Raw genomic sequence first — 144,179 nt, 5'->3', positions numbered from 1 at the left:
AGTCATCACTTCTTTTTTATAACTTCTATCAGGATTTACAATTATTTTGGTAATTGACATATACGTGATACCGGAGGGGAGGGAGGAGAATAATATTTATATAGGGAAAAGAATATAAACCCAAGGAATTATAATAAAATTGAATAAAAGATAGAATTAGCAGAGTTGTCTGCCCACAATTGCTAGCCATTTACTCTTTTTTTAATTTGACGTAATCTTCATTGTTGGCTCAATTATGTTTTGTTCTAACTCAAATCATTAGATACACAATGCTGGAAAACAAATTCCTACTTTGCCCATTGCCTGTCCTATTCAAAAGAAACAGTGTGCTCTAATTTAATGTGTCCCGCTTCCTTTTTAGTCCTAAGAGCTTTATATGTTTGTCACTTGGGGCCATCCATACATTAAAATCAAAAACAAACAGAAAGCAGCCTTGAAGTTTCCCTGAGCAGAGAAAACCAGTTTAGTCATACAAACAAAGCTTAATTTAGCTTATTTTGCAAAACTAATTTGGCCTGGGTTATTTCTTGCTTATGCCTCTGTAAATCATAAACAGAACTTAAACTATTTCCCCAAATTGCTATGAGACAATTACTAACAAATTCTGTATCATTTAAGAAAATTCCAATATTACCGTGTAACCAATCACTATGAAGAATAACGAAGTCGCTGCTTTCTCACTATATGAGCAGCTTTATAACAATATGCCCCTGAGCCTCATTACATGTTTCGGTTTGAGTGCTCCTGTTACCAAACCAAGTGAGCTCGCCTCCTGGTGAGTTAAATAAGACTCAACACCAGTGGAAGTTGTCTCACAAAGTAAAGTGTATTTGCAGCAAATAGGAGGCCATGAGGAATCATTTCCAAAGTCATGGCGTCCCCAAACAAAGGGAAGTAGGAACTTGTATTTCAGTTGGGGTATGAATACTCAAAAGGGAGAGGTGGGTATTTGCTTGCACAGGCTCAGTTGGAGAACACGCTTCCACATAATGAGGCCTAAGCTCCTCCTGGAGAGACCTTTCCGTTAAAAATAAGGCAAAGGGCCGGCCCCGTGGCTTGGCGGTTAAGTGCGCGCGCTCCGCTACTGGCGGCCTGGGTTCGGATCCTGGGCGCGCACCGACACGCCGCTTCTCCAGCCATGCTGAGGCCGCGTCCCACATACAGCAACTAGAAGGATGTGCAGCTATGACATTCAGCTATCTACTGGAGCTTTGCGGGGGGGGGGGGGGAAGGAGGAGGATTGGCAATAGATGTTAGCTCAGAGCCGGTCTTCCTCAGCGAAATGAGGAGGATTAGCATGGATGTTAGCTCAGGGCTGATCTTCCTCACAAAAAAAAATAAATAAATAAGGCAAAGGTCATGGGCGTAGCTCTTGTGGTGAGGCTTGGTCAGTTTCAGGATGGCTGGTGGTTACATCTCCTTAACATACAAAAGGAAAAGAAACAACTTGGAAAAACAGTTAATTCCTTCGAAGCCCACCTTTGAGTTTCTCCAGGCACCTAGTCGGTGACACTCCTGTTTTGCAAGCTGTCTTTTTGGTATGTGCGCAATAAACTTTTTACTAATTACTCCTTTGGTGATTCATTGGTTTTACTTCTGTTATTTCTGAGCTTTTGACAAATATAAAACACAAATGCAGTGAACGCACCTGGTTTTGTGTGAATGGCCAGAAAAATGGATGTGAAGTCCAATATTCAGGGTCCTTCCTAATGGCCTCCCTTCAAAGTTGTCTTCTTGACTTTGGCCTTCAAGCTGTCAGGTGCTTGGGAAAGGTCCGGAGGCTACTTTACTCTCAGCCCCCACAGTTGCCTTTCCCCTGAGGAGTGGTTCATGAGCACCCTGGGCACCGCCCCACCTTGTGTCCTAGCCGTTACTCAAGCATGTGTCTAAACTCCCCTCAGACTTAATTATCTCATTTGTGTAACAATATTCTTACATTTAGCTGCCTTAAATCTGAAGATCACTTACTTCTGTAACACTCTTAATATTTCAAAAGAGAATTTTGTGTGTTAAGTGTGTGTGTGTGGGGGGGACACTCTAATTTTCAATTTTATTTATATTCTGGATAAAAATATAATACACTATTTTGGGAGTTATTTTCAAATTTATAGAGCAATTTGATGATGTATCCATTATATATATACCTCTGGAAATGTATGGGTTATATATGCACTTAAAATTTGGAATTAAATACCATATACTCAGGTGTCAAGCATTTCTACAGTTGCCTACTGGATTTCTGACAACTTTTAGTGATGTTTCTCTTGGCAAAGTGAAGTGGAATGATAAGCAATTAACTGAAGAACCTTTTTGATACACGTAACGGCTATGCTCAGTTTTCCCCCAGGTAGCAGTATTTTCTGTTTGCATATAATTTTCCTCCCACCTGTTTATTCTGACAGTTTCTTTCTTTGTTTTACACTGCCTCTGTGGCTTCCACAAAATCGATGTTTATGAGAAATCTAGAGTACAAAATCATCAGTAGTCTGCTTCTACGCAGAGCACCCATTCTTTGATTGCTTGTTAGAGATGGTACAAAAACTTGCTTATTTGCAAAATATGTATTATTATTCTGTTTGGGCTTTTTGTAAAGTGGCTACTAGATTCTTAAAGCAATCTTGTTAAATTTGAGAAAATTAGAGTGAAAAAACCACTTTCAATGTATCTAGCCATTTATCATCTTAAACACTGACGTAGTTCCTCTTATTTACTCATACAAATGTCTAATTTACAATTAGTCAAATATAGTTTCATGATAATTGTGTATTTTAAATTTCACTTTTTTTAAATTCATAATCTATCTAATCATCAGCATTATTAAAATTAAGTGGTTGCCAAATATTTATCTATCTGTCTCTCTCACAGTTAATGATCAGCAGCCACATAGTTTCATAGATAATTGCAAACCGTTACCTAAACAAATATGACGTGCATGTGTCAAAATATATATTTTTAAATGATTATCTTTTATTTAAGAACTTGGCTAATTCTTACACAATTTTTATAAAATATAACTGCCTAAATCTAGAAAAACACGAAAAGTTAAATCTTCCTTTTTATACCTAACCAAAATATAGTCAAAAGCATTAAATATATGCAAGCTTTATTTGAATAAATTTTTAAAAATATCGCATGTATGTACATATATTTATTTGGTAAATTCTTCATTTTGACAGGCTTAATCAATTTTCACAAGTACACCTTAGGGGTAAAGAAGAGAGGGGAATATGAGAAAAATGTTTCTAAAAATAACAAAAATATTGCTTCTAAAAGCAACAAACACAGAGAAGCAATAACAATTTAAATAATATTTATAATACTATTATTCTGAGCTATTTTCATAAGTAAATATATTCTACATGTGTATAACTTTTTCCAAATTTGTAATCATATACAAAATGAATAATTTGTGTTCTTATTGTACCAATTATAAATATACCACAACCATTCCTGTTTCTAAGGGAGATTTTATAATTATCATATTAAATATGTATAATGAGTCATTTTGTTGATATATCATTATTTATTACATTTTTATACTACTACTGGAGGTTCAAAATTTTGAGACCAAATTGCTATGTCAAAAACATGAAATTTGCTAAGAGTAGATCTCAAGTGTTCTCACCACACACACACAAAAAGGTAAGTATGTGAAATGATGGATATGTTAATTAATTTGATGGTAATCATATCACAATGTATATGTATATCAAAATGTTATGTTGTATATCTTAAATATATATAATTTTTATTTGTCGATCATACCTCAATAAAACTGGAAAAAATATTAAAATCTTTCTGTTTCTTGCTAAGCAATGTAATGTTGACTTCTATAAGAGCAAGGCCAATAGCAATGAATAAGCACACCAATTTTTGTTATATTAAAAAAATATATTGTTGGGCCTTTGACTGTAATTGCTTTATACTTGTAAGTTAATTAGGGAAGAATTGATTTCATAAGAATGCTTAATTTCCCCATTCAAGCATATGATGCATTGCTCCAATTATTCAAATAATAAAATATTTTAATATAACATTTTCTTTATTAAAGATCCTCCACATGTATCATAATATTTACTACCAAATTAATGATTTTTTTTATGTTGATCACTCACTATATTTTCTACCTGGATCACAATTTACAAAGGGTATTTAATCCTATGCCAGTTTGCTTAAAAATTTACTTTATTAAGTGAGTTTCAAATACTGATACATATAAATATAAATATCTCTTTTTCAAATATTAACTATATCATAATTCTTAACATAATGAGCTTTATGTAATAGCTGATGGTTTTGTTTTAAATTCTTTGTTTTTTATTAAAAAATCACAATTCCTCATTTCTTCTTTTAAAAGTTGAGTAATATATACATGTACACCTTCTTGTAAGTATGCCTTAATATACTTCCAGAACTTTAAGGCCTTACATATTTTTTAGAATACATTTTGGCTACTCATATTGACTTTTTGGGGGGCTGTCATTCTAAATCATGCCTTTACAGTATATTTTTGTCTCTTCTGTATTGTGCTTCCTGTAATTTGACTCACTTACTATGGTATTGAAAGCACCCTTTCTATTTCAGGCCCCAAATCTTTCTATTGGAGACCCCAAATCCCCTGGTTTCTGAGGATTTCATATTGCCAATTCAGTATGACACAGTCAATTCCAGATTGTTCCCAGGCTGCATCTACTTTTGGGAGTATAGTGGGGAAAGAAGATTTAGCATTGAGACAACAGTGTAAAGGGAGTTTCAAACATCCCTCAAATATCTTCTATTCATGCTGACTTTAGCTGTAATGTCCATTTTTCACATCTAATATTTTGTCGTCATCATCTTTCCACCTGGGCATCCATTAAATATCTATATTTCACTCCGCAACCTAGTTATATTTTTTACGTGGATACCTCCTGTGGTGTCCCTTCAACCTGATGGTAGTTTGACTTATGGTCTAACAATTGGTCAATGAGAAAGTGTCAAGTCTCTTTCATCATTCTAAGGCCGTGGGAAACTTTGTAAGGCTCTCTCAGGTTTATTTGCATAGACAGCCTACCCACCCAGTTATCTTTATTTTATGGTCACTTTGCTAGTATAGCCTGGCAGAAACTGGGCATGGTTTATAGATATCTGGGACTCCAGGTGTATATGAAACATTTACTGTTGAATTCCAAAATATATCTCATTATCCAGATGTTGGTGCAGCATGCATTTTTCCTTCCCCAAAACCCAGGCAATCTCAAGCCATATTGCTTTATTGCCTGAGTTTCTCATACTTCAATTCATTATAATTTCTAAGAAAGTAAATTTTGCCTTTAGCCAATAATGTAATTTTGGTACCTATGAGACAGGACCTTAGAAGGCCCAGGTTCTTACAACTCAAAAAGCTCTTATCTCAAAAAAATGTTTTTTTCCGTCACAAGTTCCACAAGTTTACTTAAAAAAGAAAATAGTTTAGTATTGATCCTGTTCTTTTTTTTTTCACAACTCTGATCCAACCATCTTATGCTTAGACCAGTGAGAGTCAAATTCTTGATTGCTACCTATATAGGAGGCAGTACATAAAATATCTGAAGATACTAAGGAAGAGGCACTTATTAGTATTAAAATATTTTAAGATCTAGGTAGATTATTTTAGTTCCATGATAGATGGTTAAATCTGGCCTATTTGGTCTTTCATTTTCTTTAAAGACTCCTCCTCTCATAAGAAGGATTGTTCAAAAATAATTGAAGCTTACTTACATTATCTAGATAACAAGCCACCTGGGGCAGAGCTGTCTGTCTTAGTGGGAAGCGTTGCACCCAAACCTATTTTCTGTAGAAATGTTCTCCCAGTCTTTGACCCTCCCCTAATCACAGAAGAGGCCTACAGAAATTCTCACATGCCTCACCAGTCATTTTAGAGTTTTGGGGAGCTGGCTTTGCTAAATCATCCCTGTGAATAGCTGACCTTTGAACCCAAGAAAACTAGCTCCTCAATAATGTTTGTATTCTCACTTACAAGATTGCTTTTGTACTTACTGTACAAGATGGGAGAGGGGAGGCAATATCTCTCCCCCGAGTACAAATTCATAGTGTAAGTTTAATAGAGGACTCTAGCTACTCTGTGGAAATAATGGTCAATTGGGAAACACATGCCTTCATTTTCCTTACTGAAAATTTGGCCTGGAAGTTTTCACAGTTAAACCTATTACTTAATTCACACTGTATGATGGAATTTGTCCCAAGCACTGTGGTCTGATAGGTGTAACCACAAAGGAACCCAATTTGCATAATGTTGTACATTATTTTTCATGACTGCCATATTCTCTCATACGTATTCTATTTCTTTTTAGTTCTTCAGATATTCTTAAAGTACACAAAATATCTCACAAATTTGGATCCTTTTATCATTAATTCTGTTGTTTCAAGAAATCGTATATATAGTTATTTAAGAGGACCCAGCCTATTCAATCTTATCATGTTTCTTTTTTTCTCCCTTGAATGTATCTCATATCCAATAGTTCTAATAGTTTATTGTTTACTACAAAGGAGTCATTTCAGTATTTTTATTTGACTTCTTGATCTTTTCTGTACTTATTTTTTTTCTTTTGAATGTAGAATTTTTCATTAGATTAGATAATTTTTTTTTTTCTGTTTGCTTCTCTCTCTCTCTCTTTCTTTTGCAGACTGGGACTAATATAAGATAGAGTTGAATTTCAAATTGTGGTAGGACCATTCTTTCAGTTTGTCCTAGCAGTGATATTGTATCAAAGTCTGGAGATTTGCTTGAAGAGTCCTTTCTCTCTGCCACTGCTCACCACTTCAAATGTTTACTCTGTTTATTAGTTCACATTTTTTTAGGAGCCCTGCATCGTGTTCTCTTTGTCCATTTACCCCTTCCAATTTGTATGCTACCATAAAATCTGGAGCTGAATCTCAGCTTCCCTAGGGTGGTCTGTGGTCTGTGTCTTGTGTTGCTTGGTATCAAGTTTTGAGCTACAGTTCAAATTAGCTGGAGGAATCTCCTCTACTCTAGTGCTGTTTTCTTAGCCGTCAGTCTGTATGTGGAGCCTAATGCAAATTTGGAGACTAATGCAATCCTTACAAATATTTCCATCCATTAATATTGATTTGGGACTGGAATCATATTAGTCTCACACCTTGATGGAATCATAGGGCAAGAAGTTTAGGATAAAGAGTTTGGAGCTCAGTTTGTGCTTTCAGAATATCTCAAAATTCTGTCTTATTATTCTACAAATGATTAAAAATTTCTCCTAGAAATGGATTCTACTTGATTCTTATTTCAGTTGAGATAGTCCTTGTAGTTTCTTTGGCTGCTCTCAATAAATCATGCACACTATTTTACCTGACCATTGTAGTCAGACCCCTTAAATCCAGATCCTGGACCTACCACTTGTTTTAGTCAACAAAATGAGGCACAAGTAATGTTGTTTTGGTTCCAGTTACCTAAACCCTAGTGGCATCCACTCCGCTCTCTTGGAATTGCTGAGCTGCCATGTAAAAGTTGGACTACTTTGCTGAACAGAACAGGCAGAGAGAAAAGCCTAAACATCTCAGTACCTCAGCTGAACACAGCACTCAGTAGAACTTCAGTTTGATTCACATACATAAGTGATGTTGGCAGAAATACCATAAGAACCACCTAGCTGCGCACAGTCCAGATTGCAGATTTGTGAGCAAAGGAAATGGTTGTTATTTTAAGACAAAAGTTTTACAGTACATTGTTACTAAGCAGTAGATAATTAAAAGACACATAATCCAAAAAAATTATTTGAATAATTTAATAGGTTATTTGCCCCAAATATGTAAATTGCCAAAACAGTGAGGTATGATTTTGCACTAAGTGGTAACACTACCATAATATTTTTAAACATTATAAGGTACTGCCGCCTACTGGATTATGATTAATCAATTCAATTCTTCTTTGCTGAATGCTATATTGTTATAAAATCATGATATTTTGATGACTAGGGAGCCAATGTGTTCAGAGCTAAAATGAAATTTTCTTTTTTAAATGTTTCATGAGTTAATGTCAGAAAAAAGAATGAAAGTTATCTCTCTCTCCCTCCCTTTCCCTCTCTCTTTCATTCTACATACCCCCCTCCCACACACACACAAACACACATACACATCTATCACTTCTAGGGAATTACGGGAATTAAAAAGTAATGCCCACTTTATGGCACGATTACTGTGAACAAAGATCTTGCAATCTGTTTGGAGAAGCAAAATATACTTACATAACAAAGAAAATTAGTAAATAAAATATCTAATTAAATATTATAAAAAATCTTGTAAAAATATTGTAAAACTCAGTAATATAGTGTTTAAGATTAGATTTTAGATTGAGACAAACCTGGGCCAGCAATTCTTACTTCTCCACATACTTGCTATATCACTATGTAAAATTATTCTATAAGCTTCAATATCCTTTCAGGTATTACCTGAATAATTATGGAGCTAATGCTATAAATTTATTATGAGGATTAAGTATAATAATGGCTATAAATTATTAGTACAGTATCATTTACACAATGGTTAGCTAATAATATTGTTGTTTTTATTTCTATATTCTTGACTAAAATTTTCGTAGAAGTTTGAAGACAAGATGCTCTAATGTGATCTGTAGGAACTAAAAATGAAGTTTGAACTAGGCTTTGAAAAACTGAAATAATTTGGGCAGGTAGTGATTATGTACTGATATGTTATGAGATTTACATTTTCATGCATTTTATGAATGTAATGTTGAGGGCTTGGGAGGAGTTTTATTTTCTCTCTTGAAACTATCTGAATAATTTAGCAGAAACAAGCCGGTGAATTTTGTAGAGCTGTGACTTTCAGCTGGCTTGATACTTCCAGGCTCTTGCAAGAGAAGAGGAAAAGAAACATTTATATTTCTGAAACCAGGAATTTAGGAGATACAAAACGGAACATTGCTTTTAAACAGCAAGAGGTACTGCATATTGCTGATTAAAAAATATATATGGTGTATTATTTCTCTCAGGCTGCTATAACAAATTACCATTGACTGAGTGTTTTATAGACAATAGAAATTCATTTCTCATAGTTCTGGAGGCTGGGGAGTCAAAGATCAAGGCACAGCAGACTCCACATCTGTGAGGGCCCACATCCTGGTTCATAGATGGCTGTCTTCTCCCTTTGTTCTCACACGGTGGAAGGGGCAAGATAGCCCTGTGGGGTCTCTTTTATAAGAGCACTAATCCCATTCGTGAGGGCTACCTCCTCCTGACCTAGTTGTTACCGAACCAAATGGGCTAGCCTCCTGGTGAGTTAAATAAGATTCTACACCCGTGGAAGTTGTCTCACAAAATAACGTGTATTTGCAGCAAAGAGGAGCCCAAAGTCATGGCGTCCCTGAACAAAGGAAAGCAGAAACATTTATTTTGGTTGGGTAATGAATATTCAAAAGGGAAAGGCGGGTATTTGCTCCCACAGGCTCAGCTGGAGAACATGCTTCCACATAAGGAGGTCCAAGCTCCTCCTGGACAGCTCTTTGCATTAAAAATAAGGCAAAGGTCATGGGCGTAGCTCTTGTGGTGAGGCTGGGTCAGTTTCAGGATGGCTGGTGGTTACATCTCCTTCACATACAAAAGGAAAAGAAACAACTTGGGAAAACAGAATTGCTTCCAAACCCACCTTTGAGTCTCTCAGAGGCACCTAGTCAGTGACATAATCACCTCCCAAAGGCCCCACCTCCATACCACCGCACTGGGGGTTAGGTTTCAGCATATAAATTTTAGGGAGACACAAATATTCAGTCTAAAGCATATGGTGTCCACAATATAAAAAAAGAAAATAAAAAGGATCCACCCAGAGAGGAGGGCGGAGCTTCACATTTTAGACCAAAGCCAAGGATGTAAGAAGCCCCAAGTCACGAATAACTGCAGCGGGTGGAAAAGGAGCTAACAATGAGATTGGCATAAAATACTTTCAGTCCAAAGGTCAGAACCTTGAGAGCCAATGACAAAGACAGCATAGCTATAGAAAGTACACCAGCTTTCTAGTTTCAAAGATCTAGATTCAAAGCAAGACTTGCACATTAAATTTTTCATATCATTTGTTATAATCTAATCAGCTAGAGACCATCAGAAATAAGCCTGTTGTCTAACAAAATCAGATTTATTGACTTGGTTCAGTGAGGATGGAAATTCCAGAGGAATTTCTTTAAATCTGTTGAGATTCCTTGTGATTCTGGTGGGGCCATCAATCATGGAGTCTTGCTTTCCCCGACGAGTGGTGAGCACCTCACCCTGGCCAACCATTTAGTGTTCTGTTCAGGAATTTGAACAGACCCTGGGTCAGAGAGTGCTGCTTGCTTTTTTCTGAGATACCTAGATATGAAGATCATGTAAACTTGAAGATCGAGTGGCCAACCTTGCTGTCACGTGGAGAAAAAGTTCTTCAAAAATGGAAGCATCACAGAAGAGATAAGAGCCAAGACAAGAAAAGATGATCAGCCATGCTTAAAGGGAGGCTGAGCTCTTGATTTTGTAGCTACAAGAAGCAATTTATTCTTTCCTTTTTTTCCTTAAGCTAGTTTAAATTGGGATTCTCAAGAGAATAAAAATTATATAATATTCTAAGGAGGAAGACGCATTTGAGTGGCACTTTTGAGAATAAATAAGTTTTCATTGCATGTTAAAATAAAAGTAGCCTTGTATAATAGAATTATAGTAAATGTGGACAGTCGTGTGAAAGACAAGGCTTGGAATATAAATTGCGGAAAGAGCTTGAAGGAGCAGAGGGCTTGACCTTTATACTATAGGCAAAGTTTCTTATGAAGGAAAGATAAATCACATCTCTTAGAAGAAATTGAACATCTGAATGTGAATAAATAGCTGCACTTATGACTAAACACTAGGAAATGCCTAAAGCAAGACAAAAAAATTAGGAAATCGATTGAAATGCTTGTTCACTTGTAAAGACACAATATTTTGGTTTTTAATAACTTGGCAAAGAGCATTAAAACCTTCTACTACTCCTAAGCGTATGATGATGTGTTTTAATTTTCACAAGTATATTTGACACATCTTTCTTGTCACCATGGGCTTGAGTAACACTTTCTTAAGTTGACTCGTATTACCAGCACAAAGGACTTGCTTAGCTTTGTGCATTATCAGCCTCAGTCTTAGAAATACAAAGAGGATTATACTTTCATATTTTGTTATTTTTTTCTCTTCTTTAAGTACCAAGATTCAGATATTAGCTGTTATGGATTCATATTCAAAGCTAACACGTGTAGTGGTGACTTTTATCCTCATAAAGTAAACTGATTTCTTGAATGTTAATACTGAGCTGCTTGCCCTAATATAAATCCCATTATGTATACTAGTTCCTGTTAAATTATGTGATAGAGTATATACAACCAATTGTGAAGTAAAAGAAAGTGAAAATAATTCTCAGTTAAAAATGAGATAACCTGAAGCAAACAGACCCTGGATTTTCTGTCAAAGCTGAAAATCATTTGCAATTATTTCTGTCCATATTAGTTAAAACCCGTTAAAACAAATTAGTTATACATAGTCTAGCTTCCTGTCTGAAATGTAGTCCAGACGCTTATGTCACAGGTCCTTAACATGAACCCCAGATTTGGATATTTGCTAGAAAGATACGTAGGACTCGGCATGTAATTGTACTCATGTGTAACATTTATTATAGTGAATGAATACAAAGTAAAAGAAGCAAAAAGAAAAGGCACATGGGTGAAGTTGAAAGGAAGCTAACTTCCAAGACTCCTCTGCCATGGAGTCACACAGCACATATTTAATCCCTTTAGCATCAAACTGTGATAATATGCTCGAAGTGTTGTATCAGAGAAGCATATTTGAGATTTTTTATTGGTGGCTGGTCATTTATCAAAATTCCAGACTCCCAAAAGGATAGCAAGTGTTCTGCACCAACCATGTTTTGCACAAACATTTGAGGTGTAATGATCTACTCAACATTTGTGGGAATTTTTATTTCAGTGTAGGGAACTGGGAACCAATCAAGATCCCAGATACCAGTCAAAGACCAACTTTGCGAGCAGGCTTCTAAAGATAATTTTCTTAGGCCTGTTATGTTAACAGTTTTCTGCACTATACTCTTGCATTTTTCTGGTGAAGGATATCACCAGTGTAGCAACGTGTTAATACAGGGAATTCAGACTAATGGATAACATGTTATTGAATGCTAATAACACCCTTAATAATTCCATGGTGTAAACACTTAATAAAATGATAATTATTAATTATCTTCAGAATGGATAAATAATGGAGCTCTCACAAAAATAGATTTTAAATCTGCATTATTAGGTTTACCTTGGACTGGTAATAAGCTAAAATTGGACTTTCACACCAGTAGTACTTAACCCTGACTACATTTAACAATTATTGAGGGAGTGCTTAAGGATTCCTAATGCCTGGGCTCCTCTCTAGTTATGGGGTCCAAACATCAGTATTTTTTTAAACTTCCCGGTTAATTATAATGTGCTGCCAATGTTAAGAACTATGACTATAAAGAGATAAAGCAGATATTAATAACTGGGTTTCAGGAAGCAAAATTGCTGAGGTTTGGGTGCTGGGCTGATAAAAGCTTGATTAGAATATTGCTCCTCTATGGGACAATTTGCCTAAGAACCACCCTGGAAGAGATTGCTGTAGGGGTTCAAAGCTTCCTAAAGAAGCCTTAATCACTCATTAACATCTTATTAGGGATTTCTGTCTGTTCTTTAGAAGTATTTTCAGAGAAATCACTGGAGATATTTCCAAGAAATGAATTCTCACCACAGGACCTAAATATATTAGAGAGAGTGAAAATTTACAATCAATAAACAAATTTGCAATTGGTGGAAAATGTAAATTGTCTAATCTCAATATTCAAACAAGCTCTGTCACCATTGTTATTGTTATTATTATTATTATTATTATTTTTGTGAGGAAGATCAGCCCTGAGCTAACATCCATGCCAATCCTCCTCTTTTTGCTGAGGAAGACTGGCCCTGGGCTAACATCTGGACCCATCTTCCTCCACTTTATATGGGACGCTGCCACAGAATGGCCTGACAAGCAGTGCATTGGTGCACGCCTGGGATCTGAACCCAGGACGCCAGCAGTGGAGCGCGTGCACTCAACTGCTACGCCACGGGGCTGGCCCCTGAGTATTATTTTTATGAATCCGGATACCTTAGAAATGTTTATTGTCTACTTTGTTCAGGCATTAGGTGAGGCATTGGTGATACCAACATTAAAAAGACAACGGTCCCTATCCTTAATGTGCTTATGGGCCGATGGGTTTCCTAGTCTGGTCACTGTCATCTTGTTGAATCCACACTCATCATCAAGACTCTACCTTCTTCCTTTATAATAGTTTTGTATGATTTTTGTTTGATTTTTCCCTCTAAAAGGAGGTAACTTGCAATTAACATCTCATTCAGTTTTCTTCTTTATTAGATCAAAGTAAAAGGAATGTTCATTTTAGTCTCCACCACTTCCATCATCAGTTCTGAAAAATGAAATTCTAAATGCTGTGTGACGGATCTGATAAGGTAGCCACTAATTCAATTTTGCAAATGATTGTTCTGATTTTAAAGATTTTTCTTAATTAATTAAATAGAAAGTTGTGAGATCAGGGTTAATATTCATTCTAAATAGTTTCCTAATTGGAGAGTATTTTTTTTAATTTGAAAACATTTTTACTTCCTTTTTTTGTTTCTCATTCATTCCCTTTTACCTTCAATCACTCATTAATTCCCCAAACCAGCCTAAAGGAAACTGAAGAAAGAGAAATATATTAATCATCCTTTGTTTTCTCTCGACAAACTTCATCATGATTGCTCCACTACCTGAAGGAAGGAAACAACTTTACAAACCTAAATCTTGAAATTATCACATTTTACACTAAAGTACATAGAAAATAATCATCTGAACATTTATCAAAAAATGAAACATATTATAAATCAATCTTATGAAGTATCTCTTCAAATACGCACTATTCCCACTTCTCTCATTAACATCATTTTTACTGTTTATTTATTTTTGGAAAAATCAGATTTATAAACATTTTTGACTACTGTTTTACTTTTTACACCTTCTCAATAACCACGTTGGTTAATTTTTTTTAATAATGTATCCCTTTGCCTCTCCTTTTTCTAATTTGCATATTTCTTATATTTTTCGTTCTCACAGCAATAATTACAATTCTTAGTTAGAAATATTGACTCTTTCATTATCTTTATTATAATCAATATACATATTTCTATAATAATAATATTCAACTGATATTAAATGATTATAATATGCAATATGCTATTCAATGTGATTGCAATGTTATTTCATGTGAATAATAATATTCAGTATGATGCCAATTGTTATTATGTAACAATTTATATTTATATTTATAGAACAAAACATTTCATACCAATTTCCAGATTGCTGAACTTATAAAGTCAAATATATTCAGAATATCATGAAACTTATAATTGCTTCATTAAAAAGCTATACATCATTTTTATTATTTTATATTATTTAAATGATTGTGGTTATTTTTTGCCATATCATATGATATCTGTGAGATATAGTATGGGTATCATACAACCTACTGCTTAAGACTTAAGGAATTATACATATTAATGGAAGTATTTTATTACTTCATTGACTTGTCAGAAGGGCAACATGAGAAAATGAAAAAAACAGCGCTGGAGACAAAAAAATCTTGACTTAATGTTATCATTTTTCTTTTTTTTTTTACAACCAGAACCATGATTAAGCATAAATAGTTTCTCTGTGAATTTGAGGTGTCTTGAATCTAAATCATCAGAAATATGGCCATGTATTTTTTTCAGTATAAACATGAGCCATTATTTTTGCATTGTAAATCCTAACAAATATTTCAACCTCATTTCTTATTTCATCCCAGACCATCTTCTCTCCTCCAGCCAACCAAAACTGTCATCCACCACACATCATTTGTTGAACTAACGGGTGCAAAAATTACCACAAAAATTATAAAGTGTTTTTGTTTTTGTTTTGCTGTCACAAAGGCTATGTTTCTGCTTTTTCCGTGCACGAAACCTGGCGGTCTTTTTTCCTGCTCTTTAAAAAACATGCCTCTCAGGTTCCGGCCCAGTGGCACAGCAGTTGAGTTTGTGAGCTGAGCTTCCGTGGCAGGGGGTTCACCAGTTGGGATCCTGAGCACGGACCTGTGCACCACTCATCAAGCCATCCTGAGGCGGCATCCCACATAGAGGAATTAGAAGGATGTACAACTAGGATATACAAATACGTACTGGGGCTTTGGGGAGAAAAAAGGAAAAAGGAGGAAGATTGGCAACAGATGTTAGCTCAGGACCAATCTTCCCCAAAAACGAAAAAACGATATGCACGTGATGCACCAGGCAGGGAAGTGTGAGAAAGCTTCCTGGTGGAAATGACTTAGACAAAAAAAAACATGCCTCTCAGTTCTTCATAACTCAATCCAAAACTCAACTTCATCGATATAATTATACATGTGGATTTAATATATTTTTATATACATATATAAATGAATATATGAAGGACTTTGCTACAATTATAAGTTAGAAAAAAATCCTGACAATTAAAGAGAATAAATTCCCAGAATCTGAAACAATTTTACTGAATGCTTGATGCATGTGCAAGAGCCATATAGCAAGTCAGTGAACCTGGTAAATCACAATAACTATGTGGCTTTTTTCATTGTATTTATTACACGGAATCATATTATTATAATAAACATCCCATGAAGTATATGAGAAAACTCATAATCATTTGTATTTTAATGCCACTGGAAAACTTGGGAACTTGAGAAAGTCTCATGAGAGGGCTCTTGCAAATGCCAAAGATCTACTATGTTTAAATCTAAACTAATAATCAAGTGAATTAATTCATATCCTTAAATTTTATACTATGCATGCTACTTTTTTACAGAATTAGAATATACGCCACTTTACACCAAATCCCATAGCATTTTGTTTCTTATTAACATGACCATGGTTTCTGTATGGTCTAACAAATGTTGAGTAATTTAGCGATTACATAAACCACTATATTTCTAGTGGAGGGATTATATGTTATGTAAAAACAAATGAGTTGTAATTCAAATGAAAGATACCAATTGATATTATGCAAGAAGCATTATGGAACAAAATATTTCATACCAATTCTAAATTACTGAATTTTTAAAGTCAAACCATATTCAAAATATCATGAAACGTACAAATGCTTTATTAAAGAGATATATACCAATGGTTTTATTATTTTATATTATTTAAATGAGTGAGGTTACTTTGTTCTAGAACATGAAAAAATTATTCATCTTTTGAATTAATGGTAGAATTATCACTTTAGAGATCTCATCACTGATTCAGTAAATAAACTGTACATCTGTACAGGATTTGAAATGCTATATTCCATGTGTTAAAAAAATATATAAAGATAAAAATAATCTAGTTTTGGAATAATTTTGCTCTCTCAAAATGTTTTTCTCTAGCTAGCTTGTTGGGTCTTTTTTATTAGAAAGTAAGCTTTTAGAATACTATAGAAGCTGCTCTAAAATAAAGACAGTAGCTTTATTTCCATAGTGTTAAAATATGCTGTTTGGAAAGTACATTTGCTGTGTATTTTTTAAAACGAGTGAGCTATAATGAAATGCAATGAAGTATTAATAGAATTGAAGTATAAGATACTTGAATTTTAAGCAAGAAAAAAATCTAATGATCTTAAAGAGTTAATGTAGAGACAAAAATCCTGGTAGTTGTAGAAACTGGCCTAGGTTAAATATTTATTACAGGGAACTTCTTTTATCTAATCTCTTTTGCTTTATTTCCTAGCTAAAGATGTCTATACTACCAAATTTAACCTTAATGACTTCTAGTTAATGTATACAGAGAGATTTGAAGATGAAAACTGCTACAGCAGAATCCAGTCCTACTTATCATTGCATGTAATTAGAATTCAGCAACACAGATTAAATCTCACTTTGCAAATGGCATTTCTTAGTGTAGCCAAAGTGAATGTGGCTTCCTCTTTTAAGACTTGCATACTTGTCTATTTAGCAGTAATTTATTTGACTTTCTTTGATATTTTCAAAGGTAGAAATTATTTTTGCATCTTTTAAAGTGCCACTTGGTTCCTGGAAAAAACATTTATAATTTATTAATGTTCTGATTAGATCCAATAAACATTAACTGATCATTAAATACCTGAAAGCACATGCTATTGTTTCTATACAAATATTTTGCTTTTCTGAACTTGAGCAGTTTTATGTTCCTATGTCACTGTAGGATATAGAGAATACTTGACAAAAGTGGCTAGTCCCCACACTTGCCCTGCATATGTACCACTTCAGTCAGATGTACACTTACTTGTTTCCCAGTGGACCCAAGATAATCCAATCTGAAAACTTATTTATCAAGGCCTTTTGCAAACTAGTAACTATAACGAATTCTTCTACTTGTATTTCCTTGTCTTTTGTGGTTCAAGATTAATCAAATTCCTTCCTGCTTATTTGCTCATTTTTGTCCCTATTGATTGATTTTCCATTTGGTAAGAGTGTCCTTTTAGTATTTATCTATTTGCCTGTCTTCTGATCTACTTCATGTGGCATGACTTTTGCAGCTCTGCTTTTTCTATTTTTAGTTTTCCTAACCTGACTGTGCCTAACTTCTACCCCTCACCCAGATAAGAAAAAATTACCCTACCCCATATTTTTCATCAGTCCACTACTGACAGCCATCAGTAATCATTGGGATGACCGTTAAGTTTTCCTAATTAGAAATCTCAGTATGTTTACCTATGTCAGCTCTATATACATTTTTTCTCTGAAACAGCCTTTCATTGGACAATATCTAGGAAGCCCATGGAGAAGAGTTCTATTCTTCAATCTATAGCATATTCATATTTTTAAATAATGTTTCCAGCATATTGCCCCCTTGCCCAGAATCCATTCATGTCTTTCCACTCTATAAAGGATGGGCAACCTGCTTTCCAGCCAGAGCAATCAAAGCCCTCCACAACATGATATCAATCTCTTGTTACTCACATTACTTGAGACTAGATTGTTCTCTGTTTCCTTAACAAGTACGTGAATTTCAAATTCTGTATGTGTGCTAACATCATTTTTCTCCTTAGAAATTGTCATCTACAATGCCATGAAGACTTTTTGAATACTTGAATAATTTAAAATTTTGATTATCTATGTTGTTTAATATGGAAATAACTCTTGAAATTTTGCTTTTGTTTTATATTTACAGTGTTATATCTTCCCCTAAATACTATAACCAGTTTGATAGTCAGAAATATAATACCTTGTATTCTTTTAAGGCCCAATCAATCTTAAAATAGTAGGTTCTCAGTTCATGATTTATTATTTATTGAGAAATAGCTATGTTATATAATTCAACTCAAAGGCACTTTTGATTGAAGTATCAACGTTATTACAGAAATTTTCCTTAAATTAAAAAACCTTTAGTTATGTGTTTACTTTAGGTATATTCTTTGAGGTTAACCAAATTAGTATGAATTATGTTTGCTTCAAATTTGTATTATTTATTGCTTAAACAATTCTATTTTTTTTTTACTGATTGTTATGATACTGTCTAGGTCAAGTATACAGAAATGGGCAGAAGGATTGGTAATTTAGAACATATAAAATAGATGAACAGGTTAAAAATTTGAACAATATGGGCCGGCCCTTTGGCTTGGTTGTTAAGTGCGCGCGCTGCGATGCTGGTGGCCCGGGTTCGGATCCCGGGTGCGCATCGAGGCACCACTTTTCCGTTCATCCTGAGGCCGAGTCCCACATACAGCAACTAGAAGGATGTGCAGCTACGACACACAACTATCCAATGGGGCTTTGGGGGGAAAAAAATAAATAAATAAAATCTTTAAAAAAAAAAAAAAAAAAAATTTGAACAATATGACTTCATAAAACCAAAAGTGTTATTTTATGTTTTTTCCCTCAAACCACTCCTTAAGCATGATGATAGTTTATTGTTCTCCGCTTCTCCCTTCAGAATTATATTATGAATATGCAAACATATTTTTACATGTGTATAGTTAGTTGTTGGCATTACATAGAGGCATATATGTATATACATTTCACATATATGAATGCATGTACATGTATGTATATATGTACTTTATCTCCCATCTACATGTCTCCTGATATATTTGAGAGAGATAAAATAAGAATAAATTTTTCCATACTATTCGTATTTATTTTTGATTTTATAATTCGATTTATAAATCAAATCATTTATAATTTGATTTTCTCAAAGAAATTGATATGGCTCTATAATAGTAAATACATCATTTTAGTAGAAGCTGCAGAGCATTTTATAATATTACTATACTATAATCACGTAACTGAATGCTATATTTTCAAGTGCTAAAAAATTACCCCCTCCTTTAATTATGATCTCCATTGATGTTCATCACATATTTTTCTGACATACAAGGAAAAAGTGTTTTAATCAAGGTAAATATATTAACAAATAATTGGACTGACTTTATCTCTTAGGGCTTTTCAAGTTTCTACAACATGGCGTTCATATGCTGTTCCTTCTACCTGAAATGCATTTGACCATCTCCATCTGAAGCTTCTGAACTCATTTTTCAACCTTCAGCTGAGTTGTTTTGGCTATTCTGGGTCCTTTGATTTTTCATATGAATTTTAAGATCAAATTGTCAATTACTGAAGACATTTCTGCTGAAATTTATGTAGGAATTTCATTGAATCTGTAGATCAGTTTAGGAATTATTGCCATTATAAGAATACTAAGTCTTCTAACTCATGATCGTGGGATATCTTACCATTTATTTAGAATTTCTTTCATATGTTTCAAAAATGTTTTTTTAGTTTTCAATGTACAAGTCTTACACCCCTTTTGTTAAATTTAAACCTAAACATTTACTTCTTTTGGATGCTATTTTAAATGGAATTGTTTGATTAATTTTATTTTTAGAATATTAATTGCTAATTTGTAGAAATATGATTTACATGTGTATATTGATTTTGTATCCTTCAGCTTTGCTAAATTCATTTATTGTTCAATGGATTTTTTTAGTGGAATCCTTAGGACTTTCTATATCCAAGATCATATTATCTGCAAGGACAAATAGTTTTGATTCTTTCTTTCTTTCTTATATGAATGTCTTTTATTATTTCCTTCTTGATTAATTGTCCTGGCTATAAACTCCAGTAAAATGTGAATAGAATTGGTGAGAGAAGATCGTAGAATACAATCAGACAACTTACTCTGTAGGATTTCAATTTTTTAAAATTTATTGAGGCTTGTTTTATGGCCTCACATATGGTCTATCTTGGAGAACATTCCATATGCACTTGAATAGAATGTGCATTGTGCTGTTGTTAGGTGGCGTGTTCTATAGATGTCTGCTAGGTCTAGTTATTAAGATCTTCTGTCTCCTTGCTGATCTTTTGACTAGTTGAAGTTGAAGTGTTGAGGCCTAGAACTGTTATTGATGAATTGTTTATTTTCCATTCAGTTCTGTCAGTTTTTGCTTCATGTTATTTTGGGGGTCTAACCTAAAAAGGTTCATACGTGTTTATAAATGTTATATCTCCATAATGGTCTGACACTTGTGTTACTATAAATACGGTCCTTTATCTCTAGTAACATTTTTTTATTGTGAGATCTGTTTTGTTTGATATTGTGTATAGCCATTCCAACTCCCTGTAGTTGCTCTTTGCATGGTATATCTCTTTCTATCCTTTTATTTTCAAACTATTTGTGTCTTTGAATTTAACTTGTGTCTTCTGTAGATAGCATATAGTTTGAAGGTTTTTTTTCCTTTAATCCAATATGACAATCTCCGCCTTTTGATTGGAGTTTGTAACCCATTACATTTAATGGTGTTATTGATATAGCTGTATCTACATCTGCCATTTTACTTTTTGTTTTCTATAGATCTCGTGTATCTTTTGTTCCACTATGCCTCCTTTAGTGCCTCATTTTGTATTATGTGGATATTTTCTAGTGTAACATTTAAATTACTTTAATAAATTTTAATGTTATTTTTGAGTTTTTAGTGATTTCTCTAGGGTTTATAATATATATCTAAACTTATCTGAATCTACTTTAGATTTATACTGACTTAGATCCTGTGTGGTATAGAATCTTTACTCCTACACAGCTCCACTTATCCCAAATTTTATGGCATTATCCTAATACATCTTATGTCTGTATATGCTGCAAAACAATACACTTTTATAGTTATTACTGTATATAATCTTATGATTTTTAAAAGCTGAGAGAAGAAAAGAAAGTGTATATTTACAGAATTTGTTATATTAATCTTCTTATTACCCTGTATGGTTCTCTTTATTTCTTCCCACAGATTTCAGTTACCATTGGGTGTTATTTCCTTACTCCAATATATTTTTCTTCCCACCTTCCTCCTTTGTATTGTTGTTATCAAATGTATGTCATTTCTAAATGATACATCCATTAAGATAGTTGTATATATATTATTTATGTCACTGTCTACTTTTAATCATTTGAGAGAAGAAACGTGTAATTATACTGCATGTAACAATAGAGCTTCAAAATACATCAAGTAAAAAAAGATTAGAACAGAAAGGAGAACTAGAAAACATACACAATTATAGTTGGGGATGGCAATACTTTTCTCTCAGTAATTGACGTAACAAATTGACAGAAAATTGGCAAGAATTAAGAAGACGTGAAAAAGAGTATCAACCAAAAGACCTAATTGGTGTTCAAAGAACATATCACTAACAACAGCAGGATACATATTCAGGTGCCCATATAGATTCCTTTAAGACTGCCAACAAACATCAACAAATTGAAATTATTTAAAGTACACTTTGTGACCATAGTGGAATCAAACTCAAAATCAATATTAGAAATATATCTAGAAAATCCCCAAATATGTGGAAATTAAGCAATATACTTCTAAAAAGAAATATGGGTCAGAGAGTAAGTTCTACTAGAAAATATTTTAAAGTAAATGAAAATGAATGCACAATACTTAAAGAACTTTAGGAAAATGATAAATTACTGGATATTTAGAAATTAAAATTAAAACATACCAAAAATATTGTCCTATGTACAATAGCATCCCCAAATGTGAAATATTGAGGAGTATCTAAGTACATAAAATACCTGAAGTTAAATAAAAATATCAATGAATAACTAAATAAATATAGAGGGATATCATATTTATATATCAGTAGATGCCAGTCCTCTTCAAATTTATCTGCCAATTTCTTGCGTGCATAATCTAAATCTTGCAGAATTTTTGTAGAAATTGACAAGCTTATTTGAAAATTGACATAGAAATGAAAAGGGCCTGGAATAGCTAAGACAAGTTTCAAAAGGAGAACAAATTTGGAGGACTAACATTACTCAATTTGATGATTTAATAAGAAGCCACAGTAATCAAGACACTATGGTATTAGCACAAGCATAGGCACATAGATCAATGGAAAAGTCCAGAAAGATAAATATAAATATATGTCAATTGATTTGCAGCAAAGCCTCCAAGTTATTTCACTAGAGAAACAGTAGTCTTTTCTGCAAGTGTTGCTGGAACACCCATATGTGAAAGAAAAAAGCAAAACAGAAACAGAAAAAACTCCCAACAAAACAACAACAGAAAACCTTAAACCTATACTTCTCACCACATACAACTAAAAATTTTTTATTTTCCCCTGTCAATCTAGCCATGAAAAATTACCCAGTTTCCTTGAAGCTCCAAGTACACAGTGCAACTCTGTGACATTATTGAGTCTACGACAAATATCAATTCAGCCTAAACAACTTTGTCAAATGGACAAATATGCAGTCTGTCCCAAGTATTCCTAGCTCACCATATGCCTAAACTCAGGGATCTCCAAATGTTAACTTTAATCTCAATTTTATGTATTTATTTGTTTGCATTTGAGCACCCTTAAATTTGACAAATTGACTAAATTTTCTTTCAATTTACTCATAAATTGGAATCTTAATGACATATCAGTCATCTGTCAATACAGAAACTACGGTATTACATTCTTCTATAACTAATGCGTTCTCCTTTGTTATATACTACAGTGAACACATACTGTTAATTTTTTTAATGCCATCCTAGAAATAGGACTTTTAAGATAAGTAGCATTATACTATCTAACTTTTGTATGTTTAAATGTACAATTTATATGGGTTTGGATTTTACTCATCTGAATCTCATTCCAAGTGGATTTTGATATATTGCTGCAAACTAATGATTGCTTGCATCATTATAACATTAAGCCTATCAACTTTAGATAAAGTATTATATTCTACATTTTTTATGTTTCTAAGAGCTAGTGAGTACGTGGTTCTGCGATAAGTGCTCTGTTGTTGTTCACAATTCTAATACTAAATTAGGTTTCTGACTGCCAAAGAAGATCTAATGAACCATTTATAATTTATCTTTTTATGGATTTCAAAGAGTCTTATTAGAATTTTGAATATGCTGGAGAATGTGAATAGAAGTCTCAGGGAAAATAACCAAATTTAGTAAGATACACCATATATTTAAAATGTTAAGCAATATATACTTACTTAGATATTTTAAATTTTAATTAATATGTATAAAGTGCCTTCATCATACAAAGAGTAGATAGTAATATTGACAAAATAATAAGTATATATTATAAAATAATATTAAATATAAACATAAACTCAATATTCACCTATAAATATATAAATATTTCAACATTAGCTTAAAAAGTCAATACATGCTACTTAGAAGAAGCAGAATTGTGTACAAGGTTAACTTATTAGTGCTTCTATGGATGGAACAGAATAATGAACAGAAATAACATGTTAATTTTAATTTTAAAAGAAATTCTGCCACAATTACCATAATATATTGCCTAACATTTTCAAGTATCAAAATGAGACCAATTTACAATAGACAATGTGGAAATGTAGTGAATATCCAACAAACATTTATCAAATGTTTATTATAAAATATGTGGTGTGCTGAAAAAGTGGGTCTAAAGAAAAATCTAACTCTCAAATATTTCAGTAGATTCAGACAGGCAGAAAAGTACTAAATAATCTCCAGACAGACTACAATAAATTATAAAAACATAAACAGATAATTTTAAAATAAGAGGATGGAAATATTATTTCTAAATTGTTCTATGTGGAAGGATCCTCTGTTTACCACTTCACATCCATCAGAACAGCTAATATTAAAAAAAACAGAGAATAAGGAGTGTTGGAGAGGATGTGGAGAAATTAGAACCCTCATACATTGCTGGTGGGAATGTAAAATGGTGCAGCCACTGTGAAAAATAGTATGGTGGTTCCTCAAAAGATTAAACATAGAATTACTATATGATCAGCAATTCCACTTTTATGTTTATACCCCAAAATAATCGCAAGCATGGACAGAAACAGATATTTGTACACCAAAGTGGCGTTACTCACAGTAGCCAAAGGTAGAAACAACCCAAGTGTCCATCAACAGATGAATGGATAAACAAAATATGACATATACATACAATGGAATATTATTCAGCTTTAAAAAGGAACGAAATTCTGATACATGCTACAACACATATGAACCTTGAAAACATTATGCTAAGTAAAATAAACTAGACAAAAAATGACAAATATTGTATGATTTCACTTATATGAGGTACCTAGAATATTCAAATTCATAAAAACAGAAAGAATAGTGGTTACCAGGTGATCAAGGAGGAAGAATGGGGAGTTATTACTTAATGGATACAGAGTTTCAGTTTCAGATGATGAAGATAGTGGTGATGGTTACACAACAATGTGAACATACTTAATGCCAATGAGCTGTACACTTAAAAGTGGTTAAAATGGTAGATTTTATTGTATATATTTTACCAAATACACACACACACAAAGATAATCCAAAAGAAGAAGAAGGAGGAGGAGGAGGAGGACCCATTTAGGATACCAGATTAGTGATGGGTGTAGGATCTGAGCTAGTGTTGAAAGAAGAAATGACGGGAGAAGAGAATTCTGGGCAGAAAGAAAACAGCTGGGCAAAAGTTCAGACTTACAAAGTCCAGAGAACAATAAAATTTTCACTGTGGCTGGAGCAGAGGATCTACACCTGGGCGTGAACTGAACTCTGCAAGAAATGCTGAAGCCCGGTAAGTATATACATGGGTGTCTATCTAAAGAGTTTGTACGTTATGTATTACCCACTAAAGAATGGACAGCTGTTTGCAGACACCTGCAAAAACAACAAAGGCAGAGCCAGCTGATAAAAGAAAAGTGTAATAGGATATATATAACATCAGAACCTGCCCATGTGTGTGTGTTTAAGGAACTTACAGGATTGATTGATTAAGACATTGTTATTCCTCAAATACACAGGAGCAATGATAGAGAAAATTTGCGACTAAATCTTAAAATGAATCTGGCAAAGGATTACACACAGCTTCATAAGTTCTGCTCTTTAGTCCTAATTAATTTAATTAAATTAAATTAAAAAATATTTATTAAGTATGCTACTTGTTACATAAAATATGCTTAATAAGGACATAAATGTGTAAGTATATAATAGTGAATAAGACAAGCAGATTCATTTCATTCACAGAGTATATTCTTGTGCACAGTCTCCAAATGGAGGTATCTACCCCAGAGAGTGTATATGGCATCCATCAGCATGTAAAAAGAACATATTGGAACATTTATTTATATAGATATTATTTCTTTCTTTATAATTAATATTTTCCTGAGTGAATTTTGTAATTAAATAATATAATGATACAGTCATACCTATTTGTGAATAAATATACATGTAATGAAGTTGTATACTAAAGCTAAGTACACCAATAAAAATTTTGCAGACAACTAGTTTCCCATTTTTCTCAAGCACTACAATTTACTCAGCTTTATTCCTGAGTTTGAGGCCAAGAATAGATATACAGGACAACATTCAGAGAGGAACAGCATTTTGCCCCCTGCAGTCTTTTTCCATGACTCAAGATATGTACACATTTGATGAAAGAAAAATATTTCCTAGTCCAGGAGTATGAAAGATAATACTTTAAAATCTTTTAGAATTTTATATCATAGGACATGTTCTCTTTTCCAGTGTATAAGTAAAAAACATACATTATATACCACGGCTATCCTCAGGAAATGTGCTGCATTTAGAAAATATTAATTTATCTAGTATTTACTGAATTGGTTTTAAAAACATGAGCGATAGTAAGCACATTGATATGCTTGCTAAAATTAAGCATACAATTTTTCCCAAACAACATTTGAAAGAATTCTTGCATATTTTTCTGTATATTCACACATTTTCTTTTTAAATCAAATGCAAATTCCCTTCTACTGTTAAGGTATAGTATTTAAAATGTTAGAACAAAACAAATATATAAAGTTAACAAGTTTAAAACATGATCACATACTATAAAAATATGCCATATTTTAAATTTGAAAAATATTTAAATGACTATATTATCTAAGAAGGGTAATTTGAGAAAATCTTTTGAATGGGTTTTAATTCTTTTTAATATCTTCAAACTAAGTTACAATATCCTCTGCAGGAAAATTTAGGTACTCTCTGGATAACTCTGGCCGTGCTCATGGCTAACTGTTCCTTCTAAATGTGCCTTTGTTCAGAACTACTAAACGCAACTTCTTAATTCCCATTAAAACGTCTTGGGGCTATGTTCCATTTATTCACTGACCACTAGCTGACTCTGTAGGCAATGGATAATTAATGATTAATCCATCTAAAGATGATTTCCCTTTATTTAAATGTGTTTATTCTTCCCCAAAATAAATATTTTTATTATGACAAGCACCTAATGCTGTATAGACCATTACTAACCTCCAAAAGTCACAGTTTGTGGAAATTTCACTCAGCCTTTTAGGAAACTTGAATCAATCCTCAACTCACAATCCTGAGAAAACTGTCTTGAGCATCACTCCATTTCTACATTTCAGAGAATCAGGCTCTGGCACCCACATGATATTTTTCTTCATGTTTAGCACTATAAATTGTATGTTATTATATCACTTCGTTAGTTAAGTTATTTGAATGTTTTTCTAGTTTAATGACCTTTACCGATTCTAATCTTATGCATAGTTCCCTCTCAATACTTATGGTATAATAATAAGACAACTTTAAAATCTTAGATTATATTATCTGAGATTCTTAACAGATTTTACATAAACCAGGTATTTGGATCTCTAATTGAAACACAGATTTGCCACGTCTAGTTTCATTCTCAGCAATTGGTCTTATTTAGATAAGCTTCTAATAGGCTTCCTGAAAAGGAGTAAGAACAGGAAATCGATTCAAAGAGATGCTTTGCCAACGAAGTTTCAAGAACAAAGAATAAATGGACAGTTAATAGTTTAATTTGACGTATCGTTTCCCAAAACAAACTCTCCAAAATATCCTGTATACTATTATAAAATCACAAGTTAATATTTGCCAATATATTACATTTTTGATGACAGTATATTATGTATTCCATAGAATAAGGGTTCGGTAGGCTAATACAAATCTGATACTTTATTTGTGATTCTAGGATGCATATAGAGATTATAAATAGATATGTGCATAGACGCAGCTGTTGAGCTATAATGTTAAAAGTTTTCAATATCTGGCATAGACATGTCAATTTTTTTCACTATATTGATTTTTTAATTATCCTTTTTATGTTATTTTGCATAGAAATTTATACATGTAAGGAGCCTTAAAATCTGCAAACAAAACTTTTTTATTTTACAAATGATTCAACTGACACCTGAATAAATTGTCAAAGTACACACAGCAATCAAGTATGAAAATGCATACTTGAATTTTGATTTTCTATCTTCTTGAGTATTGCTTTAGCTATTATTTAATAACTATATCATAAATATAATTAGTTTACTTTTGAAAGGTACAGGCTGTTGCATCTAACACTTAATAAATCTGAATGATCCTAAGCATTCCACCAGATTTGTGTTTTTTCCACTGAATTCTTGTTACTCAAAAAATTACACTATGAATGGAAATATTTATGGGCACTAGTATTTGAATCTCATTAAAACATCTAAATAATGTAAGTTCATTTTATTTTTCAAGCTATAAAGTTATATACAAACCAATGAAAATTAAGCCTCTTTACCATGATGCCTTTTTTAAGGCAAATTAATGAATTTATATTCTTGTAAAAAAATTAAGAATTATATATTCTTGTAATAAAAATCTACTAATATTTTAGTATATTCTAATAATAACATTAAGCAAACTTAACTGAAAACTGTTGAATGAATGAAATAAGGGAGAACTTTTCTCCCTGTATACCTTAAGCTAACATTTTGTTTGCATAATACACAATTGTATTAGTAGCCATATTATTTCCTATTATTTACTTTTCATCTAATTTTACTGTGTTCTAGTAGAAATCAAATTAAACCAGTGCTTGCCCACTGATTTAATAACTATTCCAGCAGTCCTGGTAATATGTAGGGGAACCACAAAAGGAGAAATTACTTGTAGGCTGCCTTCTGGATCATATCTTCCTTTAGCCCTAAAGAGCTATGTAGATCATGCAATTCAAACCTTTCAGAATACAGATGCACAAACTAAAGACTGTAGTAGCTAATGACTTTTTTGTATTAGTGTTAGAAGAAATATTACAGCCCAAATTCTCTGGCTTTTTTTCATGGGCTTTAACATATCATATGTGGCAGAATATATTTTCCAAATTTGGCCACCACCACAGTGTCTCCCATCCAATATATTCTTCTACTTGACTCTCCTCATCAAAATCTGGAGTCTATTCCTTTGTTGCTGAATCTTGGCTGGCCTTCCCGTTGCATGTAACCAAAAGAATATGACATGACTTCATGGGCTGGCTCTGAAAAGGGCGTGCAGCTGCCGCCTGACTCTCTGGAACTCTGGTTCTCAGAACACTCCCTCTCATGGTATTTCCACTCAGATACTGATGCCGTATTGTGAGAAATTCAAGTCACAGGAAGAGGCCACCGTAGATGCTCTGGTTGACAATCCCAGCTATTCCAGACCTTCGGCTGACTCAGCCCATGTGCTAAGCATCAGTGAAAAAAATATCTGGGATGTAAATCCTCCAGACCAAATTGTTCTAGCTTTCAGCCATTCAAGTCTTCAAAGACAAGATGCTGGATATTGTGGAGCAGAGTGAAACCAACAGCACTGAGCCTTTTCTAAATTTCTGGCCAACAGAATCTGAAGATTATAAAAATGTTGTGGATTTACACCACTAAATTTTGGCATTATCTTTATGAAGCAATAGTAACTGGAATATTAGTCCAAGGAAGACACATATGGAGGAGGACACCAAGGTCTCAACCTGTAGGACACATATGTTATATGAAGTAGAAACCTAAAATGACATCCTAGGTGATATAAACAATAATCCCTGTCATCCCACTTCTAACAGGAAATGGCTATGTGAAAATGAGTGCATCTTTTAAACTATGCATAAAATTATCTTTATTTTTCCCTGAATTACGTCTAGGAAATCTTTCTCTTAAGTTGATAATTCGATTACCTACAAATATAAGAATTCAGCTATATTCAGCTAATATTTAAAGAGGGGTTTTTATTCACCGAGTATCATTCACAAGTACTCTATGGAGAGCACATAGAAGCACAGTTAGCCAGCTAATGCAGATTTGTAGACACATAACAGACTTCCCATTCAGCTGAACTTGGTCTGGAAGCATGAACTTCCACAGAGCCTCATATTAAAATAACATTTATAGTAAAAGCTGAAATTTATTCTCTTCCTTAGACTTATTACATGGTCAACCATATATATGTGTGTGTCAGAAACATATATATATAGACACACATACTTTGGACCCTGCTTAGGGTCTCATCTGACTACAATCCAGGTGTCTGTGAGGGCTACAGTCTTATCAGAGGCTCAACTGGGGAAAGATATGCTTCTGAGATCCTTCAGGTTATTGGCAGAATTCATCCCCTTGTGGTTTTAGGACCAAAAGCCCCATTTCCTTGCTGTCTGGTGGCCGGGAGTTGCTCTTACCTCTTAGAGGCCTCTGTCAGTTCTTTGCCACATGGCTATCTCACAACATGGCAGAGTACCTCTTCAGAAACAACTCTCTCTACTACACCCTCTCACTCTAATCTACTAAGATAGATTCTTATATAATGCAATGTAACCAATATTGTGACCTGCATTCACCTTTTCCATACAGCATAACCTAATCATGGGAGTGGCATCCCATCACCTTTCCCATATTCTGTTGCCTTAGAATCAAGTCACAGGTCCTGCTCATACTTACCCCGAGGAGGAATTACACAAGACTGTGCCTCATTGGTGGGGTCACCCTAGCGTGTGTCCACCACAAATGCCTTTTGAGAATGCATTCAATCCTATGCCAAACATGATTACAGGCAAGAAGCATACAGTGCCTGCTTTCAAAAGAAGAGGCAAGAATCCAAAGAATTGAGTTTATACCAAGAATCCCAAGAATTTTTTCCCTTTTTATCTCTCCTTAGACAAGTGGACATTTAATTACTACCTAATATTTGAGTATTTCTTATCTGTCAGATATTATCCTAAATCACAAGAACCCTATGCAGCATGTTTTATTATCATTATTTTATATAAGAAGAAAAGAGGCAGTGAGATATTACTAATTTACTTAAACTCACATTGTCAATAAGTGGCAAATTGAGAATTGAAGAAAGATAGTTCTCCCATAACTCTACGCTGTTTGTTCTTATAATAGCTGATGAAGATAATTTCCATTAATTTAGGCTGAATGTATTGTAGACTTTAAAACACTTAAAAAAAGAAACACATTTTGTATGTTTAATAAATACATATAATTTCTCCTTTATGCACGCACAAGCCACTGAAACCTGTTGTGAATACCTATGTATTGATTAATATGAAAATAAAGTACCATTTCTATGCAAACTTTGGTTTACTGGACGGATCATAAGTTCATTTTGCATCAAGCACTATCTTAAGGTGAATGATGTAGACAATCTAACTTTATATTAAAACCTATCTTGTACAATTTACTACAACCTGACCTTTATCCCACGGTTGACAGAATCAGCATTACAGACTATCTGCTTCCTACACAGTGTTTGAAAATTGATTACAACATATTCCTTGACCTTTTTATTTTGTGCCTGTGTATACTACCTGCCTGTCCTGTTTCAATTCTTGTTTCTTTTAAACGTCACATTTCTTATTGGTTGTTCTCTGTCTGTATTCTCTATTCTAGGCTGTCTTGTCCCCTTCAATAAAATTGCCTATGACTCACTGAATTATTTTTGCTACTAGTTTTAGTAGCTATGAACTCAGTCTCTCTTTCGTTCCCTCTCCATCTTCTTCTCCGCCTCCCTCCCTCCCTACCTCCCTCCCTCCCTCCACCTCCTTGTCCTCTCCTTGCCCCTCCTCCTCTTCTTTCTGCCTCTCTCTCTCCCTCTCACTGTGTCTCTCTCCTGTGCCTCCCGGTTCCTATTGAGAACTTTGTTTAACAAATGAAATTAAAAAGTTTAAGCAAACGTAAAATTAAGCGATGATCTATGCCACATACAACATCTTGCGGCTCTCTGAGAAATTTTTAAGTTTTCTGTTTATGGAACGATACGTGTTCTAGCTTGAAATGTCTGAAGAATTGGCTGCATTTCCAACGAAGGCTGAATTAGGTGTGAGGCTTAACTAAGACAGTGAACAAATTTAGTGTCCTAGGATTTCAGGGTAAAAAAATTAGAAACACAGACACACTCATGAAAATATGTGGGTTTATTCTAAGGGTTATTTGGTATCGTGTGGGAAAGTTAGTTGAATGTACCTTTTCACATATGGATCAGCATAGTATTGATTGGATCAAAGCACTTAACCTTATTTCTACTCCTTGGGACTAGAATAGATGAAGCACTCTTCTACACACTTGAAACAGGTTTTGCGTTTTCACGTTCCCTAACACTACAACGCTCCCGATTAACAACTTTTCAATTGCCACAAAATTAGTTTCTAAACTTTAATCCTTTATATCAAATTTTCATTTCTGCAAATATAATTAATTTGTAATTAATATTTTATCTCTTCAGATCTAAATTATTTGGCTTTTTAAATTTATTTCTTTGTTGCTATCATTGATTATTTTCTTCAATAGACTATTCTAGTTGAAGATATTTGGACATTTTGTTGCATTATAAGTATATTAAGAACAGATTGGGTGCTTTTATTTTTCAGTTCAATCAATATATTTAACACCTACCAACATCTATCTTCCATGTATGCAATTTAAAATGAGAAAAAGGTTACTATACTGGGACAGTAGGACACACAATGAGTTGTTTTTGAATGAAGGAGTGAATAAACGGAGGAAAGAGAGAATACATGAAAGTAGTGAAAACTGTTCATTTTTATTAAAACTGACAGAAAACTTAATTGAAATAAAGTAACAAATATCGTTCATTTATTCACTTGTATAACAAAAGTCCAAGGAGTGGCTTCAAAGTATCATTCTGCAAGGAATAAAACATATCTTATGTAAATTATATTCTAGTTATAAAAATATAACTGTTTATTATAAATAACAGAAATATTTATATTTAAATTTATGTGGATTCCATTTATACAATATTCTTGAAAAGACAAAACTATAGCAAAGAAGAATAGATTAGTAGTTGTCTGGATCTAGTGTTGGTGTCGCATGGTATTGGTTATATGTGGCTTCACATGTGTTGTAATTCATAGAGATACACATCTAAAATTAAAGTCAATTTTATGATATACTAAAATAAAATAAAACCCAATGTGATATACTTTACACTAATTAGAAAGGTTAAAATTAAATTAACTGACAATATCAAGTTTTGTTAATGATGTGCAACAATTGGACCATTCATTCACTGCTGGGAGAAGACTAGATTTGGACCACAATGTTAGAAAACTCTTTGGCATCTCTACTACACACGAGTATCTTATAACTCCAAAATTCCTATCCTATAAATATATTCAACAAAAATGCATACATAAGTCACTAAAATTTGTGTATATTTGAGTAGTAGTCTTCATAGTGGATTTTTTTTGTGTGTAATATATTCAAGGACAAAAAGAACCTTAAAGTAACTTTTTAAAGTTTACTAATAATTTGAACTTAATGTTAAATTCTGAAACATTTTTCAACACTATTTTCAAAAATAAATGCATATAGGGGAAAATTTTAAAAGTTATGATTGTTAGAATTCAAGATTTTAAGCATAAATACCAAAAAAGATTAAAGCATAAGTGAAAACACAGCCTTCCTAAATTAAAATTGGAAATAAGTATCAACTTAAGATGCATTTTCTTTCCTTTTTTTTTTGTTTTTTTAGTGAGGAATATTGGGCCTGAGCTAACATCTGCTGCCAATCTTCCTCTTTTTGCTTGAGAAAGATTGTCCCTGAGCTCACATCTACACCAATCTTCCTCCATTTGTATGTGGGACGTTGCCACAGCATGGCTTTGAGTGGTATGTAGGTCTGTGCCTGAGATCTGAACCTGTGAACTCCCAGCTGCCGAAGCAGAGCACATGAACTTAACCACTACACCACTGGGCCGGCCCCTAAGATGCATTTTCTTAAAAAAACAAAGAATCTATTTATTTAAAAAAATCTATTTCTGACCTTGAACTACTGAAATATGCAAACAATGACTAACACAGTGTTGACAAGCACCCTTAGTTCCCAGAATATGTTCCCTAAATACCATTTCCCTGTAAGGATATCAGGGCTGATTTACTGTCTGTAGTAGCAATACCAGTAAGATGAAGCAACAGCCTATTACACAAGACAGAAATGAAAGATTACTGTTCAATGATGTGACAACATGAATATCAAAAATAGTATCTGAATGGATTGAAACATATCAAATATGATAAAAACCTTGAATTAAAATTATGCTAACACATAAACAACAGAGGATCATAGTAAATCAAATCATTGTTATGTAATAATTTCCCTAATTTTTTTGGACTTTTAAAGTAGAAGTCAAACTCTTCACTTTTTTGACAAGTCTTTTGCCACAGAACTTATCATTTTTAGAAAATTCAAGGTTATAACTTGAACTAAAAATACTATAGAGATATGTAAAGGACAATGTAAGGAAGTATGTCTTTTGATTTAAAATATAGGAAAAAGCATTATGAGCAAAATTTAAGACCTAGGACTTAGGTTCCTTCAAACATAGTGGACTCCTAGTTAGGGCTTATAAATTCTAAGCTCTCATCTCTATAATTGGGGCCCTCATCACCAGTTACAAAGATGATTGTATTGCTATTCCAACTGTTCTACCTGCTTCTAGTTTTTCTCTTTTCTATAGCCTTTCCTTTACCAATAATCCTAAAATCTCAGTGTTGAAATTAAGTTTACTCTTTATGTCATAAAAGATATCTCTTTTCAATACCAAATATGATCATTTTTTCATAGTGATTAAAAGTAAAATCTCCATTACATTTCCTGAATCATCTTTATCATCTTCCTTCACGAACCATGTGTTTCAGTAAACCTTAGAATCTGCCATACCTAGAAGGGCACCACACATATGTTATGTGCCAAATAAATACTTGTTGAATGAAGGAATGAGTGGCCATGTAGAATAACAATTTACTTCCTAAAATCATCATTATAAGAAAGTATAATATTTTTTAATGTGCCTAGTATTGCATTGTATCTTCAAAGAGACAAAGCTTTTGCCTACTTTGTAAATAGCACCTAAAAATCACCACCTATTGAGAAAAAAGTGAAGAATAGCATCTTCTAAAGAATGCCTTATCTCTAGATATTATAAGAAAGAAGATAGAAATGTTACTTGAAACTTGAATGACCTATGTTACAGTAAACTAAAGGGAAAAACCTAAAAGTTGTGAAGTTATTAATACATATGCCATAAATTTATTCTTCTCTGTTTTATTGTCTTAATATATTATCAAACCATTTTTAATATATTTTTATCTAAAGAGAAATTTGTATAGTGTAAAGACATGATACAATTACTTTCATCAAGCCTGATCATTTTTTTTTTTTTGTGAGGAAGATAAGCTCTGAGCTAACATCCATGCCAATCCTCCCCCTCCTTTTTTTGCTGAGGAAGATTGGCCCTGGGCTAACATCTGTGCCCATCTTCCTCCACTTTATGTGGGACGCTGCCACAGCATGGCCTGATAAGCAGTGCATTGGTGCACGCCTAGATCTGAACCCGCCGCAGCGAGGCACACGCATTTAATCGCTACACCACAGGGCCGGCCCCAAGCCTGATCATTTTTTAATGCTGAGGACAACTAACTCAGAATGTACTGCAATTTAATCTTTTTCTATACATATGATTACATATTTTTTAACAAAGGTTTTCTTTGTTGTCTAAAGATTGGACTTCATAATATGAAATATGTTTTTTTTGTATTAATAATCATCATTTAAATATTTCAATGGAACATTCAATAAAGTGTTTGCAGTATTGGAAAGGGAAAACTTTCATTTTCTGGCTCTAGTTTTCTACGTGGGGGTGTTTTTCTGAGTGGTGCTGTTGGCCTCTTTCAGCCCTCCACGGCTATTGCTCTCCATCAAAGGAGGATTGGCTTATCTGAGAGCGGAGTTATGAAGAGAAGCTGACTATGTTTAGCTCAGCCCCTCCATCCTTTATTCCCTTCATATCTGCCCACCTGCACAGCAGATCTATTCTCATCCTTTCTAGGCCACAGATTAGATTTAGTAGGACAGGTTCCCATCGAGGCGATCTTTTGGATTCTACTAATTTCTGTGCCTAATGGGTTTGCTTATTCAGAGGTGTAATATAAACAAGGCATTTTATTATTAAATCTACAGCCATGTATGCAAATCTAGGCTTTGCCTGTATATTATTAGAAAAAATCTTTTTATTCCACCTGCTTGAAGTCTATCATCCTCTGTTAACAGTGGCTCAACACAGAAAAGTGAAAAATTCATTTCTTATTTGTTTTAATCCTAGATTCTGTTGCATTTGTCTGTGAATCTATAGGCAGAGACACACAATGACATTAGGAATTGAAATACGCATGCAATGTGACTAGGTACATGCCTTTAAAGTTTGGTGGAACTTGCTTAGGCTCAATTCATGCAAGGGAATTATATTGTATCACGTGGACAGTTTTATACAATCGTGCAGTTGGATTTTGCCAAGGCAGCCTTAGCAGATGACTTTTATAATGAGTGCTGCAGCTTGACTGTGAACTGGACCACTCCCTCTCTCTCAGTTTCAGCACTGGGGTGACCAAAGTGTGGGACTTAGAAAGAAAATGAAAATTTTCAAATATGCTTGAAGAGAAAGTATTTAAACTAAGGCCTAAGTTTCTCAGAGACAGAAATAGCTCAAAAAAAAATTCCAGTTGAGACCATATGCCTAGGTGAATTTTCATCTGGATATAGTCAACAGTGTGTCATAAATATACTCTTTGCAGACACTTTCTCACATTTAAATTTACATTCCAAGGCTCTGGTCTCTGAGCAACGAGCATAGACTGACAGGCATCCTGGTAAAGCTGAAGCCAAATGATTTTCCCCATCAACTCTGTTTAGCTAAGATACCGTTAAGACTGCCAGTTTCTTTGGCAATGCTCGGTCCCGGGGTACTAGACTATAATTTTGCCAGAAATAGTTTTGCTATAGGAACTGATGATACTAAATCACTCGAGTACGGGCTTGTCCTTTCTTATTCACTTGGGCTTCTTGATAGACCCAGGAAATACTTATGGCTGAGTATAACACAGAGATCTCGAAGAGACTTTGATTCATTTCTGGTATACTATATAGGTTATAACCTTCGAAGAAACCTTGATTCCACCCAAATATCCAGCATGTCTTAGGATCAGACTGAGTACAGAAAAAAAAATAAATAAATATTTTTGGACTGTAATAATTTTATAATCAGAGTCTTTATATTTTAACTTATGTTTGAGTAATTAGCTAATTTTAGGCTTTATTTCATCAAGAACCTAAAGATACCTAGAGTAACTTTACTACTTGAATATTTGATAACTTAACTTACCTCAAGGACCTAAAGATACCTAAAGTACCTTTATTACTTTAGTCTTTGATCAATAATTACTTTCTCCCTGACAGTGCTAACTGTGGAAATTCGAATTGAGGACACCTCATCATGGTTGGCATTTTATTTTTTGAGTGTCTATTTCATCATATAATCTTCCTGTAAAATTTTGGATAATACATGTGGATAAAAGTTTGGACTTGTGTGGTCTGAGGTTCAAAGTAGCCTCAGAGCTAACTGAATTAATATACTCTGAATTTTTAAAAAATATTTTCTGCGGAAAAAATTTAACTTTCTCTTCAGTGCTCTTAGGGTAATCGTCAAATAAATGATTGAGGACCATGAAGTTGCAAGCAGAATGGCTCAATTGCAATCTCTTTTGAGCCATTATGCCCATAGGAAACTTGACGGTTTAGTAAATTCTGTACGCGTGTGTGTTCTCCATATACTTATGATGGATTGTATTAGTGCAAAAATATGCATGCCCTCCTGTTAGGCTTTTTCTTTTGGGAGTTCTCCCTAGTAGGTCCCTCCCTATGCCATTCCCCAGGCTTGGCTAGACCTGTAATTCTCAACCAGAGACTATTTGTTCCCCAGGGAACATTTGGTAAGATCTGGAGACATTTGTATTTTTTACAACTTGGGGGTTGCTACTGGTATCTAATGGGTAAACACCAAAGATGCTGCTAAACAAATAATGCACAAGACGACCACCCCCTAAAAACGAAGAATTACCTAGTCTCAAAGGTTAGTAATGCTGAGTTTGAGAAACTCTGCTTTAAATAAAATGTGTGAAGTGACATGAACCATTTCTGAGCAGAAGCCTTAAGAACCGGAGTATGATTCTGCCATCATTCTCTTTTCTCCACCATGAGATGGGTGAAGGGGCCCAGACAGAGGTTGTTCCTACATCCTAGACCCCGAAATAAGGAAGACATGGAGCAGAACCACAGTCAAGCTACAATGAAACGTAATGTGGTCAAGAAATGAGTCTTGTTGCTCTTGTAAGCCACTCAAATTTAGGGGTGCTTCGTTACTGTAACATAAGCTGATCGATTGACTACCTATTGTCCTTCAGTAACAAGATGAACACTTTGATGTCCATTATGGTGACTTCTGTATCTGTCTCTTAGTTGGTTCTGAATTCAGTTCAGAAAGAAGCATTTTATTTACTGCTCTGCATAAAATTTCAAGAATATATGCTAGGATAAGGTTGCTGATTCAGGAAAACGTGAACATTTATACTAGAAGCGTTTTTAATTTCTTAATGACACAAGAAAGTTTTAAATATGCTAAAAATCACCTTCTATCGCAAGGCTAACGCATGTCAACAGCCTGCTTAACTGAGTCAATTATCTTCAATTTAATGCAGCTTTAACTATGGTTTTACTCAAATCCCAAATCATTTGTAACTTGTTAAACAGTCATGGATGCTGGTTCTCAATAGACTTGGGAAAATGAAGATTTGAAAATCGTTTTATATGAGATTCAGTAAACATTACCTTCACGGCTTCCTTTTGTGAAACCAACATTTATGGGAGTAACTGGCAAGTTCAACTCAGTGGCAAAATGGCTAACACAAAATTTACCTAAGCAAAAAAAAACTCCTGCTCTATAGTCAATGATCCTTTCAGTTAGGGGGAGCAAAAAGCTTGAGCATATGCGGCCAAGTGTGGGAAGACAGTTTCAGAGTCCCTTAGTTCAAAGACTGTCTTCAACTCTTCTGTGCTGTGCTTTTCTTATCATTTGTCAAAATACATGGTGAACACACACAAATACATGTGTTTGTGTTATATTCCGCTTGGCCTCCTTGATGCAGTGCTCTTTTCTAGACAGCAAGTTCCTTTTTTTTTGAGGAAGATTAGCCCTGAGCTAACATCTGTTGCCAATCCTCCTCTTTTTTGCTGAGGAAGATTGGCCCTGGGCTAACATCCATGCCCATCTTCCTCTACTCTATATGGGGCGCCTGCCACAGCACGGCTTGAAAAGCTGTGCGTAGGCCCACGCACGGGATCTGCGAACCCCGGGCCACTGAAGCAGAGCGCACAAACTTAATCACTATGCCACTGGACTGGCCCAGCAAGTTCCTTTTTGAAGAGACTTTTGCCTTATGGATATCTAATTCAGAGTAGTTGGCCTATAGTGAGGCTCAATGTTTGATGATTGAATTAGTGAACACTAATAAATGAATAGATGATTTTAATTTATGCTTATTCTCACAAGTGAGGTAAAAATATCAGATAAACATGAAAATTAGAGATTTAGAACCAAGCTAATGTTTCTATTTTTATAATATTTTTGCATATTTATTTTCTCCCAAATCTACACCTCATAAGAAAGAGAAATTTAATGGTGTTATTGTTAACATCATTTTTTAGACTAGGAGTTGACCTCCATTTTCTTGAGATTATGAGTGGCTCACTGAATTTCTTAAAATGAACTTCAAACGCATGTATGAGATAAACCAAGGAACGTAGGATTGTAGAGAAGGTGATTAGAAATTGGAAAATATAGGTCTCCTACCTGGAAAATTCTTTCAAATAGAGAACCCCTAGCCTATAATCTCTCTTGTCCTCATAACAAAGTTACACTGTGCTGAGGTTTAAAGTTTTAGGCTGGGCTCTTTGCCATATTATGATTTGAAATACCTTTTTGAAACTGTTTGTTAGATCTCTTGATTTCAGCTGAAAGATAGTACCTATTCTATATTTTTGTGTTCCGATGTAAGAGAATCTGAAGTTACTCTAACAAATATAAACGAGGTAATTCCCTTAGATGTTTAGACTTCATAAAAAATTTAGAAAAGTTGGAAGAGTTTTGGACCTCAAACTTCTTGATATTCAGTATAACATTATTTTATGTTAAGCCTTGTGTATTTCAGAGGGAATTTAATTTTGCAAAACCTTCTCTGTTATCTAAAGTCAAGTCTGTACCCTGGACATCCACACTCTCTCTCCCTCTACTGGTGCTATCTTGTTTGTCTCTTAGATTGCTACCTTGCTGAGCAAAGAGGATGTTTTCCCCCGAATTCACAAAAAAATAGACCTCCTTTCTGATGTTCATTAATTTTGTAGAATAATAATATGTTTTTCTCCTGACATCCAGTTTACTTACGCAAACCAGTCCATATTTTTTTAGTTGCAAACATAGAGACTTTAGGTGAGTATCATTTTATTGGCCATTTGAGTTTAATGTGGATAAAATATAAATCACTATGAGCTCTAATTCTTTGTTCTTTGTAAGAATGAATATTCTTCTTGGCTGTGACTACCCCCTGGATCACTATTCTGCCCTACATTTTACTAATATGTAAAAAAAAAAACTGTTTAGTTTTTTTGATTTTGCCTTGATGTATTATTGAACATGTTAATCTAGCTCCACTTGAAGTCATTTTTGGGGGCCGGCCCACTGGCGCAAGCGGTTAAGTGCGTGTGCTTCGCTGTGGCGGCCCAGAGTTCACCAGTTCGGATCCCGGGCGCGCACCGACGCACCGCTTGTCGTGCCATGCTGTGGTGGCGTCCCATATAAAGTGGAGGAAGATGGGCATGGATGTTAGCCCAGGGCCAGTCTTCCTCAGCAAAAAAAAACAAAGAGGAGGATTGGCAGATTTAGGTCAGGGCCGATCTTCCTCACAAAAAAATAAAAGAATAAAGTCATTTTTGTTTGCAAAATAAACTGAAGGTGTTGAAAAAGTTAAAAATTTACTTCTTAATCTGGAATGAATTCTTAAAGGAAGTTTTTAGTTTCAGAAAAATCTGTTTTCCAGACAAAACTTCTTTCAATAAGAACATATAAAAACATGCACAACTGCACAACTTATTCCTTTAAATAAAACATTGTAATCTTCCCTTCTGCAATGCTTTTACACAGCTGCTATTGATGTATATATACATATACATACATGTGTATATATATATATACTGTCTAAACATTTTATGAACATATGAGTTAGAATATATTAAAAAGTCACAATGTACAGGATAAATGAAAGAGCAGGATATATAATCCCATTTTTATTTACAAAGGCACTAGTATATTAAAAGATGAATTAGAATGTTAAGATTGACAAGAAACTCAGATTAGAAACTGGATCCCATGCCGGTAAGCCTGAGCATCCTCTCAGCAGAAAGTCTATCTCACAGGGTCATTTGGCTAGGTTCCATGTTATCCTGGTGGAGTGTGGAAAAATCCATTTGCCCAGCCGCAGTGAGGAAAATAACCCCTTAGATGTTGCAGAAAATTCACATGTTTTTGCTGTTGCTTTTGTTGTTGCATTGGGTTTTTTTTGTGTTTATTTTCCCTGCTCCATTGTTGTTTTTTGTATTTATTTTTCCTGCTGCAATTGAATTATCAGCTCATCTCTGGGTCAGTTTGGATTCCCTAATTTAGTGTCAGGGTCAACCCCTCAAAAGCAATCATACATAATGTATCGACAGTAATGGCTGTAAGAGAGTTTATAAATGCAGCATGTTTACTGAGGCAAGGTTTTTGTCTTATGCAACTTCATAAACAATCCACTCACAAACAACTTTGCTCATGATCATGGATACACCAGAAATGTTTTTTTTTTTTTTCCACAGAGCCTTAGGTCAAATGATGAATGAGTCTTCAGCATTCTCTGAGCCTCCAGAAATGCCCCTCCTCCTCTTGTACTTTTATACAAATTCCAAGTTATTTAGCCTGTGAATAAGGGCTTTAAAGTCCAGGATGAAGTATCAATATGTAACATCCATGAGACATATTCTGCCTTATTTTTGTTCATATGATATAGTACCCACAATAAGTCAGACATTATGATGGTTACTGAAGACAAAGACAAAACAGGATGCCTGCCTCAAAATTTCATAACATAGACAAGGACACAGCCAAAGAAATTAATAACTGACTTGAATAATTTCTAAAACAAGGTGAACTATTAATGAATTCATTTGGTATAAATATAGATTGACTTTTTTGTTAATACTTTTGTTTTCTTTTGTTATTTTATAAATGTGTAAATTAACTAAAATCTGATTCTAAGACTTTCAACAAACTGAGGTGACTGGAGATTGTACCTCAATCATTTTCTGTGTTTCTTTCTAGAAAGTTAGTCAAAGGAGATAATAGATAGAAGAGATCTCATTGGTTATGTGAATATTCTCTCTCCAGGTGAGACATCTGTTGTGCCAGTTCCCCTGCCTCTCCCAGATCTCCAGGCTCTGCTACTTCAGGCCATGCACGGAACAAGATGAACTTGGGCATCTCAGGAAGACCCTATGCCTGAGATTTACTCTCCCAGGTATGTCTCATAGTCACCTCCTCAGAATATTGCTACTTCCCAAGAGTGCTGCTGCTTCTACTCACATTGGTGATTCTCAAGCTCCTTTGGTATCCTCCACACCCTTCACCTATACCCTCTACAAGAATCCCAATTAGAAAAACATAGGTTTTAGAGAAACAAAGCAAAACAAAAAGCCAAGAATTAAAGTGCATTCAGCCAGCTTCATCTTTAAGGAAGAATCATAACCCACCCCAGGGGCGATATAGCACAGGAAAGTCTGTCTGCTTCACGGAAGTGGGAAGTGAGGGAGGATATAACTTGAGTATAATACACTAATATTTTAGTTTTTCTAACACATTTAATAAATATAAGTCAAAGGTTATAATGCCACGCAAATACTGTGATGGAGGAAATCACCAGCCACGAGACAAACAGAGAAGTTGCCTTTAAACCCTGACCACGAGGAAATCAGGGAAAAATCTCAAGTTTTTGCTGGGAAGGACTCCAAAAGGATTTTCAGATACAGCTGAGTCATAAAAGACAGAATGAGTTAATCAGGTGGTTGAGAGGGATGAAGCGTATTCCAAGCAGAAAAAGCAAGTACCACTAGTGAGTGTTCTGAACTATTTAAGGAATCACACTTAGATCAGAACACACAGTGTTCAGAACATGGAGAGTGGTGAGAGAGAGGGCTGGCAAAATAGTGGCCAGATCGTAAATGTTCTTGTCTACTCTAGAGATTTTATTTTATCTTTAAGACAATATGCCGCTCATGTACAATCTCTGGTGAATCCTTTTTTATTTATTGTTTTAATTATTACAATGTCTTTCCACTGCTCATATACCTAAGCTAAAACTGTGAGATCTTTAAGTAAAAACAACATCTCATAACTGTTTCCTATGAGTGTTAATACAATGTCATTTAAATAGTAATTCTCAGTAGTTCAACATTTCAATCTTGCTATTTATTACTTAGGCATAGTATATTTGTTTATTTTACTTAAACTCTAATTTCTGTTTCCATCCTGAATTAACATCGTGTTGTATTCTATTTTTTCCCCAACTTTCAAGTTATCTAATCCAATTTTATTGTTTACAATTAAATCAATAACCCCTTTAGAGATAAATATAATACATCTTGGTTTCCCTTTTGGAAATTGAGGACATTTTAGCATAGAAAGTATTTGTTAAAAAGCATGATAATTTCATTTATTGGATATATTTTTAAAAAGAAAGAACAGAAAAATGTTACTTTCCCTGGCTAAGTATATGTTGAATCAATTTTAGTTATGGAAATAACACCTATGTTTAGCCTTTCCTTACTCAAAGTCATAGTCACTCCAGAAATTTGTTGGGATATTTTGTGATCAAATTAACATCACATTATCTGCATATTAAATAGGGAACAGAAAGAATTATCTGCTTATTTAGCATAGCAGAAAATACTGAACCTAGAGGATCAATAGGACAGTAGACTACATTAAAAAATAGAGGAAAAATTCACCACCGTATGTGATACTGTGTTATTCTTTACGGTGTATAGATTTGGTTCATGGAAACTGCTAACTTGCTTCCTTTCTTCTAATATATGAATCTACCCATTCGTGTGTGTGTGTGTATGTGTGTGTGTGTGTATGAGTAGTTAATTTAAATAAATTAGCAAAGAGACTACCCATGCCTCCACATATCTAGTCTCTCTTTTTTCCTTGCTAATACCCTGCCTCTCACTTTTTATCTGGGTACAGGATGGAAAGAATAATAATAGAAGTGACCTGGGTCTCTCCTGAATACAGAACTTCACAATCTGCCAAAATCTGTACTACCACTCCAACTGCACAAGCCTCAGCATCAAGAAGCCAGGAAAGGAATGCTACAGTCACCAGCTCCAGAACCACGCATCTCGATTACGACTCTCCACAAGACGAACGTCCTATGTCCTCTCTCTCTCTCTCCATGTAATTTGGTTCTGAATCAAAATTTTGAGAGGAGGAATCTAAATTACATCCCCAAACTTGCAGGATAATTTTGGAAATGTATTTTTTTTTTTTTTAAAGATTTTATTTATTTTCTTTTTTTCAGCCCAAAGCCCCAGTAGATAGTTGTATGTCATAGCTGCACATCCTTCTAGTTGCTGTACATGGGACGCGGCCTCAGCATGGCCGGAGAAGCGGTGTGTCGGTGCGCGCCTGGGATCCGAACCTGGGCCGCCAGCAGCGGAGCGCGTGCACTTAACTGCTAAGCCACGGGGCCGGCCCATGAAATGTAGTTTTTAAATTAGTAGCCTCTGTATGCTAGAAGGGGTCTGCAGTATCTACCAACAAAAATTTTATAAATTTGCTCAAGGCTACTACGTAAATGAAATTAGATTTGTCATGCACTGTTCTTAAATCCCTTTTCCAAATGACCCACTAATCTCTGCCACCCCACTGGCCAAATAAGATTAAATTCTATTTTTGATGCTGTGACCAGACCCTGAGAAAATAAAAATGAGGAGGAAAGCTTAAATACAGTGAAAAATAAGTAGCAAAAACAGATGCAGAGACCATTTAGAATCACAAAGCACTTGAAACACCTCTTTCCCAATTTCACGTGGTTAGTTCTCAAATGTCGCACTCCGCTCCTCTCTGACTACTTTGATAACATGATTACTAAATTGCTTGATTTACTTTATGTCTTAAATGACACTGGCAATTGTATTAATCATGTGTTAAATTCCAGTGATTTAATAAGATGACTAAAATGAACAGGCTTCTACCTTGTTTAAAGTATAAATGATATCCTCCTAGTATAAAAGAAAAGTTTGTCAGGAAAATGCCAATTATTTAACTAGAAGATTGAAGAATAACAAGTGTTTTGCTAATGCCTTGAATCTCATTTTTCTCAAATGACTTCTAATCACACTCAATGCATTGGAAAAGAAAGAGAACGCTTAGAAACACATCTATGTCTTGCTCTACACATTGAAAGAACATCTGGCCATGGCCCAACCAGTTCATCACTTTGACTGATTAGTGTTTAGTTCTGACTCACTCCAAGGCTAGTTTGTCCACAATTTAAAAAACAAAATAAACAAATAGATATAAACGCCATATTAGGCTATTACTTGCTAAAGAAAGGAGATACACTATCTACTATCAAACAACTTTTCGTAGATGTCATTGAGAGTCTAAAGAGAAATGGAATGACAGAGAGGTCCCTTTAGATGTTCAGCACTTCCTCAGCTTCTCAATAGCCATGGATACTTGGATACTTATATCTGAAATCTGGGACCATCTCTCAAAATCCACTTCCTTTTGAGGAAAATACCCTGACATTGGTCTGTCTTTCAACTGTATTCCCCTAAAGACATGTCTTCTCTATAACCCATCAGTTTACCACTCCAGAGTCCTGCCTTTTCTCCTCAGCCTACACTTGGAGTTGTCAACCATTTTGTTCCTACATATTACAATCTTCGAGGGTCTGGGATAGGAGCTGAGGATGGAAAAAAGTAGCAGCTCTTCTTGGGAGCCCTCACAGCTCCTCTCTGAATTTATCTTGGATATGTACCAAGCCCAGGGAAGAGGAATGGATTAGCGGAAAAAAAGCACATCATCTTATTAATATTGGGCTTAAAATCCTTAGGAGAAAAACAAAGTGAACAATTGAGCACTATATAAATTTATCAATAAATTTTATCAATGTTATCAATCATTAAGGAAAGAATTTGGTTGGCTTCTGTCTCTGGTTCCAAGGAGGTAACCTCTTGTGATGATTAATTTTATGTGTTGCCTTGGCTGGCCACGGTGCCCAGATATTTGGTCAAACATTACTCTGGGTATTTCTGTGAAGGTGTTTTTTGGATGAGATCAACATTTCCTTTGGTGGACTTGGAGTAAAGCAGGTTACTCTCGATATGTGGCAAGTCTCATTGAATCAGGTAAAGGCTTTAGTAGAAAAAGATTGATACTTCTGGAAGAATAGGGAATTCTGCTAGCAGACTGCCTTTGGATTCCAACTGCAACTCTTTCCCAGGCCCCCAGCCTGCAGGTCTACTCTACAGATTCTGAACTTGCCAAGCCTCCACAATTGCATGAGCCAATTCCTTAAAATTAACAAAAAAAAAAATTTTAACTCTGTCTCTTGAGAGATAGAGAGACATCCTGTTGATTCTGCTTCTCTGAAGAACCCTGACTAATATATCTCTAAATGTTTGGAATTTCCCAATGATAAGAGTGCCTTTATTATTCATGGTGGGCCCCTCATTATGCTAATGAGGCGACTTATGATGCTGCCCTAGACGGTTTACACTAACAAGATGACCCAGAATAGTGCTAGCCACCCCAGAAAGACTGACCATATGATTAGAGGCTTTGAACCATGTGATATCTGCTGGATTTCCAGCTGGCAACTGAGTCACATGAGCAGCAATTCATTCAATCATACATATATAATGAAACAAAAACTCCAGACAGAGCAGCTCAGTTGAGTTTCCCTGGTTGCCTATACTCTTTAAGTATTTCCATACATTGGTACCAAGAGCAAATGCTTCCCTGAGGAAGATTCACGTCTAGAACTCCTCCAGATTCTGCCTATGAGTCTCTTCTTTTGGCTGGTTATTGTCTTATCTTTTTGCTATAATATGATTGCAATTGTGAGTACAGTGTTTGCTGTGAGTTCTGTGTACCTTTCTAGAAAATTATGGAATCTGAGGATAATTGTGGGAGCCCCCAAATTTGTAGCCAGTTGGTCTGAAGGTGAGTGATTCTGGGGACCACCAAAATTGTGGCTGGTGCCTAAATGAGGGCAGTCTTGTGGATGATTGTCATTAAACTTGATTTTGGCAATCTCACTGCAGGAAGAGATATACCACATTAAATTTTTGTGTGTATGTGTGTGTGTGTGTGTGTGAGAGGAAGATCAGCCCTGAGCTAACATCCGTGCCAATCCTCCTCTTTTTGCTGAGGAAGACCGGCTCTGAGCTAACATCTATTGCCAATCCTCCTCCTTTTTTTCCCCAAAGCCCCAGTAGACAGTTGTATGTCATAGTTGCACATCCTTCTAGTTGCTGTACGTGGGACGCTTCCTCAGCATGGCCAGACAAGCAGTGCATGAGTGCGCACCTGGGATCTGAACCCAGGCCACTAGTAGCGGAGCGCACGCACTTAGCCACTAAGCCACGGGGCCGGCCCCACCACATTAATTTTTAAGTAAAATAGGTTCTTATTTAAATTTCCAAATTATAAAGATTGTATTATGTTTTAAACTTCAGGGGCTTATGTCCAGGGATATGAATAGCATAAGAATCTCATAAAGTTCTGACTACAGCATGTCCACAGAATAGTATTTTTTAGTTTTCATCTTAACTTCAAAACCTGTCTCCTCCATATTCTAGCTACCTGACCTTGCCTAAATCATTATACCTATTTAATGCTCAAATGTATCGTCTGTGAAATAAAGATAAATATCTACTTCACTTAAGTTTTATGAAGATTATATGAGATGATGTATGCAATGTAATTAACAAATTATTTGGCTCATAATAAGCTCCTGATAAAGTAACAAACTCTGAATATCATATTATCAATATTTAATGATAAATAAAGCTCTAATATGCAATTGAAAACTCATGTTATACTAACATATTATTTCCTTATAGGCAGACCCACATAGGAAGTAAAGAAACAATATTGTTTGATGCTGGTTAAAGAAAATAGAGGGAGTTAAATAATCCGAATCCTTGAAGGCATGAAGCTGTAATTTATAAACTAATATATTTAGCTCAAAAAATGGATAGAATTGGCCAGGGGATGACAATATGTTCCACTGTTTTGGACAGTGCATGAATAAATTCTGTTCCAATTGCTACGTTTATTTTTCTTTTTCCATGTACCCATTGTTCATCAATGTCACTCCTGGCAGTATAATTATCTCTTTTAAATATTTTAATGCCTTCCATTTATTTTGAGTTGAGTCAGGCAAACTGGAGGTTATTTCATCTCCTTACAAAGCTGTTGCATGTCTTTCTTCATATGCATTTGTAATCTATTTCATAATTTATCAATCTGAATAAAAACTTCTATTTTTGTTTCCTCAAGTTCTCAGAGATATCTCTATTGCCATTGTCGATTCTGAGTACAGTGGTTAAGTTTGAGAATGGAGAAAGTAGTTGAAGACTCTATACTTGTTCAATGTTGTTTATTTCTATTTATCTTCTGTAAAATTATGCAAAGGGAAAAGTAGAAACAGATTATTAATCTTTTCGTTACTCATTTTAGTGTCACTTATTACTACGAACATACATTATTTCCTAAATAAAAAATATAAAGCAAGTTAAAAGTAACAAAACAGGGGCCAGCCCCGTGGCTTAGCGGTTAAGTGCGCACGCTGCGCTGCTGGCGGCCCAGGTTCGGATCCCGGGCGCGCACTGATGCACCACCTCTCCGGCTATGCTGAGGCCGCATCCCACATACATCAACTAGAAGGACGTGCAGCTATGACATACAACTATCTTCTGGGGCTTTGGGGGAAAAAATAAATAAATAAAAATTAAAAAAAAAATTTATAAAAAAAGTAACAAAACAGTTTACAGAACTAGACTGTCTAAATTCTATTCCCACTTCTACTAAAGTTACTTGGGCATCATATGCATCTGTTTTATCATTTGTAAAAGTAGGGCAATGACAGTACATTCATAATAGGAGAACCTTAGAAGAAGAAACCTTACACAATATGAGAGACCAAAATGCTAGTAACAGACTATTGTATGTAGCATCCCACCTGATCCAAGTTAGGTCAATCAGATTCTCTCTTCTAGGATTTTGGAATTAATATTCAATACATTGTATTAGTTAGATAATGAGCACACTTGTAATGAAAGTCACTGATTCAGAACCATAATTGGTACCATGGCAAGTTCTCCACAGAAGCTGTCATTGAAGGGAGAAAGTCTGACCTAAAGGAAACATGAAAATGAAAAGGTCTTACAGAGAGACAGAGGAAAAAAAACATCCTGTGACCTCACCAAAGAAAAAGAAAATTAGCTCTATTTTAAAATTTTGCAGTTGTTTTGTAGTCTGAAAATTTATCATTGGTTTTATTATTTTATTTCAGTTTTTATTTATTCGTTATTCCTCATATTTCCATTAAACTATCTAGTTGAGTTTATTTAGTAGCTCAAGTGAAAATGAAGATTGATTATGACAAAAATATGAACTATATATGATCTAATTAAATTATGTTAACCTAAATATAATTTTTCCCCATTTCAGTTGATACCATATACAAACTCCCTGTATGTTCTGTTTATCTAAAATAAACTCACCCAGGGGCCGGCCCGATGGTGCAGCAGTTAAGTGCACATGCTCTGCTGTGGTGGCCCAGGGTTCAGATCCCAGGCGTGCACCGACACACCGCTTGTCAAGCCATGCTGTGGCGGCATCCCATATAAAGTGGAGGAAGATGGGCATGGATGTAAGCCCAGGGTCAGTCTTCCTCAGCAAAAAAAAGAGGAAGATTGGCAGATGGTAGCTCAGGGCTGATCTTCCTCACAAAAAATTAAAAAAATAGAATAAAATAAACTCACCCAGACTATGTTTTTACATATAGTTCCCACAAGAAGTGGCTTCTCATATGCAATGTGAATTTCACCATGGAGGGGGAAATACATATATCTGACTTCATTATCAAACTTTGTATATGAAAAAAATTTTTAAATAGATGTAAAATATTGAGCATTTTCATAAGTGATATTAATCAGATTACTTAACAGAGTAACATACATACATGAGTGATTCAAAGTAAAAATTTGTTGGCACATTAAAAATTTGTCTAAAATTATATTGAATCTGCAAGTTTAATAAGACTTTTTAATACTGCTAAATAAACTAGTGTCATCCTTGTGTTATATTAGATTATACTAATATGTATATTTATTCCTTTTCTTAAGTAGGTGTTAAAAGTCTATAAAATATTCTGAATAAATATTTAAGAAAAGGGGATATGTGGATAAAATAATTTATCACACTTGTTTCAGAAAATTAATAAGCACAAATTTCTCTAAGAAATTTTCATAAAAACGAATCACATTAAACTAGAGTCACCAATAGGTGGTAATATAAAATACTTGGGGGGCAGGCCTGGTGGTGCAGCTGTTAAATGCATGCACTGCGCTTCGGCAGCCCAGGGTTTGTAGGTTCAGATCCTGGACACGCACCAATGCACCTCTTGTTAAGCCATGCTGTGGCAGCATCCCATATAAAGTAGAGGAAGATGGGCACGGATATTAGCCCAGGGCCAATCTTCATCAAGAAAAAGGGAGGATTGGCATCAGATGTTAGCTCAGGGCTAGTCTTCCTCAAAAAAGAAAAAACAACTTGGATCAAGCCTAATTCATCATCGTATGGTAATCTAATTCACTCATTGCTCAGAGAATAAAACTTTAGATAAAACCAGGGAGAATATACATTGTTAATATTAGTAAGAATGACACTATGCACTACAAATAGTTGTGGTCTAAAATCCAGACTTCCAACTTAATATTTTTATTTTATTCTTTAATTTCATTGTTTTTCACATTGTCAATATTACAAAAGAAATCAATTCAGCATTGATTTCCTATTATACTTAAAAGCTTTTATATTGATATCAATTTATAAAAATTTAAAGGCTCTTTCATGAAAAAAATAATAAATATTTTAAGGCCAAGATCATTATTTTTCAATAATTCTGAAAGGTCAAATTATACCCAGCGATTAGTTTACCAATTTTAGTATAATCTTAATTTGGTAATTGTAACAGATAAATATAACAACAAAACACAGATATAGTTTACATTTTAGAAACATTCTTGCTGGCTTCAATGGTAATGTGCAAAGATTGAAACAGGCATATGAAACAAAGCAAAAAATAACTGCCCTGTGTATTTTCAAAATAAATCTTTAAAATTCAGTATCAGAGAATTAAAAAAAAAAAAATCTTGGTAGATAAGGGGACCTTGAATGTTGGGTTGCCTAAACATAAATAATTTTTAATATAATATGACTTTTTTGTTTGAAGTTTTTCTTTAAGATAGAGTTGTAAATTATGAAATACCTACAGGAAATTACTAACCAAAACAGAGTAAATAATCAACAGGCATAACATAATACTGACATCCAGTGGCCACTTAGGCTAATTGCAAAGGGATGTTCTTTTTCAGATTATTCAAAACAAGAGTGTTGGTAAAAGATTTGTCATGATTATTTAATGTGATGTTATCCATGTGAGAAGCAATTTCCTGATCATAACATAAGTAACACATGTAACGTTACAGATTGCTTGCTATTAATAGTATATCGTTCTCTAATAACTCTCACAATTATTAATAAACTCCCAGGGTATTGAACAAACAAAAACAATATAGAATAATTAAATCCCTCCCAGGTTAATTCACTATCTACATATACAATTGCCAACATTTCTCTTTTGATAAATAATCCTACGGATATGTTTTGATTTTCAGTTTGCTCTCACAGGCTGTTTTTCACATGCTCCTTGGAATATGTTTCCATTTGTAACTGAGGCACAACATGTTTCAGCCAGAATGGACTGAGTGATACACTTATAAATATTGGCACACATTTATTCCTTCTTCAAATTACTGATTAGCAGAGAAATTGTGCTCACTGGAATTAGTCATGGGTCCAGACAGTTAGAGCAGCTCCCATCAGGAAGTTGCTATTTGCTGTGGAGAAAGAAAGAGAGAAAGAGTGAGAGAACATGAAGAGTTTCGTATGTTAATTAAATGTGATAGTTCACAAACGGCCGCAAGACTGCATTGGCATTGGCAGAGCCAGTCACCCATCCCCACTTAAGAGCAGGGGCCAGGAAGTGATTCCCACCAACCACGTGCCCAGATGAGGAGAAACAGTTAGACATCAGCATCCGTGGAATTATACCCCTCTTGAGGTCTTTGTTCCTTTGCCTTCTTTGGTTAGTCCATCTCCAACACTCTCCTAAATGTTTAGGTAACAAGGTTTTAATCCCAACTTTAAATAACATTTATACTGATGATTCTTTTTTTTTTTTTTTAAAGATTTTATTTATTCATTTTTTTCCCCCCAAAGCCCCAGTAGATAGTTGTATGTCATAGCTGCACACCCTTCTAGTTGCTGTATGTGGGACTCGGCCTCAGCATGGCCGGAGAAGCGGTGCCTCGGTGCGCACCCGAGTTCCGAACCCGGGCCACCAGCAGCGGAGTGCGTGCACCTAACCCCCAAGCCACAGGGCCGACCCTATACTGATGATTCTTAAATTTATATTTTCAGCCTATAAATTTCTTCAGCACTCCAGATCCATTTAGCCAACATTTTATTCAGTATATCCACTTGATACTATCAAACCCATCAAACTCCAAGTGGCTATAATAGAAATTATGGTAATGTTCCTGAACTTTCTCTTTTGAAGTTTCCTATATTTTTAAAAGACATCATCAATTCAGTAAACTTGCCAAAAATCTAGTCATCCTTGAAAATCCTGGACCATCATTGACTTAGAAGGCCTTCTTTTCTTTTTTCCTTCCTTGTTCACAGTGAAGTGTCAAGGCTAGGTTCATGAAAGAAGCTAAGCAAGCTAAGCAATTCAGATCCCACACTGCTAGAATAGCCAGCAGTAATAACTCTTGCTAGATTTGGACCTAGGATACTAAAAACAACATCTATAGCCATCAAACCTCCACACAGTCCTGAAAATAAAGTAAATGTATTGAAACAAAGAAAGCCAAGTCAACAGATATAGTCCATCCAAATCTTCTTGTACTTGTTTTAACACTTAATACAGCTGGGCTTAAATCTAACTGTAGTCCTGGTTTTTCATTTATATGAGTCAATAAATTTCTTTATTTTCAGTAAGGCAATTTAATTTAGGTTTTCTGTCACTTGTACCCAAACAAGTTCTCAATGAAATGTTTTCTTCTCACATAAACACAAACACATGTATTTAGAGAAGTATTATAATATTTAACTAATTTATATAATGTATTGTTATATATTGCATAGACAGTACTATTGTGATATATTATACATAATAATATTGAAATATTTATAAAATTTCTAAGTGTATATATGCATATGTATGTATATATGTAAATATATATATATGCATGTGTATATAAAGGTTTTTTTAACAATAGATGGGATATTTCAAGTTAATGCAGAAATAATGGATATTTATTACATTCCCACAGGATTTATAACATAAAACAAGTTGTGACTACATATATACAGGAGGGTTTTATTTGTAATTGAGTCTGTAATTCTGGCTTCCATTTAGGAATCAGATTTATGGAATTACTAGTCTCCAAAGTGACCCTTATCTACACGTTTCTTCAAATACAGAATGGTTTTACAATTACATATATGCGATGTGATGGTGGTTTCTATTTATCTGTGCAGGCTATTACCACGCATCTGAGCATGTGATCTGAGGCAGGGGCTCAGGTTCAAGCTGTCTAGTAGACATCTATTTCTACATCACTTGTGTGAGCCAACACCTACAAGGAGACAGTGGTCCAATTTCTGAATGAAGGGCAGGATTTTCCTATATATCCCTGTATAAGAATTTTTCTTTCCTAATTCCAGTCATTTTATGTTGGTAATTTGGTTATTGGAAAAAAGCTAAACCAAGGAGAACATTTTAAAATGATACATTGGAAAGGGCTGAATGAGAATTTATACGTTTTTGTGTGTGTATGTGTGAGGAAGATCAGCCCTGAGCTAACATCCTTGCCAATCCACCTCTCTTTGCTGAGGAAGACGGGCCCTGAGCTAACATCCTTGCCCATCTTCTTCCACTTCTTTATATGGGACGCTGCCACAGCATGGCCTGACAGGCGGTGCGTTGGTGTGCGCCCAGGGATCCAAACCCGGGGCCACCAGCAACAGAGCGTGCGCACTTAACCGCAGCGCCACGGGGCCGGCCCACGTACAAGTTTTTATTTAAAACATTTATCATTTAGATGGTCTGAAGGAGCTAGTTCACCTGTCTCTGACGTGATGATTTGGCTTCACAAGGAAAATGAAAACTCACAGCTAGCTCAAGTCAGATCAATTTTGTCTGTTTGGTTTTTTAAGCTACCTGAGGGCCACAAATTCCTGGTATCTAAAACAATATCCTCCTTGTTCTTAAAGTCAGTGTTTCTAAAATTGTGCTCCATGGGTCACAGGTCTCTGAATCAGTTTCTCTGAGTGGAGTTCAGGTATCTGCACTTCAAGCAATATATCCAGTGATACTGTGTGCCCCTAAATTCAAAATCTAACGCTCCAACTCAGAAGTTTAAAAGCTGCCAAAAAAAAAAGAAAATTCTGTTTTCTCACCATATTTAAGGTTCAGCCATATTATTCTTTGAAATCTTGGGACGCTGAGAAATCTATTTTATTTCTGTGTCTTCCTTTTCTTATTAATTCATTTATACCACAGGTGAAATTCCTGTAAACTATAGCTGGCACTGACGATATGAAAGAAATTGAAAAATAGATAGACCCACTTGGGTAGGATCTTCTACTTTATAGTCACAAAAAGTGGGCAAGAGAAGGAATAGAGATGGACTTAAGAACAGAATATAATTGAGAATATTGGAAGAGTTTAATACCAAATTAAGAATTTCAGGAGAAATTTAACCTACCAAACTTCCCAGCACTGTTTTCTTGAGCTGTTTAGTAAAAGGAAATTTTGTCTAATTAGCCAGTATACATGAAGTAGTGGGCTAATGCAATCTAACCACTTGTTCACAACTCTTTTTGTAAAATTCATTACTTCTAGAAGTTAAGCTAAAGGCTTTGTATCAATTAGTAATTGTAATTGAAGCTGAATGTAATTAATTACATAATTTTGGGATGTTAATTTTAAATCCCATTCTAATTACATGATGAAACTGAATCATTATGAAGAATTTATTTTGGTATGAGTAAAACCTCTGTAAGAGATTTGTTAGACATTTTTATTAAGAATAACAATAAAATTACTTTCACCTGTAGGATACATATTCGACTGCAAGCAGTTATTAATTATAATGAATGAAATCTGTCTCTCTTCTCATATCATACACTCTTCTCTATTCCCTATTTCTTAAGTATAATTGATTGAGTGAAACCAATTTCTTCCCTACCTTTCTGTAGTTTTAAAATTTTCACACACACAGCAACATTTTAAAATAACTACGTATAGTTAGCAGATGAGGTTCAGCAAATATAATACACAACCAATGTATAAACACTCACCCATTCTTTACTCCTGGTTGACATTATAAGTTTGAAAAGGAAACATTTCTACTGTGTGTGGAATTGAAATAATTTTTTTCAATTATTTGAACTGAATTGTTTCAATTCAATTTGAATCGAATTGTTATCTATCTAACAATAGATCAAGCCAAGCAAATTAAATGAAAACTATTTGGCAACTCATTGTTAGTTTATTAGCCATTCATATAAAATAAGAATTTCCTGTTAATTTTTTGAATTCTCAATGCCCAGTTCATTGGGCCCTGTATTAATTATGCAGAAAGAAAATATGAGGAGATGGAGACCCACTTCTGTATCATCTGTCTTCTATATATTCATACCAGAACTGATAATCACTGAAGAGAAAAAAACTCATGAGTGAACACAATAGCTTCAAATACAGATTTAACACAGCTCTATCTTCCTATACCTTCATCGGACCTCTGCAACTGTTCCTTTTTGTTTTGACCTTCACTCTGCCATTACTGGATCTTCGGGTAAAAACATACAATTTATCCGAAACAACGGTGGCTGTCTGAATTTTTATTCTTGCTCAGTGTCTTTGCTTTCTTTTTTCTTTCAAAATAGTAAAAAAAAAAAAAAAAAGACTGAAACTCCCCCAATTAATGGATTAATAACGTACACAAATTAACATCTTTCATATTTAAAACGGCTTTAAGATAAAAACAAAATTTAAATGTGACAAATGACAGTTTTAATTTTGTGACTGGTTAGGATTACTCTAAGTTTGAGGCTTTATTCAGTATTTAGTAGAGTATTTTTTGAAGTGCTTTAGTTACAGCGTAGTTTTTATAACATCTCCTTACAACCATATTTATTTTAGAATAAATATCTACTGTGTTTCAGAGTCTGAGTCTCCATTGCCTGAGTAATGTTGATGAGGATTATTTTTATATAAGGTATTTGAAATAGCATATTGTCTGTGACTATTGTCTGTCAACCAAGTAGTAAAAAAGATTATATCTGAGATAACATCCCTGACCATCAAAAGAGATCTCTCTTTTCATTTTATATTTCTTTTACCATGCTTCAAATTTCTTCATTTTATAATCTCACATAATGTTGTATAGAATTACTTAGTTATGTGTATGTTTTCTCTTTCTCCCATTAGAATGTAAACTTTAAGAGAGAGGCTTTCTATTTTGTCTTTGCTATATCCATTATGTACAAATGAAATAATTCCTGAAATATAGTAGATGCTCAATAAATGTTTCTTGAAAAAATATGCGGTTAAGCACAAATTGAAAATGTCCAAAAAAAAATTTTAATTTAAAACTAATTTAATTTTTATCGTAGTTTCGTTATGGTTGTGATTTGCAACAAAACCAAAATGATAGGATTATTCTAAAAATCTATGTTTAAAATTAGGCTAGGGGCCGGCCCGGTGGCGCAAGCGGTTAAGTGCACGCGCTCCACTGCGGCGGCCCGGGGTTTGCTGGTTCGGATCCCGGGCGCGCACCGACGCACTGCTTGGTAAGCCATGCTGTGGCGGCGTCCCATATAAAGTGGAGGAAGATAGGCACCAATGTTAGCCCAGGGCCGTCTTCCTCAGCAAAAAAGGAGGAGGATTGGCGGATGTTAGCTCAGGGTTGAGCTCCTCACAAAAAAAAAAAAAAAAAAAAAAATTAGGCTAAAATTTTAAAATCCAATTAGATAGTGGCATTTATTAAGTGAGTAAAATTATCTATTGTCTTATAAAACTTAAGAGAAAAATTGAAATAGATTATACCTCATTGCTGAGGTTAAAATATTGATGTAGAATTTAAAGCACCATCTGAGGCCAAGCCTACCATTTTCCCTCTAAATATTTTGAAAGATATATGGCTAATCATTTATGTTTTCCATTTTCCTACACTGATAGAATATGCAAAATAAAGCAGCTACTATGGCTTGCATGTAATGAGACATTCTCATTCTAACCTAAGAAAAAAGATTCCTGTAAGAGTTGTTATCCCAGGAGGTAATATTAGGCATGGCTAACACTCTTAGGAGGTGGTTGTGTTACAATCTACAACCCTGTTCAACCAGGAGAGTTTGGATATTCAGCAATTTGGCCTATGGCAAATTTTCACCTAGGGTTAATAGCATTGTTTCTAAGGAGTAGTTTTAACATGGTCTTTTCTTATTTTTTTATCACCCTTTACGGTCTTGTTCAATAGTGTTTTCATATTCCTGGTTAAAAGCACCTGGGAAAAAAGCTCTAACACTAGAAAGTTGTTTTTCCACCTGGGTTGCTTTGTCACTGCTTGTTCAGACCTTGCTTTATAGTAGGACAGAGGCAAAGGAAGATAAACAAGGAACAAAGTTTCTTTTTTATTAATCCCAGCTGAAGATAGTCCTCCTAGCAAGTGCATTTTGTTATAGCAACCAAAACTAACACTATCAGGTGATAATGTTTATTTCAAGAAGCAGGAAGGAAGTCAGATGAAGTTATCAAAACTCAAACTATATTATGATCTTATAAGCTTTTTTTGTGGTGTCCTAAAAATGCCAAGGGACCCACACAATGCCAAGAGATTAGTTCAGATCACTGGATTCTGCTCAACAGCTTTGTTGACATTATAGAGAACGTGGTAGGCAGAACAATGGCTCCCTCCAAAGATGTCCATGGGCTAATCCCTGGAACCTGTGAATATGTTATGTTCCATGGTAAGGGGGAATTAGGTTGCAGATGGAATTAAGGTTTATAATCAGCTGACCTGGAGATGGGGAGATTATTCTGAATTATCTGAGTAGGCCTAATATAATCACAAGGATCTTTATAAGTGAAAGAAGATCACAGGAGAGACAATGTCACAGTGATGTGATATGAGAAATACTTGACCAACTGTTGTTTGCTTTAAAGATGGAAGGGAACCATGAGCTAGAGAATGTGAGTAGACTCTAGAAACTGTAGTAGGCAAGAAAACAGAATCTCATGTAGAGCTTCCAGAAAGGAATGTAGCCCTGTCAACACTTGATTTTAGCCAAAAGAGACCCATTTTGGACTTCTGACCTCCAGAACTGTAAGATAATAAATTTGTGCTGTTTTAAAACAAAGTTTATAGTAAATTGTTACAGGAACAATAGGAAATTGTTATAGACACTTGATTGAATTAGTAGACTTTCCTGTGTCAAAATTTATGGCAGTCAAAAACATGGAGCTGTAAATGATTTTAAATTAACACTTAGTCTTTCTTCAAATAGGACTATGTAAAACAACTTCTTTAAAAAAATGGCAAAAAATCATTGGGATCTAGCAGTAAGTGAAAAGTTCCAGACTTGATACCAAAAACATTATCCATAAATGAAAACTTAGAAATCGGACCACATCAAAATTAAAAACTTTTGTTCTGTGGTTAATTTACCTTGTTAGTTGGGTAAAAAGACAAGGTATAGACTGGGAGAAAATATTTGCAAACTGCATATCAAAGGATTAGTATTCAGAATATAGAAAGAATTCTCAAAACTCAATACTAAAAGAAAAAATCCAATTGGAAAATGAGCATATGCTGTGGTTAAACAATACATCCCAGCGTTTGAGCATGATAAAATTCATGGTTATTATTTCATCCTCACGTTTGAAATCTTTAGGTGTATAGTGAGTCAAGATTCTTAGTTGACCACGTCTTCACTGTCAATAACCAACAATAAATACTACCACTTTTGTTTTCTTTAAACACACACATACATATTTTTATTGGTTTCGACGTAGTCTGTAACAATTGCCATACTTTGAGGATTTTGTGGGCCTGGGTTGCCTCATGGGCTCCTAGTCAAGATTTCCTTCAAACCTGGCTTTATATCAAAAAATATTCTTCTGTGTTCCTAGGGAGGTGAAGCAGTACTTAATCTATTCTCTTGGAAGTAATTACATTCCTTTCTTCTTTCTGTATTCCTCCCTTCCAACTATGGCATTAAGTTTCCCTTAGGCTTCACTCTTCTTCAAATCTCTATTCCTCTATCATAACTTCTATTAAAAAATATACTTAAAATGCCCTCTGACTTAAAATGGGCTAAGTAAATGAAAAAGGAAATGTGGTAGGCTGAAAAATGGATCTTCAAAGATATCTTCATCCTAATCTCTGGAACCTGCCAATATGTGACCTTACAAGGCAAAAAGGACTTTGTAGATGTAATTAAATTAAAGATCTTGAATTAGGGAGATTAGCCTGGATTTTCTAGGTGGGCCCAATGTAATCACAAGTGTCCTTATAAGAAGGAGACAGAGGGAGATTTGTCTACAAAAGAGGAGTGTCAGAATAATGCGGTGTGAAAAAAGACTCAACTAGCCATTGCTGGCTTTGAAGGAGAACGTGGTTACCAGCCAAGGAATGCTGAAAAAAGGTAAAGAAACAGATTGTTCCCTTGACTATCTATGCCTTGACTTTAGCCCTGGGAGACTCATTTTGGACTTTCAACCTTCGGGTAACACGTTTTTGTTGCTTTCAGGTGAGTTGGTGGTAATTTGTTTCAGCAGCAGTAGGAAGTTACCAGGAAAGATGTGGTCGAGAGAGTTACTGGGGATTTAGATTTAAAGTGAATTTTAGGGAAAAAATGCCTAAAGCATAATTATTTTAATGAATCATCATTAATATTTATTGTATTTTAATGTATCTCCATATTGTTTTGGTGAATCCAATTCTCAATAATTTAGTATAACTTGGAGACGACTGTTTTTTTCAGTTTTTAATTAGCAATTTTCCATATTGCATACTTCTGAAAGTATTTTCATTTTTTATTGAAGTGTCACACAATTCAAATAATTCAAGTAAAATGAGAGATTCGCCTTAATGTAGGTGTAACTTTTTGGAATATCATCATCATTTTGGGATGTGAGGCTGGCTCCTAAAATTTTGCTTTTAATATTCATTGTTCAAATATAAAGATAATTATGTTTTGATCATTTTGCTACTCAGGCTGAGATGAAATTCATGCAGTTATTTTTTGTTTATTATTACTCTTGCGTAACTGACATAATTGCATTTTTAATAGTGCCCTACTAAAGCACAAAGTTAAAAGAAATCCCAACATAAATAATAGTTTTATATATCGTCAGAGATACTATTTGAATTACATTTGAGTTAAGATATTGAAGGATTTACTTACTGCCACCATAAACAGAATGTCTGAAAAACTAACTTTTAATAAGAAATTTTTAGCACATATTGGATTGCATATAAAAAAATATTGCTTTATTTGTATGAGCATGATTAACATTTTGAATGGGATCTTTACAGTATTTCAAGTGCTTAAACTAAAGTTTAAATATAACTAATTAAATTTCATCAGTTTATTGCAAAACTATATTTTATACAACCAAAATTCTACAAAAATATTTTTTACTTTTAAAATTGAAGTATAATAAACATATTTCAAACAGCACATCATAAATGCATTGTAAGTGAATTTTTGCAGTGAATATGTTCATGAAATCCCTAAATATCAAAATAGAAAAACATGTGTATCTCAAGAGCCTCATTTTTGTTCCTTTCCAGTCACCAGTCCTATCAAAGAAATATTATTCTAACATCATAATTTATTTTTGCCCATTGAAAAAGTTGCATGTGTTAGGAATTATACAGCATATATTATGTTGTGTCTGACTTATTTCATGCAATATTATGTTTGTAAATTCATCTGTGTTATTGTCTGTAGCAGTAGTTTATTATTTTTCACTCATTTATTGATTAAATTATGTGATTATATCAATATACCATGAGATAGTTACTAAATCTACTCTTGACTGATAGGTGTTTTTTTCCCCAGTTTGGAGCTGTTATAAATAATGCTGTGCTGAATGTTCTTGTGTATGTCTCTTGGAATAATCTTGCTCACCTGTAGGCTATATTACTAATAGTGGAATTGCCTTGTATAGTGGAATATGCTTATGATCAGTTTTGGTGGACAATACTAAACAGTTTTTTAAAGTGGTGATACCCAATTTATATAGTCACCCACATTACATGAGATTTCTAATTTTTGATGTTATTGCTAAACTTGATTTTGACATTTTCTTCAAATTTAGCTATTCTATTTGATCAGTATTCTATTTACTGGAAGTCACTTTTCCATGAATATTTGGAGGCATTACATATCCAGGTGTTATCTGGAATCTTGGTGTTAAGTATGCAGCCCTGGAAACATAGGGACTGGGAATCCCTCTGGAGCAAATTTATTTACTTTTCTGGACAAGTGAAGATAAAGACAGTCGCTCCCTCCAGAGACATTTAGTGACATCTCTCCCAGAAGAAATTGCCTACATTTCAAGGTAATAAACATAGGATGCCATCCTTCCCTCTGCAGAAAATTTTACTCATATTCCAGGGTAATAAAAGTAATGTGTGTCTCTGTAAATTATGAGGGGAAGAGGGGAAAGTTTGCCAGCAGCTCCTGTATAAGATCAGAGTCTTCCAACCTTGTAGTTTCCATACTGTAACATAGTGTCACTGCATGAACAGTTCCCAACTGGAACTCACAACATTGCTCTATGGGCATTGGAGCTCCAGGAATCAGCAATAGAATTTACTCTGGTTTCTGCTTTTGCTGTGTGTAATAAACTGTCTTTGTCTCCAACCCAAAGGTCTTCTATTTTCTGTCTCTGTCTCTCTGTTATACACACACACACAAACACACACACACACACACACACACACATTCTGTGGGTCAGGCAAAGTTGCTAACTTGCAAACAGGGTAAAATGTTTGGCATTTCACAGGTCCTGACTTAAAAATATTGTGGTTTTAATTTCCATTTTTCTGATAAATAATGAAGTGAGAACCTTATCCTATGCCTAATGAAAATTTGTATATCCTTTCTTGTGAAGTGCTTATTTAGGTTTTTTTCCTCCAATTTTATTAGGCTGTTTTTATTTGATCTGTGATTTTCAGTAACTATTGTTTTTTAAATTCTTCGTATAATTTTTGTGAGAAATAGTACAAGTTTGTCTCCCACACACTGTGGCTTTCCTTTTTTTTTCTAGTAGTAGTTTCTTTTACTGACAAGTTCTTAATTTTAATGAAGTCTTTTTGACCAAATATTTTCTTTATAGCCACTTCTGTTTTGTTTTTTGCTTAAGGATTATTTGCTTGTCCCATGGTCACAAAGATATTCTCTTTGCATTTTCTTCTAGCTGGATGCTTTATTGATTTACTTTTCACATCTTTCTCTAAAATGCTTTTACATATAACTTTTGTTAATACAGTGTAAGTTAGGTACCAAGGCTTATTCATTTTTTCTGTATCAATTTCCATTTAACCTAGCACAATTCCTTCAAAGCACTGCCTTTCTACACCACATTGTAAGAGCACCTTTGTTATAAACCAATTGACAAGCATGGTTTGGCCTGTCCTGACCCCTCTATTTTCTTCCATCATTATATTTTTCTATTCTTATGCAAATACTTCATCATGTTTTCTAGCTTTATAACAATTTTGATAGGGTTTTGTAAGTCATCACTTTTCTTATTCTTCATGATTGCCTTGGCTATCCTTAGCTTTTTCAACATCATTTATACTTTAGCACCAAATTATCAATTATCCTGTAAAAACATTGAAATGTTTTTGTGACTTTGTGATATTTATTTAGATCAATTTGGAAAAATATTGACATCTTTAAATAAGTAACGTTTCTTCCATGTACATGCTATGTCCCTCCATTTATTTAGTCTTCTTTACTTTCTTCTAATAATATTTTGAAATTTTGGTGGTAGAACTTGGCATATTCTTTTTTATATTTCCTAGACATTTCAAACTTAAAAGCTATCTTTTTAGAAGTTTACAAGTCTTTATTTCTGGTTTATTGAAATAAAATTGATTTTTATAGGTTGAATTTTTTATAGCAACTTTGATAAATTCACTTATTAATGTTATGTATTATTTATAATAATTCTACATATATAAAATTAAGTCACCTATACATAATGACATTCTGGAACATAATAAATTCCAGTTTTTATATCTTTTCACTTGCCTTATTACACTGGCTAAAACGTGCAGTATTCAGTTAAGTAAACTATGGAGATAGTGGCATTTTTATTTTCTCCCTGATATCAATGCAAATTATAATATTTTATCATTGAATACTGTATTTTCTCCAGGGTTTAAATAGGTATGTATTACAGTTTAAGTAGCGTTTATTATACAAATGTTTTAAAAGTTATCAAGTGTAATTTCTTCATTATATAAGGTAATTATTTTATTTTTTCGTTTACTCTGTTAACTTGATAAGTTATACTGACTGGATTTAAAATGATAAACTTTGAAGACATGAAATATATTAAAATTTGTCATGACATAGTCATATATTATATTAATATAGATATGACTTAAATTTGCTCATATTTTGCATTTATGACCATGAGAGTGATTGCCTTCTTATTTTCTTGTCCTGTAATATCCTGATCAGGGCTTATACTCAAGGTGATGCTGCTAACTTAAGTGAGTAGAGAAGTTTTCTCATATATTCTCTCTTTTGGAATGAATTTGTATAAGATTTTGTTAATTATTCTTTTTGGGGAGGGATTATTATCTTCATGTACATATAGGAAAATGGGGCCTTAGCAATCTTACGTCACTCACACAAGCCTACTCGGCTAGTAAGCGGCAGCCCTGGGATATGGATCCCAAGTGCATCGTCTAAACTCATGGCTCCCAGTCTTTTGAGTTTCATGGACTACTAAATTTCCAAAACATTTGGGGACAAATAATAGGTTGCCAACTTCATATTTTGCCAATTATCAATAATGTTTTCAATATTAAACAACCACCTTTGCTTTACAAAAGAAAGAACATTTGTTTTTCCCAAATATGACTACCTGAGTGTACATAAATCTACCTGGGATTTTACTACCTGTCTACAAACAAGTTATCTTTTATAGATAATTCCATACCCGAGGGTCAACAGCCCTAAGAGAATAGCCCAACTGAGGAAAATAGTTTGCAATGGGCTTCCTTTTCACCTGGGTATGGGCCTCGGCTTTCCAGGCAAAATTTTTAAAAATCAAGAGGTCTTTACCATACACCAGTGCCACAATCCACCTCTGCCAGGGAAACTTCCAAGAAGTGTGGCTTCCTCACCTAGTTCCCTAGACATGCTCCTGTGGACCACCACGTACACATCAAAAGCACAATAGGAATACACACCAATGTTCTGGAAAATGACTTTGCTGTTAATTATTATTTAAAGTTTTATTGTTGGAGTCATTTGTGCTTGGATATTTCTTTTGTGGTAAGGTTTCATATTTTGCAGTTAATACCTTTAATAGATATAGGAATTTCCAGATTTTTCTTTTATCCTTCTGTCAGTTTTGGTACTATACTTTGCAAAGACTTCATATAGTTTATCTAAATGTCAAATATTGGCAAATTTCCTTCAAAATGTCCTATTCCATTTTATATGATTTTTAAGATCTATAATGATGGTCTTTCATTGGTTGTTTATATTGCAATTGTCCTGTAGTAGTTAATAGTATAATTTATGGATGTAAGGATGCTTGATTCATCATTATGGCATGGCACACAACATAGCCTAAGATGAAGAAACTTATTTAAACTATAGGAAATGCAGCAGTGTGTTCACACCATGGGATGGTTCAGTTGTTCCTTCTCTCAGAAGCATATGGCTAGAAAAAAGAGTGAAATCGTGCTGTTTCCCACATGGTGAGAAGTCGTAGGTCTGGGAAACAGACAAGGGAGTGCCAGTGGCCTCTCTCACTATTATGCTTAATTGTTCTTTTAGGGAATTTTTGTTTCACACCTACATGGCACTGGGCTCAGCGGGTTTTGAGATGCCAGTACCTAAGGAATATTTCTATCAGGTGAATTAAAAGCTGAGTCTAACACATGGACATTTTAGGCTCTACTGACTCTAGTGGACAGAATAGTTTGATGTCAGTTTCCAAGAGGAAATTGGATAACTGTTATATAATGGGGATAAGGAGGTCTTGAAACCAAGGGAATCCTGTTAACACTCCCCTTGCTAGTATTATTGGTCAATGGGAAAATGCTTAAGACCACTAAAAAGTTGGATTTTGAGAGTATTAAATTAGGGTCACACTACTTGCTAAACATCTCTGACCTGCCCTATTCCTAGCAGAAGGTCCAGGAATAGGAAATGGGTCGTCCAAGTAGGAAAGTATGATTATCAACATAACCTCCTGTGACCAATGAACAGAAGACTAAAGTAGCTATTCATTTTTTTCTCAAATTCTCACAATTTTTCTTGCTAATTTATATGAAGACATTATTGGTTGTTAACATTTTAAGTTTTAGAAGGGAATTGTATTCATTTCTGAGGGCTACCATAACAAAGTACCATAAACTGGCTGGCTGAAAACAACATAAATCTCACAGTTGTGGTGGCTAGAATTCTAAACTCAATATGTTGGCAGGGCCATGCCCTCTTCAAAGCCTCTGGGGAGAATCCTTCCTTGCCTCTTCCAGTTTCTGATATCCCCACGGAATCCTTGGCTCGTGGCAGCCTAACTCCACTTTGCCTCTGTCTTATAAGGACTAAAAAAAATTAAAAATAAGAGGCTTACTTCTCTCTGATGAAAATAAGGAAAAAAGATTCCTCTGCTCTCCTTTTTCTTAGAGCCTCTACTTTAGAAAACTTAAAATTGTAAGTACTTTCTCCTTTTTTGAAATTTAAGTAGATCATTTTGCAAACTAGACAGGCCTATTTTCAGCTTTATGATCCAGGAATGTCTTTCGTAAAGAAATGGAAGCCATCTCTTTGAAATGTAAGCATCAAAGGATGATAGTGTGTTCTTCCTTTGGATAAAACCAATTAGCTGACAGGTCACCACAATTACCAGGTAAAGTTAGTGTGAACTATGTGTGACAAATGGTACTATCAAGTCCTCTTATTTGAGAACTAGTTATAGTTCATCTGGAGAACATGTATGTAATGGGTTGTATCTGCTTGTCTAAGTAAAAGAGTGAGATTTATTTTTGTCTTGTAATTTCTTAGGGGATTATCTGTTTTGCACATCACATTCCAGTGTAATGCTCATTCAAAAATAAAAATGTTTTCTTTCTCTGCTACCTTTGTGGAGAGTATCTCTGGGTTGGTAGAAGATTTTGTTTTTAATTATATTTCCTCAGCAGTCTTCACACGACCATCTTCCCTTTGTGTCTGTGTCTTCTCATATTCTCTGTGTGTGTGTCTGTGTCCAAATTTCCCTCTTCTTATAAGACATGAGTCTTATTGGATTAGGGATCCGATGGCCTCATTTTAACTTGATTATATCTTTAAAGACCCTATTTCTAAATGAAGTCGTATTCACAGGTACCAGGCGTTAGGACTTCAATATATTTGGGGGAGGGAAGGAGACACAATTCAACCAGTAACAGGAGTATACCTGGGCTAACATCACTGAATAATAGTATAGTACCTGACCGGACTCTCTATCTCTGTTTTTTGGAGAAAAAGGTTTTCCTCTAGTCAAAGAATAAGAGTAGATGCTGTGAGAGACATAGGTAAACTGTTCTGAGTATCCTTTTGTTTCTCTAGATCCATTCTCCGCTGTGTCCTGGACTTTTGATTTCTATATATGGTATCATCTGGAAATCACATGTCCTCTGCCCTGTAGTTAGGTTCAAACAGCAGGAGGAGGTGGCAGGAGTTGCAATGATGGGAGTAGGGGTTGGATGATTTATTACCATTCTTCCTATATGCCAGTGCCTCAATTTCTTTACCAAAGTTTACACATACCAGCCAGTGTTCATCTTCTACAGGTACAGTTCTTCCTTAATTCTAACAGCCCCCTTCTGCATGCCTCTTCAATGCCAAAGGTGATAATAGTTTCCCATTGCTGCTGACCCAGAGATCTTTATCACCGTTTTGTAGTTTTCCTTCACCCTGTCCACATTTGTTACCCTCTCTCCTTTAAACTCGTTCATACCGCTTTTTAGTATGACATTATTTCTTACCAAGACCCTGATTATCGTACCTACCTCAATGTAAATAATACAATATATCTGTAAATCTGCTTCTACTTAAGCTTATGGGTAAACAATTTCATCATGCCCAGCGTGAAAATAACCTTTTGCCTTTTTTCATAGAGACCAAAGGCGGAAAAAAAAAAAAGTCTTGCAGCAAAGTTTCCAAATAGGAGAGCCCAACTCTTTTTTGGGTGAGCTTATAAAGTATTGCCTGGAAATTCTTGAGAGGAAGTTGTAACTGAGCACAGTGGGCTACAGTACACTATCTACGTGCATGAAAAAGAGTGTGCAGGCCAAGTAAACCGTTGGCTTCTGACCTCTCCCCACTCATGTACACAATAATGCTTTGTAAGCATTATAAAACAGATGATCTAGGCATGTTGTAAACCATGTATGATAGCCCAATTTTTATTGTAAATTACACATCAGGGTTTCTATTTAAATGAGATACTTTCTTCCATATTTGCTTATCTGCAATCTTCATGCTTCATGGTTATACAACCTGCACTGGCAATTTCATATTGTTTATAAACAGATTCTTTGCTAGAGAACAAGCGATGTCTCAATCTCTACTCTGCTCTATATAAAACGTCCCTTGGTTTCTCAGAACAACTCACTCTTCTTTCTCTTTTTTTATTAATTTAAAAATAGAATAAAATTTAAAATGTTTGTATTTTAAATTTACTACCTTTTTGCATGACTTTCTCTTCATCATTCTCACACTTGCCAGTCATAATATTAATTAATAAAACAAAACAAGTGAAAATATCTTTTAAGATTCTCCCTTTCTTCTATTTTCTTATCTAACGTTGCCTTTTCCTTCCCATAAATTCACTTGATTTATCTTTTCTTCTACTTCTTACAGGGAATATAAAGGCCAAAAAAGTATCAGTCAACTATAATTTTGAGTTCTTCATCTACCATTTACTGAATGTTTAATTAAAAGTTTCTTGCTTTCTGTTTGCAGACTATGCTTGAGTAGCTCTGAAAATTTATATGCAAGTTTTTGATTCATCTCATCTAATTTAAAGAAATAAATTTAATCTGCATATAAAATTCCTTGATAATGAGATTTTCTTCTATCCATGTTACTTTCCCCGTATGTACTGTAATATCTGACAATGATATTTTCATTAATTATGAAGTAATATAATAAACTCAAAAGAACTTCCTATATATTCAAGTTTCTCAAAGAGGGAACTTGAAAATGAATGAGTCTTTGTCTATTTACGGAAAATAAATAAAAAAGGACTTTAGTTAATATTTTATCGAAAATATTACCCATGATTTCAATGCTCTATTGAATGACATTTTATGTAACAAATGAATTTGAGGAATTGGTTAACAGTTTATAAACTTATAACTGTGAATGTCTCTGAACACTATCATTCCATAAAAGATTATATTTGACCTGGCCTTGCAAGTAAATTAATTTCTACCTCAAAACAATGTCACCTGTGGGAGAAAAAAAAACGATAGCTAAAAAAAAAGAGTGAGAAATATACAGATATTACACAACTGGCTAGGATTTTAAAATAATACTGACTTTACATACCTAATCTAGAAAAGTGAATATATCTTCAGAGAATTTCTTATGTCTCAAATATCTATCCAGGAAATTCAGTTGTCTCTGGAGAACTCTTCCCCCAAAATAAACAAGAATCCTTTATCAAAATTCAGCATTAGAGGGCCATTATCAGGAGTATTTCAGAGGTATAGAATATGCATATATTTCTATAAAGACCTACACCACCTGTATGTTTTTGCTTCCATAGCATCTCTGCAAATGTGGTGTTTGTTGGAAAAATAAATATATATGAACCCAATTCTACCTTCCTAGTTACAGAGCCACTGGCTGTCACATTTCTACTTTCCTAGGGTATTTTTACTGGGTCAGGTATAGAAAGAAGACTCATTTGCTATTATGCTGAATTCCCAACTCGGGATGTATCAGTGGGCTCTGGAGACAAACTTCATTGGGGACACAATTCTCCTTTTGAATTCCATACCACTGTATGGAAATTATTTTGAAATATCTCAGTGAGTTCATGCAAACACAGCCATTGTTCTGTTTCCTCTTACGCTGAGAAAGCCCATAAATATAACCAGTGTCTGGTCCAGAGCAGACAATCAATAAAAATTGTTCATGGAAGATGATGGATTTGTCTGATACTGTGTGACTCTAAAAAAATTTCTATATTTAGAGCTATTCTTAGGCTGCTTAGTGAATTTCATCAGTTGCCCTGGACCTGCCCTCCTTTGGGTATGTGCTGCATAGGGAACTGACTAAGTGTGTGTACTTTGTAGTTAGACAGATCTGAGATTGAATCCCTATGGTATCACTGAAATTCTGTTGAGTGGGATGGGCAAGCTAGATGGAAGGCAATAGGGAAAAGGCAAGAATCTTTCTTGATGCTGCTTTTTCATAATAGGCCCTCTGTTTTTATACAGAATATCAGTTGATTTGATGTTAAAGATGCCTCAGTGATGCAAACTTCCCTTTCTACTAAACCACTCTGAGGATAACATCATTTGAAAGTTGATCAGTTGTAAACTGACCTAAGGAAATCTGGTGCTCACAATTGTCAGTTTCTTGTAGTGGACACTAGTAACTTCTGAAAACAATATGTAGGTCAGAGCTATATATCTTCTCCTCCACAAGCTCACTAACATGTCATTTATGAAAGTGTAAGCAAGTCTTAGATGGAATTTGTCCAAGCAGGCATAGACGTGTCATAAAAACTGTCTTTGAATACTCATGAATTTCCCCTTCTCATTAAGTATTCTGACAAGAACTTGGCTAAAATTTTGGTTTTAGAAATACATAGCAATATACTAAAAGCTGAATCAGTGAACTTTCTAGTCTGACCAGATGAGAGAGAATTCTTTAAAATGGGAAATTTAAGGACCAAATGGAATTCTAAACCAGCGCTATCCGATAGAATGTTCTGTGATGATGATATTATTCTATGTACATACTACACAATATGTTAGCCATTTAGCCGCTTTAAATGCCCAAAGAAATTAATTTCATTTAATTTTAATTAATTTAAATATAAATAGCCACATGTGACCAGTGACTACCATATTGACAGACCATTTCTAAACTAAGAGTACTAAGCTAAAGCCATATGAGTACTGGTTTAGCAAATTTTTACAGCTTCCACATGGAAGGGTAGAGGTATGCTTATAATCTTTCTAACGAACCACAAATCTTAAACATGAACCATTTCACAAATGAAATCTTATTTCTATCATTTCTCATGTTAATTGCCAATGATATTGCCAATTTTGGAGTGTAGCTTCGAGATTAGTCTCAGAACTCTACCTACTTAAGAAATTAAAATCTTGATAAAAGTAACCACTCTTAGGTTGTAGATTAGAGCTCATTACTCCCCCCACATACATACATCATGATGTTTATGTTGAAGTATTTTAAGTACAACTGTAGACAATAAAAACCTACTTATTTATCATCTTAATTTCTTAGGCAGCAAAATAGTAATAATATTATTTATTTTAGAATATATTAATGTTCTTTGACTTGCACTTGAAACTATAAGAGAGAAATTAATATTGAAATATCCCTCTCACCATAAACAACTACAAAAATGAGCATATTATATGAAAAAAAAAAATTCTGATGTTGCACAATCAACAGGACAGGACTTATTCCTACAAGAAGAGAAAAAAAAAAAACAAGTCTCATAACCAATACAACTATTTGCTTTACATGGGATGTGGAGCTTTACACGGGATGTGGAGCTTTGCACAGGGGTGTGGAACCCAAGCAGATCACAATGATTATACTTCAGTTCTGCTGAAGTGACTGGAATTTGTGGAGCAGGACACCTAAAAAGAAGAGGCAGTGCCGGGTACCTGCATAGGGACACTCTCAAGCCTCCAGTTAAAAATTAAGGTGCATATGTACAGGGCTCAAGTGTAATGTCTGGCGGAAAACAGCTCCTTGGGAACTATAATCTACTTGGGTAATCTCAAGGTCGTGCAGTATGAGAGATGTGGGTTTTCTGACCAGCTCGACGGAGACATATTACTGTAACCTCTAGCATAAAATTGAGACCTCAGAAATGTCACACTTCAGGAGTAGTTGTCAAGTAGATCAGTCTTAACAAAGATTTTAAAAAACCTTACAAGAATTAAGCTGACTCACAGGTAATTTAACCACCTTCCAGCACAAAACTCAGTATTCTTTAAAATGAGGACCACGCGATGCTAATTCTCAAAAATGTAGAGTCTTCACTGTTCAGGACACAATAATTAATCCCTAGACAAGTGAAATGTAGAAAACTATGACCAACACCAGAAAAAAGAAACAGATGCAAAGATAGCCAAGAAGTTAGAATTAATAGGCAAGTATTCTAAAATAACTATTAGGATTATGTTTAAGGATTTAAAGGAAAAACGTAAATAGATGGAAATGTCAGAGAATTCTAAATCATAAAAAATTGAAAGTTTAGACTGAATGACACAATGTCTGAAGGGTAGTTTAACAACAGATTAAACAATCCAAAGAAAACACCAGGACACAGGAAGAATGGGCAGTAGAAACTATTCGAATCAAAGCAAAGAGAGCTAATGGGCTACAAACCGTGAAAAGAGCCTCAGGGATGTTGGGACAATAAAAACTTGTGTGAATTATGTAAAAGAGGAGTCCCAGAAAGGGAGGGAAAAGAGAAGAGACAGATTTATTTTTAAGAAAAATAATGATTTTTTTTTTTTTAGTCTGGTAGAAAACCTAAACTTATACATCCTGGAAACTTAGTGAACTACAAACAAGATAAGTACAAAGAAATTCAATTATATATGTAGAAAAAAAAAGAAAAAAAAAATCCTTCCAAAATGAAGGCAAACTGAAGATATTTTCAGATATACAAAAGATGAGTAAATTCACCAGCATTATAGGAAACGACAAAGGAAATTTTTCAGGCAGAAAGAAAATAAAGCTAGATGGAACTGTAGGGTTAAACAAATGAATGAGAGGGCCCTAACTGGTAGCTGTGCATGAATCTGATTTTACCTATATTTACAGTAGGTCAGTGATGCTGAAAGAAGTGAACTTTAAACAAAAAAGCTAAATTTAAAAGAAGCAAAATATATATGATACAAATATTAATGAAAAGAAACTGTAAATTAAAAAAGTGTGGTACTGGCACAAAGACAGACATATAGACCAAAGGAATAGAATAGAGAAGGAGAAATACATATATATATCTCAAAATGATTTTCAACTAGGGTGCCAAGACTATTCAATGGGGAAACGGCAATCTTTTCAACAACTGCTGCTAGGAAAATTGCATATGCACTTGAAAAAAAGAATAAAATTAGATCCTTACCTTACATCATATACGAAAATTAACTCAAAATGGATTAAAGATCTACATGTAACAGGTAAAATGGTAATGCTCTTAGAAGAAAACATAGAGCAAAAGCTTCACAACGTTGGTTTTGGCAATGGTTTCCTGGATACAGCACTAAAAGCACAAGCAAGAAAAAAAAATAGATAAATTGCATCATGAAAATTAAGAACTTTTGCACATCAAAGTACACTATCAACTGAGTGAAAAGGCAAACCACAGAATGAGAGAAAATATTTGCAAATTGTATTTCTGGTAAGGAAGTAATATCCAGAATATAAAGAGAACTCCTAAAACTAAACAACAGAAAATAATCCAATTCAAAAATAGACAAAGAACTTGAATACAGATTTCAACATAGAAGATATGCAAATAGCCAATAACCACATGAAAAGATACTCAGCATCACTAATTATTAGAGAAATGCAAATCAAAACTATAAGATACCACTTCACATCCACTAGGATAGCTATTATTCCCCCCCGCCAAAAAAAAAGAATATAGTAAGTGTTGATGAGGATGTGGAGATGTTGGACTCTTATGCATTGATAATGGGAATGCAAAATAGTGTAGCCACTGTGGAAAATATTATAGTGGTTACTCAAAAAAACTAAACATAGAAACGTCATATGAGCCAGCAATTCTATTTCTAGGTATCCACCCCAAAGTATTGAAAGCAGGATAGATATTTGTATGCTGATGTTCATAGCAGCATTATTCACAATAGCCAAACGGTGGAAGCAACCCAAGTTCTTATCAACTGATGAAAGTGTGGTATATACACACAATAGAATATTATTCAGGCTTAAAAAGGAACGAGATTCAGATAAATATTACAACGTGCTGAACTGTGAAAACATTATGCTAAGTGAAATAAGCCAGATAAAAACTATATATATACATATTATTTGATTCCATTCATATGGGATGCTAGAATAGTCAAATATATAGAGACAGAAAGAATAGTGGTTACCGGAGGATGGGAGAAGGGGAGGTAGGAAATTATTGTTTAATGAATACAAAGGTTGGAATGATTAGAAGTTCTGGAGATGAATAGTGGTGCTAGTTTCTCAGCAACATGAATGTACTAATGCCTGAATATACTGAGCCGTATGCTTAAAAATGGTTAAAATGGTATATTTTATCATAATAAAGAAAAAAGAAAATTGGAGTGGCCATATTAGTATCAGATAAATTCTCAGGCTAAAGAATGTTACTGGAGACAAAGAGGTAAATTTCATATTGAAAAGTCTCAATTTATCAGGAAGCATATGTACTTATCCTAAATGTGCATGCACCAAATGAGAGATGTTTCAAATAATCAAAATAAAAACTTCCAGAACTAAAACGAAAAATAAATAAACCAACAATTATATTTGGGCCTTTTAACATTTTTCTCTCAGAAAAATGGATAAAACAAGTACTACCAACCACTTTCACCCATTTGCCATTTGTAGAACACAAGACCCAACAACAGCAAAGTATGCATTCTTTCCAAGAACTCACTGACCACTGAACTGAACAGACTATATGTTGGACCAATAAAGGAATCTCAATACATTTAAAAGGCATGAAAGCATCTATAGTATGTGATTTGAATATGATGGAATTGAATGAGAAATCAGTAAGAAAATGCTATTTAGGACTTCCCTAAATATTGGAAATTAAATAGGAGATCTCTAAATAGTACATATGTCAAAGAAAATTTCAGAATGAAAATTAGAAGATATTTTCAACAGGATGTTAATGCAACAAAACATATCAAAATTTGTAGGATGTTGTTCAGGCAATAATTAGAGGGAAATTTTTGGCTTTAAATGCTCATATAGAAAATGAAAAAGGGGTTTAAATTCTGTGATCTAAGTTTCTACCTTTAGAAGCAAGAAAAAGAAGAGTAAATTTTTAAAAAGTGGAAAAAGGTAACAATAATGATAGCATAAACCAATGAAACAGTAAAAGGACAGCAACACAGAAAATCAATGAAACCTAAAGATGTTTTTCAAAAATACGAATGAAATTGATAAACTTCTATTCAGACTGATCATGAAAAAATATGATAAAACACGTTTCTAATAGCAGGAGAGAAAGGAAATGTCTCTACAGTTCCTATGGTCATTAAAAAGATAATAAAGATCTGTTTTGAACAGGTTATTCTAATATGTTTGAACCTAGATAAATTTGAACAAATTCTTTGAAAGAAATAAAACTGAAGAAAAAATAGAAAATCTGGATAGCATCCTATCGATTAAAGAAATTGAATTTGGTAATAAAAAATTTACTGCCCTTCTGCTCACCTCCTGCCAAAACGAAAAGAAAAGGCCCAGATGTTTTCACTGGTGAATCGCATCAAAATTTTAATTTAAAATAAGAACAAACTAATAGAGGATGAGAAGATAATTTATAAATCAAGTTTGTCATTATTTTTCTCTGTGACCTGTTTATTAACTCAGTTTCCCATTTTGCATAGGAATATTGGTCTAATAATCCCTAAATGTGGTGTAAATAGAAAATATTTTTCCCAGTTTGTAATTTTTTTTGCTATATTTACTCAAGATAATGTTCATTTTGAATGTGATAGTTACACTTTATGCTCCATACAGAATTACCATGGGGAAAAAAAAGGTGATATTTATGATATTACAACCCATTCACGTTTTTGTTATTGCTTTTAAAATTTGTTCCTTTATACCATTTTTAATCCAATTCACTTTATTTTTTCTGGTAACAAATTTCAGGTTCAAATATACAGTTTGTCATTTGGCAAATATATTTTTGAAGATTTTCATTTCACTTAGAATTTAGAGAAAATTTATTCAATTGTACACAAAAGATATCAGTTCACCTAATTTATATGCAAACATACATCTGCTTGCTGTATGCAGAAGTTCATACTGGGTTATAAGGTTTTATCTCTCTTCCATCATATGACTGCCATGTTCTATTTGATGTTTACTTTCAAATATGCTCTCACCATGAGTTGGTTTATGGTAGCTCACAGTTTAGCAGCTTGTGTCAAGTGAGAATTTTTCATTCTACTAGATTCATTCGGGAAGGCTAGCTACATTAACGTATCTGCCCATACCTGAGCATATCAATGGCCAGGGAGAATGGACCAGTCTATTAGTCAAACATCTATTATATGAGGTATACCCTCAGAACAAAGGGATGGAAAGTTGAAACTTGGTGGTTCCCCAAAGGTAAAGCAATGCTGTATTTAGGTAGGCAGAAGCAACAGGTGTGTGGGTGTGTGCTTGTGCATGCACACACACACACACACAATCCCATTATAGAATTTTTACTTGACAAGAATGGCGATTCATTCTGGGAAGAAATACCTGTAGATAGACAACAACACAATTAAAATGAATATAAACAAAGATACATTTTAATCCCTAAAATATGGGACACCCCTTCAAACTGTGTTTGAGAATATGAAAAAAAGTTTTTTTATTACGTAATGAATAAAAACATATGGAATATTGCATACCTCAGTAAGTAATTTCCAGAGTAGATAAGATATTCAGAGAACATGTAACTTAAAAAGATCATTGAAGTTGTTTGAGTACAGCTTTCTTTTTCTCCTTTCCTTTCTTCCCTTCTCATCCCTCCCTTCCTTTCTTCCTTCCTTAGGCTACCATTATGTAAACAAACAACATTCTTCCACAAAACAACCATTTATTCCCCAGCCCCTTAATAAACATTGAAAAGGATAAAATATTATATTTCTAATTCTATCTTCTTATTGAAAAGTTGTTTCTTTATTTTTAGTTGTTTAATTATTTGGTTATTTTAATCTAAAGAACCAAGTTTCTTAAATGTAGATTCATAAACTAGAAGAAAAAAAATATGACAGGAGAGGGTTAGGAGTTTCAGGAAAGAAGAAACTTTCTTTGGAGTAAGTAGAGCCCACTTCAAATCTCTCAAAAAGACATCGTTGAAAGTACATATTTCAATTACCTTATTTCTTCCGCAAGTATAACACGCAAATTAACATGAATTAAATAATGGATATGTCTTTAGCTTTTAAAAATTCAACCTTGTTCACAAAGCGTAGTCAAGACAATTAAAAATTTTGTCCTGTTAGCAAGATCTATTTTATCTATATTAAAATGTTGTAACCATTTAATTGTCTTGCAGTTGTTATATGGAAATTATAGAGCAGTTACCCGTTTTTTATGTAGAAGTACTCATCAGTAGTTCTTTACATGCAGATTTATATTTAGATATCTTCTGCTGTTTTGTCTGCAATAACAAAATCTAAAAGCTATACAACTATTGGTGATGTTTGAGGTTTCCTTTTTAAAATCTCCTAAATGTTTTAATGTAAATTAAAAAAACTAACCTTTTACTCCTCTATACGGTACAGGTTTCAGCATTGTTCCTTTACATCTGGAATCTTGAACATGGACCTGTTTTCCTTCCTAGATTATTTCCTTCCTACTAAGAATTTATTTCAATGTGTCAGGGGTTTAATGTGTTTAAAGCAATAGAATCTACATGTTTTCCCTTCATTTTGTTTTTGCCCCCTTTAAAAAGAAAATTCTGACCATTAAAGAATGAACAGCCACTTAACACACACACACACACACGTACACACATGACATAATGAGGTAATTTTCTTCGTATCTATTTCAGGATATATTGTTAAGTGAAAACACCCAAGTACAACAGAGTATATTATGCTATCTTTCATGTAGAAAACATATTTATATACAATGGAATACTATTCAACCATAAAAATAGATGAAATCTTGCCATTTGTGACAACATGGATGGACCTTGAGGGTATTATGTCAAGAAAAATAAGTCAGACAGAGAAAGACAAATACTGTATGATTTCACTCACATGTGGAAGATAAACGAACAAACACACACATTGAGACAAAGAACAGATTGGTGGTTACCAGAGGGAAAGGGGATGGGAGAGGGCAAAGTGGGTAAAAGGGCACATGTATACAGTGATGGATGGCAACCAGACTTTTGGTGGTGAACACGATGTAGTCGATAGTCAAAAATATAATAATGTGCACCTGAAATTTATATAATGTTATAAACCAATGTTACATCAATAAAAAAATTTAAAAACAATTTCAACATGCAAAAGTAGATATTGTTATAGATGGGTAGGGGTATCACCTTATGGTTTTAATTTGCATTTTCACCATAATTAATGATGTTGAGCCACTTTCAAGTGCTTATTAGTCACTGGGAATTAATTCAAGTTGGCTCTTTTGTCTTTTCAACATGGACCCATTTTTTTTTAGCACTTTCTTATTTTTTGGCACCATAGCTTTCCAAGCTTGTCTTGTACTTTTGTTACCCCAACTTATCAATCATTTCTCCAAGGAGCTCCAATTTCTTTTATTGGAGAATGGTATTTAGAAATTAAAATCTGGGCATTAGGTGTGCTCATTACTTCTGGAGTGTAATAACTTCTATGTCCTTCCAGTGGACAGAACAGGAAATACATCTATATGTGTATACATCTCTGCCTATTCTATACCTATCCGTATATTTATTTAAAACCATGTGTTCATACTGATACCTCTAATTTAAATTCAACACCACAAGATTCACTATGGCCATCATCTTTTCATTATCTTAAGTTATTTATCCACAAGTGAGAAACCTAGCACTCATTCTTCACAATATACTGTTTTGCTCAATCATAAAATATATATAATATAATTTCGAATTTGTTAATCCATACCACCAAGAGAAAATTTGCTAACTAAAGTACAATATTTATGTTTAATTCTTTTTGTTTTTAGCATTGCATTATAAAATAAAAATACTGGTCCAGCCCAGTAGCATGGCGGTTAAGTTTGTACGCTCTGCATCGATGGCCCGGGGTTTGCTGGTTAGGATCCTGGGGGCGGACCTACTACGACTCATCAAGCCATGCTGAGGCAGCGTCCCACAAAGAAGAACTAGAAGGACCTACAACTAGGATATATAACTATGTACTGCAGCTTTGGGTAGAAAAAAGAAAAAGAGGAAGATTGGCAACAGATGTTAGCTCAGGGCCAATCTTCCTCAAAAAAAATAAAAAATAAAATAAAATAAAAATATTATTTACCAATATTAGATGAGTTCTATTCTTTTTTGTTCTTTTTTTTTGCTGAGGAAGATTAGCCCTGAGCTAACATCTCTGCCAATCTTCCTCTACTTTGTATGTGGGTGACTACCACAGCAGCTGCTGAATGGTGTAGGTCCACACCCAGGATCCAAACCTGCAAACCAGGGCTGCCAAAGCAGAGTATGCCAAACTTAACCACTACACCATGGGGCTGGCCCCTATAAGTTCTATTCTTTACCACCAAATTTGGCGTGGTTAGGGTATTCATCTGCAAACATGTTTGGTTCACTATTTACTATTTGTGTTCCATACTGGATATCTCTGCACCTTGGTAGATTTTAGTTAGTTATTTGGTTTTTGGGTATGTGAAACACTACCATGTTTGTAAGAATTACCATTACAAAATCTAGACTCAAAGAAGTGTCACTCCACCCTCATTCCATCTACTGCTTTCCCATTTCCCCATTCTTTCCGCCCTGCTTCTATCCATTCTGTGTAAGTTACCAAACTCACTAATCTCTGATTTATACTTCCAAATTTCTTTTTTGCACAAATGAGCAGATATAAGCATAGGTTCTTGTATGCCCTTTTTTCCTACATGAAAAGTAGCATAACATACTCTGTTGTACTTTGATATTTTGACTTAACAATATATCCTGAAAATCACTCCATATCCTTAGTATCTTCTTTAATCTTTTTTACAGTAACATAGTATTCTATTATGTTGATATACCATAGTTTATTCATAATTCTCTTATCTGTGGACAATTGCATTGTTTTGAATGTTTTGCAATAACAAATAATGTAGTAAATAGCCTTACACATAAGTATTTTCGTATTATTGAAATGTATCTTCCGAGAAGATTCCTAGAAGTGCAATAACTGGGGCAAAATGTCAAGACGTATAGTACAATTTTGATAAGTATTGCTAAATCTCCTTCCTGACAAATTACACAAGTTTGCATCACCCCTTTTTCCCGTAATTTCCTTTTATGCATATTTTCTCCCAGTTTGTCAGTTGTCTTTTGGCTTTATAGTATTTTTATACATCATGCAATTTTTAATATATTTTTATGCAAACAAATTTTTCAATCTTGTACTGCCTCTGGGTTTTCCCTTCACAAAAGTTAAATGATTTTGATTTTTACATTTAGATTTCTATTCCATTAAGACTTGATTCTTGTATTTGGTCTGAGGTAGGGAACTAAATTTATCTTTTTGTTTTAGTTTTTTCAAAATGGCTACCCAGTTTTCCAGTATTATTTATTAAAAAGTCCATTTTGCCATTTTGAAGTGTGTCATACACTAAATTTCAATGTATATTTGGTTCTATTTCTCAGCTTTCCATTCTATTCAGAATCTAGTTGTTTACTCTTGATCCTGTATCACATTGTTTTAATTATAGAGACATTATAGAATGCTTTAACTTATAGTAGGTCTAGTTATTCAACTTCAGTATTTCATGCTCATTCCTGCATGTCTGTTTTTCTACGGAAACTTCAGTATCAAGTTGTCAAACTCTATAAACAAAAAGTCTGTTGATAACTTTACTGGGATTTCATTGATTTTATATATTAACTAGAGAGAAAAAAATATAATTGCAAGGTTGAGGTGTCCTATCACTGAATAGTGTGACTTTCCATTTTTTCAAGTGCACTTTTGTTAACTTTCAAGAGTGGCTTAAATTTTTCCTGGTTTTAAATATATCTTGCTAAGTTTACTGCTAAGTATTTATTTGATGTGATTATAAAGGGGTTTTCTCTATCTTTATGTCTTTAACTGGTAATTGTTTTTTTTAATGTAAAGACTATTGATTTCTATGATAATTTTATATCAAGTCCACTTTGGTGAAAACTTTAAGTTAATTTTTTCAGTCATTGTCTGTGTTTTACAGATATCTTATCAGGTTCTTTGCATATTGAGGAATTTTTACTACTTCTTTGCCAATTCTTACAACATTAATTGATTTCTTTTATTAAACTGCATTGGGCAGTTACTCTAGTAAAATGGTGAATAGTAGAGGAGACTGGCATTGTTGTCATGTTACTGATCTTAATGGAAATGATTACTGTTTCCCCATTAAGATATTTGTTTTAGGATTAAGGTATAAATATTTAATCATGTTAAGAAAGTATCTTTATTTCTATATGTTTTTTTAAAAAATTTCCTTAGATTTACTATTATGACATATGGTATTAAGAGATTTCTTAATATTGAAACAAACTTGCTCCTGGGATAAATCCAACTTGGCCATGATGATTCATTATCTTAATGGGGTGTTGGATTCTATTTACTAATATTTTATATAATGTTTTGCATTGATATTCATAAATAATACTGGCCAATAGTTTTTTTTGTGCAGTCATGCAACCCTTAACCAGAGGGATATGTTCTGAGAAATGTGTCATTAGACAATTTCATTGTTGTGTGAACATCATAGAGTGTACTTATACAAACACAGATGGTGTAATCTATGGTACTAATCTTACAGGACCACCGTTGCATATTGTCTGTGGTTGACCAAAATGTCGTTATGCAGTGCATGACTGTACTAGAGTCATCATTTTCAGTATTCAGTGTTACACAGGCTTTATAAAAAGAATCAGACAGTTTTCCTTCATTTTCAATCTCTGAAACAATTTGTGGAGTGTTGGAATCATCTGTTCTTTGAAGGATGTGTAGAATTCCTCTGTGAAGCATCTAGGCCTGGTGATTTTTGTGGATGAGTTCATTATTTAAACTATGGAAACTGGGCTATTTAAACTTTCTATTGTGAATGATGTCATGTTGTTTTTGTTTTTGCTAAGAAATGATTTCATCAAGTTTTTCACACTTATTTGAATATAGGTCTGCAAAATGAGTCATTTATTTCTTTATTTACTCTTTCAATGGTTATTTCCCACTTGACAATTCTTACTTTTGTACATTTGTGCTTTCTATTTCTCTAAATCAATTGTTTATAAAAACCCAGAATTTTGTTTTATTAATGTGACAACTTCTTCTTCTATACTCTATCTCACCAATTTCTGCTTTTATCTTTGTTTTTTTCTTTTTTAAGCATTCTTTTAGGTTTACTTTGCAATTCATTTTCTACATTTTTTGAGCTGGACATTTGCTTAATTTAATTCTTTCCTTTTTTAGCAATAAAAGTATTTAGAACTATGCATTTTCTTCTAGTTGTTGCTTTAAATTTATCCCATAGATTCCAATAGGTAGTGGTTTTTTTCATTACTTTTATAGGAATTCTGTTACTTTAATTGTTATTTCACCTTTAACCCTAGAGTTTTTTGATAGGTTTATTTAACTTCCATGTAGAAGAGTCATAGTAATTTTATTTCAATTAATAATATCTTTATTGAATTAAACTATTTCCCATAAATTTGAATTTTTTCTTATGGAAACATGAGTACATCAGCTCCATTTGAACTAAGTTTTTAAGCTATTAAAAATTAACGCAAGTCATGTGAGACATGGGCTCTGTTTTGAGCATGTTAAAATTTCAGCACATGGATCAGTGGAAAGAAATAGAAAACTAGGAAAGAAATGATATTGGATGAAAAAATTAAATATTAAAAGTAGGGCTCTTCTGACAGAATTTGAATATCATGATATATATTTTCTAAAACAGTAGTAATTTCAATAGAAATGAAGGATGTAATCTAGCAGGAAGAGTGAGGGGAAGATAGTCAAGGTAGTGGATTCCTGGAAACATTTCTTATATGTGGGATTGTGTTTTCTAGAAGTGTCCTTATTCAATACAGAGCCTCAGTCAGTGGCTGTATAATGAAGGAAGAATCTAGTCATCAGAAGGAAGGTTTGCAGTCAAATTTCAGTCAAAGCTATCTCACAGCTCCAAAAGAAAATAGAGTCCTAGACAAGAAAAGAGAAACAGAATCCCAGTTTTATGAGTGGAAAACATGTTCCATAAGAAGAAAGTCACCACTGATACACATCAAAGGCTAATTCCATATCTGAAGTACGTACACATGCTTTTGCCAAGCAGTTATACTACAGTCCTACACAAGGTACAGAACTGAACTTCCTAATGTACTTCATGTTGTCTTCAAGACTCAGATATATCAGTAGATAGAACTGTGCAGAGTTAGAAAATATAAGAAGAAGATTGGAAGAAACTCCCTAAGTGAAGATATAACATAGGATCAAAAGACCACTTTGTCCCACGAGCCCCGTTTCAAGGTTTCAATAGTCACAGGTGGTTAGTGGTTACTGTATTGAGAAGTGCAGATAGAGAAAATATCCATTATTATAAAAAGTGTATTGGACAGATCTATTCTAGATCATTAATAAAATAGACGACATTCAGTGTAATAATCTTAAATGATAATAGAGAGTATTTCTGGCACGCAACTGCTAAATTTGGCAATAGTCACTATTCTCCTCCCACCTTCCTCCCAGCTCCCATGTAGAAGTTGATAATTTTTGCTTATAGATTTTTCTCTTACTCCTTGATAACTTTGGTGGCAATTCATTAAGTCATGGGTTCCACATGAAATATATTTGTAAGAATCATTGCAAATTATAGTATAATGTATTGTAATTATCATGCAAATGTATTTTATGTAAATCCAGAGTGATATTTTTAAATAAGAAATGAAATTTTACTTATTCAAATGTTATACTGCCAGAGTATAATTAAAATGCAAAGTTGTTTAGAAAATGGAGTAAAAAATCGTTTAGGACTAATATAAACATTTTGTGTGGTCAAAGAAAAATAAGTGGGAAATACTAACCTTTCTCTCCCACTAGTTAAACTACTTTAGATAATTGTGATTTCCATAATTGAATTAAGGAATCATTATTTTTATAGAAGTCTATTACTTCTGGTAAAATACGTAATTTTTAAACAGTCTGCATAAGCGTTATTAGAATAAATTTATCAAATTAAATGACTCTTTTCTGAGTCATGTACAATAAAGATTAGTGACACTGAGTCTTCAAGAATGACTTTATTTAATTAGTTTCCCTGATAATTTCTCTATGAGAAAAATAAATCTCAGGTATAGTGAGTCTGTGTCATCCAAAATCATCTTGCATTCAGTTGGATTTCCTTGACAATTCGCTTTTATTCTGTCCTTGATGATCAAATTACGTGAGATTTTTCTCTTCTTTTATTCTTAACAAGGCAATTTAGAAGAAAATAATTATTATTTCCTGGATCTCATACTCCCAACAAAGTGATATCTCTTAATCATTAAGATTCTGGTAATCAGTGTATAATTATCTTCAAATTGATTTGTAATGGGTAGAGACATTTAATTATTGAGGTAACAGACAATTGAAGAACTGTTAATTCTATCACATAATTTGTTATATTCTTTAAAAGACTATTCGGATCCCAGGCGCACACTGACGCACTGCTTGTCTGGCCATGCGAGGCCGCGTCCCACATAGAGCAACTAGAAGGATGTGCAGCTATGACATACAACTATCTACTGGGGCTTTGAGGGAAAAAAAAAAATTAAATAAATAAATAAATAAATAAATAAAAACTGAGTGTATGTGATTGTGTAAAACACACATATTGATACCCTCATTCACTGGAAATACTTTTATCACCTTATTATTTAAAGGGATACAGAGCACAGCTTTGGATCAAGATATATTTTCCCCAATATTAGAAGATTGGCTCAAATCTTTCCTATATGACAAAAGCTCTATATAGTTGATATATTTCAAGATATCTCAAAATGAATTCAGAAGAGACTGCGATGAGCATTCTCTCAGTTTCATCAAACTTAAGTTTCTCCCCACAGAGCTTCAGGAAAAACCAATTGTGTGTTGTATGTTATTGTTTGTTTTGGTTTCATAGTTGATTATTTCTGGTAGAGAAATCATTTAAAATAAAAATGCATGTTATTGTTCTATGCACCAGTGCTTAAAATCCTTAGGGTTTACTATAAAGCATAAGCACGCGAGCACATTTGTGTAAACACAAATGCCTCAACTCATTGATTCGCGAAACAGGAACATGTAACTAAATTCCTGACTAAGCAGAGAAGAAAAAAGGAAAAAAGAAAGTGTCTCCTGGCCAAATAATAAATGATGCACATAGCACAATGATTTTTAAAAAAGAAGAAGAAGAAACAATTTATGACGAGTAAAAACATTGATTCTTTGATTAAAAAAATAAAACATTATTTCCAGAGATTATGCAATATTAATATCATTTTAACTGACAATTTAGATAAATGCAGATTAAAGAATGGAAAATATTAAGGAAATCTCAGCTCCTAACTTCCTGTAGAAAAGGAAAGTTTTCTCTGATTGGCTGAAAGTGCTATGAAGTTTTTGAGCCGTTGGACTTCCATGATTGTAATGACAACTTTTAAAAAATATCTTTATCTGTAATAGAGGGATAATAACAATATTTGCCTCATGGAATAATTGTATAGTTCAAACAAGCTGTTGCATGTAAAATTATCCAGGGAATAGCTAAAGTTATATTATTACTGTTGTTATTGTTGTTGTTTTGGTTATAATTATTATAAAGCTGTTGTTTTCATTTGTAACATCCATTTACAACACTAAAAGCAGAGTCTCTTATTTACGGAACTTCAAACGTGTTTTCAGATGAGTATTAGCTCTGGTGCTCTGCAGACCCCATGACAAAACAACTAAGGCTCTAAAAAGGGGGGTATTGTTTGACGAACGCCAGAAAGGGCTATTTGCCACAAGATAGGCATTGAGATCTACTGTCTTGACCGAGATAGTAATAGAACTGTACTTGAGGTAACATATATATTTATTAATCTGGTAGCCTTTGAAGATTAGGCTGGGTCAGATTTCTGTTGCTCATAATATATGTGACCTTTGTCAAGTTATCAAACCTTTTGAAGCCATCATCTTCTTATCTACATAGATCAAACCTTACAAACGGATCTTTTGAGTTTATAAACTAATCACAGTGTCTGTCACTTGTTAAAATAGCATGCAATATTTAAAAAGAAATAGTGTCTATTATTTTGAGGAAGAGAGTCTACCTAATCAACGCATACTTCAAAAGTATCCAAGACGCCTAAACGTTTCTACTCCATAAATTTTAAATTTTCCATTAGTAAATACCAAGGTAGTGGAATATATGGGATGGATTTTAGTATTTGTTACCATACACCTCTGGTCCCCAGACCCAGTAGTTTCAGTTTCAGGTCAGGACTTTCTGGCTGGCAGGCCAGAGGGAGCAGGTCATGTATCAGAAAAAGTGTAGATTAGCTTAAATAGTTCTAAAAATCACAGACACTAAGACTTGGTCTTAAAGTCTTATAGGCAATATATAAAACTACTGTAATATAGGCAAATTATTGGATTCACTCTGTCACAATATTTTTGAGTAATTTTCTGCCTATGGTGATAGTCGGTCTCAGAGAATTGAGAAATATCAAAGTAACCACGATAAGACCTAGAGATCCTCATATCTACTAAAGAAGATAGAAATTCTATTTTGGATATAACACGCTTATCATGTTAATTAAAATCATGTAGACATTTACTTCAATGATCTCTGGAATACAAGTATGGCTGGAAAATGTGTTCATTTGTAATAGTTAGCTGTTAATCCTTAGTATCTTGTAATGAGTTAGTCTATCACACCCCTTTACAGTACAAATAGAAAAGAGATTGCATGTGAACAACACATGAAATAAATAGGCTCTGAATTGGCAAAGGTGTAATATCATAGAGCCTATGAATTACTTATTAATTGAAGGGCAAATCCAGGTTAGACACCATATTGTGGAGGGGTAGCATTGCACAGAGCTGAGCAAAGCCCCTGGGACATTATAAGGCAATGTTGTATACAAAAGAAACAATACTGTACTTGGATTTAGAATTCCTGGATTCAGTGTGTTCCTCCACATGTAACCTTCAATCATACACTCAGCCTTTTTGATAATCAATTTTCTCTTGTATGAGATAAAGGCATATTTAACTCATGAGGTCATTCTCAGTATTGAAAGGGATAAATAATATAAAATTTAGTGAGCTTTAAATAATCAATCAAATTTAAGTATAGATAAATTCACCATAGAAAAATACCTCACATTCTTTTGGGTGATTATTTGGATACTGAAGCAAATCGTATCACTAGAGAATACAGTGTTTGAGTGTCTGATGTTGAAAGAATGAAAACTTAACAAACTTCATGCTTTCTCTGCTGGTGAATTCTTATGTTTTTCCCTTAAGTTTAATAGTTAATAAGACTATCAAGTATCTTTTCCCTTCTAGTAGCTTATTCCACTCTCTCCCAGGAATAATACTTCCAAATTCAAAGGATGGTTTGGAGGATACTATCTTTAAAAAGAGTGTTACATTTGTTTTAATTTGAGGCACTTTAGCTAAGGAAATACCTAAGATGTTTGCTTAATTACAGTAATAATTATTTGCATGATAAGTAATGCATTTCATGAAATTCTGAGTCATAAAATTTTCCAGTGGGTGTAAAATGATCATAAAGAGTATTACTATTGTAAATGATTTTCTTATATTTTAATTTGTAAGGATACCAAGATAATCATTGGTTTATTTACTGTTTTAATTGCTATAACAATCACATAACTATCCTCAGGCTCTGCCTCTGTCATATTGAGGAAATGACACTATAGCATTGCACACCTCTCTCGTTTCCCCATGCTTCTTCATCAGCCTAGAAGGCCCATTATTTATTTCATACCGTGCGAGCACATAATCAATTTTCAAGAGTTGTTTTAGGTACAAATCTCTATTTAACATCTTCTCCTAATCCCTCTGGGAGAATTAGCTGCTATTTCCTTTGGGACTGCACCATAATCTCTGCTTACTTCTCTTGCTGTTACCACACATTTCACTCATATTGACACACATGCCTGTTTCTCATTTTCAGACCTATCAATTTCCTGAAGAAAGGCTTTAATCTTATTCTCTATGTCCCTTAGCCTTAGTATTTACTTTTTGGAATATAGAAGGTATTCTGCAATTGTTTGATGAATAAATGATTGATTCTGTCTATGTTATTTATGAAAAATATTGTGTGGAATGTTGGAAATAGAGATGTAATTTTCAAGATAAATTTCCATAATTAACCAGACCTCTGCTATATCTGACATTATTTTGAATTTTTCATTCCTAACAATATTTGTTTGTGCCCTTTCTTTCCTAATAGTGTTAATTTGTTAGTTGTTCAGTATGTAGATTGAGAGAAATTCTTTCTTGCAATGGAATGAAGGCAGCAAACCTAAGGTATGTGTGATAAGAAAAATATCTGTCTTTTTTTGAATTGTGAATTGTGTTAAATTATGAGGTTGGATAGGCAAATAGGGAAAATCATTTTTTGAAACACATCATGGTAAGGCATCAACAATATTTACTTTTAAAATGCAGATTTAGCATCAAATTTTGTATAATTTTATGTAAAAGTTATATTTAAAACATTTGCCAAATAGTATAAGAATGCAAATTAATTTATTAATCAGAATTATAAAATAATATTCTATTATTCCTATCCTATATATGATAAATTACTTTTGCAAATAATCCAAGCTGTGGTATAGATCGCTGATCAAACATTATTGCAATTTCCAAAACATACACTGAATTTTGGAAATTGTCAATGTTATTAGTTTAATTAAGGATGCTCCCTGTTTCTACATCAAACATTTTCAACAAATTTCACATTAAACTAACATTATTAATACACTGGCATTAGGAACTTTATTCAGACTGAGTGAGGCTAAACGTCAGAACTTTCCAGATGGCTTGAACCCAAAGCTTATGTCTCAGCCTGCACAAAATTACTGATACCAATGCTGTGTGCACTGTTGTCTTAGCCAACGTCAGGCTGCTCTAGAGTAGTGGATGCGATTTGCCCTTGCCTGCCTCTGTCACTGCTGTCTACTCAGGAGCTCCTGAGAGCTGCCACTATGTAACCTTGGACATTGTTAGTTAATTTGCGGTTTTTGTAAATTATATTTATTTTTCAGAATGGAAGCATTTAAGTAATTTAACACGTAATCTGTATTTATGAATACAGGCTAAATATAAACTCTATTCTAAAAAACTGATGTTTTCAGGACCACTTTCCCTGTGGGAAACCCAAGAAGAAAAATCATCTATAAAACAGGGGAGCTGGATCAATTCATTGAATATTAGCACTGGATTTGAGAGAACACTTTCTAAATTTAGAGCACAAGATTGTAAAAAAAAAAAAATACTGATATATATGAATTTTGATTGCAAAATTATATCAATTTTCTGCATTTTTTGAAACTTCATAAGTAAATATTGAAAATATTAGAAGGCTAAAAGAATATCAAACAGAATTTTATAATAGATCTTTGCTTAAGAAGATTTTTCTAGAAGAATTTTTTTGCAGAATGACAAAACTGAATGGAAAAATACTGTTTTCATTTAGTATTATACTGAGCATTTGCTATATATTTGAACAACCATGCTTTCTAAATATAATTATTTTCATTAATTAAAACAGTCATTTATCAAATACCTACTTGGTGCCTCTGATGTGCCAGGAATGTTTCTAGGTGCTTTTTATATCAATTTTTTTAAATAAAGACTTTTTTTAACAGATTCTTACCCACTGAAAATCCTTGTCTTTTTGAAATAAAATAGATATTATTTTCTGAAGTATTTAGAGGAATTTATGGCAAAATTTAAATAATTTTAATCTATTCATCAGGAAAAAAAAACTTTTTTTAAACATTTCATTAAATACAGTAGATTTCACTTCTTGAGGAAACAACCTCTAGTCCAAGAAAATCATAATTTCTTTGGAAATTGACTATTCATCTTCTTTGTAACCGCTTAATTGAGATACAAGTTACATACTATAAAATTTACTAATCATGCACTAGTCTTTGATAGGAAGTTTGGGGCTATTCTCATTAGTCATTTGAAGAAAGAGTAGTCAGACACTCTTTGTGTGAAAAGTGGGAGAGAGGGGCCGGCCTGGTGGCGCAAGCGGCTAATTGTGCATGCTCCGCTGCAGCAGCCCGGGGTTTGCAGGGTCGGATCCCGGGCAGGCACCGATGCACTGCTTGTCGTGCCATGCTGTGGCGGCATCCCATATAAAGTGGAGGAAGATAGGCACGGATGTTAGCCCAGGGCCAGTCTTCCTCAGCAAAAAAAGAGGAGGATTGGCAGATGTTAGCACAGGGCTGATCTTTCCCACAAAAAAAAAAAAAGAAAAGAAAAGTGGTAGAGAGAAGTATGTGCAACTGTAAACTATTTTGTTCTCTTACAAATCATTCATTGTTATAAAGAAAAATACATTTCTGAAATTTCTTCCAGTGTGACAAAATTAAAAGCTTTACAAGATTCCTGGGTACATTATTATTTGAAATATTTCATTTGTTGGCGTAATCTTTCTCCCTCTCCTCCATTCCCATCCCAGGATCTCAAAGTAAATGTGTTTTAGAAAGATGTGAGAAAAATGTCAGTCTAAAATGAAATGCAGTAGATTGAAGATGAAATTCTAAGTATTGCCAACACATATAACTACTGAATGTATTTCACCTCTCTTAAGAGCAAGAGTGGGTGTATATTGACTCCCCCACTGATTTCTCTTGTGCATCGTGTCTCATTATTTCCATCAACACTATAACCATTACCTCTGGTTTTTCAATAATTTATAGTCAACTCTACAGAATTAGGATGATCCTAAACAATACATTTCGTCTCTTGTATTACTCTGAAATATTTTATTCTATCCTCATAGATTTAGTAGTTAATGACATCATGAAAATGCTTCATTTGTTTCAACAGTATCCTTAGCATGTGTTTTTCTCATACCAGACTGCTGCTCTTAACCCCTCTCTGCATTTTTCCTTTGCTGATGAGCAATATCTATGCTGACATCTCACAAATTTATGCCTAATTACAGTCCTAGAGCACTTATTTTTATAACATATATGTTTGAGATGAGGACAGAAAAGCATCTGCCAGCAGGAGAAATTGTACCTATAATCTCTTTACTGATGACATTGTAAACCTATTCCTGCAGTTGTGTGAAAATACGAGATTTCATTTTTTTCTCTACTCTTAAATTTAGAAGACTACTGAAGATATTTTGAATTTTAAGATATCCAAATCCATATGAGAGGAATCCTCAGAACTGGAATTGATTAGCAAATATCTCTCAGGTAGCTTGTAGGAGAAAGAGGAGGCGGGAGAGAGAGAGACACCGAGAGAGAAGAAATATTTGGATTCTTGATTAATCTATTCAATCACTAAAACCAGAACTATGGGTGTTAGCTTTGATTTTCCCTTTTATCTCACCCTGGGCATCTAATTTCTGTTGTAGTATTTTCAATTCCATCTCCTTACTTTTTCCTTAACAACTCCTGGAATAATTTTCTCCTCCATAACCACATTGATATTACTTCGGTTCAATCAACATCATCTCCTATTGGGCATGTTAGAAATACATCCTTACTGACATTTCTTTTTCTAAATTCACAACCTTTCAGTTCACCCTCCAAACCATGCCAGGGGGATCATTCTAAAGAATAAAGGTGATTATGATATTTACTTATTTGAAATTCTATGATAGACCACTACTGCCTAATAGATAAAGTTCAAACAGTTTAGCTTGGCACACAATCTCCTTGACCTGGTCCCTAGAAATCACTGTAGCCTCTCTCCCAACATAGCTTTCTTTATATTTCTGAAATGAGAAAATACTTATTGTTCACAGAATATTATGCGTATTTTCAGGACCTTTTAAGCTTTGTGCATGCTTATTCTTCAATCTATAATGTCCTCATCACATTCTCTTTCTTAAGGAAAATATGGGATGATATTATGTCATGTGAATCCTGAACCATAACATCTATGATGCTGACTTAGTGACCACTATTAGTTTTACAAAAATGAATCATTCACATTAATTTTCCACACTGTATGCTATGTGGGCAATATTAATGTATTCGGTATTTAATATCATTTTATTTCTTTTTCCTCTATGAGAAGATATAGTTCCTACAGGAAAAATAAATAAATTATTCTGTCTTGTTTCCTGTATTTCCAGAAACCGACAGAGTTAAAAATAGTTAAACAGGCTAATCTGTGTAAATAACATAGAGGCATTCCTAGAGAGTGCTTTCATAAGTGGTAGCTTATATATTTATGTGATCCAAACAAATATACTTTTTAGTCTTACCAGTTCAAGGCTATGATGAACTGTTATAATATGAGATAATAGAATTATATATTCTACTTTTTGGTATTTCAATGAGAACTAAGTTAAAATTACGTAACGTAGTGACAGAACAATTTGGCATATTGTGAGGTGTAGGCTTAGATGAATCTCTGTGCTGATGTCTGAGGTTTTCTTCAGCTCTATCTACGTAGAATTCATCTCCCTTCCACTTAGCGGCCCAGTTTTCACGTGGGGAATCAACTCTCCCTTATCATGTGTAGTTATTTATGAATTATAATATCCCCTCACTAGACTTCCACTGTCTGTAGGCCATTACTAAGTTTGAGGTATCTAATATTTTCCTCTAATTGTTCTCTTTTCAGCCTGAGAGCAATCATATGGTCTAAGTTAGGCCAAATGGAAAGTCTTTCCATGGACTTTGCATCTGAAAGAATGAAGAAAGGACAGAGAGAAGATGTGAAGTCTTTACTCATAATAAAAGTTACCGTTTATTGTATTCTAAGAACTTATTTAGTCCCTGCTGTTCCTAAATTAAATTCTGAGCTTCCAACGTGTCAACAACCTTCCTTTTGCATTTACTTAGTCAATGTTTGTTTATCTGTGAAACCAATAACTTCAATTGGTACAGTTTGAAAGAGGATAATCTAAAGATGTTTTTAAATAATTATCTAAGAGGCTAAGAAGGAAGTCAAAGTTTTTAATTGTGAAAACAGTAGAAAGAAAACTTATTCAATACAAAGTTTGCTGATATTAGATATGTGCCTGAGAAAATTCTTACTACAAATATATATTCCTCTTTCCCTATGCAGAAGAATAAATGCTGTATTTTTGCTTAGGTGCATATAAAAAAGTCTAACCTTTTTTACCTACAGCCCTATAAAAAGGAAAGGTTAATTTCTTCTTTACCTAAAGTGGGACATGTGTAATAAAAATTCCACAGCACTTACGCGAGTCCATCTCCTGTTGGGAAAGGACCCTGAGAAATATCTCAAAAATAGACAGAATTTAGAAGTATTAGAGATAGATTGTAAGATGCAATTTCTGCTGAGGAGAATCACTTTAATGATAAAGCATAGATGTAAACATCATTGGTTTTGGGATTCAGAATAAAAACATATAGAAAAGTTTCACAGGACACATACTTCTCAACATAGAAGAAAGACACTGTGTTGACTGACATAGATATATCAATCTATCTTTCTGTCCCAATCAGGAAAACACACTTATTTCTGATTGGTCCATAAAATTCATCCTCAAATCTCAGTACATTAATTGACTTTTAGGATGAGTTCCTTTACTCCTTAAATGCATGAGACATTTGATATCCTTGATATTTTATCATAATGATTTTTATTTAATTATGTGTTGAACACTTCAATCAACCCAAGAGATCTTCAAGTTAGAGATCTTATCATTTTCATTTCCCTTTGTTTAATATATTTCTAAATACAAAGTAAGAATGCAATAAATTGTGTTGCTTTGTTGATCCAGGCAGCTTTTATTCATAGCATAAATAGCAAAGGATATTGAAATAGTATATAGAAAACTCCAGAACTTACAGAGAAGTTTAACTTTGGGAGACCAACTTCTACCCTCAGGCAGAGGATTAGGTTTGATATTGATTATTGAGTATACATGGATATTATTTACATTAAAATGATATAACCAAAATACCCCTTAATATATCACAGGAATACCAAGTGCAGTTTAAAAAGGGACTGATTTTCCTATAAAATTATGCTATTTAATTTGTTGTTTTCTTAATTGTTAATTGATTGACCAGATGCCTATCATATATACTGTGACAGTACGGAATTATAAGAGACATTACCAATTAGAAATTAAAAAGCACTTAATTTAAATATGTTGAACAATTCAATGGAAAATATAGTCACTTTGAATAAATGTTTGAGTGAATCACAACTATGAAATGAATCTAATGCAAAAGAAGCAAATTGAAATTCTAGAGTTGAGAAGTAAAATATCAAAATGGATGGCCTAACAGCCTACTGTAGATTGCAGAAAAAAGTGACTGTATGCTTGAATTCAAGATAGATTCCTAGAAATTTTAAAACTGGCAAAGATAGAGAAAAAATAGTTTAAAAAATAAATAGATCCTCAGTTTCCTGTGGTACAATGTTAAGTAGTCAGCATGTATACAATTGGAGTCTAGGGAAAGATGAGAGACAATGAGGGGGGCAAAAAAATTGAAGATTAATGGCTTCAAATTTCCAAAATAAGGTGAGAACCATACATTGACTGATTGAAGTTCAGTGAACCTCATCAAAGTAAAACAAAGAAAATCACATCTAGTTACATTATAGTCAAATTGTTGAAAAATCAAGAGAAATAGAAAATTTTGAAAGCAGTCAGAAAGAAAGAACAAATTATATACGGGAGAACAATTACATATGAATGATGATTAGTTTTTCTTTATAATTTTATTTATTTATTTTTTTCCCCCAAAGCCCCAGTAGATAGTTGTATGTCATAGTTGCACATCCTTCTAGTTGCTGTATGTGGAACTCGGCCTCAGCATGGCCGGAGAAGTGGTGCGTCGGTGCGCGCCCGGAATCCGAACCCGGGCCACCAGCAGCGGATTGCGCGCACTTAACTGCTAAGCCACAGGGCCAGCCTTGATTAGTTTTTCTTTAAAAAGGAGATTAGAAGTCAATGGAACAACATCTTTATAGTACTGAAAAATCAAACAAAACAATACTCTCAACTAAGAATTCTACTTCATATTGGGGCAGACACAGCCACTAATAACACAGGTTATTAGCGATAACCTCTAACCAGTATAAGTCCTTATATAATTCCTTCTCCTTGAATGTGGGAAGGACCCGTGACTTGCTGCAGCAATTTTGCCCTAAGTTTTTACCCAAGAAAAATAAAAACATATATCAATAAATTCTATATAAATTTTTATGGCAGCTTTATTCATAAAATCCCCAAACTGGAAGCAAAAAAACAATCTATTAACAGATGAGAGGATAAAAAAAGTTTTTTTATATGTTATATTCATACAATGGAGTACTACTTATCATTACAAAGTGACATGGGACAGATACAGTCAACCACATGGATAAATCTCACATATATGCTGAGTGAAAGAAGCTGAACACAGAAGAGTATATTCTATAAGTTAGCATTTATCTAGAACTGGAAAACCTAGTCAATCATGAAAATAATCATAAAAGTTGTTACTTGTGGGTGGTTCATTGACTGGAAAGGGGCATTGGGAGTCTTTATATAGTTCAGGAAACATATATACTTATAGAGGGATGTGAGTTGCAGATATATGTGTATGTCAGTATTCATTTTCACATGTCTGGTGACCCAGGAAGCAGAGACTGAGATGGAGATGAGCTAGTGGGAGCTGAAGAAACTACAGGCCCAGCTGCTGCACCACACCAAAGAGATCAACCAACAGATCAGCTGCTGTGTGGTTTTGGACAGAAGCTATAGCACATCAATAAAAGTTCATTACAGATTGACATATTTTATGATCGATCATTCTGTTGATTAATTTAATAACTATCTTATATTTTGTCATTTAGTGATATACTAAATAGGAAAAAAAATTTCTATTTTATAAGGAAAGAAATAACTTATTTGAATCATAATTTTATTTTTATTCTCTCAACCACTAGTATCAAGCCATTGACCCAATATCTAAGTAGAAAAAATGAAGGACAATGTATTGTTTCCCTTTTTTGTGTGTGAGGAAGATCAGCCCTGAGCTAACATCCATGCCAATCCTCCTCTTTTTGCTGAGGAAGACTGGCCCTGGGCTGACATCTGTGCCCATCTTCCTCCACTTTATATGGGACGCCGCCACAGCATGGCCTGACAAGCAGAGCATTGATGTGTGCCCAGGATCTGAACCTGGGCCGCCAGCAGTGGAGTGCACGCACTTAACCGCTATGCCATGGGGCCAGCCCGTTTCACTTTTTAAATGTGAAATATTAGCTGTAATTGCCTTGGAGATGACCAGTTCAAACTTTCTTTCTCTGTAAGATGAAGAGTGATTTTAAATATAGATTTTTCTTTTTTAATTTTAGTGATCTGTCAAAGGTGCTAAAAACTATTAACCTCAAGTAAACTCATTTATTTTGATGGAAAGAAATATGATTATTCAAGAACAGAAAGGGCATATAAGTGACCTTTATTTTGAGTGGGAAGTTATCAAGAGTTAAGGAATAAATAAAAACAATGATACATAGATATAACTGAACTAGAGAAACAAAATTACTACATTGTTGTAGAAGAGGTGATTAATTTGTAACTGCAGATTCATTCAGTTTATCAGTTATAGCTTACATTGGAAATGATATTTATATCAATCTTTTACATTTTAAAATATTTTATATTTTAAAAATTAAGGATATTCTCAGAATTTATGTGTAAACACCTTATATGTGGAGTAACACAAGCTGCAGAAACACTCAAAAGAGTAGTGTATTCTCATGAGCCATCATTATCTTTTTGACACTGTTTATTTCCAAGCATGTTCCAACATATTGGGTGTTAATTCTTTAATGTTAACATCTTATATTTTGTCGCTTGCTATAGGTTTAATTATGTTTTGGAGGTAATGAGATAGTACCTGATAAATACTGTTCTGCCAATATAGGTAATTAGTTTTATTAGCTATAATATAAATTCACCTAAAATTCATAGAATGATAAAAACTATATTCTTGATACATTATTTTGTATTTAGATTGCTAGAACATGTCCCCAGTAAACACCGGTGACATCAGGATTGTGTCTATTTGTTCCTCAGTGTATCTGCAGACTCTGTATTTACCGATTAATAGGACCATTAATTTCTTTAAGCAAATGAATTAGTAAATTAAATTATTTGGAATTAACATAATTAGTGTTTGTAATGTATTTGTTAATATTTTATTTTTTATTCCAAGTTTTTCACATAGCTTTCTCTACTCCAAAGTAAGTATGAAATATTCAGAAACTCTCCATGCATGAGCACCCTTAAGGAATAACTTTTAACTAAGTGGCATTTTCACAGGTTCTGATGATATCAAGGTACACCAGACTAGACCAGATTGGGATGTTCTTAACATGGATAACATCTTTACTGCAGAGTTAGATGAGAGATTTGAAACAAACAGCCCAAACTCTTTGTTATAGCAATCAGAAGGAAGAGGATAAAACTTTCTTACCATGAGGGAATTTCAAAATGGCTTTAATTACTGCAGAATATTATAAAAGAAGTATACTTGCCCTTAATAGTCTACTCCAAGGTCATTTAACTTGATGAACTCATACTGGAAATAAAATTTGTGAAATTCACTGTGCATCATAATGAAAATCATAAGAATGTTTCTGTCTCACCACCACTCTCATCCACTCTGTTATATTTCATTTTATGGAATATATTAGTAGAGTTTGAACATTTGTCTAGGCAAAAAGAATTATAGGCTACCTGTTTAAATAGTGGAAATGTATCACAGAAAAAGATAATTTTAGCTGCATTATAAAAAAAAAAGTTTCCTCTTTTTATAACATAAATCACCTAGACATGCCAAGGTTTTAACTCAAGCTTTCCTTATGAATCATTAGCTCCTTAATTTTATGGCCAAAAAAAAAAAAAGTATGCTTTCTAGAATGGTAGGTATTAGTACTGCTAGCCAATAATTTCATTTCTCCACTTTCAACACTTTGAAGGGATGCACTTTTCTCCCTTCAGAACTGTGCCCACTTTTACCAACTTTGGCCAGAGAAATGGGAGAGTAAGTGATGTTTGCCATTTCTGTATGGAAAGATTTAATGTCTTATGCAAGACTCTAGATTCCCCTGCCCTGATGACTGTGGAGCATTTGCTGATATTTAGGCGCAACGTGGAGCCATCACGTGAAGGACAGCTATTCTGGAGAGTACCCAAGACCTGCTGTAAAATTTACATGAGCAAGAAATACCTTTGAAATTTAGAGAGTATTTTTGTTGTTGTTGTAGTTGTTATTGCAACATATATGTATAGATGGACAACTTCAGTGTTATTTCTCTTGGTAAGTTCCAGCAGAGAGGAAAAAGCATGAACTTTCTGTCTAATAAAGACAAAAACTAAGCATTCTGTGATATACTAAATATTGAAAAGGATAATAATGCATATGCCTGCAACAGAAAAGAGCATAAAGTCCACATTCAGAAGTATAGTCCAGCATTTTCACAAGTTGCAGGGTTTCAGTTAGAGAACAGGAGGTGTTATTTAAGGAAATTATATAGCAAATGTGCATTTTAAGCACCCTATTAAATCTAAAACTTTGACTATTTTTTCTTAAAGGCACATTTTATTATAAAAATCAAACTATGCATTGTACCAAATGAAACAAACTCACTTAATTTCAGGATATTATGTGAATTACTTACAAAGATATGCTATAGGGCCAGCCCCGTGGCTTAGCGGTTAAGTGCGTGCACTCTGCTGCTGGCGGCCAGGGTCTGGATCCCGGGCGCACACCGACGCACCACTTCTCCGGCCATGCTGAGGCCGTGTCCCACATACAGCAACTAGAAGGACGTGCAGCTGTGACATACAACTATATACTGGGGCTTTGGGGAAAAAATAAAATAGAATTATAAAAAAAAAAAAAAAGATATGCTATAAATATGTTTATATCAATAAATTACCTAATAGCTTTCTGTAGCAAGGTGGGTGTTTGTTCATTATGGAGCCTTACCTTAATGCCTAAACAACCTCATGAGATAGTTTACCATCACTATATACAATCTTATAGATGAGGAAGCCAGATGTTAAATAGTTTGTGGATAGTAAAAAATCTAGAAAGTTTTTATACTAAAGAACATGTGCTTAGCAAGTACATTACATATGCCATCTGTTCATTACCCTTGGCTAGTACAGAAATGGTGACACCAGAAATGTTTCCAGAGAAACAGAATCTTAAGCTTGATCTTCCTAAACTGGTTTTCAGTTATGTGAAATTGTTTCTCTAATCTGGTTGGAGTTAAAGTTATTTATTATCCTATTTCCAGTAGCAAAGGGGGCAAAGGATAGTCCAGGATATGCTCTGGTAAAATAGTCACTTCTATTATCTATTAACAAGTAAATATAGAAAGAAGACTTTGGATGATTAAGTATTTGCTGCCTTAAAACATTTAATAGAAATAATGAGTGAAACACGTCTATTGTATGCTCTTATCTGTGATGTAGAATTTAGAGAATGAAAATGGTGATCTCAGGGTTTTAAGTTTTTAGCTCAAGGTCTGTATAAGAAAACTAAAAGATTCTAGGACTGCCCTAAAAAGAATCTTCATCTCTTAGATCCACAGATATCTAAAGTCTAATACTGTGGGTGACTGAATTATAATATAAATTGAACTATCAAACTTGCAGCATCTTTTGAGCTAAAGTTAGGGCTTAGATTAGGAAGAAGCGTGATCATGAAGAATGGCATTGGGACATGGGAAGATTCTGATAAAGCTGCGGATCTTTGCCTGGAGAAGCAACCCTTCTACCACATTCTCAAGAGGTTATTCTACCCTTGACTGAATAACCTGTAATGGCATTCGCTTAAGTAGTTGCTTCACAAAGGACTGATGATCTCCCTTAAAATCCATCACTACCACCATTCATTGTTTTGGGACATATAACAAGACTCAAGTCTTAATGAGGCCTCAGAGGGCAAGGTACAAAGTAAGACTCAAAAGGAGATGCAAAAAATTGCATGGTTTTATCAACTTATTTTGACAGAAAACCTGGGGATTATGTGTGTGAAGGGATTTTAAGAATATAAAAACTCAGAAAAGGCCCCGTGGCCTAGTGGTTAAGTTCAGTGCTCTCCGATTTGGTGGCCTGGGTTCGGTTCCTAGGGTCGGACTTACACCACTCATCAGCTGCCATGCTGTGGTGGCAACCCACATACAAAATAGAGGAAGACTGGCACAGATGTTAGCTCAGGGTGAATCTTCCTCAAGCAAAAAGAGAAAGATTGGCAACAAATGTTAGCTCAGGGTGAATCTTCCTCAGGAAAAAAAAACCTTCAAAAAAAGAATATAAAATTGATCAGACTGAATGTATTGATATAAGCATGCTAATCAGAGATTCCAGGTGTAACGCCTTAGATTGAGGGACTCTAACAGTTTGATTGATTGGTTGACTAAAAGTTGGACCCAAGGCAAGCTTGGAGTAAATGAAGTTGAAATGCTAGAATTTTGTCAGTATTTTGAAAACAAAAGTGCCCAAAGGCTTAGAGAGATTGAAATGCTAGAGGGAGTTTACCATGAAAAACCTCTGGCTCACCTCTTACATGTACCCTGAGGGGTTTTGTCGCTTGAGATTCATCAACTATGTGCCAGGAATCTCTGGTTCCTCCCACCCCTTCCAGATTCAGGTGAAGCACTAATGACAAAGGACATGAGCACAAATGCTCATGTGGCCATGGGGGGCATCTCAGAAGTATGAGGCAGTTAACTCCCCATGAGGCAAACTGACCCATTGGGTACAGAAGCCAAAAAGGAACTGGCAACTAAATGACCTCTTCCTTCCTGTGTCTGAGGAACATATGTTGCTGAATATTTGCAGTTGTTGAATAATCAGATGTCACTCTTCCTAGCTCATTATGGGACAGTGGCCAGATCATTAAAGCATCCTTTTGCCTTTACTCACATCCTTCTTTGCCTCACTTTTCTTTGCTTTGTACTAGCTTCTTTGGAACTGGACCCCCCCAAAAGATAATTAGTATTAATACCTAGTCTCAGGCTATCTTTCCTAGTGAATTTGAACTAAGATATCAATAGATCCTAAAAGGTCATTTAATAAACTTGCATTTATGATTTTATGTACAATAACATCATATATGAGACAAGAAGCAATATAAAAATAGATTTTTAACCAAAAGCAATTGTGTTAACAATGTACATCAGAGTTATTACAAATGGATTCAAATCTAAAAAAGGATACTGATTACCATAATTTAAATTTTTTATTTACTTCTGAGCTATCTTATTTTTTAATTAAAACTTAGATATACATTGCTTCCTAGAGTATCATTCTAAAACCATTCCTTATTTATTTATTCAACTTAAGAACCTATAATATTCTTGAAGCCAGGAGACAATGATATGCAAATCCAGATACAGATTCTTACTTGATGTATAAGTTCTCCATTATTTTGTTTCTATATCTTAATCATAATCAAATCACAATAATAAAATCTAGTAATGATCATAAAGAATAGAGGTATATTATTACCTCCATAAAGTATCCTAGAATATAACGTTTAGCATCATCCATATATTTTCACTGCCTGTTAGTGAAATATTTTTCTCAATTATGTTAAAGAGGACTGACAACAAATAGAATGCATAAATATTACCTTCTTTGATCTTCTTACAATATTGGAATTTGGGGGCCAGATTTGACTAAATATTTCTCATTTTTTTGTCATTTGGGGTCATGTGCCTTAATTTATGTTGCCAGCTTTAATTATATGTTGAAGAAAATAACTTCTTTTTCTCTACAATGCATAGAAGAATGAGACCTACTCAAAGAATTTAAATGTTTCAAATGTGTTAACTTTCTGAATTATAAGGTAAGTTTGTCTTCAACTTTGAGTGAGAATAATTATGTGTGTGTGTGTGTGTGTGTGTATATATATATATATATTAGTTTTTACCATTAATTATCTCTACAAAAGTGATGAAATCAATAAGGTAGCTTTTCTTGCATACAAATTAGGATTCAACTATAACAAAATAAAGCTCATAAAATATAAACCAAAAAGTATAATCATCTTTTCAAACATAAGAGCAAAATAGGAAATGCAGTAAGAGTATTGTGGAATGAAACACTTTAAATTCATTATAGAACCTGTGTGTTCTGTTGGCAAAGAAACAGCAGGTGAGCAATGATATTTATTAATATTCCTGTCCTGGAACCAATAAAAAGTTCTGTTTTAAGAAGATGTGCCAATTAACTAGCAGTGTGGGTGGCTATAACATTCACAGCATACTTGATTGTCCATGTATTACGTTTCAAGAAAACGTTTGATTAGATTATTTGCTGTTTGGTCACCCAAAGAAGATATTTTAGATATAGTTATACCTACTTTCATATTTATATACCACCAATTCTTTCATTAAAAACCAAAATTCCACAAAATTATATTTTGAAATTTTATCTTAACAACTATCTATACTAAGACTATTAACTTGTTCAGTTTTGTTCTAAAAGTTAATTCATTTTCATCTTAGCAGTATAAAATACAGCTGTAAAGGAGAGAAACGTTTGCCATTTGTTCAATTTTACCAATGTTTAGCATTCTTTTCAAGATGCAATTTGAGAAACTATGCCTATAATAATAGCTAATATTTGTACAGCACTTGCTGTGCCAAATTGTGAACCAAGTGCTTCATACTGCTTATCTCATTTATTTTAACAACCAAACTATGTGCTCAGTGCTATTATTATAATCCCCTGAGGTTTAGATTGGTTAAGCCTATTGCCCATGTAACCCATTTAATGCAGTCTGGATATTAAACCCCGTTGGTAGACATAGGCAGCAGAACCTGCTCCCAAATTGCCATATTAATTGTGAATATTGTGTAGAGCCTCATTATTTAAGATTCATTATCATTATCATATGATGATGTACTGGGATCTCCACTATTCTCATTCAACCTCTGGGTCTGTGCTCAGAGCCAATAAACTAAAGTAGACTACTATGCAAAACAATTCACAGAGCCAATGGTGTGATAAGAAAAAACTTAGTCTTGTTGACCAGTCAGGCAGTATCATATTTCATTTTCAACAAACCATGGTTCATTTAACGTAAAGACTAACAGAAAAATGTTATCTTAAGTCACTTTTAGAAAAAAACAATTGTTGGTAATGCAAATCATATTCGTATTTTGGAGGAGCTATTTTTTTGTATACAATTCAACTTCAACAAAAATACACACAAGAGTTCTTTTATTTCTTGGGAATGAATCATTTGCCTCTGTTTGAATGCGTAAGTCTGCATAGCAGTGATAAATCTACTTTTTAAAGTAATTATAATTTATATATTCTTACATTTGGATAAAAAAGTTTGCCTTCAATTTTTTTTTCAGAGTGAAAACAGATTTTGATTTTGTTTTTGATATAATGGCCTCACGTCTTGAAACATGACACTAGTCAACAGGAAATATTTTTTTCACCAAATAATCTGCTTTTACATAAAAAATACAAACAATAAAGCTTTATTTGAAAATCTTTTTTCAATCTTTGCCAATAGTCTGGGTAAGAAGAATTTTCATAAACATCTATTACATATGGGTCAATGTAAGCAACTAAGTGTTGTGTCAATAAATAATGAGTTTTGACAAATTCATGCATCTGTGGAACCACCACAAAATATAGTAGGTTTTAATTAACCCAAAACTTTCCTTATGTCCCATCCCAGTTGTTTCCTCTATTCCCTTGGCCACAGGAAACCACTGATCTCCATTCTGTCTCAATAACAGATTTGCCTTTACAGATTTTCATATACAGGAAATTAAATAGGATGCAGTTTTGTGTCTGGCTTCTTTGCTCAATATTACTTTTGAGAATTGTTGTTATGTGCAGTCAAGTCATCTTTGACTCCTGGTGACCCTATGAATGACTGATGTCTGCAATGTCCTGTCCTCAACAGCCCTACTCAGCTTCTGTAAACTCATGCCTATGGCTTCCTGTATGGAGTCAATCCATCTCACACTTAGATTTCCTCTTTTCCTGCTGCCTTCTACTTTTCCCAGCACTATTATCTTTTCCAAAAAATCATGCCTTCTCATGATGTGCCCAAAGTAAGACAGCCTCAGTTTTGTCATTTTTGCCTCCAGCAACAGTTCAGACTTAATTTGCTCTGGGACCTACTTGTTCATCTTTCTGGCAGTTCAGGTATCCATAGAGCTCTCCTCTGACACCATATTTCAAAGAAATCAACTTTTTTCCCATCAGCCTTCTTCATTGTTCAGCTTTCACACCTGTACATAGTAACTGGGAATACGAGGGTGTGGAAAATCTTGGCCTTAGTCTCTAATGACACTTCCTTACTCTTGATGATCTTTCCTAATTCTTTCATTGCTGCCCTTCCAAGTTTCGGTCTTCTCTTGATTTCTTGGCTACAGTCTCCATTTGAATTGAGTTGATGACTGAACCAAGATAAACAAAGTCTTTAACAATTTCTTGTCTTCATTGTCTATGTTAAAGTTGTGTAGCTCTTCTGTAGTCATGATTTTTGCTTTCTTGATGTTCAAATGCAGTCTTGCTTTGGCACTTTCTTCTTTCAGTTTCATCAGAAGTCATTTCAAGTCGTTGCTGCCTTGTGCCAGTAAAATGGTGTCATCTGCATATCTTACATTGTTGATATTTCTTCCAGCAATTTTCACTCCTGTATCTGAGGTTAGCCTAGTTTTTTGTATAAGTTCTGTACACAGATTAAACAGATAGGGGATAAAATGCACCCTTGTCCGACACTTGTGCCTGCAGAAAACCATTCTGTCTCTCCATATTCTGTCCTGACAGTGGCTTCTTGTCCACAACACAGGTTACACATCAGGACATTCAAGTGCTGAGGCATGCCTCTTTCTTTCATAGCAGCTCATAACTTTTCATGATCCATACAGTCAAAGGCTTTCCTGTAGTCTATCAAACACAGACTAACCTTCTTCTGAAATTCTTTGGAGCGCTCCCATAGCCAATGAACAATCGCAGCTAGATCTCATATGCCCCTCCCTTTTTGAAATCCAGCTTAGACATCAGGCATTTCTTGAGAAATGCCATATAAGGTAAAAGCCTTTGTTGCAGTGCCTTGAGCATCACTTTACTTGCATGGGGAATTAGACCAATGGTTCTATAGTTACTGCACTCCTTGGCATCTCCTTTCTTGGGGATTGGGATACATATTGATTGTTTTCAGTCTGTAGGTCATTGTTTCATTTTCCTATATTTGTTAAATCATACACATCCTTTTGTTTCAATACTTTGGTCTTTTTATTGCTCAGTAATATTCCATTGTATGAATATGTCATATCTGTTTATCCATTCATATGTTGACAGTCATATAGTTCCCCACTGCCCCCAGTTTTTGCTTTTATGAATACAGAGACGAAGTATGCACATATAAGATTTTGTGTGGATGTTTGTTCTTACTTCTTATGTGTAACTGCCTAGCTGTGGAATTGTTCAGTTGTACGGAAAGCCTATGTTACTATTAAATAGTTTCTCAAGTTGTTATTTTGATTCCACCAGCTGTGTATAAAAATTCTAGTTGCCATACATCCTCACTAGCACTTGGGATCATCAGATACTTAAAATTTTGCTTTTCTAAAAGGTGTGGAGTGATATCTCATTGTGGTTTAAATTTGTATTGTTCAATGATTAATGATTTTGGAAATGTTTTCTTTGGTTTGTCGGCCTTTTGAATATCTTTTTTTGTGAAGTGTGTATAGAAATATTTTGCACAATATTTATATTGTTTGTTACCTTATTACAAAATTGTAAAAATATTTTGTATAATCTGTATACAAATTCTTTAACAAATGTATAGAGACATTTTCAATAATTTTAGAGTTTCTAAGTCAAAATAGATATATGAACTTATAATTTAGTGTTATCAAGATAACTGCTAGAAGAACAAAAAGGAGAATCAGTGAAATGTGTTTCTCTTTGAGGTTAAGGAGATTTTTAAAAATTGTGTATAGTGTTATAACAACTTGATCTTTTATTTCAAGAGCATATTTCATGTTTTAATGAAACATATAATCTTTACATTTGTTTTCCCAATTTTTACGACATTGGAATACATAAAATTATAGAAACTCAGAAATAGAAATATCATTTTTGTCCCTAAGGCATTGACAACATGCACATTCTAATATAAAGGTGTCATGTGTGACCTAATGCAACTTAGGGACTTAGCTTTCCACATTGGGCAGGAAAAAAAACACAAAAAACTTCTGCCAATCTGAAACATTATAAAATTTTCTGATAAAGAAAAATACAAGCATTATTCATTCTGAAAATCTGAAAATTATTACTTAATAGTTAAAGATACTAAAGAGTAGATGATAGGTAATAGATTAAACTCTTTTGAAAAATAAAAGTAATTAGAAATGTTTAAATAATGTCTTTATTTTATTGTTAGTAATAGAATTGTAAAATAAGTAATCAAACATTCCCAAAGCAATTACCTTTCTTTTCTCTCTTCCTTTTTCTGAAATTTGATGCCATAATAACTTGTAAGTTAGCAATAATATATTTTAATTCCACTACCATGATAGTCACTATACTTATCTCTTACGAGGTAGAATTGTGTTTGTCTTGATGATGTGGAAGAGTTTACACTGTGTTGAGAGGGGCCTTGGGGAATATTAACGTTTAAGATAAAGGTATAGAAACTGAAACCTGGTAAAATACTTTATTTAGAAGATAAAACTGTTATTTCTCGAATGTAAGTATTCCTTGAATGTCCGTGCTGAGGGAGGCATAGAAGCAACAACTGTTTACTCAAATGGAATTAAAAGGAAATCAGCTTGTGCCCAGGATCCTATGGTGATAAAAAAATTAAACTCCACTACTATTGGGGTAATGTCAGAAAATGTCTCCTTCCCCCAAATACAAGGCAGAGATATTTAAACTTAATATTCCAAAAATTTAAAAATCTACCTGACTTTCAACTTTACTATTCTATGCTTATTGATATACATAAAATATATAATAATGTTTTGTATATCTCTCTTCATGGTCAGAGTGTTTTTAAAGATGCACCATCCAACTTCTTAGCAAAATAAAATTGGCATCAATAAATTAACTGAAATTAATTATATTCAATGGAATGTGTATTAAAAATAATTCATACTATCTAGTGTAAAACAAATTAAATATGCATAAATTAAATTCTGGAAAATATTATAATTAATTGTGGAAGTGTTGATTAAAATTGGTTCTTCCTTTCTTCCTCAGTAAGAGTGTTTAACCTACACCTATGGTCATTTAAATATAGAATATATTTTCCATCTTTTTTAAAAAAGTTATTACTTCTGAGCATACATCTAAGTTCATACAAATGGCAACTAAACATAAGATTTGTGTACCAATTTCACCTCACTTAATTAAAAGAAAATTTCTGCCCTGAAATCTGGAACATGCCAGACCAACTCTGAAAAAGTAAATGTGGACAAAACTCCCGCAAACGGTGGAATAACATGGTGAAAGAAACCAAGATCCTTAAATAACCGTATGTAGCAGAGCTATTCCAACAATTTTGACTACTCATCTCAAAAGTATAATCTGAGAAAGAAAGCTCTATGATTTTGCTTAGCCACATATATTTTGGGTTTCTTGGTTAGAGCTTATTAGCAAATAAACAGGTACAACAACTGAAAAAAATAACAACTGAGAAAAAATGGTTTCCAATGAGGATGGAAATTATTAGGATGACAGAATTTTCATGTCTGAATACTATATCTTATTGTATTATATGAAAAAACTGCCAAATTATAGAAATATATACAGCAGAATTATTCATTATATCATATTTTAGTCAAGAAAAGAGTATTCTTAACAGAGGAAGATAATGCTATCATGTGAAAATTAACTTTCTAAAAGTATGTTGATACTTATCTATAAAAATTAATGTAACATACATGAATTAAAGATTACTAAAAACTAGCACGTATTTTTTATTAGATTGTTAAATGATATGATTACTAATTTTAAGATAATTCCATGCAATCTCAAGATATAGAGAGCAATTTTTTTTTCTATTGGAAAAAGTATAAATGCATTTTGCTATAAACAATTTTTTTGTCTTATTCAACATGAAAAAAGAAATGTATTATATCCTGAAATAATCCATTAGTGCCATAAACACTGCCAGTTATAATAGAATAATAAAAATTCATTTTATCAGGAAAAAAAGTTTAGTTTTAGTAGTTCTCTGACTTTTTGAACATGAATCCATCACGTACCTTCATTAGACATATTCTTCAAGCTGAACACTTCAGTTAAGGTTTTTGCAGACAGCAGAAAGATGACAAAAGAAAGCTGTTTTTTGGAAAAGTCAGTGGGAATTATGCAAAGCTCACTTTAATAGGAAGTCAGCCAGTGCATCTCCAAAATTCTCTGCCCCTAATGGAATATAAATAAGATTCTAACGTGAGTATCCAAGTTAGTCAACAAAGTTCTACATGTTCTCACTTAAAAAACAGAAAAGTAGCCAGCCTGGCACAGAAATGTTGCCACCAAAAATAGCTATAAAATGTATAAAATTCAGATAAAAGATGCATTTTACATTTTCCTTTACTACTGGCCTCCCTGCCAAGGTTCAATCAATTTCGTCTTCTTTGAAGAAGAATAAATGATAAGTTAAATGGTCAATATGTAACTGAACTCTATTGATATGAAAAATTTTGAAATATTAAAACTTCTCTAAACCAGACTCTGAGAAATAAATGACAGGCTATCATTCATAATTTTAGAGGAGAAACCGAAGAATGTATTATGCCAACAAAACTAATTTATATCCCTGTAGTCAATATGGCAGACATTTTGCTTTGAAATTTCAAATATGAGCAATCATTGAAGCAAATATTGTGAAAAACACCATCAAAATAAATTGAATGGAAACCGTCCATTAGTTAGTTAAAAACCTTGAGGATTTCATCAAATTCAAGACTAGTTAACTATTACACTTATCTAAGATAGCAAGTCCACTTTTTTGACTAAATAACAAAAGCAGGACTAAAAATGAACACTTTTTGCAAGTCGGACATTCCAGGAGGAAGAAAGTATTAAAGAGCAAAGCATATTATCAAAAGCTCACTGAGTATTTATCACCATTCAAAATCAATCCCCTTCTCTCTCTCTCTTCCTCTTTCCTATTTATGATCATTAATGTAGACCAATATAATTCTACCCCTGACTTAAAAATAAAAGTTAAGAAAAAGTGATGATGATAGTGGTAAAAGAGCCATGTTAGTTCTGACAGATTGTGTGAAAAATAATTTTATAGTTTAATGTATAAAATTATTCACTTTGATAGTAGCTGATAATGGGATTTTAATTCTGTGCAAAAAGATAATAAAAAATCAGTGTAGCATTTTCATCTATCTTTGTCCTTATAAAACCTTCTGACCAACTGATGTTGGGAAAATTACTTAAGGTTTCTTTCCCTCAGTTCCTTAACTATAAAAGTGTAATAATAATTCCTATATTCTAATGTATGTTTTCTTCCTTTTTTTTTTATTGTGGTAACATTGGTTTATAGCATGATATAAATTTCAGGTATACATCATTATATTTTGATTTCTGTGTAGAATAGATCATGTTCCTCACCCGAGCCTAATTACAATCCGTCACCATACACATGTACCTAATCACCCATTTCACTCTCCTCCCTCTCACTTCCCCTCTGATAACCACCAATCCAATCTCTGTCTCTATGTGTTTATTGCTGTTTTTATCTTCTATGTATGAGTGAGATCATATGGTATTTGACTTTCTCCCTCTTACTTATTTCGCATAGAATAATACTCTCAAGGTCCACCAATGTTGTCATAAATGGTTGGATTTCATTCTTATGGCTGAGTAGTATTCCATTGTGTATATATACCACATCTTCTTTATCCATTCGTCCCTTGATGGGTACTTAGGTTGCGTCCAAGTCTTGGCTATAGTGAATAACGCTGCAATGAACACAGGGGTGCAAGTATCTTTACGCATTGGTGTTTTCAAGTCCTTTGGATAAATACCCAGCAGTGGAATAGCTGGATCATATATGGTAGTTCTATTCTTAAGTTTTTGAGGAATCTCCATACTGTTTTCCATAGTGGCTGCACCAGTTTGCACTCTCACCATCAGTGTGTGAGAGTTCCCTTCTATCCACATCCTCTCCAAAACTTATTGTTTCCTTTCTTGTTAAATATAGCCACTCTGATAGGGGTGAGGTGATATCTCAATTGTAGTTTTGATTTGCATTTCCCTGATAATTAGTGATATTGAACATCTTTCCATGTGTCTGTTGGCCATCTGTACGTCTTCTTTGGAAAAATGTCTGTTCAGGTCTTTTGCCCATTTTTTAATTGGGTTGGTAGTTTTTTGGTTGCTGAGATGTATGAATTCTTTGTATATTTTGGACATTAACCCCGTATCAGATATATGGTTTGCAAATATCTTCTCTCAATTGTTAGCTTGTCTTTTCATTTTGTTGATGGTTTCCTTTGCTGTGCAGAAATTTTTTACTTTGAGGTAGTCCCATTTGTTTATTTTTTCTATTGTTTCCCTTGCCGGGTCAAACATAGTAGTTGAAAATACGTTGCTAAGACCAATGTGGAAGAGCGTACTGCCTATGTTTTCTTCTAGAGGCTTCATGGTTTCAGGTCTTACATTCATGTCTTTAATCCGTTTTGAGTTAATTTTTCTGTATGGTGTAAGAAAATGGTCTACATTCATTCTGTTGCATGTGGCTGTCCAGTTTTCCCAACACCACTCATTGCAGAGACATTTCTCTGTCCATAGTATGATTCTGGCTCCCTTGAAAATTAGGTGTCCAAGATGTGTGGGTTTATTTCTGGGCTCTCGATTCTGTTCCATTCATCTTTTTGTCTGTTTTTGTGCCAGTACCATGCTGTTTTGATTCTTACAGCTTTGTAGTATATTTTGGAATCAGAGAGTGTGATACCTCCAGCTTTGTGCTTTTTTCTCAGGATTCCTTTGGCTATTTGGGGTCTTTTGTTGTTCCACATAAATTTTAGGATTCTTTGTTCTATTTCCGTGAAAAATGTCATTGGAACTTTCATAGAGATTTCATTGAATATGTAGATTGCTTTAGGGAGTATGGACATTTTAACTATGTTAATGCTTTCAATCTAAGACCACAGAATATCTTTCCATTTCTTTGTGTTCTTCTATTTCTTTCAACAATGTTTTATAGTTTTCAGTGTACAGGTCTTTCACCTCTTTGGTTAGGTTTCTTCCTAGGTATTTTATTCTTTTTGTTGCAATTGTAAATGGGATTGTATTCTTAATTTCTCTGTGTGCTACTTCGTTGTTAGTGTATAGATATGCAACTGATTTTGTAGTATGCAACTTTACCACATTCATTTATTATTTCTAAAAGTTTTTTGGTGGATTCTTTAGGGTATTCTGTATGTAAAATCATGTCATATGCAAATAGTGACAGTTTCACTTCTTCCCTTCCAATTTGGATACATTTTGTTTCTTTTTCTTGCTTGATTGCTCTGGCTAGGACTTCCAATACTACGTTGAATAAAAGTGGTGAAAGTGGGCATCCTTGTCTGGTTCCTGTTCTTAGAGGGATAGCTTTCCATTCTTCTCCATTGAGAATGATATTATCTGTGGGTTTGTCACATATGGCCATTATTACGTTGAGGTATTTTCTTTTTTTTTTTGTAAGGAAGATCAGCCCTGAGCTAACATCCATGCTAATCCTCCTCTTTTTGCTGAGGAGCACCGGCTCTGAGCTAACATCTATTGCCAATCCTCCCCTTCTTTTTTTTTTTCCCCAAAGCCCCATTAGATAGTTGTATGTCATAGTTGCACATCCTTCTAGTTGCTGTATGTGGGATGCGGCCTCAGCATGGCCGGAGAAGCGGTGCATCGGTGCATGCCCAGGATCCAAACCCAGGCCACCAGTAGCGGAGCGTGCGCACTTAACTGCCAAGCCATGGGGCTGGCCCGAGGTATTTTCTTTCTATACCCATTTTATTCAGGGTTTTTATCATAAATGGATGCTGTATATTGTCAAATGCTTTCTCTGCATCTATTGAGATGACCATGTGATTTTTATTCTTCATTTTATTAATGTGGTGTATCATGTGGATTGACTTGCAGATGTTGAACCATCCCTGCACCCCTGGAATAAATCCCACTTGATCACGGTCTATGATCTTTTAAATGTATTGTATTCATTTTGCTAGTATTTTGCTGAAGATATTTGTATCGATGTTCATCAGTGATATTGGCCTGTAATTTTCTTATTTGTGTTGTTCTTGTCTAGTTTTGGTATCAGGGTAATGTTGGTTTCATAGAATGAGTTAGGAAGCTTCCCCTCCACTTAAATTTTTGGAAGAGTTTGAGAAGAATAGGTATTAAGTCTTCTTCGAATGGTCAGTAGAATTCACTAAGGATGCTGTCTGGTCCTGGACTTTTGTTTTTTGGGAAGTTTTTGATTACTGTTTTGGTCTCCTTATGGTGATTGGTCTATTCAAATTGTCTATTTCTTCTTGATTCAGTTTTGGAACATTGTATGATTCTAAGAATTTATCCATTTCTTCTAAACTATCCAATTTCTAATGTGTCCGTTGTAATTTCTCCTCTTTCATTTCTGATTTTATTTATTTGAACCTTCTCCCTGTTTTTCTTGGTGAGTCTAGATAAAGACTTATCAATTTTGTTTATCTTTTCAAAGAACAAGCTCTTAGTTTCATTGATTTTTTTTTAGTCTCTGTTTCACTTATTTCTGATCTGATTTTTATTATTTCCTACCTTCTACTGATCTTGGGCTTTGTTTGTTCTTCTTTTTCTATTTCCTTTAATCTTTGGTAGATTGTTCATTTGAGATTTTCTTGTTTGTTGAGGTAGGACTTTATTGCAAAAATTTCCCTCTTAGAACCACTTTTGTTGTATCCTATAAGTTTTGGCATGTTGTATTTTCATTTTCATTTGTCTCTAGGTATTTTTTTATTTCTCCTTTGATTTCTTCATTGACTCAATCATTGTTCAGTAGCATTTTGTTTAATCTCGACATATTTGTGGCTTTTCTGATTTTCTTCCTGTAGTTGATTTCTAGTTTCATACTTTTGTGGTCAGAAAAGTTGCTTGGTATTATTTCAATCTTCTTAAATTTATTGAGACTTGTTTTGTTGCCCAATATGTGATCTATCCTGTAGAATGTTCCATGTGTAATTGAAAAGAATGTGTATTCTGCAGTTTTTAGATGGAATGTTCTGTATATATCTCCTAAGTCCAACTGGTCTACTGTGTCATTTAAGGCCAATGTTTCCTTATGGATCTTCTCTTTGGTCGATCTATCCATTGGTGTAAGTGGAGTGTTAAAGTCCCCTACTATTATTGTGTTACTGTCTATTTCTCCTTTTATGTCTTTTAGTAATTGCTCCTATGTTGGGTGCATAGATATTTACAAGTGTTATATACTCTTGTTGGATTGTTCCCTTTATCATCATGCAGTGTCCTTCTTTGTCTCTTGTTACAGTTTTTGTTTTAAAGTCTATTTTGTCTGATATAAGTATTGCTACCTCAGCTTTCTTTTTATTGCCATTTTCTTGGAGTATCTTTTTCCATCTCTTCACTTTCAGTTTGTGAGTGTCTTTAGGTCTGAAGTGTGTCTCTTGTATGCAGCCTATATATGGGTCTTGTTGTTTTATCCAATCAGCCACCCTATGCCTTTTGACTGGAACATTTAGTCCATGGATATTTAAAGTAGCTATTGATAAGAATGTACTTATTGCCATTTTGTTACTGTTTTTCTGGGTGTTTTATTAGTTTTCCCATTTCTTTTCTTCTTCTCTTGCTCTCTTCCCTTGTGGTTTGATGGCTTTCTTTAATATTATGTTTGGGTTCATTTTTCTCTTAATTTTTTGTGTATTTATTATAGGCTTCTGGTTTGTGATTACCATGAGGTTCATATATAATAACCTATGTATCTAGCAATCTATATTAGGTTGACAGTCTCTTTAGTTTGACCTCTTACTAAAAGCTCAACTCTTTTACTCCCCTCCTCCCACATTTTATGTTTTTTACATCATATCCAACCTCCTTTTTGTGGGTGCTTGTATCTGCTACCCTCTTATCACGGAAATAGATAATTTTAGTACTTTTGACGTTTGACCTTCATATTAGCTTCATAGGTGGTTGATCTGTTCCCTTTACTGCATATTTGCCTTTACCAGTGATTGTATTGCCTTTTTTTTTTTTTTTTGATAATTTTCCTATTCCTATTTGTGGTCTTCTCTTTCCCACTTAAATAAGTCCTCTTAGCATTTCTTGTAAAGCTGGTTTCTTGGTGATAAACTCCTTTAATTTTTGCTTGTCTGGGAAACTCTTTATCTCTCCTTCCATTCTGAATGATAACTTTGCTGGATAGAGTATTCTTAGCTGTAGGTTTTTCCCTTTCAGCACTTTAAATATATTATGCCACTCCCTTCTAGCTTGTCAGGTTTCTGTTGAGAACTCAGCTGATAGCCTTATGGGGTTTCCTTTGTATGTAAATTGTTGCTTTTGTCTTTTGGCTTTTAGGATTTTCTCTTTATCTTTACTTCTTGACATTTTAATTATAATGTGTCTTGGTATGGGCCTCTGTGGGTTTATCTTGTTTGGTGCTCTCTGTGCTTCCTGTACCTGGATGTCTGTTTCCCTCCCTAGGTTAGGAAAGTTTTCGGCTATTATTTCTGGAAATAGATTCTCTGCCCCTTTGTGTCTCTCTTCTCCTTCTGGGACACCTATAACAAGGATGTTAGTGTGCTTATATTATGTATTAAGGATGTTGCCCCAGAGGTCCCTTAGACTGTTATCACTCTTTTTTGTGTGTGTGAGGAAGATTAGCCCTGAGCTAACATCCAATGCCAATCCTCCTCTTTTTTTTGCTGAGGAAGATTGGCCCTGGGCTAACATCTCTGCCCATCTTCCTCTAAATTATACGGGAGGCTGCTACAGCATGGCTTGACAAGTGGTGCATTGGTGAGCACCTAGGATCTGAGCCTGCAAACCCTGGGCTGCTGAAGCGGAGCAAGCGCACTTAACTGCTACACCACTGGGCCAGTCCCTGTCCTCACTCTTTTTAATTCTTTTTTCTTGTATCTGTTCATCTTGGGTGATTTCCTCTGGTCTTTCATCCAGCTCACTGATCCATTCTTCTGTATCATCTACTCCACCACTGAGTCCCTCCAGTGAATTTTTCATTTCCAGTACTGTATTCTTCAGTTCTGATTGATTCTTTTTTATATTTTCCAATTCTTTGTTGAAGTTCTCACTGAGTTCATCCATTCTTCCCCCAAGATCAGTGAGCATCCTTATGACTCTTTGTTTGAACTCTTTGTCAGGTAGATTATTTCTATTTCATTTAGTTCTTTTTCTGGGGTTTTGTCCTGTTCCCTTACTTGGAACATTTTCCTTTGTCTCCTCATTTTGCCTCTTTCTCTGTGCTTATATTATGTATTTAGGATGTCAGATATGTCTCTCGCTCTTGAAGAGGTGGCCTTATGTAAGAGATGTCTTATGAGGCCCAGCAATGTGCTTCTGTCTCATCACAAGTTCCAAACGTTCCAAGAGTGTACCCTGTGTGGGCTACGTGTGTCCTTCTGTTATGGCAGTGTTGCTTTTGCTGCAGGTGCCCAGGAAGGCTAGGCTGGCTGATTGTAATGCTCAGCTGCATGTGGCTGCTATGGACCCTTCAGTCATTTTATTGGGTGCCAGGAGCCCCAGCACAGTTGGCTGCAAGGTCTAATAGCACATTCTTGTTGCAGTTTTTCTGTTAAGTGAGCAGGCCCCAAGCATGGCTGGTTGCTAGGCTCAGGGGCTTAAAACTGCTACAGATATCCAGCCTGCAAGGCTGTTGTCAGCTATCTCAGGATTGCAGCTGAGGGGCTGGCCTCAGACATGGGAGCACCCAATTGTTTCAGGCTTTAGAAGGTGGGGCTGATCTCCTATGTGGCTGTTTGAGAAGCACAAGTCTGCTTCAGCTGACAGGCCCCACTACCTGCAGGGCCACACACCCCATCAATACAGTCCTGTCCTGTGCACATGTCCCGACCCACTGACGCGGACCTTGTTGTCTTGCTGCAGAGGCCCCAAACATTGCACGAATGCAGTCCTGTCCCTCACACATGCCCTGACCCATAGAAACAGACACATTCACCTGGCAGCCATGGTTCTAGGCACCCCTATGCAGGCCCATAAGTTGCCTGAGGGCTTGCTGTTGGGTGGGGCCAGTCCTTAGGGTGGGCTACCTGCCCTGGTTGAACTGGATTAAATCTAGTGCTCTAATGGGTGGGGCAGTCCCTGGGCTAACAGGCTAGGGGAAGAACTCCAATGGCATCTGCCAGCATCTGTGTCAGCACTCCTGAACTAGGTCACAATAACGGCTGCTGTCAATGTTTCAGTCGCTTGGGAGGTGGTTCCAGCCTGGGGAGATCTCACCTCTCACTGACATGCACGCAGAGACTTTCAGGTTTGTCTCTTTTCACCAAAGGACTGTGCACCTTTCTTTCTAGTGATTTTAGGTTGCTTTCCAAAACAGGTGAATTTATGTGTGGGCCCTTTAAGAGCAGGCTTTTATTCCCCACCCCACTCCCCTTTATGTCTGATAGCTTCTCTGGGGGTAGTCCCTGTTGTAGTTAATGGCCAGCAAAGCCAGGTATTATGACACTTGTTTTGGTTGTGCTGAGTCCAAAAGCTGCTTATTGTGATAATGTTCCCCTGCTCAGATCACCCACTCCACCAGGGAAGGCTTCTTACCTTAAGATTTCTGGTGGCCAGCTGTGAAGTGTTGCAGCTAGAAGGTGGCTTTTTTCTCTCCAGAAAGGAATTTCTGCCTCTTAAACTCCAGTCACCACCATCCCTTGTTGTGGGGGTTCTTTTTATCCAGGTTTCAGTTCTCTCTTAGAGGTAATTGTTCCAAGACTAGTTGTAAATTCATTGTGTCCATGGGAAGAGGTGAGTTCAGAGTCTGCTTATGCCACCATCTTGACACAGTCTCCTGTGTTTTCTACCTGGATTAGTTTCCTAGGAGTCTGTAACAAATTTCCACAAACTTGGTGGTTTACAACAAAAGAAATTTATTCGCTTATACTTCTCTAAGCTAGAAGTCTGAATCAAGGTGTCAATAGGGTCTAGGGAAGAATACTTTCTTGCTTTTTCCTAGCTTCTGGTGGCTCTCATCAATCCACAGAGTACTTTGGCTTGTGGCAGCATAAATCCCATCTCTCCCTTTATCCTCACATGGCTTGCTTTTCTGTGTCTCTGTATGTTTCCTCTTCTTCCTTTAAGGATACCAGTCATTGGATTTAGGGCCCACTTTAACCCAGAATGACCTCCTCTTAACTTAATTACATCTGCAAGGACCCCATTTCCAAATAAAATCACTGAGTAGTTCTGGGGAGGCATGAATTTTGTCTATTCAACCTACTACACTATTGTAGTTTTATAAAAAATTTGCTGTTTTTTATAGTTTTATATTTTATCTAATACATTTGTGCAATCTAAGATCCCTGGAAATTTTTCATATCCAAGATTCTTAACTTTATTTATGTTTTAACATTAGAACTTTATACAAGTTGAATGTTGAAAAGGAAACCAACTCTTAGAGACCTATGCTAAGAATAGGATTTGCGACTTCACTTCAGGAATGATAAAGTAGCTTAGAACAGACCAACATGACAGCCAAATTCAATGAAGAAAAGGGATTCAATTAAAAATAGTCATGCTTTAAATGCTTTAGATAGTTGTTAAATCAAAAACTTATGAAGATGTCCACTTTAGGTCATGACGAAGTGAAAGATCAGATTTACCATACCCATAAAAAACTAGAAAATGGGACAAAATATAGTAAATAGCTGCTTTCAGTTATTGGACAACAAACAGGCAGCACACAGCTGTGATCCCTGAAACAAAGGAAAGAAAAGAGGTGAATATTAACATCACCCCAGCTTTTTTCCTGGGGACATTTTCCAGTTCAAGATTCATAAAAGAGAAGCCCAAGTAGAGAATGTTTGTCTCAGAGCTAAGGAGACAGAGATTGGAGTTTGAAAAATTGGAAGTTGCTGGAAATTGTAAGCATAATCTCTGATATACGGGAGATACATAGCATAAGAGCTACAAAACTGCAGAATGTTTTCTGGATTATTTGACAGAATAGTATTCTGATCATGCATAAAGTAAACGCCACTAGTCCAGAAAAAACAAACAGGCTAACAAACAAAAAACAGCTGCCAGTAATGAGTGATTCCTAGAGCTTACAAGAAGTGGAGTTCATACAGTCACAATCAAGAGAGTTTTTTGAAAAGTTTATGCTACCACTGGAGAATTAGAAAGGATCATGCTTTAGTACTAAGGCAAAATTAATCCAAGTAAAGACTACAATAGACCTCTTTAACAAAGTTTTTAAACAAGCTTCCAAATGACTGATCTGATTTGCAAGTAGCTAGATAATTATTTTAAAGGAAGAAAAACAAATCCAAACCTCAACAATTTAACAATCACAATGTATGGCATCTAATCAAATATTACATATTCTTAAAGAAGCAGCAAATTTGATTTATAATCAGGAGAATGTTATGGGTTAATCAAAACAGATTTAAAAATGACAGAAGATGAGATTGGAATACAGTGACCTTAAAGGAGCTATTATAAATATGCTCAACAATTTAAAGAACACAATTATATAAGAAGAAGAGAAAAGAAAACAGGTAGAACTACTAGAAATAGAAAATGAAGTGTCTTAAATGCTAATTTTACTGAGCGAGATTAAGATCTCATGAGGGGTTACAGGAGGAAAAATCACTAAATTTGAGGGTAGGAAATACCTACCTACCCCCTCTATTGAGGACCCCAATAGAACCTAGCTAATCACAGAAAAAGAAAAAAAAAAGAATTATCTAGTTGGAACAAACTTTCACTGATCCTAGGGACATTATCAAGCCAACTAACATAAATGCTACCTCCGGAAAGGAGGTAGATATAAAAAATATATAGATAAAGAAATAATACCTGAAACGTTTCCAAGTTTGAAGAAAAATGTATAGAAACAAGTAGCTCAACAAACTCTGCGTAAAATAAACCCAAAGAAAATCACACAAAGTCACATCAGAATTGAACTGACAAAAGATAGTGATAAAGAAAAATCTTTAAAGCATCAATATAAAAAAGACATAAGGCATATAAAAGAACAATTAAGTAGAATGACCTCAGGCTTCTCACCAGAAAATGGCAATTAAAAGAACAGTGGAGAAACATCTTTAATGTGCTAAAAGAAAAGAAAGAATTGTCAACCAAGCTTTTAAATATACAGTTAATATATGCTTCAAAAAGGAAACTGAAATAAAGACATTAATAGACCAGTAAAAGCAGAGAGATTACGTTGCCAGTAGATCTTCAATATAAGAAATGCTGAAGGCAAACACTTCCATTTTTTGCCTAGCATGTAGAAGCTGGAGAAATCATCACTCCCACTCTGACAAGTAGAAATAGCTGGGTGATCTATAAAATAATAACTTTTTGGGAACCTATCAGAAAGCTGAGTTCATATAACAATCAACCAGCATGAAAGCTAAGGGAAGACAGCATGTCAAAGGAGCACTGAAAACCTATGGCAGCAAGAGGAAGACAAGGCCTCCAGATAGGCAGGTAAGAAGAAATTGCTAAAATGTTTACCAAATTGCTAAAGGCCTATTGTGATCTAGCATGAGACTATGGAACCGGTGAGAGCCACAGACACAGAAGAGTTTGAATCTACTTGAAGGCTGCTCTGCACAGACCTCACTGAGTTCTCATGGAAAGATTGGGAGCAGGGAGAGTCCAGAGAAAGCTTCTTTAGCTGGTGCAAGAATGGAGGAGGGAAGTGACAGTGCTGTAAGAAAGACACACAATTCTGCCTGGTCCTCACTACTCTGAAGGACAAAAGACTTAAGCCCCAGGAGGAAGGCAACAAATTCTATTAGCCTCAGTGCATAGATGAAGACCAACTGTAGCTAAGAAAAGGAAAACAAATAAAACCCCTTACTTCTCAGTGTTGGGAAGAGAACCATCTTGGACACAGAACACAGATCTGACAATAGCTAGATCAGCCTTGATGAGAGGAAGTCCATGCTCTTGGAGTCATACACAGCCTCCTTCCCTGCCAATATGGCTATTCCATTCATAGGCCTATTTTACTACTATTGGGATGACCAAGGGAAAAGACAAATCTGGCATACACAAGCCAAGTTAACCTTACCTGGTTTTTGAGTGTCATCACTGTGGTGAATGCTTTCTAGTGCCCACTAATGTGATTCACCAAATCCATAGGCTTTTTGTTCACTCCTATCAGTCCATCCACATGATGCCGGCCCTGATATCAGTTATCCTATATTAAACCAAGCATATATGGGGTTAAAACCAAAAGCACTCATGCCCTTTCCCTGCTTCTCTAAGTTACATTCATATGTAAATATTGGCTTTTTAAACCTTTGTATCCCTGAAATTCACAAGGCAATAGAAGTTACAAATTGTTAAAAGCCCAGGTGGCCTCACACTGGGCTTACACTTAAGTTTTGGCTAATTATGGATCTTTTGATGTTTTATTACAGGGAAACTAATATCCAGAGAATATCAAGAAGCTAAAGCTTCCCAGACCCCAACTCCTTGGCTTCCTCGTGCCAGAATCCACCACCCCCACGGAGGCAGACAACCAAGGACACTCGCCTGCTGATTCCCTTACCTCACCATCCCCCTTGCTGCAAGCAGCCTCACAATGCCAAACCTAGGCTGCTGGGAAAGCACTGACCAACAAGGCCACAGGCTCCCCGTGCCTACAAGCAGCTGCATTCCTTGCAACATTTAAAATCCCTTGCCTCCCATCTTTCAGGGAGATGAGACAAATTTGAGGGCTCACTCTCATCTCCCAGCTGATGTCACCTGAAATAAAAACTCTTTCCTTGCCATAAGCCTGGTGTTCCAGTTTTTATTAGGTCCATCTTGTGTGGCAGGTAAAGAACCTGTGATTGTGCCCAGTAACACACGTCTCTTTCCCAGATCTCTTTGTCTCAATATTCCAATACTACTTTTTCTAGGACCCTGATCAAGCAGCGAAGACATCTGCCAATGTCCCATTTGCCACTGGTGTCAATGTATAGTCATATCTCGGGCCACTTTTCTCTCCATACAAAGTGAACAACTAAATTAATTTTCATCTCTTCTCTGTCACCAGGGTCTTCTATTGCCACTCTGTGTCAAGCTTTTCTACTATAACCATCTACCTTCTTAAAGAAAAATTACACTGGATGCATGTTGTTAAACAGGCAAGGAAGATTTTATTCAGGACTTACAATAGGGGAGAGAAATTGAACTCAACTATGCTTGAAGGAAAGCACTAAAACTTAGAGTGAGCTAATGGAAAAGTACTGCTGGGTGTTAGGGGTAAAGTTGGCCGATGTGATTAAGCCAACTCTGTTTGCGAACTGCCCCTTTTGGAAGGTAGGCTCCTACTCTCCCACAGAGAATGGGCACTATCTTCTTAAATGATTACATTTCAAAAGGATGACTCTCAGGGCCTTGAGAAAGACATTCCTAGGTTGTATAACTGCAAGAGACTGGGAGGAGATTTACATCTCAAAAGGGCAGAGACAGAATTTGCAATTACAAGTTTTCTAAGGTAAATGCTCTAAAAAGGAGGTCTAGGGACTAGAATAAGGAAGAAGGCTGTCTAAAGTTTAGGCAAACTGAAGGGAAAGTTAAGGCCTTCTTGGTCAATATACAGCCTGCATGAGCAAATTGTGCTGAACTATGTATGAACAGAACCCAAGGCTTCCTTTCAACAGTTCATTAGAAAAAACTTTTTGGGAGAAAATACAAGTGAGCTGACGGAGAGGCATCAATATAACAGATTCACTTGTGTCTTCTGAACTTGCTTGGGTCTGATCCCAGATGAACTAAACCATCGTTCAATGGTAAGCTGCTGGATTTACCTAAACTAATGGATCAAATATCTAAAAATACTCATCTTTTATTGTATAGCTCTTGTCATATAATCACCTGATTTTCTCTGTTAAATTGCTCAATTTCTAATAACGTCCAGTGGCACATCAGGAGTTATTTTCAAAAGGCAAATAATTCTCAGCCGAGAACATAGCACATGACTTTGTTTGAGGGTCTCATTGCTTAGAGAGCTACTTTGCATAATCCTTACCCACATGAATGCCTCTAGCAACCCCAAATCTTCTCTGTCATATGCCCTATATGCCCTAAATGCAGGCCCTGGACTGCAGAGTAAATTTTACTTTAAGTTGCAATCAAATTTCGAGAGTCTCCTGAGTAACCACTAAATTGGTAGAAGCGGTATTTCTAAGCATGGTAAAAGTTCAGTTAATCCACAAAATTCTCCCCAAAATAACACTAAGCACTCTAGCTCTCTGTTAGTGGTAGGGAATTAAAAATGCAACAACTTTTCTTTCCACTTACTGAGTATGGCTTGGAATGCCCCAGACCATAAAATTCCTTCAAACTTCACCAGAATGACTGGCGTCCAAATCTTTGTGCGGTATAACTTCCATCATCTGACATATATACGTTTTACCAGAGTATTTAGAAAACTTGCTACTTCTTCCTCACTAGGTCCAGTTGGCATAATGTCACAGATATAGTGGATCAGCATAAAGTTTTGTGCAACATTAAGACAATTAGGGGCCTTCTTGCTGACTACCTTATGTCATGTCTCAGGAGCGTTAATATCACCCAACAGCTGGTCAAAAACTGCAAAGAAATGGTTGCTACAGTGTTGGCTACATTAAGCAGTGGTTCTGAGATTTTAGCGGTGCTTTGGTGGTGTCTGATAAATAGGCCTTCTGTGTGCCCTGCTTTCCAAACATAATATAAAAGAACTGCTGAAGGCCAGCCCGGTGGCATAGTGGTTAAGTTCGCACTCTCTGCTTCAGCAGCCCAGGGTTCGTGGTTTCAGATCCTGGGTGCAGACCTATGCATCTCACATATAAAGTAGAGGAAGATGGGCACGGATCTTAGCCCAGGGCCAATTTTCCTCAGCAAAAAGAGGAAGCTTGGCAACAGATGTTAGCTGAGGGCTACTCTTCCTCACCAAGAAAAAAAAAAGCTTAAAAGAATTGCTGAGTACTTCTCTTTAGGAAACTTTGCAGGATAACTTGGAGATCATTAAAGATACTTAAGAAATTATCTCTGCTCTCAAAGATATTATAACCTACTTTAGTATAAAGAGACTTTGTATAAGTAATACTTTTTAAAAGATAGCAAGGACATCAATTTTATATATTAAATATATCAAATAAGTACTATAAATTATGTATACTGTGCAGGTTGAGAGGGGAAATATATCCCTGTGAAATGGGTTAAGAGACAATGTGTGTGACTGTGGTTATTTCACCTAAACATAAAAGATAGATAGGAATTATATGGAGTTGTCCTATCATAAATAAGATAGTACAATATTGGGTTATGGAAAACTTTAAGGAGATGTGTATTCATGGACACACAACTTAGAAATTGAACAAATAGCAATGTTGCTTTATGTGAATGGCAACTTAGAATAATGGTGACAACATTGTTAGCACAGAATGAGTATGAGCCAATTTGAAGCATGTTTATGTCCCTAACGAGGTTGGCTTTTCATTCAGCCATTCTCTAGGAACATGTCATATCTTTGATAGAGAGATGATGTCTATTCCCTAGTCAAACTAAGTGCTCCGTCAGATATTAGGATCTTCTGTGGTCCAAGATGAAATTTAGAATTCTTTATGTTTTGTATTCTGCTTTACATGTAAATCCTTTGTCTTGATCCTATGTCCCAAGTCCCACATTTTACGCTGAGAATATGTAACTGCTGACTATGATTGTGGACCCTAGACTAACGTTTGTTTCTCAAACTGTGCTCATGATATCTTGATCAAAGTGATTTTGGTTGATTTTTAAATATGTAGAATATCAAAGACTTCTGCATGGCAAATGGCTGGCAAAGTTATCTGAGATCATTATGCTACATAATAAATATATGCATCTACCATTTCTCATCTCCCCAAGAGTAGAGAAGATCTCTAAAGAATTTACTATAAAAAAAATCCTGAAGACATTGAAAAAAACATTTAAACACAATTGGAAAGCATCCAACTGCAGAAAGAAGCCAGACAGAGGAAAGTTAATACCAAAAATTGCAACTGAAAGGAAAATGTGTGGTTTTCTAGTTAGAAGATGGGGCTCAAATTCCATAGCTATAGCTATGGAAAACAGCAGCGTGATAACCTCACTGTTAAGGGTCAAAAGTTCCCAAGAATTAGAGTTCTGGTCTAGGAAACCATCTGGAAATGAAAGGATAAATTCTGACAGCTAGGTAAAACAGGAATAAAACACATTCAAAGAGTAAACTGCCAGAAATCCCTGGCTAACAGTTAAACACTGAATGTGCTAGGATACCTGGGAGTGGAGATAAAGCATGGTGGCAAAAAAGAGGCAGAGACCAAAAAGAAATCTACTTCAAAAGATAGAGCAACAAGGAGCTAGAAGCAAGAATTTGGTATTTTCTTACGTGAGTGCATAGCTCAACTGTGCACAGCTCTGGTGACAGAAGACTTGAAGTATTAGAGTCCAAAGCTAGCAGAACAGCTGGAGATTAGAGAATTGCCAGAGACTAAGAACTCACAGAAAGGGTGAGCTTCATCCTCCGTCAGGATACTTGGTTGACTGATAATTTTTCCAGGGAGGGGGTACCTCAGAGAGGACCAGGCTCAAAAGCAGCAGTGGAGAGTTAAAAAAAAAATGAGAGATTGTAAGAAGCTGCATACTGTAGTTTGATTCCACACAACTCCCTGTTATACAAAATTCTCACAATCCCCAGAAAAGCATGAAAGAATCCAATCTACACAAAATATTAATACCTTGTCTGGTTTTCAACCAAATACTATCAGACATGCAAAGGATAAGTGTGACTAACCCATAATAAGGAAAAAGGCAGAAAGGGACTCTATGTGGAGCCATTTGTTGGCTTTACAAAGGTTTCAAAGCAGCTATTATAAATAAGTTAAAAGAAATAAAATATACTATGTTAAAATAATTGCAAGATGATATTGCATTTGTGAATAAATAGACTGATAATCTCCAGAGAAACAGAAATTACAAAAAAGTGGAATTTCTACACCTGAAAATTATGATTAGTGAAATAAAAATTTTGATAGATGATATCAGCATAGGATTGGAGATGCCAGGAGAATTAGCGACTAAAAAGAAAGAATTATAGAAATTACCCAAGTGAAGAACCAAAAGAAAAAAATAAGAAAAAAAAACACAGAACATCAGAGTGCAGCGGGACCATATGACATGTACAACATTGTGTAGTTGGAATCCCAGAAAGAGAGGAGGGAGATAAATGTGCAGAAAAAAAAAATTTTTTGAAGCAATAATGGCTGAAAAGTCACATAATTGGTAGAAAGCATTAATTTACAGACCCAAGAACTCAACATACCCTAAGCAAAATAAACACAAAGATATATACTTATAGCCACACCAGAGTAAAGCATACAATGTGAAAGCTAAAGAGAAAATCTTGAAAGCAACAAGAGAAAAACATGGTATATAAAGGGGAAAATGAGTAAGATATGGTGGAAGTGGAAGGCAGAAGACATTAGAACAAAGTATTCCATGTGCTAAAGTAAAAAAACAAACAAAAAAACTGTCAAACAAGAATTCAATATCCAGCAAATCTATCTTACAAAAATGAAGGTAAGATAAAGATATATTGAGATAAATCCAAAGCAGAAAAGTTATCTTTAGCAAATTTTCTCTATAAGAAAAGCTAAAGCAAGTGAGTTAGCTTGGAGGAAAACGACACTAAATGGTAATTGGGATCAACAGAAAGAGCTTAAGGGTAAAAGATAAATATACGAGTACATATAAGAGACTATATTATGTTTTCTCCTTTTAATCTGTTAAAACACATATCATTTGATAAAGTAGGAACTAAAATACTGTATTGAGAGGGATTGTAATATATATAGATGCAACATTTGTATAAAAACAACACCAAAAGAGAGAATGAGAGAAATTATTTACAAATCATACATCTGATAAGGGTCTAGTATTCACAGTATACAAAGAACTTTTACAACTCAACCATAAAAAAACAAAAGACCCAAATAAAAAAAGGACAAAATTTTGAATAAACATCACTCCAAAGAAGATATGCAAATGGCCACAAAGCACATTGAAAGATGCTCAATGTCATTAGTCATTAGGGAAATGCAAATCAAAACTACAATGAGATACCACTTTATACCCACTAGGATGGCTATCATAAAAAAGATGGGAAATAAGACAAGGTTGGCAAGAATGTGCAGAATTTGGAACCCTCATACATGGCTGGTGGGAATGGAAAACAGTATATCTGTTGTGGAAGATAGTTTGACAGTTCCTCAAAAAGTTAAACATATAATTACCCATCAATTCCAAACCCAAGTATATCCCAGTATAATTGAAAACATGTGTTTATGCAAAAACTTGTATATAAATATTCATAGCAGTGTTATTCATAATAGCCAAAAGTTAGAATTTGCCCATATGTCCATAAAGTGATGAATGGATAAACATACAGCATATTCTTCAGCCATAGAAAGTAATAATGTTATGAGACACACTACAACCTGGATGAACCTTGAAAACATTATGCGAAGTGAAAGAATCCCAACACAAAAGCTCATATATTCTATGATTCAATTCATATGAAATTTCAGAATAGGCAAATCCAAAGAGACAAAACGTAGATTAGTGATTTCCAGAGGGAATAAGGAATAATTGCTAACAGGTATGGGGTTTGTTTATGGAGCGTATTAGTTAGCTCAAGCTGCATAACAAAATACCAAAGACTGGGTGGTTTAAACAACAGAAATTTATTTTCTCCCAGATCTTGAGGATATAAGTCCAAGATTAAGGTGCCCTCAGTGTTGGTCTCTGATGAAGCCTCCCTTCCTGGCTTGAAGAGGGCCACCTTCTCAACATGTCCTCAGGTGGCCTCTTTTCTCTACATGCATGGAAAGAGAACTCTCGTGCCTCTTCTTCTTTTTGTAATGATAACATTCCTACCAGATTAGAGCCCCAAACATTTGACCTCATTTAACCTTAATTACCTCCCAAATATCCTGTCTCCAAATGTAGTCACAATGGCAGTTAGGGCTTCCACATGTGAATTTGGGTGGAGGGGGAAACACAAACAATTCAGTCCGTAACATGGAGTGATGACAATGTTCTAGAATTAAATAGTGACAGTGGTTGCACCACCATGTGAATACACTAAAAATACTAAAATTTACATCTTAAAATGGTGGATTTTATGGTATGTGAGTTGTATCTCGATAAAGGATGAGTGTGCCTGTGTATAATTGTTTACACTTCATTGACATTTTAAGACCATCTGTCGTCTAGCGTCCCAGCTTCCTGGGACCCTTGGACATAAGAGATATCCACATTCACTTACCAGCTCTTTACCATGGGGTTCCACTGGATGTTCACAGAAAAATTGGGAGCAGGGCATATTTCTGCAAGAGTCTCTGTCAGTGGCATTCAAGCACAAATCACATATGCTTCCTGGAACCTACAAAACCACAGCCTGTGGAGAGGGGCAGGAAACATTCCCAGCCCAGCTCATGAGCATGGGCAACATACACTGCTGCTGAGAAAGTAATAAAAGGAAAATCAAAAAAATTCTACTATCGAAAGTCATCCTGCTCCTGGTCCCAGGTAAGCATGCACTGCTGTCTATGTCTGTTTGGGCTGCCATAACAAAATACCATAACTGGGTGGCTTAAACACAGAAATTTATTTTCTCACAGTTCTGGAGTCTGGAAGTCCCATATCAAGGTGCCAAAATGGTTGAGTTCTGGTGAGAACTTTCTTCCTGACTTGCAGACAGCGGCTTTCTTGCTGTGTGCCCACGTGGCCTTTCCTTCGTGTGTGGTGTGGAAAGAGAGAGAGAAAGAGAACTATCTGATGTCTCTTCTTAGAAGGGCATTAATCCCATTATGAGGACCTCACCCTCAGGATATCATTTAAACCTAATTACCTCCCAAAGGCGGGTCTCCAAATACCATCAAAATGGGGTTAAAGCTACAATGTATGAATTTTAAGGGGACACAATTCAGTCCATGTTAACTACCTTTGAGGGAGTATTAGAAGGAAAAGCTTTCTGCCCTTGTGGGAGGGACTGGAAATACACTCACTCAGAATCCTGAACTGATACAAAGCAGAGGCCTGCTATTCTGAAGGAGAAACAGGAAAATTTCACCAGCCGTAGATCCCCCACAGATGCAAGGTAAAGGTTGTCTGCGTCTTTACTTCCCCACTTTACCTTTTTCAACAGTACTGGGTTATGTGCTGGACCAAGAATAAATATTTATGTTTAAGAAAATGTTTTAAATGTTATCTGGATTCTAAGTAATGTATAAAAATGGAATATTATGCTTTTGCAATAATTATATAGTGAATCCAATTGTTTGAAGAGATAAATTAGTTGTGAAAAAATTGAACACTGAATGGAATTTTATATTTTCTATATCATTATATACCTTATTTATCACAAACATATGACATTTATTTTAATATGAAGAGAGGATAAGCAGACAAAATAAAATAAAAAAAAAGCAAAAATATATTACTTTTAAGGATGCTATCTGGCTAAGACAGACAGATTTTCTTGTTAGCTTGCAGAACAGAAGTTGTTTTCCCCTATAGAATCAAATGAAAGCCTTGCATTCTTCTATATATTTTAATAAAGTAATATTTTGTGTAGTCTCACAGTAGATATTGAACTCTTTTTCAAAAGAACAAGTACCCTAGGGAAAACTTTATGTCATCAGCAAGTAAAGTGAAATATGTACCATGTATAGCAGATAACAAAAGAGCCTTGAGAGAATGCTTTGTCATTCCAATTTGGAAAAAATAGATAGTAGGAGCTATAATATGACTCAGTATTGTAATTATGAGGTGTTAAATATGTGGACCTATGACATACATCAAAGTTGAATTTACTTTCATTCATTTGCCAGCAAAGCAGTAACAGCCAAAAGCAAGCAAATCTCTGCGCTCCTAACATCAATACAAGTGAACAATTTTTTTTTCCCTTTAGTCACTCACGGTAACAGCATGAAGGGGTACTCATAACTAGCACACAGTGAAAACTTGAAGGGCAAAGATAGGAAAGCAAAATAAAGAGAAACAAACATAATAGGAGTGAAATATTCTCTCCATCTCAATGCATCTTCTGTTCACATTTCACTTTAAAATTCCAACTAACCTGGCTTTTACCTTTCAATGGATGGAAGTAGTTAGAGAACAAGGTGAGAATGACAATCAGAGAGTACCCTCTGGCAGCCTATACCATAAAAAATGTCAGAAGTCCTTTAATCACTGAGGAATGAATATCTTCCTGCTGTGATAAACATTCAATTCAGTTCTGAAGGAATGTACAAAGACAGTTGGGGTATAGAACTTTCCCCAAAACATAAGGTAATAATACAATATAGTTACCAAGGAGAATTAAAAAATTGCATATCATATTTTCACTTTTCAAAAAGCAAAAATGGAGAATTAATGAAAATAGAATGGTAAAATAGAATATTTGTAAAACACTACAAACTTTGATCCAATAGTTATCCAACTGGAAGGAGCTCATTATTCTAAGTGTCTAGTATCAAATGCAAAAAAAACGTGGTAGTAAATGACATGCTGGTGAATGTTAGGCATTGATGTTATCGTTATTGAAATTTTACTATAAAATAATTATATCTACCGTTCCATCAAGATAGAATTTCTGGTCAACAGAGTCCAGAAAAACACAAAGAAATAAAAACAAGTTGTTCTTTTTATAAAAACCTACATGGTGAGGATTAACACAGCAGCTCATCTTTTGATATCAAGCAGAAAGTACTCACCATATGACATTATTATTTTTGTCTTTCTGTTAAAACAATGTTTGGATATAGATTCAATCTCGACAGGGAAGGAGGTTGCTCTTTTGATATCTCTGCCTAATTTGTAGGGGGCTGGAATCAAAGCTGCTCTAATCTAATCTACTTCCTCGTTATGTTTAAGGATTAAACAATGTGGAAGTCCCTATGTCTTCAAATTTCTTGCTTGATATTTTTCTCATTCGATTTATAATATCCACGCAATTTTGAAATTCATCTAATATATTAATGGTAATGGAAATGAGACCAAAACCTTAAAAATCAAAATGTATAATTGATTCCAGAATAACTTGAGACACAGGAAAACTTGTAAGTTATAAGGATTTCTGAAAAGATCCACACTTAATGACAAGATGAAAGATTTTTTTTCTCTTCCTCATACAATTTCTTTTCTATATATATATAATAAAATTTATATTTGTAATATATACATATTTAAATCAGTTTGACAGGAAATATGCTAATCTTGGCTTGAATAATGAATGATTTGTCTACCATGATTTATCAATAAAGATCTAACATTTTCTCATCTGAAAGCAGTTTCCCCAGTGGATTCTTCTTGCAAAATTATAGTACAACATCAAAACCAGGAAATTGATACGAGTAAATGTTTGAGTATAATTCCACATCACTTTATCATATGTGTAGATTTGTGAAACCAGCCCTGTAACCAGGATATAGAACTGCACCATCATCACCAAGATCACCCTCATGCCAAGTCCTCATATTTAAACCCAACCACCTCCCCCATGCCACCATTCCTAACCCCTAAACTAATCTGTTTTTTGTCTCTCTACTTTTGTCATTTTGAGAAAGCCATATAAATGGAATCATAAGTATGTGACCTTTTGAAAATGACTTCTTCACTCAGCACAATGCCCTGACACCCATCAGAGATTTTGTGTGTATCAGTAGTTTGTTCTTTTTTGTTGCATAAATGTGCCACACTTAGTTTAACTATTCACCTATGATGGACATTTTGGTTGTTTCCAAATTTTGCCTATTACAAACAAAGCTGCTATAAATAATACTATATAGGTTTTTGTGTGGACAAAACTTTTTGTTTCCCCAGGATAAATACCAAGGAGTGCAACTGGTGAGTTGTGCTGTAAGTGTATGTTTAATTTTTTAAGAAACTGCCAGACTATTTTTCATAATGGCTACATCATTTCACATTCCGACCAGCAATGTATGAGAGAGAGTTTCTTCTCATCCTCACCAGCATTTGCAATATCACTATTTAAAAAAATTTTTTAACTGCTTTAATATGTGTATACTGATATCTTACTGTGGTTTTAATCTGAGTTTGCCTAATGGCTAGTGATGTTAAACATCTTTTCAAATGATTATCTTCCTCAACGAAATGTCACTTTATCTTCATATTTTGGCTCATTTTCTAATTTGTTTTTTTCACCATTGGGTTTTGAGAATATATTCCATATACAAGTCCTTTATCAGATATGTAGTTTGCCAATATTTTCTCCAAGTTCATAGCTAGTCTTTCCACCCTCTTAACAAAATCGTTCATATAACAAAACTTCAATTTTGATGGAATCCAATTTAGGTCCTAGGTGCTGAAAACTTTCTCCTGTGTTATCTTCTAAAAGATTTAGAGCACTTCATTTTACATGTAAATCTATGATCAATTTTATGTTATTTAAGTTTTTATGTTATCTTAAGTTTTTAGGACTGTTTTTCTAGAGCAGTTTTAGTTTTACAACAAAGTTGTAAACTTTCATTAAAATATCATAATGAGTATTTTCACAGCCTTAAAAATTCTCTGTGCTCTGCCTATTCATCTCTCCTCTCTCCCTCCACCCCTGGCAACCATCTATGTCTTCCTGTCTCCATAGTTTTGCCTTTTCCAGAAAGTCACATAGTTGGAATCATACAGTATGTATTCTTTTCAAGTTGGCTTCTTTCACTTAGTAATACGCACTTAAGTTGCCTCCATATCTTTTCATGGCTTGATAGCTCCTTTATTTTTAGCACTGAATAATATTCCATTGTCTAGATGTACTACAGTTTATCTGTTCACCTGCTGAGGGCATCTTCGATGCTTCCACGTTTTGATAATTGTGAATAAAGCTACTATAAACATAAGTTTTCAACTCCTTTGGATAAATACCAAGAGTCTGATTGCTGGACGGTATGGTAAGAGTATGTTTAATATTGTAAGAAACTGCCTTACTGTCTTCCAAAGTGGTTGTACTATTTTGCATTCCCACCAGCAACGAGTGAGAGTTCCTGTTGCTCCACATCATCACCAACATTTGCTGTCATCAGTGTTCCAGATTTTGGCCATTCCAATACATGTGGAGTGATATTTCAATGTTGTTTTAATTTGCATTTTCATGATGACATATGACATGGAGTACCTTTTCACACACCTATTTGCTATCTGTATATCTTCTTTGGTGAGGTGTCTGTTAAGGTCTTTGACTCATTTTTTAATGGGATTGTTTGTTTTCTTATTGTTGAGTTTTAAGAGTTCTTTGTCTATTTTGGGTAACAGTCCTTTATCACATATGTCTTTTTCAAATATTTTCTCCCAGTCAGTGGCTTGTCTTCTAATTCTCTTGATAATAGCTTTCACAGAGTAAAACTTTTTAATTTAGTCAATTATTTCTTTCATAGATTGTGCCTTTGCTGTGCCTTTGTCTATGGCTTCACCAAACCCAAAGTCATCTAGGTTTTCTCCTATGCTATCTTCTAGGAGTTTTATAGTTGGCATTTTACAGTTAAGTGTATGATCCACTTTGAGTTAATTTTTAGAAGGGTGTAAGGTCTATGGCTAGATTCATTTTTTGCATGTGGATGTCCAGTTGTTTCAGCACCATTTGCTAAAGAGACCATCTTTCTTCATTCTGTTGCCTTTGTTCCTTTGTAAAAGATCAGTTCACAATATTTATGGAAGTCTATTTCTGGGTTCTCTATTCAGTTCTGTTGATCTATTTGTCTATTCTTTCACCAATACTACTCTGTCTTAATTACTGTACCTTTATAGTAAGTCTTGAAGTCAGGTAGCGTCAATTCTCCGACTTTGTTGTTCTTCTCCAATATTGTGTTTACTATTCTGGGTCTTTAGCCTCTCCATATAAACTTTCTAATCAGTTTATCGATATCCAGAAAATATCTTGCTGAGATTTTGGGTGGGATTGCACTGAATCTATAGATCAATTTAAGAAGAACTGACATCTTGACAATATTGAGACTTACCATCCATAAACATGGAATATCTCTCCATTTATTTAGTTCTTTAATTTTGTTCATCAGAGTTTGGAATTTTCCTTATTTAGATCTTGTACATATTTTGTTAGATTTATATCTAAGAATTTATTCTCTTGGTGATATAATGTAAATGGTATTGTTTAAATTTCACTTGTTCATTGTTAGTAATAGGAAAACAATTGACTTTTGTACATTAACCTGGTACCCTGCAATCTTGCTATAACTGCTTAATAGTTCCAGAAGTTTTCTTGTCAATTCTTTCAGATTTTCAACGTAGATGATCATATCATTGTTTGTTGTTTTCTTATTAATTTTCAAAGGTTCTGATTTATTTTGCATAAAAGACATTTGCCTAAATATAAAATATATAACTTATGAATGTGCAATTTTATATCTTCCTCCTCCAAATCTTCCATTTATTCCTATTATTATTATTACTGTTATTATTATTTTGTCTCATCACACTTGCTAGGATTCTATATGTTGAATAGAAATGTTGAAGGCAGACATTTTTGCCTTTTTTAAAGTTATATATGGAAAATATTTTGTCTTTTACCATTAAGTATGATGTTAGCTAAAGGTATTCTCAAATACCCTTTGTCAAGTTGAGAAAAGGTCCTTCTATTCCTAGTTTGCTAGAGGTTTGTATGATTGCATTTTGAACTTTGTCAAATTATTTTTCTGCATATATTTACACAAACTTTTTTCTTTAGTATGTTTTATGTTGAACTGCTTTGACTGATTTTCAAATGTAGAACCAATGTTTAATTCTCAGGATAAACCCCACTGGTCATGATATTCATTTTATATGCTGCTGAATTCTATGTGATAAAATTTTGTTGATGATTTATGTGCCTATATTCATGACAAATATTTGTCTATAATTTACTTTCTTTGTAAAGTTTTTCACTGGTTTTGGTATCAGGGAAATACTGCTCTCATAAAATGAGTTAGAATGTGTTCTCTCATCTTCTATTTCCTGAATGAGTGTGAAAGAGGGTTAGCATGTATTCCTTAAACGCTTGGTAGAATTCACTAGTTATGAGCTTGGAATTTTCTTTGTTGGATAGTTTTTTGTTTGTTTGTTTTTGAGGAATATTGTCCCTGTGCTAATATCTGTTGCCAATCTTCCTCTTTTTCCTTTTCTTTTTTTCTCCCCAAAGCCACAGTAGATAGTTGTATGTCATAGTTGTACATCCTTCTAGTCACTCTATGTGGGATGCTGCCTCAGCATGGCTTGATGAGTGGTGAGTAGGTCTGTGCCCAGGATCCAAACCGGCAAACCCCTGGGCTGCGGAAAAGGAACACACGAACTTAGCCGCTACACCACTGGGCCAGCCCTGGGTGATTTTTAAATAGAAAACTCAGATTATATATTTCATTTTGGGAAAGCTTTGGTATATCCTGTCTTTTAAGAAATTTGCTTATATTATCCTGATTTTCAAATTTACGGATATAAAGTGGTTCATAATATTCTTGTATTATACTTTTAATGTTTCCAGTGTTTGGTGGTGGTAGTGATGTCTCCTCCTTCATTTTTGGTGTTTGGAACTAACTTGTTTCTCTGTCTATTTCTCCTACCCTCCCTCATAGCCTCTGTCTCTTTTCCTTAGTCATTCTTGCTAGATATGTATTAATTTTATTGAGGTTTTTGAAGAACCAACTTTTAATCTTATTGATTTTCTTTACTATTGTTTTCTATTTTCAATTTTATTGATTTCTGTTCTTATCTTTATTACTTTCTTCTGTTTTTGGGGGGGAGGAGGGGGTTGGTTGCTCTCAGGTTTCTTGTTTCTTATTGTAAAAGCTTAGGTTAATGACTGGGGATCTTTCTTCTTTTTTAATATAAGTACTGAATTCTATACATTTTCCTATAACTACTACTCTAGCTACATCCCACCAATTTTGGTGTGTTGTGTTTTATTTTCATTCTATTCAGAAATATTTTATAATTTCACTTGTGACTTTCTTTTTGAAACATGGAATATTTAGAACTATCTCATTTAAATTTAAAATATTTGAGGATTTTCTGCAGACCTGTCTGTTAGCGATTTTGATTGTGGTCAGAGATGATACTTTGGAAGCTTCTAAATTTTGAAAATATGTTAAGGTTTGTTGTATTTCTCAGAATATGATTCTGCCAAATATTTTATGTGTACTTGAAAAGAAGGTTGATATTGAATGAAACATTCTACAATTGTCAATTAGCTCAATTTTTTTGATAGTATTGTAGAGTTTTTCTTTATCCATATATATCCTCTATCTTGTTTTTTATATTACTAAGAGATGAGTGTTGAAATCTCCAACTATAATTGTGAATATTTCTATTTCTCCTATCAGGTTTGTAATTATTTTGAAACTCATTTGTTAGTTTATTATAAATTTCCAGTTTTACATTTTCCTGGGGAATTGACCTTTTATAACAATGTAGTATTCCTCTTTATCTCTGGTAATATTTCTTGTTTTCCTCCCTTCTGATAATAATTTAGCTTCTTTAAATTTTAGTTTTTATAAAAAACAAACCACATGCATAAACTGATTTGAGCATTTTCTATATAAAATCTAAGAGTTCCATTATACCTGTAAAATAATTTCCTAAAAGTAGACTCAGTAAGTCACAAGTGTATGTGCAATTAAAATGCTTACACTTATTTTTATATATCCTTCCACATTATCTATCGTCAAATTATATAACCATCAGTAATATATGAGTGCTGAATATCCCTAAACCATGACTTAACATTGTGTATCATCAAACTGAGGAGCCTCTCCAAGCTGATAAATGATTTATGTACAGAAATTGTTCATTTTAATTTTCTTATTTATGAGTAAGATTGAATATATTCTCATAAGTGTCTAAGTATTTTTGAAAGTTTACTATTGCCTGAACGTCCATACGTTACTTCCATTTTACTGATTTTACAATGTCTTTAAAATTGTCTTCTTATTTTTAAGAATTTATATATTATTTATGACATAATATTTTATGTGCATTGATTACATTTTTCCCAATAGGGTATGTGTTTTTGACATATTTACCTTATTTTTTATTTCTTACTTTATGTTGTTGTGTGTATAGTCAAATTTACGACACAGGATTCAATCTCTACCATAGAAAGCCACTCACCACTTCAAAATAATATTTAAATGACAAATAATATATGTAAATATAAAATCATATGAATATAGATGTGTGTAAAAATTTAAACTCTAATAGTACTCAAAAATGATAGATAATTTTTGTGTAAAATGTTAAATAATGGCATAATGATACAAATTATTATTCTCCAGATGGTTAGCCAGTCAGAATTAGCAACATTAAGTCTAATTAATTTGTAACACATTTAAATGTTTTGTAATATATTTTACTATCTGGTAAGACAAGACATTCTTATGTTCACTTCTGTTTTGAAATTTTCCATAATATTTGTTAATATATTTAAATTTTTACTTAATCATCTCAAATTTAAAAATAGCTAAGCAAGCCCCAAGGGGAACAAAGAAATGTCAAAGAAATATTATCTAGTTAGTAATATTTTATTTGCATTTGTTTGTTTTTTAATCTTGGCCAGTTCAACAGGCCAAAAACAGTGTAATACCTTCCCTTTGGAATTTCAGGTAATTTAAGCTACTATTTTTTAATTGTAATTTATGTTTCCAAAGAATGCAAAACATACACAAATCTGTTGGCAGTGGAGTGAAAGTCTATATTTTCTTCTTCTTTTACTAATAACCATAGGAGCCACAAATATTTAAATGGAGCTTTAACTGCTAAATATAAATAAAAGTTTAATCCTTAAAAACCCTATAATGTAAGTGATCTAATTATTCTTATTTTATACATAAGAATACTGAGACCCAAGAAAGTTAGATAATTAGGACAAGTTATACAACTATTAAATGGTCAAGTTGACAAACTCACTCTTGTTCCAAAAGCTGAGCTCTTAACCTCTGAACTTTAGAGTGTATGATATATACACAACATACACGTACTATATACACTCATATATGCATTCCTTTATGTAGTCGTGTTCTTCTTGTGTCATATGTGTAAAACACTTTACCTTATGCTTGAATGATTATCATTAGTTTTACAAATATTACTTGTCTGCTCCAAAATGTCAAAAGTCCTAAAGTTTAATTTATCTTATTACATTGTATAAGGACAAGATATATGAATATATTTTCCCAATATTGTTTCTTCTCCATGTTTTAAGATGCCATATTTACACTCAATTAATTTTGGAATTCTTTTTCTATACTTTGCCTTCTACTTCATTGTTCTTTATATTTATTTTATGCAAGTGTACTACATTTGTAAATTATTGGTGCCTAAGTATACACTCATATATTAGAGAAAAATTTGACCCATATTCACCATCTTCTGTAGTTTTTCTGTTAGATTTCTGTTCATAATATTAATTTGTTGCTGCAATGAATAGAATACAATTAATCAATGTGTATTGAACTTATACTAAGGTAGCCTGTTGACCAAGCTTATAAATTCATTTCTTTGTAATTTAAAAATATTTAATTGTGCCTAATTATTTCAAGAACTGTCTAGTCATACTTGTCTCATTAACAAAATACAGCATGGACCTAGGCAAGGCCCCTGTGGTCTCACAGCATACCTCCTATTGGGAAAGAATAACCAATGTGGTTTTACGGATTAGCACATGGACACCTTTGGGGGACATTGTTCCATACAGCACAAATGATAATCCTGAAGATAAAATCCAGATCTTTTCCCCAAATATAAAACATTGATGAAAGAAATTGCAGAAGACATCAATAAATAGAAAGATCCCCCATGTTCATGGATTGGCAGAATTAACATTGTTAAAATGTCCATTGTACTGAAAGCAATTAACAGATTCAATGTAATCTCCATCATTCTTCCAAGGGCATTCTTTACAGAAATAGAAAAAAAAAATCCTAAAATCTGTATGGAACCACAAAATATCCCAAAAGCTAAGCAATCTTGAGAAAGAAGAACAAAGCTGGAGGCATCACAATTTCTGATTTAAAACTATATTACAAAGCTATAGTAACCCAAGTAGTATGGTACCTGCATAAAAACAGACACATAGACCAATGGAACAGAATAGAGAGCACAGAAATAAACTCACACATATAAGGTCAACTAATTTTTGTCAAAGGCGCCAAGAAGGCACAATTGAGAAAGGATAGTCTCTTCAATAAATGGTAAAGGGGAAACTGGATATACACATGCAAAAGGATGAAATTGGATCCTTCTCTTATATCAGAGACAAAAATCAACTCGAAGTGGATTAAGACCTAAAACCATATTGATTATTTCTTAATCCCATCATTTTTCAGTCATGCTATTAAATGCTTCACATGTTTTATTTCAAATAATGACAGCAACTCTGAAAGGGGGAATTATTATCTCCTTTTTAATGTGCGAACACTGAGGTGAAATAGTTCAAAATCTTCAAGTACTGTTTACTGCTTTTCAAAGAGAAATTATGCATTTAAAATACAAAATCATAGTTATATTTCATGAAGAAGAGAAACAAAACAGATATTATTAAGTTTTTGTACAGTTATACAGGCTCTTTGAGGAAAAGATCATAGATTATTCTCCATCATATTCTTGGCAATTAACACAGTTGAATTTACTGAAACCTTATGACACTTTAAATTAATCTAAATTAGCATTGAAATCAAAGCATTGACATGTGACCCTATATTATTTGACAATCTATGACTTTTAGAAAAATATTAGATGCAACATTATTTTATTAAAAATACTTATGAATACATCAAGTGATGCTGTAGATGCAAAGATTAATATTTTTCTGTTATACAATCTAATAAAAGAGATTAAATATTTACTCTAGTAGAATAAATATATGTAGACTAGTACATGTGTTTTGGTCCTACATTTGAGTATGCTTGTTGATCAACAGATTTTAACTTAAATTTAAAAGAATAAATAGGCAGCCTTTTTCAATAAAAAAGTTCATCATCATTCTGAAGTTCAATATCGTTATCTATCTATAAGAATATGATCAAAAATAAATAATACCATTAATTTACATAGTTTTGTAACATCAAAATTAATAAAATGGACTTGATTATGATGTAAACAAGCTTAATAATATAAAAATTGTTTGCCATTTCCAGTTTCAGCTCTCATCCTTAAAGAGCTTCTAAGTTGTTACTCTTACCTTTACACAAGAAAAACCTGAACAAACTGAAATTCAATGACTTTTCATAGATCCATTAGGAAACTCAGGTTGCAGAGCAAACACCAACTCAAAATCTGGAGAGACAGGTAAATTCAGAGTAAAAATCGAGATCTCCTGCCTGAAGTAGAAGCCACTCAAGTCTTAAACTGGTAGGAACATTTAAATGGTATCTTGCTGATTTTCTGGAGCCTGAGTAGACTAGCAGGGAAGTAAGAAACTCCTCACTGTTACAGTCTTGGTGGAGGTTCCTGCACTTTTGTGGGTTTTACCTCTAGGAACCCCACCAAGTTCTCAAAGGAAAGTCCAAGAAAGATTCCCCTATAGATCTAGCAGAAGAAGGTGAGAATAATCTCTAAAATACACCAGAGTGTTCTCCATAATGAAAGTTGGCTCTTCAGTGGAAATGACTACCAGAACCTTAACCATTTGGGAATAAGGCTTTTCTTCAGCTCTAGCCCACTCTAGACTTCCTGTCTCACCTGAGAGGGAAAAATAAAAAGCTATACCAATGGAGAAACACTCTGTGAGCATCACAGACCTACAGAATGACTGAGATGTAATAATAAGATTATAGAAAATTATCCCTTCCCCTCACTTTACCACTACACCAACAGTGTTGCAGTCTAATAACAGTAGATTATGCAGGAAGAGCTGCAAGATACAGACTCTTTCTGAGAAGGAGGACTCAGGCAAGCCCAAGCCAAGAGAGGAGACAAAAACAAGGGAACTAGAGGAATAGAAAGCCTATTCTATCTTTAGCTAGAGAACATTAAACATAGCCCACTCCTAGCCAGATTAACCTAAATCCCCACACTGAAAACCTACTTATCAGTTCCTACTGCCAGATACAACATGTACAGCTTTCAAAAAAAAAATTAAAAGACATACCAAAAGGTAATAAAAACATAATCTAAAGAGACAAAGCTAGCATAACAACCAGAACGATGTATTGGACACAAATGTTCTAATTAGAAGACAAGGAATTTAACATAACTGTGACTAATATGTCAAGAGCACTAATGGGAAAAAGATAGAAAATATGCAAGAACAGATGGATAACATAAACAGGGAAATAACACCCCTAAGAAAGAAGCAAAAAGAAATTCTAGAAATCAAAAACACTATAGCAAAAATGAAAGATGACTATTATGGTCTCATCAGTAGATTGATCATGGCCAAGGAAGACATCAGTGATATTGAAGATAGGTTGGTAGAAACATATCAAACTAAAATGCAAAGAGAAAAAAAATGGGAAAAAAACTAGGAAAACATTTTAAAGAACTGTGGGATACTTTCGAAAGGTATAACATTCACATGATTACAAAACTTAATTGAGAAGAAGGAAAAGAGTAGAAGAAATATTTGAAGTAACAATGGCTATGAATTTCTCAAAATTAATTATTCACCAAACCCCAGATCTAGGAAACTCAGATAATACCAAGAAAGATAAACACCAAGAAAAATACTCTTAGGGGATTTTGCAAATTAAATGCCACATTTCTAAATAACAATAGGTCTAAGAAGAAGTCTCAGAGAAATTTTAAAAATATTTTAAACTAAAAACTAATGACATTGAAATTTATGAGATACAGCAAAAGCAGTACTTAGAGAAAAATTTATAGCATTAAAGGCATATATTAACTAAAGAATAAAGATCTAAAATCAATAATCTAAACTTTGATCTTAGGAAATCAATAAAAGAAGAACAATTTAAGGCTAAACCAAGCAGAAGAAAATAAATAATAAAAATTGGTGCAGAAATCAATGAAATTGAAAACTGAACAATGATAGAGAATATCAGCAAAACCAAATGCTGGTTCTTTGAAAACGTCAATAAAATTGATAAACCTCTAGTGAAGTTAACCAAGAAAAAAAGAGAGAAGAAACAAATTATCAGTATCAGAAATGAAAGAGAGGTTATCACTACTGATCCCAAGGACATTAAAAGAATATTATAAATAACTCTCTATCCATAAATTTGGCATATTAGATGAAATGTATCTCTGTTCTGAAAGACACAAAAACCAAACTCACACAAGGAGAAATAGATAACCTGAATAAGCTTATATCTATTATAGAAACTGATTAAATAATAACCTTCCAAAAAAGAAAGCACCAGGCTCAGATGTTTTTAATGATGAATGTCACCAAACTTTTAAGGAAAAAATGATACCAATTCTCCACAATTTCTTCCAGAAAATAGAAGAGAAAACACTTCCTAACTCATTATATAAGACAAGCATTACTCTAAGCACAAAAACAGATGAAGGTATTACAAGAAAGGAAAATTACAGACCAATATCTCTCATAAATGGCTGCATATATCATAAAAAAAAATTAGCAAAACAAATACAACAATGTATAAAAAGAATTATTATATACCATGACCAAGTGTAATTTTTTCCCAGGTTTGAGAGGCTGGTTTAATATTTGAAAATCAATCCATATAACCCACCACATCAACAAGATTAAATGAGAAATTATACGATTATGACTTGATGCAGAAAAATGCCTTGTAAAAATCCAACATTCACTCATGACGAAAATTCTCACCAAACCAGGAACAGAGGGGCGCTTCCTCTACTTGATAAAGACATCTGCCAAAAAAAATTTGAAAAAAAGAAGTTTGCAGCATAATTAATGGTGAGAAACTGAAAGTTTCCCCCCTAAGACTAAGAACAAGGCAAAGATATTATCTCTCTTGCCACTTTTATTCAACATTGTACTGGACCTCCTAGCTAGTACAAAGCAACAAGAAAAAGAAATAAATGTATATAGATTTGATAGGAGGAAATAAAAGTGTTTATTCACAGAAGACATAGTTATCTATTTAGAAAATCCCAAAGAAACAACAACAAAAATAAAACAGCTAGAACTAATTACCAGATATAACAAGGAAATGTGACAAAAAAGCTTCATAATAACGCCAAAAAAAGATATACATGAGTATAAACCTAACCTCTCAAGCTCACATGGAATATTCACCAAGATAGATCATATTTTTAGCCATAAATACACATTAACTAATTTAAAAGAAAAAATTAAGTTGGATTTTATTAAAATTAAATCTTCTGTGAAAAACATTGTTAAGAGAATGACAAGATAAGCCACAGACTGGCAGAAAATATTGATAAAACAGATATTTGATATAGGACTCATACCTAAAATATGCCAATAATCCTTAAAACTAAACAATAAGAAAATAAACAAACCCAATTTAAAAATAGGTAAAAGATCTGAACAGGTAACTTGGTCAAGAAGGTATACAGATGGCAAATCAGTATTTGTAAAAATGCTCAGTATCTACTGTCATTGGGGAATTTCAAATTAGGACAACAATGAAATACCACGACACACTTATGACAACGAAAAAGAAAAAAAAAAATCTCCTAATACAAATTGCTGGCAAGTATGCAGAGAAAAATGGAACTCTTATTTATGCCAGTGTGAATGCCAGATGGCAAAGCCACTTTGGAAGACAGTTTGGCACTTTGTTACTAAAATTAAACACGGTCTTGCCATACGATCCAGTAATCATGCTCCTAGATTTGAAAACTTATGGCCATGCAAAAACTTGCATGCATACGTTTTTAGCAGCTTGATTCACAATTGCCAAAAACTGGAAGCAACCAAAATATTCTTACATAGGCGAATGGATAAACAAGCTGTGGTACATCTATACATTGGAATATTTTTCAGCAATAAAAATAGTGACCCAACAAGCTTCCAGAATACATGGATGGAATTTAAATGCTTATTACTAAGTATAGAAAGCCAATCTAAAAAACACTGCATACTGTATGTACTGTACAATTTCAATTATATGACATTTATAAGAGGCAGAAATATAGATTGGTGATTGTCAGATATTCCAGAAGCAGGAAAGATGAATCAGTGAAGCAGATGGGGAATTTTTTTTTGTTCTCTTACTATAATGATGGATTTGTGAAAAGCTATAGAATTTTAAAACACAAAAAAGAGAACTTTAATGTATGCAACTAAAAGAAATAATTTAAAAGGTCCTGAGATCCCAGGATGGAATGTAAAAAGTGAAAAGAAGATTTCATCATATTATAATCATATGAACAACCTCACTGAAGGGGATGAAAGAAAAGAAGTGCTGACCTAAGTAACCTGGGAAATGAGTAGAGTTTGTAAGACTAAAGCCAAATGGAACTGCATATAAGTGTCGTCCTTTGGTTGACAAAGTTGTTTTCCATGGGGGTATGGGTTAACAATTTTTTTACCTCCCTACATGTATACTGCAATTGAAAAATTAAATAAATGGATGGCGGACAGTGGGAGCTAGGCATCTCACTTTTAGAGTGGGAGGTTAGACATAAGCCAGAGGTGGCACCTAGAATGATCCATATGGTAACAGATTAGAGTTGGAGACATCATTATGAACTCATGCTTATCTTAATACAGATACAGATGATCATATATACAAATAATTAGAGATAAATGTATATATACAGGTTAGTATGCACATATATATTTCCTTTCTTTGTCAGCAGAGACGACCTAAAAATAATGACCCACCAGTAGCTAAGCACACCTAGCACTCAGATGTCGGTTATTAATACCATGCTCCAATAAAAGGAACCAAGACTTCTTTGATAAATGCTTGTTTCTAAGTCTGGGGCAGAAAATAAACAAGATAAACCTGGAATATTTTAGAGTGCCCAAGTGTAAAGAAGTGCTGATACCGCACCCGCGCCCACACACACACACACATATACACAGAGGAATGGGAGTATTTCAAAAGGAACCAAGAACCAACTGAAAGGTCTCCCAATGTCCAAAACTAACACAATTTGAGATGGATAGATGATAGACAGATAGATAGATAGATAGATAGATAGATAGATAGATAGATAGACATAGATAGAAAGATAGATAA

General features: G+C 34.2%; 1 long non-coding RNA gene across 1 annotated transcript; it reads right to left on the bottom strand.

Annotated features, from left to right (window-relative positions):
- Positions 1-51,228: 51,228 nt before the first annotated feature.
- On the bottom strand, positions 51,229-120,189 carry LOC131419561 (uncharacterized). The gene is made up of 4 exons (XR_009223283.1): positions 120,095-120,189; positions 116,620-116,894; positions 55,985-56,130; positions 51,229-52,022 (listed from the first exon to the last, which is right to left on the bottom strand). It is a non-coding gene; the product is annotated as an uncharacterized LOC131419561 (long non-coding RNA).
- Positions 120,190-144,179: the final 23,990 nt, after the last annotated feature.

Source organism: Diceros bicornis, chromosome 21 (genome assembly GCF_020826845.1).
Source record: "Diceros bicornis minor isolate mBicDic1 chromosome 21, mDicBic1.mat.cur, whole genome shotgun sequence".
Lineage (NCBI taxonomy): Eukaryota > Metazoa > Chordata > Mammalia > Perissodactyla > Rhinocerotidae > Diceros > Diceros bicornis.
Note: the sequence above shows the minus strand (reverse complement) of the source record. Positions and strands in the feature narration are given on the sequence as shown.